This window comes from Pituophis catenifer, unplaced genomic scaffold, assembly GCF_029215685.1.
Source record: "Pituophis catenifer annectens isolate HBS135680 unplaced genomic scaffold, rPitCat1.0.hap2 SCAF_9, whole genome shotgun sequence".
Lineage (NCBI taxonomy): Eukaryota > Metazoa > Chordata > Lepidosauria > Squamata > Colubridae > Pituophis > Pituophis catenifer.
Window position 1 is genome coordinate 9,921,248 of NW_027256889.1, and position 144,179 is coordinate 10,065,426.

Sequence of the window (144,179 nt, forward strand, 5' to 3'; positions counted from 1 at the left end):
TGTCAGAAGCGCACATTGACTTAAGACGCCGTAGAGGAAGGTGGCGGAGAACAGCAACAACTCTAGTGCCCCACGAGGGCTAGAGATGGGAATGAGATTTCCGAAAGGTAGGCGAAAGATTTTGGTTTCCCCCAAAGTGCCTGGCTGGATTTGTATACCACGGTTTGGCTGTCCTAAGAGATGGAGATGTTTGGTTCTCCGTTAGAATGGAGCAGAGAAAGAATGCAGCCTCGCTCAGAGCTGCATCTGAAGTTCTCGCCGTAGTTATGTAGTAGTTGTTTGGTTTGATTTCCTGGTGGTGTTTCTGTCTCTGTGCAACTGCGATACAAACAAATTTCTCTAATTTCAGCCAAGAAGAGCCCTTTTAGCTGAACTTTGGACCTATTTAAAGAAGAAAAAGTCCTTACTGTCAGCATTTGAGGACCCAAATTGTTGGGGGGGGGGTGGAATACGCTGACTGTAAGCCGCTTAAGAGAGAGCTGTGAAGCACCGTGAAGTGGTATATAAGTCTAAATGCAATTGCCAATGCTATCTGGTTTGAATCACCAGTGCAGTGTTTCGTTTTGTGTTTTTCAAACCTGGCAACTTTTAAGACGTGCGGACTTCGACTCCCACAATTCCCCAGGCAAATATTGCTGGCTGGGGAATTCTGGGAGTTCGAAGTCCTCGCCTTTTTAAAAGTTGCCAAGTTTAAAAAACACAGCACTAGTGGATGTTGGCAAATTGCGAGAAGTCTCCCACGGAAGGCTTTCACAAAATTGTGATGGAAGAGCAGAAGAAGAGGGTTTGCTAAATATGCATCTTAGTCCAACGCCTTTGGGGGTTTTACGTGATAGTCCAATCTTATTTTTCCTAAAGCGACTCTTGGTCTCCCAAGACGGGGGCCTAAAGGAATTTCATCCAGGGCCGAAATATCTTTTTAATGGATTCAGTCCTCTGTTTTTTAATATCAGCCTATCAAATATTAATCATCTGGTGAAAAGATTTTTTTTTTCCCCTCTACTCTCTCTCTCTGACCTGGAGATAGTCAAACTCTACTGCACAATGTCAAACATATAAATATATATATATAAAACTGTGGAGCAAGGCCCATCCTGTTCCAGTTGGGTTTACTTATCCGTAAGCGCATTGAACGTTGCAGTTTGAATAGGCTTAACCTCCTGCGAATGAGAATATTGTTTAAGATCAAAACAGCGCCCCCCCCCCCAAAAAAAACCACGCTGGCAATAGAATTCTCCAATTTGCAGAGAGGTTCATTGATTTTTGCTTTGGGCAAAAGGAATGTCGAATATTTTTTTTTCCTCTCCACTGCCAGCTGTTGCTTAGCTTGGATTCTAGTCTTCTGCCTGCCTCCCAACATGCATTCATCCCAATGCCCATCATTAATCGCTGTGCCCACAACACTTGTCAGCCCCAAGGGAAGGAAAAAATAATTTGGGAACCACAGCCCACTGCTCTCCAGAAATCAGAAGCAGGAGAAAGTGTTATTTAGATCCAGTCTTTTTTTATTATTATTATTTTGGGTTGTTTTTTTTTTTTTTTTTAATGTCATGCTGCTACAGAATTTTTTTAAAATGCCAAGGAGAGAACACTTCTGTGCTTGAAAATTTGAATGCTCTCTCCTAAGTGCCCCATCTAAGTGATCGTTGCCTAAAATGATTAGTTGGTCATAGCTGCCCGGTTTTTGATTGGAACCTGAAGCAAAGCAATTGTCCTGCCAGGCTCAAATTATGATTAATCATATTTATACGCTTATTGTTGTGTCCATTCCATCTTAAAACAGAAGTTATTAATTTATCCCCTTCTTTTCCTAGGGCTTCTCTAAAGCTCATGTGGGGTGGGGTCACTTAATTCGTCTCGGTAGAAATAGAAGGAAATGGAGCAAATGGACTTTCTTTTCGGTAGTAATAATAACCCATCTGTATATCTCACTCACCCTTCGGTTCCTAATGCGAGAATTTAGCCATGTCCTGTTGGCAGGCTGGAAAATGCTGCCTACCCAGGAATCTATGCGTGAAGTGATGCCAGTAGCGTCAGAAAAGACCCTCACAGCACAGGAGCATTTCCCTCTTTTATTTCTTGATCAGTTGGCAACTTTTAGGACAGGACAAGATACAGAAAAAGAACCTGTGAAAGGAGGGGGAGGAAGAAGAGAAGGGGAGATGAAAACAGAGATTGTCCAGAGGTTCATTCAAAGATGCTTTTTTTCAAAAGCATTCCCTTTTTTCTTCCCTTGAAAGAAAAAAAAAAACCCTTTTGAAACCTTTTGGTGCCTTTTGAAAAAGCACCTTTGAGACGATTATGGATTGTCTGGATGACTGAGAATCTCCACAGGTTTTCGTCCCGAGGTTCGGTTGTTAGGGGAACCAAAGGTGCTTTTTCAAAAGGCAACTGGACTTTGTGCTTGGCTTGAAGACATTTCGCTTCTCCTCCAGGAAGCTTCTTCAGTTCTTACAGTCAAATAGTCAAATAGTCAAAATCGAAGAAGCTTCTTGGAGGAGAAGCAAAAGTCCTTCAAAGGAAAAACAAAGAAAGTCCAGTTGCACACATGATGTACAATGACAATAAAGGCTATTATTATTATTATTATTATTATTATTATTATTATTATTATTATTATTATTATTTAATCTTTAGTGAGATTCACAGCCTTTGAGGCTGGTTAATAGCTCAGCAGCTCGAGTCCTAACCAAGGACCTAGGAACTGTTGTTGTTGTTGTTGTTGTTGTTATTTACTTTATTCATTAAACATGAAACTCAGTCAACTGAACATTCAAAACTGCATCACAAATACCATTGACTGGTGCTAATGGTTGATACAGGTTGCTGCCAGCGTCCTAGGTATCAACCAAGTACCTTCTTAAGATGTACGATGTTCCAAGTAGCGCCATTTTTTGCAGTTCCGCTGGTGTTATTACAGGAAGCTGCAATGTGTTGATGTGTTTTGTAAAATTCTTTGACATGGTACCAAGTGCCCCGATGACAATGGGTATCACTGTTACATGTTACATCATCATCATCATCATCATTATTACTATTACTATTATTGTTATACACTTTATTCATTAAACATAGGGTTGCCAGGTGTCCACTATTTGAGCGGACAGTCCCGCTTTTTTCACATTACGTTCACTATTTTTTTTCACAAAATAGTGGACATTTTTTTTTATTATTCAAAAGCTTTATGATGAAATGGTACGTCATCTAAAGCTGTACAGTCTAAGAGAATAAGGATAGGAGAATCGCGTTTTGTCTTTTTTTTTCATAAGTTAGAATGAGACAAAGATCGAATATCCATTGAACTCGATTCTCCGAAAAAATTAATGATAAAATAAAAATATATTATCAAATTATGTACCGTTCACATTTTTAAAATGTATTGTAGCTTGGGTCGACTGACCTAAAATGGCGTGTTAAAATGTTTGTAAGAAAATATATAATTTAATTGTAAAAATTTTTTTTTATTTTTTTACTACTTATTTTTATTTATTTATTTTATTTATTGCGATTTATATGCCGCCTTTCTCCCTAGGGACTCAAGGCGGCTTACAAAATGACAACTTCAATACAAATCACAATACAATACCGAATTAAAATCAGTAACCCAATTAAAAAAAGATTTAAAATTATACCAGTGTACCCCCAAACGGATCAGTTAACCTTAACCCCCCCCGCCCCCCCGCCCCCGCTTGCCCGCTATTTTTTGGAAGGAGACCTGGCAACCCTAATACATGAAACGCAGTCAACTGATAATTATTATTAGTAGTAGTAGTATATACTTTAGTTTTACTATTATTATTACTATTAGTTGCCTTCTGCACACACACACACACAAAAAAGAGCCTTGGTACTACAGTGGTTTAAAGCACCCTGTTATTAACACAGCTGCCTGCAATTTACTGCTGGTTCGAATCTCGCCAAGGCTCAAGGTTGACTCAGCCTTCCATCCTTTCTAAGGTAGGTGAAATGAGGACCCAGTTTGTGGGGGCAATAAGCTGACTTTGTATAAATATACAAAAGAATGAAGGCTATTGCTTAACGCCTTGTAAGCCGCCCTGAGTCTCCGGAGAAGGGCGGCATATAAATCAAATTAAAAAAAAAAAAAAAAAAACAGATTTGGGACAACTGTGCCCTGGATGCCTGAGAACCTCTATAGACCTCTAGGGCAACCAGTGATGTTGAAGGGCTTGGGGGGGCAGAGGGAGAGGGGCTATCCTCACCCCACCCCACCCCACCCCAAGAGCCTAAATCTGGCCAAGTCCAAAGTTGAACAATCTCCCAGCTGCTTCTACCTTCAAAGAAGGAAGAACGCCCGAAGGGGGGTTTTCCCACTGACGCGTCGTCGTTGGGGATTCCATGCTACGCGCAGGGGGGGGAGAGCCGTGGGCGGCCACGCTTGGTCTGACTCGCGTCGGGGCCGATGTGTGCACCACCCGTGTCGAAAGGGAAGGGCCGATCGGCGTTTCCCTCGGCGGTCGCGCCCCGCTGGCTAACCGGAATCCCCACCGGCCCCACCCCGAACGGCTTGCCCAGGAATGCCCCGAGTTGCTCTGGAAGGGGGCATCCCTGACTCTCGAGGGACGCTTGTGGCGGCCCACGCAAGAGGGGCTTTGCAAGGGCGGCTCGCGGACAGGCGGTCGGTGGTTTCCGTGGGATTCCTAAAACAAGGGAGGGGGGCATCACCAGTCGCTCACAAGCAAATTACTGTTGGTTGGAGAAGCCTCAGCTCACTATTCCCCCCCCCCACACTCCGCCAGCTGGGAGGGGATTTTTATGTCCTGAGCTCAGCTTTTCTTATCCCTTCTTAAGTCACTGAATCCTCTTTTAGGAGATCTAATTTGATGTGCTGCGTTGCAGACTCTTGCCTCTCCCACCCCACATCTCCCCCCCCCACCACCCCAAGCAAGTAAGATTAATACTCTTGGGATGCTCTTTCATGAAATCTGCTCAAGGGCGGAGAGATGGTTCTCCACGCCTTCTTCCAGATTTTTAAAAAATTATTATTATTATTATTATTATTATTATTATTATTATTATTATTATTATTATTATTATTATTTTAAAGGTGTTCATAAAATATTGAATATTGAAAAGGAGAAGAAGATGTAGGATAGCCATTTGTCTGAAGTGGTGCCTAGGCAGGGAGTTGGGCTAGACTAGAGGATCTCCCAAGGTCCCTTCCAACTTAGAACTAAGGGGGAATTTCCTGACAGTGAGAACAATTAATCGGTGGAACAACTTGCCTCCAGAAGTTGTGAATGCTTCAACACTGGAGGTTTTTAAGAAGAGATTGAAATTTATCAATGTTTGTTAATGCTTGTAATATTGTTAAAGTTATTGGATTACATACCAAGAAAAAGGCTCTTATATTCAGGAAGAAAGAATTTAATCTAACTGATTTTGAGAATGTACAAAAGGGAGGTTGATGAATTTGCAAAAGAGGAGTTAAAAGAGTGTGAGGGAGTTTTAAACTTTGTAGTAGGTTAGTATATTTTAGCTTTTGCTTGTTAAATGTTATACCCTGTTTTTGCTCTGGGAAGTGGGGGTGGGGGGTGGGGAGGGGGGAGGGTTGGGTTGGGATAAAATTGTTGATAAATGTGGGGAAAATCAGGAAAAAAGATGTATTCAGATGATACACTGATTGATTGATTATATATTGTATGTATGCGTGTTTATAAAATAAAAACTTTTTAATATAAAAAAAAAGAAGAGATTGGACAACCATTTGTCTGAAGTGGGGTAGGGTTTCCTGCCTAAGCAGGGGGTTGGACTAGAAGACCTCCGAGGTCCCATCCAACTCTGTTATTCTAAAAACACAAAATTATCAGGCTGCCCTGAGAAAAGATTCTTGTTCTGCCTGGACAGGCAACCAACAGCTTATCCAGGACAACCAGAATGTGCTCTCTCTGGCACCAAGCTTTGGGCATGCAAGCCAGGCCCTCCTGCTCAACACTGGATGGATGCCACAACTTGCTTCCAGGAAGGCTAGAGAAGATGTGGTGGTGAGCAGTTTTGTCAGCTTGCTTTGTATAACTGGGCCTTGTCAATAGCCAGGCCTATCATGGCAAATATTTCCCATATGTAGCCATCAGGCCCCAAAGCTTGTGAAGTCCTAGATATGAGGCTTAGCCCACCATGCAAAATCATCCTGTTGCAATATTTTCAGGATCAGACTCAATAAAGATAATAAGAATTAGAGATTTAAATATATTTCTCTTTAATAATAATAGGCATTCTATATTCGCTGAATATTCAAGATAGAAGCAAGGAAAATGGTGAGGGTGGCTCCTTATATATACAAGGGGTGGAGCCAGGAATGGGAGTGGTAAATTATGAATACATTAAAATCCAAAGAATAAGTTAACCCCTGATGTCCCATATATACATTATTTACACAATAGAGAATAAGGCATTTACATCTGACAAATCCCCCTCTAAATGCCGGTTCGCTATACAACACCAATTACATTCAGATTCAGGACAATATAATACATACAATTTAGAAGTTAAATATTTGTGCTGTTTAGAAGGTAAGGGTTTTGTTAATATATCAGCTAATTGTTCAGAAGTATCACAATGTATTGCTTTGATGAATCCATCTTGAGATAATTGTCTCACGTGCTTAAATTTTATATCAATATGCCTGGACCTTTGTCCAATGGCATCGGATCTGGATATTTCAATGGCTGCTTTATTATCTTCATGCACAACAAAAGGTAATGCAGGTTTTTTCCAAACATCTGAGATCAAGTCATTGAACCATACAAGGTTATTTGCAGCTTTGGATAAACAAACATATTCCGCTTCTGTGGTTGAAGTGGCTACCAGTTCTTGTTTACCAGTGTACCAGTAAACTGGACAATCATTCAATAGAAAAATATAACCAGAAGTACTCTTTCTGCATGATGTATCACCAGCCCAATCTGCATCCGCATAACAGGTAATTTTTGGTTCTTTGTCATTATTAGGTTCTAATACTAAACAAAAATCTAATGTACTTTTCAAATATCTTAGAATTCTTTTGACAGCTTCCCAATGATACATGGTTGGTTTGCTAACATATCTTGACAATAAATTGAGAGGTAATGCAATATCTGGTCTGGTCCAATTAGATATATAAAGGAGTGAGCCTATAACTGATCTGTAAAATGTATTATCTTTAAATTCAGGGGAAGACTCATCAGTGTTTCTAAGGAAATCAGTTTGCATAGGAGTGTCACAGGTTTTGGCATTGTTTAAATTACATTTGTTTAGAAGTTCAATGATCTTATCTTTCTGAGTAAGTTTGAATCCCCTTCTAGTTTTGTTAATTTGTACACCAAGGTATTTATTCACTTTACCTAGAGATTTCAACGAGAAATGTTCGTTTAACTTATTTACAAAGATTTCTCTGCTCTCTTTGTGTTTTCCTATATATAAAATATCATCCACATAAATTAATACAAATTCAACGTGATCATCACTCTTTTTTACAAAGAAACAGTTATCAGCAGTGGTAGCGTTGAAATCCATGGTCTTTAGTACTTTTACCAAGCAATCGTACCATCTCTTGCCAGATTGCTTTAATCCGTATAGACTCTTGTTTAATAACCAAATTTCATTCTTATTAGTGTATTGACTATGTGGTGCTCTTACATATATTTCCTTATCTAGTTTTGCGTGTAAATACGCAGTCTGTATGTCATATTGAAATACGTCCAGATTGAGTGCAGATGCTACTACTAGAGCTGTTTTAACACTCTCTGTCCTCACCGTGGGGGAGTATGTGTCAGTATAATCTTCTGGATATTTTTGTGCATAACCTTGTGCAACTAGTCTAGCCTTGTATAAAGTATTGCCTCCTTCTAGGTTCTTAATTTTATAAATCCACCTGGTACCTATAATTGTTTTATCCTTAGGTGCGATCGTAGGAGTGAATACATTTAATCCTTGCAAACTTTCCATCTCTTTTTTCATAGCTAGTTCCCATTTTTCTCTTTCTTCACGAGGGAGTTTTAATACTTCCTCATATGTATTAGGTGTTATTTGTTCTCCATTCATATGCATTATGTAATCTTTGTATTTACTTGGTATTTGATTTCTATTGTTTCTAATAGCTCTTTCAGGTTTGCTATGGTTGTCGTGCAAATATCTAGCTTCCTTTTTTGTTAATGTGTCTGTCTTTATTTTATGCTGACTATTTGTCCAAGTTTTGGTTTTGTTCTTATTTTTGTTAATGTTTTGATTTTCTATTGTCCCTTCCTCGCAAGATATCGCATCTTTGCATTTATTTGGAAATATTTCATTAAGGTGCAGTTTAGACCAATTGGCCTGCTCATGAAACACAGCTGTTCTGGAGACTATAAATTTGTTATTATTATCAATGAATCTGTACCCTTTGGTTCCAGTTTCATATCCCATAAATCTTAATCTTCTGGATACGTTTTCTCCCTTTCTCCTCAACTGCTTAGGTATGTGCACATCTGCAGTGACTCCAAATATGTGCATGTGTGCTAATTTAGGTTTCCTATTGTACATCACCTCATACGGTGTCTTATTCACAATACTGGACCAGGTTCTATTTTGAGTGTAATTTGAATAATGTAGGGCTTCTGACCAGAATTGTTTGCCTAAACCAGCATCCTCTAATGTGCATCTAATCATGGTTTGTAGTGTGGAATTCTTTCTCTCTGCAATCCCGTTTTGAAACGCAGAAAATGGATTGGACGTGAAATGTAGCATTCCCCTATCCTTTAACCATTGGGAGAATTCTTTAGACATGAATTCACATCCCCTATCTGTCATAATTTGTTTTATTCTGATATTATGTTGTGTTTCTATGCGTTTGTAGAATTCCTTAAATTTCTGAAAGGTTTCATCCTTGTGCTTTAATGTGTAAACAAAACCATAGCGACTATAATCATCCACTATTGTTAGAAAGTAACGTTTTCTATAGGTAATTGATGGAGTTAATGGACCAACTAAATCCATATGTACTAAGTCAAAAATATTGTTAGTTGATCTGTTAGATTTTTTTGGTCTGGGACTGGTTTTTAGTTTGGTGGATTTACATACTGAGCATTCCAAATAATTTTCACAATTTTTTATTTTGACACCTTCTGCGTGTTCAGTCATTTTTTGAACTACAGGAAAGCTTGCATGTCCTAACTTCCTATGTAAGATGTGAGCACACTCATCATGAATTGGTTTACCTATTTTTGGTTTCTTCTCATTGTGTGTATTTTTGTGATCATGAGGTATTTTACATTCATCATTGTCACTGTTACTAACATTTTCATCATCTGCTTCAATACAATCTTCCATATTTGAATCAATGTTATGTAACCATCTTTCTTTCGTTATCAGATAGGGTAGACCTCCTTTTATCATCACAGTGCCTATATTTGTTTTGTCCTTCTCTAAAGTTGCTTTCCCCTTTGAGAAAACTATATTGATGTCAGAATCTCTGCTTAGTTTTATAGCACTTAGTATGTTATGAGGTATTTCTGGGATTAATAATACCCCCTCTATTTTACCTAAACCAGGCAAGGTCACATTTCCTCTGCCTAATACTTGAACCTTTTCTTGATTAGCTACCTTTATCACAAACTTATCTTCTGTAAATGAAGATAATATACTTTTGTTGTTAGTGGTGTGATTGGTTGCACCAGAATCAATAAGCCAATTATTGTTCTCATTTTGTTGTGTTTTGGTGTTTTCTTGTTTGTTTAGTCCATTTAGTGACCCAGATTTTCTCTCTTTTGAATTTTCTCTACCCCCTCTACTTTCTCTGTAATTTGGTGGGCTTCTATATTTGTGTCTATCTGTGGAAGACTGTCTATAATTGTATTTGCTCCTATATTCTGGCCTATGTCTCTCCCTTGAGACTTTGGGACAGTCTTTTCTACTGTGTTCCCTGGACCCACAATTGTGGCATCTAAAGGCTTCATTATATTTTTCTTGGAAAGCTACTTTCCTAAAAGATTTGTGTTCTGTTTGATTACTGGAACGATTTTTTCTTGAATTGTCTTCTGCTATCAATTTGTTAGATAGACTTTCTATGGTTAAATATCCTAAATTAATAGTATCTAAGTGTGACATAAAGCTATCCCATGATGGATCAAGTGAATTGATAATAACACTTTTCATTGTTTGATCTGAAATCACTTCCCCCCTCAATTGCAGCTCAGCTCTTATTTTGTTTAGAGATATCAAATGCTCACTTATAGAAACCCCTGGTTTCACTCTAGAAGAAAAGAAATCCTTAGACATTCTTGTAGTTGTAGCTACGCTATCGCTGTGAAATAGATTAAACATGCATTGAATTATTTCTGACACAGTTAGGTTTGATTTGATGCTATGATACATTGCAGGAGATACGCTAGATATTATTATGAAAAATGCTCTATGATGTAAACAATCTATTTTTAAAGTCCAAGGTCTTCTTGGAGGACTAGTTATAAAGAATAGTAAATTTTCTTTCATAAAGACAACCTGAAGCTGTTGATACCACTCTTGTAAATTAATGCCATCAATTCTAAGTTTTGGGAAGTCACTGGGTAAGTTCCCCACATTATTTTGTCCATTACTTACAACCTGAGGCAGTCCGTGGTCTCGCAAGTGCAGGAAATTACAGAACGGCATGGGGATGCTCGCAACGAGTCTGCGCGGTTCTCTGGCCAGTTCAAGTCTTTCGGGGCCGTCTACGTAGCTTTGCACATGCGCGTTGCTCATTTCTTCCTTGGCGTCGTCGTGGAAGGTTCTCTCCATTTCAGCTCTCTCGTTCCGCTCCTCTTCAGATGAGTCGGTCTCTGGTTCGGTTTTAGGGGTTCTGGTGGTGGCGACAGCTCTTCTCTTTCTTTCGTGTGCGTTGGCACTTGATCCGGTCTGCGGTGTAGGACGGAATCGGCATGGCTCTCTGGGCTCAGGTGTCGTCGCCTTCGAAGTCAGGATGGGAGCGTGCAGGTCTCGAGTTGTCGGTTTGATCTCTTGCTTCTTCGTTGGTGCCTTGGAAATTTTCAATCTTGGCCCAAAAGCAGCAAAAAGCGTTTTCATTGCTGACTTTACTTGAGACTTTGTTAAATCGTCTTCACTTTCTGATTCTGGTTCTTCTGAAGAGTTTGAGTCTTCTTTTTCACTTTCGTCGTCTGATAGCGTTTTTCGCGCCAGAAATTTTGAACTGAGCGTTTTGATTGGCTCTGCTCCATTCTCTTTTGAAGTTCGTTGAAACCAAGATGGCTGCCATTCAAAATTTCGCGCGGGATCACATCTTTTCTTTTTTACAACGACTTTCTCAGTATTCATTTCACTCACAGTTTTTTGATCTTTGGGTTTTTCTTTAACGACGTTTTTCTCTCTCGCTGCTCCGTTGTTCTTCAGCATTTCTTGGAGGTTCGCGATGAGGCTTTCATCGTTCTTCTGGCTTTTTAGTATCTTCAATATCTCTGACCTGAGTTCGTTATTTTCTATTTCGATTTCTTCCTGGTCATTATTTTCATTTATCAGTTCTTCTTCTTCAGTGGTGTATTCTTCGGATTCTCTCGAAATCGCGTTAGTGGATTCGTTGATCATCTCTTGTTCAGTTTCTATTTCCTTGCTGTAGGCCCTGGTGTTGGGCCTATCTTTCTTAGACATTTTTAATTATTTATTGAGTCAATTAACCATCCTCTGCTACCAGCTTGTTGCAATATTTTCAGGATCAGACTCAATAAAGATAATAAGAATTAGAGATTTAAATATATTTCTCTTTAATAATAATAGGCATTCTATATTCGCTGAATATTCAAGATAGAAGCAAAGAAAATGGTGAGGGTGGCTCCTTATATATACAAGGGGTGGAGCCAGGAATGGGAGTGGTAAATTATGAATACATTAAAATCCAAAGAATAAGTTAACCCCTGATGTCCCATATATACATTATTTACACAATAGAGAATAAGGCATTTACATCTGACACATCCAATTGAGGGATTTCTATTGGACCGAGCGCATCTCCCGATGTGATGGTCTCTGATAACAGGCTGTGATTTCTAGTGAGACAGTTGTCTTAAAAAAATATCTCTTCCGGCATGTATGACACTGGAGAAAGGTTTGCCTTGGCTGATAAAGCCAAGGGCCTTGTCAAGGTGAGCACAGGTGTGGTCTTCTTCAAGGGACCTTTGATTCCAGGAAGTCTCGCTTATTGTACAGGACAGGTAGTCCTCTGCTTACAGCCATAATTGGAACCAGAATGTCCCTTGCTAAGCCATGTCGTTGTTAACTGAGTCACACCTTTCTTGTCCTGGTTGTTAAGTGAATCATATGGTGGGTTAAGGGAAACCAGCTTTCCCCACCCCCCTTGACTTTGCTTGTGGGAAGCCAGCTGAGAATGTCACAAAGAGTGATCATCACATAACCCTGGGATACGACAACTATTGTAAGATATGTGCCTTTTTTGCCAAGTGCCTGAATTTTAATCGCATGATGGGGTGAATATAAAATGATAGAATTGGAAGGGACCTTGGAGGTCTTCTAGTCCAACCTCCTGCTTAGGCAGGAAACCCTATACCATTTCAGGGTGGATGCTGCAGAGGTCGTAAGTGCAAAGACCAGCCTTTAAAGCGCTCCATGGCTCAGGACCTGGGTACTTGCGGGACCGCCTACTACCACCAATAGCCTCCCACCGGCCGGTATGCTCCCACAGAGAGGGGCTCCTCCGGGTGCCGTCGGCCAAACAATGCCGACTGGCGGCCCCCAGGGGGAGAGCCTTCTCTGTGGGGGCACCTACTATCTGGAACGAGCTCCCTCCAGAGATACGGAGGATCCCGGATCTGCGCACCTTCTGCCGCGCCTTAAAGACCTTTCTATTTCACCAGGCGGGCCTGGCCTAATTTTCTCCCTCTTTTATAAAAGATTTTTAAATTTTTAATATCTTTTAGTATTCTATATATTCAAATTTTAAAATTGGTTTTAAATTGATTGGGGTTTTAATTTGTTTGGGCCAAAACTATTTAATTTGATTTTAATTCCACTTTTAAATTTTGTATGTTTGTATTTTATTGTTTGGCTGTGCACCGCCCTGAGTCCTTCGGGAGTAGGGCGGTATAGAAATCAAATCAAATCAAATCAAATCAAATAAATAAATAAATAAATAAATAAATAAATAAATAAATAAATAAATAAAATAAGTCACTTCTGTTGTCATTTCAAATGGCCACTAAACAAACGGTTGTAAGTCAAGAGCTACTTACAGCTCACAGCTACTCTGTCTCTGAACGAGAAGGGTCTCCCATTGAGCCATCCCTGTCGTTTAGGTAAAAACGTTTCTATCCTATTCTTTCCGTGGGCAACAAAGCACCCCCTGCAAAATTATAACTCTTTTTTAATAATATATATTTATTTATAATGGACTGATCTTTATAGTGCCTTAGAGGGTAGTGTGGAGACTTGCCTTAGGCTCTAACCATGGAAAGTGTGGTGGAGCGCTTGAAATGATCACAGAGTGGGCTGCTTTTCATCTCAGGCAGCAAAGCTCATCATTAAATGAGTGTCCCAAGAGTGATTTGTGATTTTGTAACCCTTTCTTTGTCCCTGGACTTTATTGAGCAAAAAAACCCAACAACAACAGGAAATTAAAGGAAATAAGCCTTAAGGCTATGTTCTCAACCTTCTCAACTCAAAAAAAGGTGTGGACTTCAACTCCCAGAATTCCCCAGCCAGCGTATACTGGCTGGGAAATTCTGGGAGTTGAAGTCCATACATCTTCGAGCTGCCATGGTTGAGAAACACCACTTTAAGGAGTTCTTAAAATGATCTGGTTTTTTAGGAGCCGCAGGACTGCTTTATTTTTACTTACCATCGTGACATTTAAAGTGCTAAAAAGTCCCTCTGGCTTCTGCAGCTGAGCTCTTTTCAGACAGAAATGTTTTAACCCCCTGCTGAAAACAGAACCAAACAAATGTCTTTCGGATGCAGCCGACTCCCTCCAGGTGTCTTCCTGGTAAAATCGGACTACCGTCCCCATCATTCTCCGCTAGCAGGGCCAGGGGTTCCCCCTCCCCACCCTGGCCCAATTTAGAATTCTGACAGACCAGGTTCCTAAAGTCCCTGAGGAACATATATTGCATCCAGTTTTGGTCACCACACTATTAAAAAAAAAATGTTTGAGACTCCTAGAGTGCAAAGAAGAGCAACCAGGATGATTAGGGGACTGAAGGCTAAAACATATGAAGAACGGTTGCAGGAACTGGGCATGGCTAGTCTTGTGAAGAGAAGGACCAGGGGAGACATGATAGCAGTGTTTCAATATTTGAGGGGCTGCCACAGAGAGGAGGGGGTCAAGCTATTTTTCCAAAGCACCTGAAGGCCAGACAAGGGATAATGGATGGACCTGAACAAGAAGAGATTCAATGGAAATAAGGAGAAATTTTCTGACAGTGAGAGCAATCAACCAATGGAACAGAAGTTGCCTTCAGAAGTTGTGGGAGCTTCATCCCTGAAAGCTTTCAAGAAGAGACTGGACTGCCATTTGTCAGAAATGGTGTAGGGTCTCCTGCTTGGGTGGGGGGTTGGACTAGATGACCTACAAGGTCCCTTCCAACTCTGTTAATCTGTAAAAACATTTAGTTTCTGAGCAAAGCCAGACCATCCACCCCACATTGGAACCTGGGTATGGGTGTGAAGGTTAGAACGAAAATTCTGTGGCTAAGCGAAACATTTGTTAAGTGAGTTTTGCCCCCATTTGACGGCCTGCCTTGCCCCGGTTGTTAAGTGAATCATGGCAGCTGTTAAGCTAGTAACCTGGTTGTTAAGTGAATCTGGTTTCCCTATTGACTTGGCTTGTCAGAAGCTCATAAAAAAGGGATCACATACCTCCCCCCCTGGACACTGCGACTGTCATAAATACAAGTCAATTGCCAAATGTTTGAATTTTGATCGCGTGACCCTGCAACGGTTGTGAGTGTGAAAAATGATCCTAAATCGCTTTTCCATTGTCGTTGTAACTTTGAATGGTCACTAAATGAACCGTTGTGATTCAAGGGCCACTTGTAAACCTACCTCTCCAAATGAGGCTTTCCTACAACCCTGAGCCCTAAGGCTGGGCCTGCAGAAGACTACCCTTTCCTTCCATGTGTTCATCCTCACCTGTATGAAATATTCCTGAGCATCTGTCCCCACCTTTCCAATCCATTTCCTTCATGACTCCAAATCCCAGTATCGCAGCGGAAGACATTAGCGGAAAAGAATGATGGCCCCTCCACATCCGGCGTGATTTACAGCGAGTTATTACCGGGAATGTAACTCTAACTCAGATGTCAGTTTGATTTCTTGCCATTTAGTTATTTATTTATCCCTCAACGGCTCCCGGCATGCCGCGATCTCCAGAAGGGATAAGATGCAGCCTAGGATGGAGGAAGGATGGGGGCCTTGCAAAAAAAAAAAAAAGTGGATTAAAGAAATGGGGAGGGGGGGATAAACGTGTTGATCTGCAGGTTGGAAGGCCCTAATGCTGAACTCTTAATCCTTCTTTCTGCAAGGATGATTTTCTGCTTGCAAGGAGACGAGGAGAAACGTTTTCTCCTGGCTCGACAGTTTGTTTTATGCAGGCATGGGAAAATCCAAAAGGGCAGCATTTCCCAACCTTGACAGCTTGAAGAGGCGTGGACTTCAACTCCCAGAAGCCAAGCTGGCTGGGGAATTCTGGGAGTTGAAGTCCACACCTCTTCAAATTACCAAGGTTGAAGAACCGCTGCAAAAGGGCGCTCCTTCGCCTTCAAGTAGTTTTAACATTTCTTTCTATATTATGCCTTTGTTTATGATTGCAAGTAATCCTCCACGTACAACCACAATTGAGCCCAAAATGTAATTTGCTTAGTGAGACAGTTAAATGAATTTGTCCCATTTTACGACCTTTCTTGCCACGGGTGTTAAGCGAATTGCTGCATTGTTCAGCTAGTAACACGGTCGTTAAATGAATCTGGCTTCCCCATTCACTTTGCTGAAGATGGCAAAAAGGGATGACGTGACCCTTGGGACGTTGCATCCGTCATAGATGTGAGTCAGTTGCCAAGCATCTGAATTTTGATCATGCTACCATGGGAAGGCTGCTATGGTTGTGAGTGTGACAAATGACCATATCGCTTTTTTCAGTGCTGTTGTAACTTGGTCACTAAAAAACTCTTGTAAATTGAGGATTAGTTGTACTGTTGTTTTCTAGGTATCTAGGTTTATAGGTTTCCAATATTTGAGGGGCTGCCACAGAGAGGAAGGGGTCAAGCTATTTTCCAAAGCACCTGAAGGCCAGAAAAGGAATAATGAATGGAAACTGATCAAGGAGAGATTCAACCTAGAAATAAGGAAAAGATTCCTGACAGTGAGAACAATCAACCGATGGAACAGAAGTTGCTTTCAGAAGTTGTGGGAGCTTCATCAATGAAAGCTTTCAAGAAGAGACTGAGCTGCCATCTGTCAGAAATGGTGTAGGGTCTCCTGCTTGGGTGGGGGGTTGGACTAGATGACCTACAAGGTCCCTTCCAACTCTAATAACTCTGTTAATCTGTTAGGTGATAATTCTGGGTTGTATGCCAGCTTCTTGGCTCTTTAAGGAAAGTAGGAGTTTAAAAAAGAAATGAAATGTCTAATGAAACCTGTTACATTCTTCCGTGTTGGTAAGTTAGGGGTGGGGTGGGATCTCTACTGTGTCTTCTCTATCTGTGTGAAATTAGCAGACAGGTTTAGTGGGAAAGGAGGCACTCTCAAGGATGTGAAAGTTACAGCTGTGTAGAGAGGCACATGTTTTAAGACGCTGATGTCTAAGTGATGATTACATGCCTGCTCATCGAGGCTTGCTTTCACGCTAATAATGATCAGGGGGGATTTTACCACAAGCTACCCAAAGTCATATATGGTGTATACCGTCCTACGAACAAACTTAATGATGATCAAGGGTAACTGGCTTGTATCCACCAGCAGTGGGTCTCCAAGATTTCAAGCAAACATTGCAGAAATGTTGCCTGAAAATTGTTGTCCATTCTGATGGGCAAAGTCTTGGTGCCCCAGGAAGGTGCCAAGCTGGGGGAATGTTATTCTATTTATTTATTTATTTTTGGTAGACCTGGTCAAAAAACAGACACCACAAGGATGCCAGAAACGTTACTGTATTGTTCTGGGAAATAAAATAGGAGAACCTTGAAAGCTGGCCAGCGTTTCTTTCACCTCTTCTTATACCAAAGAGAATCAAGACAAGGCTACTTTGAATGTCTTTCTCACATTTTCCACTTTCCCAGGACCAACTTCCCTTAGCAGCTCTTCTCTTCCCTTCTCCTCCTTCTCCTTCTCCTCCTGCTTCGGGCAAAGCAATGGGGAATATAGCAGCACTGCCTTTTTCTACTGCCACTTCATCCTTTTCTGCTTGCCTGTCTATCCACTGATAACATTTACAGCTGCGGCTTCCCTTGCTGCCCCTTCTCCTCTCTTTCTCTGCTATCCCACCCAGTTTCTACTTCCCTGCCTTCTGAGCAGTTAAGGATGGAAAGATCCCAACTGCCGTTGAGCCTGGCTTTGAATTTAAGCTAAAAGATGCAAGCACCGTTGAGGCCACAGGTTGTTATGGGACAGATGTAACTGTCAGGTGGATTAAACCTGGAAAGCAAAGACATGTAAGCTAATGCTTTTATTATAAGGTTATAATATTATAAGTCTGAGTATGTTTTCCCCTCTCTCCGTTTAGCTTCATGAGATCTAGGGACAGTCATATTTTCTTAACAGAGTAGCTGAGTTGCGAGACCTTAGGGGATCTTCTAGTAATCCAACCTCCTGCTCAAACAGGAAACCCTACACCACTTCAGACAAATGGTTCTCCAATCTCTTCTTAGAAACCTCCAGTGTTGGAGCATTTACAACTTCTGAAGTTGTTCCACTGGTTAATTGTTCTCACTGTCAGGAAATTCCTCCTTAGTTCTAGGTTGTTTCTCTTCTTGATTAGTTTCCACCCATTGCTTCTTGTCCTGCCCTCAGGTGCTTTGGAGAATAGCTTGGCTCCCTCTTCTTTGTGGCAGCCCCTGAGATATTGGACCACTGCTATCATGTCCACCTCTAGTCCTTCTTTTCATCAAAATATTTTGGAGTTCCCCACCATTTCTTTTCTGCTGCTGGAATTGTCATTAAAGCTCACAGTTTTAAACACACCATAAACTGCCATAAACTCTATGTCAATGTGAAGCCTTGGTGGCGCAGCAGACTAAAGTGCTGTTAAGTAACACCAGCTGCCTGCAATTACTGCGAGTTCAAATCTCACCAGGCTCAAGGTTGACTCAGCCTTCCATCCTTTCGAGGTAGGTAAAATGAGGACCCGGATTGTCGGGGCAATACGCTGACTTTGTATAAAAAAAAAAGAACACCGCTTGGGGGGGCCGAAAGCCCTACTAAGCAGGTATATACAAAAAGTATGAAGGCTTAACGCATTGTAAGCCGCCCTGAGTCTCCGGAGAAGGGCGGCATATAAATCGAACCAATAAATAAATAAATAAACCCCAAGACGTGTCAAACCCCAGTGAACTGAATGATGAAGTGAAGAAACTGGATGTAGAAGGATTTCCTCTTGAAATTGTAAAAGAAGCGTACAACTGCTATCAGCTCAAAGGCCAGGCTTTGCACATTGTCCCTGTCCTGCTTTCAGGTGCTCCATGGACCACTGGCGGACCGTGAGAAAACGTTGGTGGTCCGCAGAAAAAGTATTTGCATTTTTTATATTGCACTAAATACTATTTCTCTTCTTTTTAAAAAATCATATGAGTGGTCCGCGGGATTTAAAATTATGAATTTAGTGGTCCCTGAGGTCTGAAGGGTTGGTGACCCCTGCTTTGGAGAATAGTTTGACCCAGTGGTGGGTTGCTCCCAGTTCGCACCGGTTCTATAGAACCGGTAGTAAAACCGGCGGGAGGCCCCAAACAACGTCACCAAAACGCTTCTGCGCATGCGCAGGAGACCGCGCGAGTGAGCGAAGTGAGCACGCACGCGCAGCCCCGCTCCAAACCAGTAGTAAACATAAGTAGAACCCACCCCTGGTTTGACCCCCTCTTCTTTGTGGCAGCCCCTTAAACTACATTTCTGCTCTGGACTCCTATTTCTTCCATCTGATCCTTGTCTAGGTTGGGATACTTCTTCCCGTTCCTCAAGGTTATTCCTTCTGCCCATTACATCAATCCCCTTGCTAGCCCTGGGGACCTGGCTGAGTAGATGCTACTATTTCCTTCTGCTTCGCACTCGCTTAGTTCTTGAAATGACTTACATAACATACAGCAATCGGAAATAACCTGAACTTGTGGCTTCGGAAATGTTTGTTTTAGTGGAGAGATAAGCCTGACGACTGCTGAACGTCTCTTCCACCTCACTTCCTCCAGACGCTGTCATGTCTTCCATCACGGAAGCAATGCCCTGGGTTATTTAGCAAAGTCAGCTAGGCAACCGCACAGCACCGGCCTGTGAACCGTTTGCTATTCTTGATCTGCCCTCCTTTCCCTATTAACGCTTGCTGGTCTGCTTTTAGGAAAAATAAAGAGGGAGGGGAGGGGACTGTTATCACCTGCTTTGGAAAAGATCTTTTTTTTGTGCTGAGATGGAACATTACAGGGGATGAGACTAAAGGCCAGCGAGAGGGCAACTGTGATTCATGAGCAGAACGAAAAGCAAGGTGATTTTTCTTCTTCGCCAACTGAACTGAACTCTGACAAGGGCAGGGAAAAATGGGGACGGAGGTGGCTGGGGGGAAGGGGGGAAGGATAAATGCTGGTTCAGGACTTTCCATGGCTGTTAGGACTTGATCCAGGATGTCTTGTGAAAGAAAGGTGCTGCTGCTCTAATCCATTCTTTAGCCTGACCATTTGCACGGTGGGTGGATCCCTGGCTCTTCGGAGGGAGCTGATGAGACCACGTTGGGAGGAAACACCCAGGGGCTTTTGGGGAAGGTGAAGCCTCCAGCTGCAGAGTCAGATCCAGGTCTGAGAAACGGAAACCAGCTGTTTTTGTCTCTGTGTGTGTGTGTGTGTGTGTGTGTGTGTGTGCAAGGGCCTCAAAGAGGCATCAATCAAGAGTTTCAAGGTGGAACGGATTGCTTGGGGCTGAGATACCCAGCTTGTTCTTGCAGAAATACAATACAATACAATACAATACAATACAATACAATACAATACAATACAATACAATACAATACAATACAATACAATACAATACAATACAATACAATACAATACAATACAATACAATACAATACAATACAATAGAGTTGGAAGGGACCTTAGAGGTCTTCTAGTCCAACAATCTGCTTAGGCAGAAAACCCTATAGCATTTCAGACAAATGGTCATCTAATCTCTTCTTAAAAACTTCCAGTGTTGGAGCATTCACAACTTCTTGGAGGCAAGTTGTTCCACTGATTAATTGTTCTCACTGTCAGGAAATTCATCCTTAGTTCTAGGTTGCTTCTCTCCTTTATTAGTTTCCTTCTATTTCTTCTTGTCCTGCCTTCAGGTGCTTTGGAGAATAGGTTGGCCCCCTCTTCTTTGGGGCAGCCCCTGAGATATTCTCTTTACTGAACCGTGATCCTCTGCCTAAAAACCCTTTCCAGGTGGTGCCACATCACAAGCAATAAAAGATAGGGTTGAGATTTGAGCAAGTGGATTTTCCTACGCTTTTAGCTTCCTCACCATTGAGATCCCATCTAAACGTATTGATTAAGCAGCTTCTCACCAATATCCTAAATAGATGGGAAGCAGCCCTTCTCTCCACATCAGAGCTAATTCTTTTGCTGAATATTGACATCTTACATCGAATGCACAGGAATTGTTCCTGTTGTTCCACTGATTAATTGTTCTCACTGTCAGAAAATTTCTCCTTAGTTCTAAGTTGCTTCTCTCCTTGATTAGTTTCCACCCATTGCTTCTCGTCCTGCCTTCGGGTCCTTTGGAGAATATCTTGACTCCAGGGGTGGTATTCACTTACTTTTACTTTCAAATGTGAGCATCCGCGCACCTCCGCGCATGCACAGGGCCTTCCGCCCATGTGCAGAGCGTCAAAAACGGGATGCGATGACGTCCGGGCTGGTGGCCAGAGCATCCCACAGCCACTACCATTTCACCCAAACCAGATAGAACCGGCTGAATACCACCACTGCTTGACTCCCTCTTCTTTGTGGCAGCCCCTGGGATATTGGAACGTTGCTCTCATGTCACCCCTTGTCCTTCTGTTCATCAAAATATTTTGGAATTCCCCACCATTTCTTTTCTGCTGCTGGAATTGTCATTAAAGCTCACGTTTTAAAGACACCATAAACCATCATAAACTCTATGTCAATATGAACCCCCAAGATATGTCAAACCCCATTGAACTGAATGATGAAGTGAAGAAACTGGATGTAGAAGGATTTCCTCTTGAAATAGTAAAAGAAGCGTACAACTTCCTATCAGCTCAAAGGCCAGGCTTTGCACGTCACATAGTCACGGCACTCCCCAAAGTGGGTGGTGTCAGGGCCTCAGGGTTTATGAGAGGGAGGGCTGGAGCGGTTTCAAATTATGCTGTGAGCCATTGCAAGAAGGCAAGATCGAAAGCAACTGCTTGACCTTTTAAGAATCTGATCTCAAAACTCTAGAAATGCAAATGAAAGGACTGTAAGGTTTGTGCTTGTCTCCATTTTGGGAGGAGGCTTTGAAAGTTACGAGGGCCTACTGAGCTCATACTACCATATCTGGTGGACGTGTCCAAAGACCCAAAAAAAAAAATTGGATGAAAATTTTTTTCAGAGCCTGGATAGCTCAACAGACAGAAGCACTGTAATTTAACACCCGCTGTCTGCAATTAAAGTAAGATCGAATCTCGCCAGGCTCAAGGTTGATTCAGCCTTCCATCCTTTCTAAGGTAGGTAAATTGAGGACCCAGTTTGTGGGGGCAATAAGCTGAATTTGTATAAATATACAAAAGTATGAAGGCTATTGCTTAACGCACTGTAAGCCACCCTGAGTCTCCGGAGAAGGGCGGCATATAAATCAAATTTTAAAAAAAAAATACATACACGGTTAGAGAAAATGATAAAGCAACACATAGATTTAAAGCCAGAAATATTTTTGCTAAATATATTGCCAGAAAAATATGACAAAGGGAATGTATATCTAATACTACATGTTTTGACAGCAGCGAGAATTGTATTTGCTCAACACTGGAAAAATGAGGAAACTCCTACAGATGAAAATATAATTTTAAAAAAAATATTAGACGGTGCGGAAATGGATAAGTTACCATTAAAGATAAAGGACAAAGAAGACACAGAATGTTTTTTAACTTGGGATTTGTTTTATCAATGGTTAGATAATAAAGGCAGAAATTAGAGTTTGGAAGAATACTATTATACACAAGTAAAGAATATTATTATTATTACTACCCTGTTTCCCCCAAAATAAGACATCCCCTGATAATAAGCCCAATTGGGCTTTTGAGCGCATGGCAATAAGGCAAACAAGCGCTTATTTCAGGGTTCAAAAAAATATAAAACAGGGTCTTATTTTCAGGGAAACACAATATTATTATGTATATGTAAACTGACCCAGACAATACACTGTTTACTAAATACTTACCGTATTTTTCGGAGTATAAGATGCACCTTCCCCCCCCCCCAAAAGAGGCTGAAAATTTGGGTGCGTTTTATACTCCGAAGGTAGCTTTTTCGAAGCTTTTTTTCAGCCCTAACGAGGCGCTAACAAAGCACTAGAGGACACTCCGCTATACTTAACGAGTCGCTAGCGAGTAAAGCGATCTCCATGCTTTGTTCCGACTCTCAGATGTTCTCTAGAAGCTTTTTTTCAGCCCTAACTAGGCGCTAGCCAAGTGAAGCGATCTGCCTGCTTCTCTCATTGCTGCTTCCTCTCAGCTGTGCCTTAGAAGCTGTTTTTTATCCCCAAGCAGGGGATAAAAAAACAGCAAACTAATGTGCTGAAGCTGACCAGACTAAGAAGTTAGCCAGATAAATACCTGGAAGGCAGATTTCCCCCACCCCCCTATTTTTCTCCCCAAAAACTAAGCTGTGTCTTATACTCAGGTGCGTCTTATACTCTGAAAAATATGGTATATATGTTAAAGAAAAATGCATATACTTTTTTTTTTAAAGGGAATTGCTAGGACAGCGCACACGCATTTTTTTTTTTTTAATTTGATTTATATGCCGCCCTTCTCCGGAGACTCAGGGCGGCTTACAATGCGTTAAGCAATAGCCTTCATTCTTTTGTATATTTTATACAAAGTCAGCTTATTGCCCCCACAAACTGGGTCCTCATTTCACCTCATTATGGCCTCCTCATTATGGCCTCTAAACCATGGTTTTTGCACCCTACACTAAAACCTGTTATTCACTCCCTTCAAAATATGGCAAGTCAGTGTTGTTCAGTCAGAAGTCCTTCTTCTCCTCCTGTTATTCTAAATCGGTGTTTTTCAAACTTGGCAACTTTAAGATGTGAGGACTTCAACTCCCAGAATGCTCCCAGAACACTGCCCTAAAATCTTTTCTCTCAATCTGAAGCACCCCTTTTGAGGTCCTGCACCTCCTGAAAACCTGGGAGATGGCCCCAGCTGCCAAAATGCAATTTATCATGGGACACCAGAGGGCAATGATAAAATCATAAAGATGGAATTAATAATAATGGAGAAATTAGGATTTAATATGGAATGAACGGTTAAGTGCATAAAGATAAATTTAATATCATCATTACTAGATCTGATTAATTTAATATAATTTCAAATTAGTTGTGCATAAAATCCCGTTGTCTTTTCTTTTTTTCTTTGCCCTGGTCTTGTCCACTACTTTGGATGTAATTCCAAGGTTGGCATGCAAAGACCAAATACAGGTAGTCCTTGACTTGCAACCATTCATTTAGCGATCAAAATGACAACAGCACTGAAACAAGTGACTTATCACTATTTTTCACACCTACGAGACTTTTGCAGCATCCCCCCCAATCCTGTGATTGAAATTCAGGTGCTTGGCCACTGGTTCATATTTATGACTGTTGCAGCTTCCCGAAGTCATGTGATTGCCCTTTGCGACCTTCTGACAAGCAAAGTCCAGGGGGAAGCCAGATTCACTTAACAACCGTTTTACTAACTTCACGACTGCAATGATTCACTTAACAACCGTGGCAAGAAAGGTCGTAAAATGGGGCAAAACTCACTTAACAGCTGCCATGCTTAGCAATGGAAATTTTGTGGTCTCGATTGCAGTCCTAGGTCAAGGATCAATCTTTCATCCGACAAGAATAAAACAAACAATACATAAAAATAATAAATGCATGAATGAAAAAGAGAACTGGCAGCAGAAAAGAAACAAAAACTGAAAGGACAGATTTGATGGACCATTAAGTCTCTTTTCTGCTATCAATTTTCTCTGCTTCTATGACTACCTCAGTGGTGGGTTGCCCCCGGTTCACACCGGTTCTATAGAACCGGTAGTAAAACCGGCAGGAGACTCCGCCCACCGACCCTGACATCATCAAAACGCTTCTGCGCTACAAACCAGTAGTAAAGGTAAGTAGAACCCACCCCTGGACTCAATGTATAGCCCTCAACATAAAGAGAAAAAAAACATTGCTTAGCTTGACCACACTTGGTCATACTTAGAATATTGCATCCAGTTTTTTCACCACAATATAAAAAAGATGTGGAGACTCTAGAAAGAGTGCAGAGAAGAGCAACAAAGATGATTAGGGGACTGGAGGCTAAAACATGAAGAACAGCTGCAGGAACTGGGTGTGTCTAATCTTATGAAAAGAAGAACTAGGAGGTGACATGATAGCAGTCTTCCACTGTCTAAGGGGCTGCCACAAAGAAGAGCGTGTTGGGAGGGTCAACCTGTTTTCCAAAGTAACGGAAGGCAGGAGAAGAAGCAATGGGTGGAAACTAATCAAGGAGAGAATCCACCTAGAACTAAGGAGAAATTTCCTGATGGTCAGAACAATCAATCAGTGGAACGACTTGCCTCCAGAAGTTGTGGGTGCTCCAATACTGGAGGTTTTTAAGAAGAGATTGGACAACGATTTGTCTGAATTGGTATAGGGTTTCCTGCTTAACCACGGGGTTGGATTAGAAGACTTCCAAGATTCCTTCCAACTCTGTTATTCTGTTAGCGAAAGCCCATTCTGTTAGAGAAAACCCAGAGGTTACATCTTTTCTATCCTGCTCTACAGAGTGGAGAGTTGGTCTCTGACAGAAAGCCACTCTGACAGAAAGCCAAGAGACTAGAAGCATTTGAAATGTGGATTTACAGCGGCTGCAACATATAAATTGGGTTGACAAAATCAGAAATGAGGAGGTGATAAGCTGCCTGGGAAAGCCAAGGGAAATCATCAAAACCATAAAAAAGAGAATGTTAGAATATTTTGGATGTGTGATGTGACACCCAGAAAAATACAGCATCCTTCACTTATTCCTCCAGAGAAAGATTGAAGGCAAACGAAGTCCAGGCAGAGGAAGAACATCACGGCTTCAAAATTGAAGGGAGTGGTTTGGACAAAACTCAACAGCATTTTTTCATGCAGCTGCTGATCGCCAATATGATCACCAACCTCCGATGATGGATATGGCAGAAGAAGAAGAGGAAGAAGGAGAAAGAGGAGGAGGAGGAGGAGGAGGAGGAGGAGGAGGAGGAGGAGGAGGAGGAGGAGGAGAAGAAGAAGAAGAAGAAGAAGAAGAAGAAGAAGAAGAAGAAGAAGAAGAAGAAGAAGAAGAAGAAGAAGAAGAAGAAGAAGAAGAAGAAGAAGAAGAAGAAGAAGAAGAAGGCCCATCCTTGATGCTACCACTGAGGGAAGGGTGTGAAGAAACCAAGTCACCATTACTTCTTTTCTTGCTGTGTCTTCCCTCTACATAGATTCAAACAAGACTCCCTCTAGAAAGTGCTGTTTGCCAAGTAAGACATAGAAAAATGCTGTTTGCACAGCAAAGAAGCACCCAAGAGCACCAGAATCAACTTTCCCGAAATGCAATTAGCAGTTCAGACAAGCCAAGAAGGAATTAAACTTCTAATATCTCAGGTTCTGCCTGGGCAAACAAATGCATCCGTGTTAATTCCCTTAATGTCATTAACCTCAAATGGAGTTGAGTCCCAGATCCGGTAGCATTGCCCTATCGCGTTCCCTCTTTTTGGAGAAACATCGTGTGCGTGGCAATATTAAGTGGGGTGTAAGAAATGGGCAGCGTATGAAGCATTCAAATAATATTTCTAGCAGGACTGCCAGATTCTGGAACAGCTTTGTTCCCAATGCCATCCGTCTGGTAAACTCGCGAGATTCGTTTTTCTCACCATGTACATGTATACATCCGAACATAGACTGTGTTGCTTCTCTGTATCATACCATATATGTGGGTATATGCATAATTTTGTATTTATTTATTTGCTTGCTTGCTTGTTTCTTTATTTGTCATGTGTATGTACTGTATAGGGACGCGGTGGCTCAGTGGCTAAGACGCTGAGCTTGTCGATGGAATGGTCGGCAGTTCAGCGGTTTGAATCCCTAGTGCCGCGTAACGGGGTGAGCTCCCGTGACTTGTCCCAGCTTCTGCCAACCTAGCAGTTTGAAAGCACGTAAGAAATGCAAGAAAAATAGGGACCACCTTTGGTGGGAAGGTAACAGCGTTCCATGCGCTTTTGGTGTTTAGTCATGCTGGCCACATGACCACGGAGACATCTTCAGACAGCGCTGACTCTTCAGCTTAGGAACGACTAGCACATATGTGCGAGGGGAACCTTTACTTGTACCTTTATGTAGTGTATATTGAAGGGAGCAACCCTTTGAGAGCTGTATGCAGCAAAATTTCATTTTAATGTATGCCGATTAGTGTACGTTCAAAGTGACAATAAAGTTATTCAAAGTTCTAATATTTGGAAGGAGAATCACCAGCTATACATGTGGATCGCAAAGCGGTTGGGACCATTAAAATCATGTTGCTCTCATTTGATGGCTTCTAGAAAAGACACCAAAAAAAATATCAAAATTTCTTTTCATGCTCCATTGAATATATTAAGGCTTTTGATTGTGTACACCAGAATGAATGCTGAATAGCCCTCGAAAACATGGGAGGGCCAGTCTCTAATCTGTCTGTTGAAGAATTGGTATGATGAACCAGGAAGGAGCAGTTAGAACAGAATGTGGCACAATTAAATGGTTCTAAATTGGGAATGGAGCATTACCTAACATTGTACATGGTCACGCTGCTTGTTTTTACTAATCTGCAGAATATATCATGAGAAAGGGTTGGAATGGAAGCGATTGGAACGGAATTAAAATTGCCAGGAGCAACCCTCAGCAACCTCAAACATGCTGATGATACCACTTTTTCAAGGGCTGGAAGCACGGAAGTCTTAAAGCATCTTTTGCTGAAGGCTTAAACACATACAGTGATTCAGAGGATTTGAAAGCTTAACATTCAATTGAAACCATAACTTTTCCTCCTGGGATTGAAACAGCTAGAAAAGAGATGCAGAACGCTGTTTTTAGATACGAATAGAATAGAATAGAATGTTTTATTGGCCAAGTGTGATTGGACACACAAGAAATTTGTCTTTGGTCCATACGCTCTCAGTGTACATAAAAGAAAAGATACGTTCATCAAGAATCATAAGGTACAACACTTAATGATAGTCATAGGGTACAAATAAGCAATCAAATCATTGGCTTGGTGGGTGTGGCAGGGGAAGGATACTGCAAAATCCCCATTCCCTCCCCACTCCTGGGGGAAGGATATTGCAAAATCTCCATTCCCATCCCACTCTGGGGTCAATCAGAGGTGGTATTTGCTGGTTCTTCAGACTACTCAAAATTTCTGCTACCGGTTCTCCGGAACCTGTCAGAACCTGCTGGATTTCATCCCTGGTCTGAGCCCAATCTCATAGAAGAGATTGTGAGAAAGAGAAGGAGGTATTATGTATGTTTGCTGTCTTGAGTTACTTATAGGGTAATAAGCATAGGATAACAATCGAATAAAATTAAAATTACACATACCCAGACAGAGAGAGAGAGAGAGAGAATCTTGTTGAAGGTGAAAGGATTAACATTAAACTCCATATTAAAATAAAAAATAAAAATAAATCTAAGATTATGTCAACAGGCAATACCAACCCAATACCACCAAAATTGAACCAGCAGCAGACATTAAATTTCCAGGCTCAAGAATTCACGGTGATGGAGGTTGAAGCCATGAAATAAACAGATGTGAGTTACTGGGGAGAAAGATTAGGCAAAATAATTGTGCAAAGGCTTCAGCTCTCTTGCCGGTAAGACACCTATCATGCAAGGCATGGAACTGGTTGCCAATCAGTTTCTACCGAAACTATAAACTGCTGGTTTAGAAGACTTTTTATGGGGCAGGTGCTGGTTTTCTATATAACTATCCTTCTCTAAATGTCTATAGAGATTCTCAGTCATCCAGGTCATGACTGTCCCAAAGATGCTTTTTCAAGAGGCAACTGGACTTTTTTGTTTTTTCTTTGAAGACGTTTCACTTCTCAACCAAGAAGCTTCTTCAGCTCTGACAGGATAGCAGGGAATGAAAGGATTTACATTCCATGCAGACAGCTGGTTATTTGCATCCTTTTAGAGGGTCGTTGAAGCACTTGGAGGTTTATCTGTGTCCTCAGGGCCACCTGAGTAGTGCTCCTGGTTCCTGTAGTCAGCATTTTTTTTCCCTATGGAAATCCATTTCTACTCCCACACCATTCAAAGGATGTTCATCCCAAATTGTGTAGCTAAAAATCTGATATTGGGGCACTTGCCCGGAAGACGATATACCTCAAGGGAAAATTATGGATGATTCCCCACACGTACCCCAGTTCTAATACCCCAATTCTCTCTGTTTACTTAAAGGCTGCAAAGGGCCACCACCTCAGACTGTGCGGAAGTTACTGGAACAACGAAGACAACAACAAGCTGCTCTAAGCCACAGCACTGGACCCCTGGTGAGTCACCTGCTGAAAACACCTGTTCATCGGTATTACATGCAGATAGCCACACGCTTCTCTGAAGTACAACTCAGTTTGAAGGTTGAATCATGGCAACTGGACAGTTGCCATGATTCAACCTTCAGGCACCTTTGCCTGTCAATTCGCCATGGCCAACTCAACATGGCCAACTCTCCACTGCCAACTCACCCCGGGACAATTCGCCATGGCCAACTCACCACAGGACAAGAATTACACTAATATTGAAGAAATAGTGGAATAGAATCGTTAAAGAAAGGATGCCGAATTGAGGGACAAAATGAAATGCGAATGACGAAAATTAAAATATGTTTTAAACTATTTTAAATCATTAAATTGAATTGTTGAATGGTCCCGCAGTGAGTTGGCCTGTGGCGAGTTGGCCATGGCAAGTTGACCATGGCAAGTTGGCCATGGCATGTTGGTTGTAGTGAATTGGCCATGGCACGTTGGCCGTGGTGAGTTGGCTGCGGTGAGTTCAGTGGTGGGTTGCTACCGGTTCTCCCCGGTTCTTGCGAACTGGTAGTGAAAATTTTGAGTAGTTCAGAGAACCGGTAAATACCTCTGTCAGGTTTCGAGGTCGTCTCAAATAAATTGCATTTCAAACAAAGTCTTTGAAGGAAAACTCCCATTTATTAAGTACGACATTATAACTCCGACTCCATCGAAGCCAGCACTGACTTCCAGACCCAAAACCCTCCCTTTCCGTTCCCCACTCCCCTGTACTCATTGGCCATCTTCCAAGTCACTCTACCTCTAATCTACTGCTCCAGCTCAAAGGAATTTCCCCCCTCCCATCCCATCTCCTAGGGGATATTATCTCCAGGGAAAATAAGTAGATGAAAAGTCAAACGTCCCTTTCCAGATGCCTCCGCTTCTCCTTCTTATGTCAACACTAGAGTAAATGCAGCTTGAAGTGCTGACAACCACTTCTGCCTGGCCCCGCCCCCAATCTATTCGCTGCCTCCCGAGTCCCAGCTGATCGGCTAGAAGGAAAAAATCAGGGTTCACTTGACAAAGAAGAGAAAAAAAAAACAAGACACCTTAGCTTTAAATTGGGAAGCCAAGAAGCCTTCCAACTGATCGGCTAGAACCGATCCGCTCCTTGTAAACTGCTCGGTGGTGGTAAATTCGCAATTGAGGCCAAGCTGCCTGAAAGCGGTTTCCGATGCTCTCAGTGGTGGCAGAATGGCAAAAAACTGTTTAAACTCTTGCTGCGGCGCTTCAAAGGGCCGCCCTACAGTTGATGAGCGGTAAAAGGCAGTGCGGTGATAGACCAGTGCGCTCGAAAAACAAATGGGTAGACTGGTACGGCTTTGCAAGCAGTTAAAAGCCTGGTAGACCAGTATCTCTGCTAAATCCTAAAGAATTGTTTGTCACATGACCATCAAACCATGCCCACAAAATAAGCCACGCCCACAAAACCAGTAGTAAAAAAATTTAGAATCCACCCCTGGGTGAGTTGTCCCATTCCACCTTTAGAGACCTTTGCCTGGATGACAGATTCTTCACCGACACAACTCGGTTTCTTTCTAGGTTCTTTGTGGAATCACTGAACTATTTTGGGCCTTCATTCGTCTTGTTCCTCAAATGCATTTGAAGAGAGAGGGTTTATCCAACCTGTTCTTATTGCCGTTCTCAGATTCATTACTTTCTCTCTCTTTCTCTTCCCATTTCAGATCCCTCCAGGAGCTTTAGAAGCCAGCTGGACAGGTGAGTGGACTTAGGCATCTGGGAATGTAATTGCTTTATCTCTGTCACAAACGCTCTTGTGAATTTAGCTTTCCATCAGCTTCTCTAAACATGGTACCCTCCAGCTGGCATCTTAACAACTCCAGCAATTCTAACGGAGCAGAGATTTTCCAGTGCATCTGGAGGTTAACAGATTATGCTAAGCATTTGAGGTACTTAAGGTTTTCCACTTAAATTGTAGCAAGAATCATTTATTTTGGGCTTAGGTCACTTAATAAACTTCCAAGCAGTTTCAGATTTAACTCATTATCTATCTCTTTATCTCTCGATCTCGATCTATTTAATCTATCTAATCAATTTCCTTACTGTTGCAGAATCATTGCTCCATTCTCAAAATGGCACTGCCACTACAGGCGGTTCTCAATTTACAACCATTCACACTTATGACCATTGCCACATCCCCCTGCTCATGTGTTCAAAATATGGTCACTTGGCAACTGGCAAGTATTTTATGACAGTTGTGTTGTCCCAGGGTCATGTGATCACTTTTTGTGATGTTTCCCAGCCAGCTTTCCACAAGCAACGTCAATGAGGAAAGCCAGATTCGCATAATGACTGCATAATTCATTGTGATTTGCTTAACAATTGTGGCAAAAAGGCTATAAAATGGGGGGGACTCACTTAACAACAGCCTCACTTAGCAACAGAAATTTTGGGCTCCATTGTGGTTTGAGTCAAGGACTACCTGGATCTTCCGTTACTAAGGAAATACATTCTTGGAGAACTCCAAGTCAATCTTGATTTCTTCTCTGCTTTAGGAGAGTAAGGTTAGGACGTTGTTTCAGTGTGGCTTGCTGAATCTGGACGCTTTCCATCTTGGGTGACCTTCAACTATGAGAATTTTCAATAATCATCATGCTGACTGGGGAACTCAGATTGGTATAGTGGTTAAGGTCAGGGGTGGGCTTCAAAAATTTTATCAAGAGGTTCTCTGCCCAGTTGCTTGGTGGACGTGGCCATGGTGGGCGTGGCCTAGTCGGCCTCCTGCATCATGGGGGAGGAGGCGTTTTTGCCCTCCCCGGGCTCCAGAGGCTTTTCTCAAGCCTTCGGAGGGCGAAAACAGCCTCCCCAGGCTCCGGAGTCCCTCTGGAGGTCGGAAACGGACCTGTTTCTGGCCTTCCTGAACTTCCAGTAGGCCCGTTTTTCACCCTCCCTGAGCCTCCACGTGCGCCCTGCACTTACCTGTATCCAAAATGGGCCGTGTGGGACAGGGGTGGGTTCTACTTACCTTTACTACCGATTTGCAACGGGATCGCGCCTGCGCATGCGCAGATCACTTCTGATGAGGTCAGGGTCAGTGGGCGGAGCCTCCCGCCAGTTTTACTACTGGTTCTATAGACCCGGTCCAAACCAGGGGCAACCCACCACTGGTGTGGGGACTCCTGGGAGGGGAAAGGAGGAGTGGGTGGGGCCAGCCAGGAGTGAGATTTGGGGGTTCTCTGAACTGCACAGAATCTTAGCTAGAGGTTCTCCCGAACCCCCAGCAACTCACCCCTGGTTAAGGTGCTGGCCTATCAACCAAGGGAGTTCTAATCCTATCTCAGGCATAAAAGGTTAGCAGGGATCATGGTTAGAGGTAGAGAATGGAGGATAAAGGAGAATATTTGTAGCTCAGGGTTGAAACCAGTGGTGGGTTGCCCCCGGTTCACACCGGTTCTATAGAACCAGTAGTAAAACCGGCAAGAGGCTCCGCCCACCGACCCCAATGTCATCAAAATGCTTCTGCGCTTGCAGAAAAGCTTCTGTGTTTGCACAGAAGAGTGCGCACGCATGTGTCCGAAGCAAGCACGCACGCACGGCCCTGTTGTGAACCGGTAGTAAAGGTAAGTAGAACCCACCCCTGGGTCCTTTGCGCTCTCTGTGTCAACCCTGAAGCTGGCCTGACCGAAGCCATTTTGAAGCTTCAGTGTTGCCACACTGGAGCCGAGGGATAGGCAGGGGGGATTAGAGATAGCTGGGGTTTTGTATACTTTCTCCTGGGAACCAAGGACATTCCCTCAGGTGGCCAGAGAGAGGAGGAGTGAAGTTACGAGGCAACCGGACAGCCCCTTGATTGGACCATGTGACTGATTGTTTGGGAAAGGTGGAAAACTTTTACTTTTAATTAGGTGAAAACCGCGGAACTTTCAGAGTCGGTTTTCACTAGGCTGTGCCAGTATGATATATCCAATAAAACTATTCTTTGAGGAATCCATCTGCCTCAGAGTTTTGTTTGCTATGGACGTATTACTTGGAACCCTGACACTCTGAGCTTGGTTGTTTTTCATAATCTAACAAATCAACCGGGATCCCATATGGCTGTTTTTGAATTGTATCTCTGTAGGCATTCTCTTTATATCAGGGGTCCTTGGTGCTCTCTGAGCTTGCTTGTTTTCTTGCAGACATTTCAAACTAGGTAACACTAGGTAACCTCAACAGGACCAGCACTGATGATGTTACCTAGTTTGGGTAATGAGACCTTTGTTGTGGCCCACCAGCAACCAGCAGAGCTGGCAACAGATTCGGACAGTGAAGTGGTTGGGGAGGAAAATGGACCAGTCCTGGAGTCTGGGGAAGGCTCAGATGAGGACTCTGCGTTAGAGGCAGAGAGGGGGCCAAGGCCATCTGGTAGTTATCAGATGCCTCCGGAGTCAGACATCAGCAAGGCAGAGGAACAACTGGAGCCTGTTCCCAGTGTGCGCATGCGCAGAGCTGCCAGAAGACAAGAACAATTAAGAAAGCAGGGTCGATTTGGGAGTAAGGCCACACCTTGGAGGTGATTGGCTCCTCCCATAGGACATAAAAGAGTAGCGAACAGGACGTGGGCTTTTGCAGGCAGCAATTTGGCCGATTTAAGACTTGAAAGTTCTGTTTGTGACTCTGTGCCAAGTTTGGCCTTGCCCTGCATCTGGAAATGAGCTCTCTGGCAGCGTTCCAAGTGAGATAAAGGTGGGTGTTGATAACCTTCCTCTGAAAGACTGTCAAGCCTTGCGGACTGTACATGAAAGTAATTTACAGTCATATAAATAAAAGAGTTTTACGGGACTAAGACTTGGCTTCATGCTTTCTAAGGAAGCCTAGGTCAGAGCAACATCTCCAAGAAACAATCAAGCTCAGAGAGGACCAAGAACCTCTCAGAATGGAAGATGTTCAAATGAAGCACAAGTTCTGCCCTCTTAAGATCTGGTTAGAACGTTAAAGGCCCTAGGCAGTTGTTGCCATGTCTAACTTCAAGAGTGGAGATGGATGATTTGCCGAGAGGGATTTTTCAGTTGGAAGACAATAACAAGACTGTCTCTGGTGGTTGCCACAGTTTTGAATGTTAAACTAATTATCTTTTATTGGAGAAAGCTATCTCAGCCTCATGTTTGTGAATCCTGCTCTGTCTATCAAACACACTAAGGTCATCGGCCAAATTGACATCTTTGATCAGAGTAAAAACATTAAGTTTAACACTGACTGGAAAACCCTTATAGACCTTGTGTGCATGAAACAGGGGGGAGAAAAATGAATTTTTGATATATGGTTTTGATGATTAAAAAATAAGATTATAGAAAAAGTGAGAGCCGTGTGGTAACCATCAAGTAAGAAGTTAATTTCCATTTATAACTGCTACAAAAGAAAATCAGACTGTTTTTTTCCCCCTGCACTTCTGGCTTTGTTTTTCCTTCCTTCTTTCCTTCCTTCTAAATATTAGTTTCTATTAGTTTCTATATTTCTTGTTTAAAATCCCAATAAAACTATTTAAAATACAGGCGTCATCCTGTATTAACTCATTTACGGGGCAAGATTTATTACTCAGATAGTTTTATTGTAGATTTATTGCCCAACGTTCCATTAGGTCTTTACTTAGGATTATCGATTAACTGTTATGTACTTAATAACATTTCCTCCAAGGGTGCAAATTGACCCAGAGGTTTTCCTCTGCTGCATTTTTTACCTTGCAACAGCCCTGCAAGGGAGACTTCATTTAGGCATAGAGGTATGTATTCAAATTCTACAGCTGCCCATCTTAGTCAATGACTCTGAGCGGCTTACAATTCAAAAAAATATATATTACGATTAAAAATACCGAAAACAATAAAGACACTAAAAATGTCCAGATTAAATATATATATAGGAGCAAGATACTTATCCAGTTAGCCAAGTATGACCATTTTTCACCCTTAGACAGCTGCAGCAGATAATTAAGGTCATAAATGTAGGCTCGAGTACAGTGATCTGTGCACTTTCTGCTTCTCCAAAGAAATCAGCTTTATACTGTTGGAAGAAATATCCATCTGGGTTCAGTTCCAAGTGGGGAAAAAAGACACTGGATTCATGGAAGTTGCTTGGAAAGGATTATTGATGAACAGGGTCGCATGGCTTGAGATCCTGGGCAGAAAAAAGGGCAGAGATGCTGAGAGTGCCTGGGTATTATACCCTCTGAATTTGAGCTTGTGTTCTGATTGGTTGTCAGACTCCCATGGGGCCATGCAGGGATCACTTTGTAGGTTGTCCCAAGCTTGGTTGACTCTTGCTGGGTGATGATGTAATGAAAGGGCTTTGGGCAATTCCTACTATGGCTCTGCCTGAAGGAGGTAGATCTTTGTTATGTAGAATAGACTGGCCCAGGCCTTAATGGCCCATTGAGAAAGTGGGGGGGCTGAGTTTCTGCCTCCCTTTTAGGGGAAATATTCTGCCCTTTTTAATATTTCCTAAAATATCTCATTTTCCTAGGAGAAGGGTGGGTGCTAACTTCCTACAATACACTGACTGGAACTTCCCCAAATCTCTTTTCTTAGAGCCCCATGGAACAATAGAAAAAGGGGGTTCTGTTCTAGGACAGTCTACGGTTCCTCCGTATCCAGTTGCTGCCTTTCCTGCCTGGCAACCAGATGCCTCCAGCCAAGCAGCTTTCTCTCCAGATTTTCACTACCCGTGTGTGGACCCTGGCAACGATTTCCATCTCCAGCCTCAAGGGAGCCAGTATGATGTGATGAGCCCCTGCCCTCCTTTGGAAACCAATATTTATGGAGCAGCAGGTCCTGGAGGTCCCGAGGAAATGTATCCGTCCAAGATAACATCAGCGGTAAATTATGAGGTGAGATGAGGAGAGATGGACGTGGGATAGAATGAGCTCCCTGGCGTATGTAGCAGTGGATCCATATAAATGTCTCAAGCTGGCTGTAAAAAGCCACTTGCTTCTCAAAAGAGAATCCTGAGAATTGTGTGCAGATGTGATCTCTTCAACGCGTGCCAGGAGCCTTTCCAAAGTGGAATTCACATCTTTTCTTTGGAAAGGACAATGAGAAAGCAGTATGTTGTATATTTTTTTAAAAAAATGCCCAGATGTATTTGCAAAGTAGATAAGTCTGGGCTCACTTCCCCTATCCAGGTGCTATCCAGATGAGCTGAACTACTGTAGTATGTAGGAGAAAATATAGTGCCGGTTTGGAGACAAGTAAATCCGAGCCAAGCATCCATTCCCTTTCTTGAATACCCACCTGGGACCTTGAGAAAAAAAAATAAACCCAATGGAATCAGTCGTGAAATATTTAGAAGGCAAAGGGAGACTGATCAGACTAGAAGATACACTGGGAGAACAAAAAGGCATTCCATGAAGACAGCAGTTCCAGAAGATACTAGCAGCAGCATCTGGTACCTAAGGCCAGTTTAAGACAAGACCTATGACTATGGGTCTAGGACAGGGGCAGTGGTGGGTTTCAATAAATTTTATTACTGGTTTTGTAAGTGTGGCTTGGTGGGCGTGGCATGGCTTGGTGGGCATAGCTTGGTGGGCATGGCATGGGAAGTATACTGTAAAAGTGTAAAATATACACTTATATTCACCTTCATTCGTGAGTTCTAATCCTGCCTTAGCCATGAAAGATCAGCAAGGATCATGGGCAGAGGTAGAGAAGGGAGAACCACCAGTGGTGGGCTGCAACTGGTTTAATAACCGGTTCGGTGATTGCGCACCTAATGTGCTTGCGCGCAGTGTTCAAAATACAGCAATTTGAAGCTCAGCTGCTTACCTTCTAAGGCAGCCCCAGTAAGCAGAACAGCAGAGGCGCAGAAATCATCTGTGCTGCGTGAATCAGCTGAGCCAGAAAGAAGGAAATATAGGACAGGATAGGGCAGGGTCAGCTGATCGTCAAAACTATCAGTTCGCCCGAACCGGCAGCAGCCCACCACTGAGAACCACCCACCTTTAGATCAGCTTCACTCCATCACCTGTTTAACTTTTTTTTTTTTTTTTTTTTACATTTCCATCCAGAAGGTTGCCCCTGAAGCTGTCCATCTTTATCCAAGCTCGGAGACCTCCTGGCTGGGACAGGAACAAAACAGTGCTTGCCTCCTCCTTCCTGGGAGTTACGCAGACTTATCTGTGGATGTCGATCCAGGGGAACTGACTCAAGCTCGGGCACAGATCCAGAATATAGATCTATCTCACCTTTTGCAGCAGGATGAAGATGGCGACACGTAAGTGTACAACTGGGGCACCAACCCGCTGAGATTCCATGTTCCGTGTTTGTGTTTGGGACGACGGTGGGAAAAAAATGAAAGGTTTTGGAAAGCAGATAACAAGCAGGCTACATGGAGTGGTGCGGTGGCCTAGAGGTGGCGCTCTCGCCGCACAATCAGGAGGCTGTGAGTTCGATCCTAGGTAGAGGCAGATATTTCTCTCTCTGGGCACAATGAGAATATATCTGCTGAACAAAACTCCGCATTGGCGACAGGAAGGGCATCCGGCCAGTAAACACTCAGCTCCATTCAGCTGCCTAGACCCCTGCAAGGGGTCGTTAAAGGATGATGATAAGAAGCAGGCTACATAGGAACCAACTGGGAAAGGGACTGGAATCTGTTCCCAATCGGGTGCTTTTCAGATAGGTGAAGCCTGCAATTTCCAGCTTGGAAAGCCAAAGATCTTACTGGCTAGAAATGCCAAGTGTTATATAGTCGTATCACATCTGGAATGCATCACACTGGGAAAACATCCATGGTTGCAGTGTAAAACCAGGATTAAACGATGGCAGCCGTGTCATTTTCTTGTCACTTAGAGTGAATCAAACAGGAAAAAGCATGGCAATTGTGTGGCCTACAAAGTATTGCCACACAACAAAGGCAGCCAGTAGATTTACAGTTTGCATTTTTATATGTTAAATCTTTGTAGATGCCCTTGTGATAATTCCTTTGCATCTGTATGCATATCACTGTGCTAATCCCTAATAATATATCATCATATCCCACATGCGATTCCGTTTCAGGTAAGTTAATGTTATACCCACAGAGAAAAAGCAAAAGGCAGTATTTCTCAATCTTGACAACTTGAAGATGGGTGGACTTTATGTTGTGATGGGGGATTCTGGGAGTTGAAGGCCACTCATCTTCAAGTTGCCAAGGTTAAGAAACACATAAGGAGCAGCAAGCAAAATTCTATCAATTAATGACATGAGAGAAGAAAGTAAAAAGATACATGGCTAAATCTAATTTATGCTAATACTGTTCATTAGAATCTATAAGCTAAAGGTAAAGGTTTCCCTCGCACATATGTGCTAGTCGTTCCTGACTCTAGGGGGTGGTGCTCATCTCCGTTTCAAAGCCAAAGAGCCAGCACTGTCCAAAGACGTCTCCGTGGTCATGTGGCCGGCATGACTAAATGCCAAAGGCGCACAGAACGCTGTTCCCTTCCCACCAAAGGTGGTCCCTATTTTTCTACTTGCATTTTTTATGTGCTTTCGAACTGCTAGGTTGGCAGAAGCTGGGACAAGTAACGGGAGCTCACCCCATTACACGGCACTAGGGATTCGAACTGCTGAACTGCCGACTTTTCGATCGACAAGCTCAGCGCCTTAGCCACTGAGCCACCGCGTCCCTTCATTAGAATCTATAGCTTTCTATATTTGCAAGTCACACTTGCTTCCCTCACCTTTAAATACCCCTATATGTGTTGCACAAGGAACTGATTAGGATACTATAAATAAAAATGTAGTAGATACTTTACTGTTTCTGAGAAAGCTATGATCAGGTAAGCAATGTCCTCACCTGTACAGTTGGCTTTATGAATTCAAGAGCGACCTTGGTTTTCCTTCCTATGATCCTTTATCTGGAAATAGACTGAAACTTGGCAAAATTCAAAATTCAAATTATAAAATAAGACATGCAGCCAACGAGTTTGCAAACAAGAGAATGCAAGTTGCTTAAAATGCTGGGGGAGGGACTGAGAATTCTCAGTGCTAGTTGTAAACTCACAAAAGTTTCTGAAGTCAGAGTTATCTACTTAAAAAAAAAAACAAGGGTAAGGATGTTGACATGGGAAGTGGCTATCCAAACAGTATGGTGGACTTGGGATCATTCTGAGCTCTTCTTCTCCAGGTTGCTCCATCTCTTTGTGGCTCAAGGACTCCGTCCATTGTCGTATGCTGCAGCTGAAATGCTCCGAGATTGTGGACAGTTGGATGTCAAAGAACACAGGGGGAAGGTGAGTGTGTTCTGTGGCAGGGGTCTCCAAACGTGCCAACGTTGCTGGCTGGGGAATTCTGGGAGTTGAAGTCCACAAATCTTAAAGTTCCCATGCAGGCTGAGGAATTCTGGGAATTGAAGTCCACAAATCTTAAAGTTCCCATACTGGCTGGGGAATTCTGGGAGCTGAAGTCCACAAATCTTAAACTTCCCATGTCTGGGAGCTCAAGTCCACAAGTCTTAAAGTTCCCATGCTGGCTGGGGAATTCTGGGAGCTGAAGTCCACAAGTCTTAAAGTTGCCATGCTGGCTGGGGAATTCTGGGAGCTGAAGTCCACAAGTCTTAAAGTTGCCATGCTGGCTGGGGAATTCTGGGAGCTGAAGTCCACAAGTCTTAAAGTTGCCATGCTGGTCGAGGAATTCTGGGAGCTGAAGTCCACAAGTCTTAAAGTTCCCATACTGGCTGGGGAATTCTGGGAGCTGAAGTCCACAGATCTTAAACTTCCCATGCTGGCTGGGGAATTCTGGGAATTGAAGTCCACAAATCTTAAACTTCCCATGTCTGGGAGCTCAAGTCCACAAGTCTTAAAGTTCCCATGCTGGCTGGGGAATTCTGGGAGCTGAAGTCCACAAGTCTTAAAGTTGCCATGCTGGTCGAGGAATTCTGGGAGCTGAAGTCCACAAGTCTTAAAGTTCCCATACTGGCTGGGGAATTCTGGGAGCTGAAGTCCACAGATCTTAAACTTCCCATGCTGGCTGGGGAATTCTGGGAATTGAAGTCCACAAATCTTAAAGTTCCCATGTCTGGAAGCTGAAGTCCACAAGTCTTAAAGTTCCCATGCTGGCTGGGGAATTCTGGGAGCTGAAGTCCACAAGTCTTAAAGTTCCCATACTGGCTGGGGAATTCTGGGAGCTGAAGTCCACAAATCTTAAACTTCCCATACTGGCTGGGGAATTCTGGGAGCTGAAGTCCACAGATCTTAAACTTCCCATGCTGGCTGGGGAATTCTGGGAGCTGAAGTCCACAGATCTTAAACTTCCCATGCTGGCTGGGGAATTCTGGGAGCTGAAGTCCACAAGTCTTAAACTTCCCATGCTGGTTGAGGAATTCTGGGAGCTGAAGTCCACAGATCTTAAAGTTGCCAAGTTTGAAGATCCCTGGTCCATGTATTAGCTGGAGGTTCTCTGCCTCACAGATATTGCTAAAGGTATCTTGCCTGAAAGAATTATCTTCCCATCATCCTGTGGCTTGTCCTGCATCATCTGCTGCTCCATGTTATACTGGAATGGGAAAGCATCAGCATCTGTCCTTCAAGAATCTGAGATTACAATGTAAAAAAAAATGCCATTCGGAAGCAGATTTGGACACATGTTCCTGCTACATGCAAACATAAAATAGAGCCTATTTTTTTCCCCCTTACAACAGTCACAGTTTTGGATCTAGGATCGGCATATCAGCAGCCAGATGCAATGGTCACCCCTCCCAAATGACACTGTGCCTCAAGCTCCCTTCAAACTATCAGCTGTACAAGCTGGCAACCCATGTTTCCCTACTTTGGCAGCTCACACATCAGCAGACTTCAATTCTCAGAATTCTCCAGAATTGATTTGGGGGGGGGAGTTGATGGGATGGGGGGCTAGGAGGAGTTGAATTTGGGGAGCTGAAGTCCATACATCTTCAAGTTGAGAAACCCTGAGCTAGAATGATGCTGAGCTATGAAAGCTTATGGCACGTCATTCCTTCCATCCATTCCTGCCTCCATAATGAACTGCCATTTGGGTGGCTGCCTTATATGGACCACCTGTTAAGATTGTGCCCTCAATCAATTTTCTACAAAGCTTCTCAGCCATTCAGGTCATGATTGTCCCAAAGGCAACTGGATTTTCTTGCTTTTTTTTTCCCTTTGAAAACGTTTCGCTTCTCCTCCAAGAAGCTTCTTCAGTTCAATTTTTTTTTCTTTTCCTTTGGGACCAGACTCCATTATTAGTGGCGGCTGCAGCCAATCAACCTAAGATCGTGAAGGACCTGATTTTGCTGGGAGCAGACATCAATGCCATGGACCAAAAGGGGCAGACGGTGCTGCACCTTGGCGCCACCTACGGGCTGCCCAGTGTCATTGAGGTGAGACTGGCCTATTTCCCCCCACTAGAATAGCCTTGTGCAAAGTAGGCACAATACAGGTAGTCCTCGACTTACGACCGCAATGGAGCCCAACGTTTCTGTTGTTAAGAGAGACATTTGTTAAGTGAGAGTTGCCCCACTTTACAACCTCCCTTGCCTCGGTTGTTCAGTGAATCCCTGAAATTGGTAAGTTAGTAACCTGGTTGTTAAGTGAATCTGGCTTCCCCACGGACTTTTCTCGTCAGAAGGTCGCAAAAGGGTATCACATAATCTTGGGACACAACAACGGTCATAAATATGAACCAGCTGCCAAGCATCTGAATTTTGATCACATGAATTTTGCTGCCGGTTCGGACCGGTTCGGGCGAACCAGTAGTTGCGACCCACTGCCCACCCATCCCGGCGCTATCCAGTCTTATATCCAGGGGTGAAATCAAGCAGGTTCTAACAGGTTCTGGCGAACCGGTAGCGGAAATTTTGAGTAGTTCGGAGAACCAGCAATTACCACCTCTGGCTGGCCCCAGAGTAGGATGGGAATGGAGATTTTGCAGTATCCTTCCCCTGCCAGCCCACCAAGCCACGCCCACAGAACCGGTAGGGGAAAAAATTGGATTTCACCCCTGCTTATATCACCGTGATTTTGAAGCCAAGTGCGTGCACGGAAGGCGCACAAGCAAAACGAGTGTGTGCGCGCTCACGCTCACATTTTCGGTGCTGGGCGAACCAGTTGTTACAACCGGCAGCAGCCCACCACTGGTCCCAAGTCAATTTTGTTTCCAGTGCTATTGTAACTTCTGCTCGCTAAGCAAATGGTTACAAGTCAAGGACTATCTGTTAAACTGGCAGGGCAGTCCTACCCAGTGGTGAAATCTAAAATTTGTTACTACCGGTTCTGTGGATGTGGCTTGGTGGGGGGAGGGGTAATGTGACTGGGTGGGCGTGGCCAATGTTTTTTTGCTTTTTTTTTACTTTTAAAACCATTTTTTCTACAACCTCTTCGGCGAAGAGGTTGTAAAAAAAAATGCTTTCAAAAGGCTCTGACGATCCCAGCTGAGTTGCCTGATCGGCAGAGGCTTTTCATTTTTTTATTTATTTATTATATTTCTATACCGCCTTTCTCCCGTAGGACTCAAGGCGGTGTACAGTCAAGAAAAATATAGACACACAAACATCATAAAATTGCTAATTAAAATTGTTACTTAGTTTGGTCAATTAAATAAAACCCAAATTAGATAATATTTAAGGCAACTCAGCTTGGATCGCCAGAGGCATTTAAAAGAAAAAAAGCCTCTGATGATTGCGCGGCTCAGCTGGGCATGGGGGGGGGGAGGCAAGGATTTTTGCTATCGGTTCTCCGAACCACCCGCCTCCATCACTACCGGATCGGACGATCTGGTCCAAACCGGGAGCATTTCACCCCTGGTCCTAAGCTGACTAGTAAAAACGCCATCCTGCTTGACTTGGCATATCTGTTTTGACATGGTGATTGGGTTGAATCTCCTTCAAAGTGACCCCATTAAAGCTTTGCCTAGCACAACCTCCAGGAGCTCCTGATATACTGGAACTATGTTTCCTAGATATCCTGAGCCAGCATGGAAAATCTCATGACTCAAACAAATCTTTTCCAAAACACACATCGGCTTTATTATTTTCCCCACCCCTGGCTTCTTTTTCAGGCTGTCATGATGACTGGTGCTCCTGTCAACGTGGATGCCAGAAATTTTGAAGGTAAGTGTCAGGTTCTTTGGCAACTGTCTGAACCAAAAGTGATTTCCCCCCCCCCCAATCATTCACACTATTTTTTTTTTCCATTAGCAAGATTCATTGAGAAGAAGTCAGGGTGACAAAACTTCCAGCCACCGAACCATTTCACGTTTAAAGCAGGGATGAAATCTACTTACCTTCCCTGCCGGTTCGGAAGTGCGCGTGCTGCCATTGTCACATCTGATTTTTGACTCTCTGCGCATGCGCAAAGCCTTCTGTGCATGCGCAGAGGGTCAAAAACAGCTTACTTCCTGGTGAAAACCAGGACGTAACAACGTGCAGGAGAGTGGGCAGAGCCTCGCACTGCCGCCGCTACCAGTTTGCCGAATCAAGCACTGCCACTGCTACCAGCTCGCACGAACCGGATAGAACCGGCAGGATTTCACCACTAATTTAAAGCCATTTTTCCCCCCTTGGATGTTAGGGCAGAGAACTTTCTGATTTTCCTTCTAACAGTCTTCTTTTGATCCAGTGAGGGCACAAATCCCTTCACTGATAATACAGACGCTTGCCATGATTGGCTGTCTACATAATGGTTTTCTGAATCCGTAGCTTTCTGGGAACCAATCATTACATCAAGGCAATAAATGCTTTTGATTTTTCTCAAAACCATTTTCATCTGAAGTATATTTAAGAGCCATGTTGGTCAGAGGTGGTATTCAGCAGGTTCTGACCAGTTCTGGAGAACCGGTAGCGGAAATTTTGAGTAGTTCGGAGAACCAGTAGTAAAAATTCTGACTGGCCCCACCCCCATCTATTCTCTGCCTCTCCCAGCTGATCGGGAGGAAATGGGGATTTTGCAGTATCCTTTCCCTGGAGTGGGGAGGGAATGGACATTTTACAGTATCCTTCCCCTGGAGTGGGGTGGGAATGGAGATTTTACAGTATCCTTCTCCTGCCATGCCCACCAAGCCACGCCCACAGAACTGGTAGTAAAAAAATTTGAATCCCACCACTGATGTTGGTGTAGTGGTTAAGGTACCCAGTTTAGAAACCAGCAGAATGTGAGCTCTAGTTCTGCCTTAGGTATGAAAGCTGTCTAGGTAACTTTGGGCCAATCACCAGGAGACTGTGAGTTCTAGTCCTATCCTAGGCAATAGGCATGAACACCAGCTGAGCTGGGTGACTTTAGGCCAGTCACCAGGAGACTGTGAGTTCTAGTCCCGCCTTAGGCAATAGGCATGAACACCAGCTGGGTGACTTTAGGCCAATCACCAGGAAATTGTGAGTTCTAGTCCCACCTTAGGCAATAGGCATGAACACCAGCTGAGCTGGGTGACTTTAGGCCAGTCACCAGGAGACTGTGAGTTCTAGTCCCGCCTTAGGCAATAGGCATGAACACCAGCTGAGTGACTTTAGGCCAATCACCAGGAGACTGTGAGTTCTAGTCTCGCCTTATGCAATAGGCATGAACACCAGCTGGGTGACTTTAGGCCAATCACCAGGAGATTGTGAGTTCTAGTCCTGCCTTAGGCAATAGGCATGAACACCAGCCAGGTGACTTCAGGCCAGTCACCAGGAGACTGTGAGTTCTAGTCCCCACCTTAGCCAGTTACAGGACCTTGGGCCAGTCCCTCTCTCTCAGCTCTAGGAAGGAAGCAATGGCAAATCACTTCCAAAATCTTGCCAAGAAAACTGCAGGGACTAGTCACGAATCAAGATATCAAGAGTCAACGTACATACATACACAATGCAGGCATGCCGTCTGACTCCTTTTCTACGGTGTTTGTACAGGTCTCACTCCTTTGCACTGTGCCGTCATGGCTCACAATGCTGCCTTCCAGACACAAAGCATGGAGCCCTTGTCCCAACATCACCTGCAGAACTTACTGCTCTGTATTCAGCGGCTTTTGCAACTTGGTGCTGATTACAAGAGCCAGGTAAGCGGTCAAGCGTTCACAGCGCGGCAAGGAAGAAAGATTCCTGACGCTCCAGGAAGAGTGGTTACAATAGCACAGGGGTGTCAAACTCGATTTCATTGAGGGCCGCATCAGGGTTGTCCTTGAACTCGGAGGGCCGGAGAAGGCGTGAGCCGAGTGGCCACGGCCAGCTCAACGTCACTCGTGTCGGAGACGTGCAGCCCTCCCAAGCTCCGTTTTTGCTGACAAAGTCACCGCGGGCCAGTCCTTCGCTGTTTCCAGGGCAGCCCCATGGGCCAGATCTAAGCACCCCGTGGGACGGATGCAGCCCCCAGGCCTTGAGTTTGACACCCCTGCAATAGCACCACAAGGAAAGGTGGGAAGGCAAAAGAGCAGATCCCCTCCATCAGAAAGCATATCCCCATTTGGAAGTAATACATAGTTCCATCTAAAGAAGGGACCCCCTTAGACCAGGGGTCTCCAACCTTGGCAACTTGAAGCCCGGCGGACTTCAACCTTGGCAGACTTCAACTCCCAGAATTCCCCAGCCAGCAAAGCTGACTGGGTGACTTTAGGCCAATCACCAGGAGACTGTGAGCTCTAGTCCCGCCCTAGGCAATAGGCATGAACACCAGCTGGGTGACTTTAGGCCAATCACCAGGAGATTGTGAGTTCTAGTCCCGCCCTAGGCAATAGGCATGAACACCAGCTGGGTGACTTTAGGCCAATCACCAGGAGACTATGAGTTCTAGTCCCGCCCTAGGTAATAGGCATGAACACCAACTGAGTGACTTTAAGCCAATCACCAGGAGACTATGAGTTCTAGTCCCGCCCTAGGCAATAGGCATGAACACCAACTGGGTGACTTTAAGCCAATCACCAGGAGATTGGTGATTGATTTGCTGGCTGGGGAATTCTGGGAGTTGAAGTCCGCCAGGCTTAAAGTTGCCAAGGTTGGAGACCCCTTGCCTTAGACCAAATTGGAAAATTCCCTAGACCCACCACTGTCTGGGTATCTGACCTTTTTTTTTTGACTTTGGCTAGGACTTGAAGAGCAGTAAAACCATTTTGCATTTGGCTGTTCAAGCTGCAAACCTGCCTTTGGTCCAGTTCCTCCTCAAACTGCCTGGACAAGAACGTCAAAATTTTGTAAACATTAAGGTATGCATTAACTAGGCATTCACATCAAACCTCAACTTTTTACTTTGACATAATAGTTGTATGTAACGCCTTATTCTACTGCAGTCGGAAGTCGAAGCCTTCTCTTTCGCTTTCCCTCTTTTCTCCCCCCCCCCCCAGCTTTTTCTCTTCCCTTTTTCCTTCCCTATCTGTCCTGTTATTTACTTTTGTATCTTCTGTGTATGCTCCGTTATAAACTAATAAAATGGTTAATAGCAACTAGGATTCCCACCCCCCCACCTTTCACAAGCCTTTCTCCCAGGGCTGGGCACAGAGAAGGAGTGTGTATTTTCTTATAGCTTCCAGCCTGTGCCTTGGACTACAGGTAGTCCTCGATTTACGGCCACACAATCGGGACCAGACTTTCTGATACTGAGCAAGACAGTTGTTCAGTGAGTTGATCCCAATTTTATAACCTAAATCATGTAGTCGTTAAGCATAACTGGCTTCCCCCATTAACTTTGTGGGAAGCTGGCTGGGGAAGTCACAAATGGTGATCATATGACCCCAGGAGTATGTCAATGCTGCAGGTCTTGGAAGCAGCAGATAAAGAATATCTGGAAGCACTGGTGGGATTCAGCCAGTTCGCACCACTCCGGGAGAACCGGTTGTTAACTTTCTGAGCAGTTTGATGAACTGGTTGTTGGAAGAAATCATTAGGGCAGAGAACCGGTTGTTAAATTATTTGAATCCCATCACTGGCTGGAAGGCATTTGATTCGGGGAGGAGGGTAATGCATACAGAGAGAGGGAGGGAGGGAGGGAGAGAGGAGGAGGAGGAAGAAGTAGAAGAAGAAGAGGAGGAGGAGAGAGGGAGAGAGGGAGAGAGCGCGGGAGAGAGGAAAGGAGAAGGAGAAAGAAAGAGCGAGAGTGAGAAGGAGGGAGGAGAGAGAGGGAGAGAAGAAGAAGAGGAGGAGGAGGAGGAGAGAGGAAGGGAGGGAGGGGGAGAGAGGAAAGAAGAAAGAGAAAGAGAGAGGGTGGGAGGGAGAGAGGAGGAGGAGGAAGAAGTAGAAGAAGAGGAGGACGAGGAGAGAGGGAGAGAGGGAGAGAGCGCGGGAGAGAGGAAAGGAGAAGGAGAAAGAAAGGAGAGCGAGAGTGAGGAGGGAGGAGAGAGAGGGAGAGAAGAAGAAGAGGAGGAGGAGGAGGAGGAGGAGGAAGAGGAGGAGAGAGGGAGGGGGAGAGAGGAAAGAAGAAGGAGAAAGAGGAGAGGAAGAGAGAGAAAAAGGGAGGAGAGAGAGGGAGAGAAGAAGAAGAGGAAGAGGAAGAGGAGGAGGAGGAGGAGGAGGAGGAGAGAGAGAAGGAGGGAGGGGGAGAGAGGAAAGAAGAAGGAGAAAGAGGAGAGGAAGAGAGAGAGAAAGGGAGGAGAGAGAGGGAGAGAAGAAGAAGAAGAAGAGGAGGAAGAGGAGGAGGAGGAGAGAGAGAAGGAGGGAGGGGGAGAGAGGAAAGAAGAAGGAGAAAGAGAGAGGAGAGGGAGAGAGGGAGAGGAGAAGAGGAAGAAGAGGAGGAGGGGGAGGGGGAGGGAGAGAGGAAAGAAGGAGAAGGAGAAAGAGGAGAAGGAGAGAGAGAGGGAGGGAGGGAGGGGGAAGGAGAGGGAGGGAGAAAGAGAAAGAGCATGACTGCTGAGGCATGGTGTCTTAGACAAGATACTTCTCCTTTTAAAAACCATTTGCCTGCTCAGCTGCAAGGGGGGGGGAAAGCCTATCTCAACAACATGTGGTGCAGAAGTCAAACAGATGAGAACTGCGTGGGTGGCTTGGCAGTCGTATTGGAGATGCATGAATGAATTTCTCATCTTGCTGTACCTTAAGAGCCGTAACATTAATTTTGTATATGGAATTGAGACGGGGATGGGAGCCTTTCTACCTTAAAGAAGGTGCGGTATGCAGATTCAGGTTCATCATCACCCAAGCCTCAGTGCCTACGTAGGCCGTTCCAGTGAATGCCTCTCTTGATAAGAAGACAATAAGCTGAGCATCGCCTTACGATCGAGGTCCTTTCTCTATCCTCAGGCCCATGGCAACACAGCTCTGCACATGGCAGCTGGCCTACATGGCCATCCTTATCAAGAACAGATTGTCCGCCTCTTGCTAGACCACTGGGCCGATCCCACTGCCCGGAACCCAGAGAACGAGCAGCCAGTTCACCTGTTGACTTCAGGACCAGCAGCCGAGCAGGTGAGTTAGGCTTTTGAATGATCCAGGTAGAAGCTGGGAACAGGCAAAAGGTCGAAGGGCAACGTTGCAGCTTTGACAAACTCTTCTCGCCTCTTCTCTCTAGCTGCGTCTTTTGCTACGAAGCCGTCGCTCGGGCCCTGGGTTGGTATATCCCCCATCCTTCACCTGACACAGCCATCTTGGATAGAGGGAGACTGACCTGCCTCTTTCTCTACTCTCGAAGAATGAGGAAGCCTGAATGTCTTTGTTTCTTTCTTCTCCTTTCTGTTCTCCCCACTCCCCGATGGAATGTGTTGTCTTCTATATTTGCTATATTTAATTAAGTTATTGGATAAGGATTGGGACACCAAGTTGAACCTCAGAGCTTTACACAAAAAAAGCATTTTCTCCTAGTAGAAGCTGGTGCCGTGGGTCAGTGGCAGAGGACTCACTGTAACCAGGGGTGGGCTTCAGATCCTTTAGCAATGGGCATGGCCATGGTGGGCGTGGCCTAGTCGGCCACCTGCACCACAGCGACAGGCCCATTTTTCACCCTCCCCAGACTCCGGAGGCTTTCCTCGAGCCTCCAGGAGGGCGAAAACAGCTTCCCCCGGTGTCCGGAGGCTCTCCAGAGGCCAGAAACAGGCCCATTTCTGGACTTTCAGAAATTCCGGGAGGCCCGTTTTTCACCCTCCCCAGGCTCCAGAGGCTTTCCTCAAGCCTCCAGGTGGGCGAAAACAGTTTCCCCTGGGGTCCGGAGGCCCTCCAGAGGCCGGAAACAGGCCCATTTCCAGACTCCGGTAGGCCCGTTTTTTGCCCTTCCAGACCCTTCACGCAGCCCCCGCACTTATCTGGAATGATGAACAGGCTGCGTGGAGACTCCTGGGAGGGGAGGGGTGGGTGTGGCCATCCAGGGGCAGCATTTGGGGGGTTGCTGAACCCCGGCGATCCTTGGCTAGAGGATCGGCCGAACCCTGCCAAATCCCCCAGGACCGCACCCCTGACTGTAATCATAAACCGTTGGTGGAGAGGCTGGGTTTATCTCCTCCATCACCACAGCTTCCACCACAGGCCGATGGCATCCCAGATGCAAAGCCACACCACACAATCCCACGAGGTTCCATGTCACCAGCAAGAATGGTGATCTGAGCACCTGGGTCAATCTTCTTCCCACCTGGCAGCCTCTGGTTCGTTCCAGGTCGGAATCCATCCTTCCGCCTATTTGAAGGAAAGTTGATCCGAATTCTGCATCCAGCTACCTCTCTCATTTGGTCCTCTTGACATTCTGTACAATTAGGAGCCCTCCATCTTCCTTATCTACTACGCTTCAATCGTTTCCATGAAATGGGATTTTAACTCGAACCATATTGGTTCGTGTATTGTCGTCGTTATTCTTGAATCATATTGGTTTGTTGAACCTCTGAACTTTTTTTTTTTTTGCTTGAACCACATTGGTTCGTCGATTGCTTGGATCGTATCAGAGGGGCTCCATCTTGAGTGATTACTTAAGGCAAAACTGACAATGCAAGTCTACATGGGAGTATTCGAATGGGGAGGGAAAGGCCCGTTGTATTCAATCGGGCTTGCTCCTCAGAAGTAGATCTAAGACGGAACCCATTTTAGACGAACCCTCCCATTGAATCCAGTCAACAATGGATCCCTAAGAGCGGGATTGTGGGGTTTCTTAAGAATTACTCAGGTATGTCACTGTCTAAACTGGGAAAAGTTTCTTTTCACTGCATAGACATTTGTAGAATGCATTGTAGATATATTTCATTCAAAATGAAATTGGATTGAGTCCAGATTCATGTAACCTGGAGAATCCAAGGAAGCATTATTTTGTGAGCAGGTTTGGGGCTTCTAATAGAAGTCTTGGCATGCCCAGCAAATTGAAATTCCCAGGATTTCTCCCAGGGATGGGGATATCATCGTTATTAAGTTAGAGTTAATGACAAGTTAGCCTTTTCAGGCAGAAGGACTCCTCTTACAGAGGAAACATTGCTATTCATTATGCCTCAGATTAGCCAGAGGCGAGCAAACAAAGGCAGTTGCACTATGCATCCTGGGTAGTTCAGAAGCATCCTTAAGACTCCTCAAGGAAAGCGGGTGTGTTCAGAACTGCCAGGGTATCTTTGGATATTACTTTTTATTGTGATTGTTATTTAGGCTTTGGCCTGCATTGAACCCTGTCACAGCATCTGTGTCCAGACAGCTGTAGCCAGATCTCTGGCTTGCTTTAAAAAAATAAACACCCTACATGGGCCAAAGAAGCAGTCTTGAGCTCTTCTCCGAGACTGCATTATCTTCCTTCCATTTCGGAAAGCTGTAATCTCCACAAAGTGGGAAAAACCGTTCCCCTTTTTCCTTTGCGCTTTTCTCCAATCCCCAACTCACTTCCTGTTCTCCAAGTATCTGGTAGGAATTATGGTTAGTCCTCGACCTTCCTTTAGCAACCATTTAAAGCTACAACAGCACTGGAAAAAAGTGACTTACAACCACTCCTCACACTTATGGCCGTCGCAGCATTCCCCACAGTCCCGTCATCAAAATTTGGATGCTTGGCGACCAATGTGCACTTAGAACAATTGCAATTGCAAGCATCCTGGGATCAGGTGACTGCCAATTGGTGACCTTCCCATCTGGCTCTGTTTAGTGAGTTTTGCCCCCATTTTATGACTTTTCTTGCCATGGCTGTTCAGTGAAGCACTTGATAAGCTAGTCACTGGGTTGTTAAGTGAATCTGGCTTTCCCAGGGACTTTGCTTGTTGGAAAGTTGCAAAAGGGCAACCTGAGCTCTGGACACTGCAACTGTCATAAATAGGAACCAGTGGCCAAGCGTCTGAATTTTGATCACATGATTATGGGGCTGCTGCAAAGGTTGTATCAGTCAGGATTCCAAGTAATAGATCCATAGCAAGCAAAACTCCAAGGCAGGTAGATTCCTCAAAGAATTGCTTTATTGGAAATATCATATTGGCACATATCTAGTGAAAACCGACTCTGAAGTCTCTCACGGTTTTCACCTAATTAAAAATAAAAGTTTTTCTACTTTCTCCAAACAATCAGTCACATGGTCCAATCACGGTGCGGGCTGGCAGCCGGGTAGCATCGCTCCGCCTTCCTCCAACCAGGTGTGAGAATGTCCTTGGTTCCAAAGAGAAAATACTTTGTTTTGGCTACAGAATCCCCTTTATCTCAAATCCCCCCTCCCTATCCCTCAGCTCCAAAGTGGCTTCAATCAGGTCAGCTTCAGGGTTGACAGGAACTGTGAAAAATGGTCGTAAGTCACATTTTTCAGTGCCATTGTAACTTTGAATAGTCACTAAACGAACTGTTGTCCGTTGAGGACTACCTGTCTTTGTAGACCTTAACAATGCTTGGTTAGTTTTACCTGGGGTTCGTTCTTTACATCTAAAGCGTACCGTAGGAACCCCCAGCTCAAAAATGCCAAACCCACCATGTGGGTTCATTTAGTACCCACCTTAATTAAGCCTTACTGACTGTGTGACCATCGCCCACCAATGTAAAACAGACAAGGTATTTCCGCCCATTGGCATCTGACGGGGGTGGGGGGTGAGGGTGGCAAGGGATGAAATCATGTTGCGTTGCAAACTCTGCCCTCAGTGTTGTGATCCCACAATGCAGGTTTTCAAGAGGGCAGGGCTCTTGCACCGAGATGTTTGCTTCATCATTTTAACCTTGTCATGATTGGGAATAGATGTCTTGTGCTTTCACCCCGTCTGTTCGGGGGTCTGTTATGCTCCTATGCATCCCTCGGTGTACAGATATGATGAAAGCTTGCAAGGGTAGATAACTTGACCAGAGGAAAGATCAAGCAGGCTTTACAATGGAACATATGCTATTGGAGCAGAAGTGTAACAAACCTCCTTTAAAAAAAAAAAAAACCTCTTCACTTGTCTCTGGTTTATGGTATCCTTTCCATCCTCAGCGAGCCATGTGTGGTCTCCCTTCGGCTTATTTATATTTTATGGATTTCTTGTATTTTGAACCTGGGTTTTTTAAAGCCAAAAGAAAACTCGGAGCAGCTGAGTGGTGGAAAAGTCCTTGCCCTGAGGTTTAGCTACAAAAGACAACACACACACACACACACACAAGCGAAGCGAGAGAAAGGTTGGGGAAGGAAGGGGAAAAAAACCACCTCAAGCCTAGGTAGCGATTCTTAAAGTTGCAGTTTTTATTAAACCCAGCTGAGATTAAAACAGTTGAATTAACCATGCAAACTAACAGATGGGGAGGACTCAAGGCATTGGATTCCAGTAGGGAAAAAGGAGAATGCTAGCTCTCGGCTGTTTTGACAAACATTTTACACTCGATTTGTAAGAATCCGACCAGCAGTCAAAACAAAGGTGTCACGTCATCCTTTATGTATGTTGAGCACAGCATTTTTTTGCAACCTCAGCAATTGTGTCTCGCTAATCCAGGCTTAGTTATATTGTGTGAACCCATCCAAAGACTGCACCACTGGTTTTTAGTGTCTCTACGTGGATAAGGAATGTAGCATCAAAAGAAGGAACTAAGAGTTACCAGGAGACAACGCTATCTTGGACGGTGGGTCAGAGAAAGTAACCAAGCAGGTTACTTAGACGAGTTCCCCTTGTTGTTCAAAAGGCAGCTCTGTATCCAGGGGCAGATAATAGTTTGCTACCGAGTCATAGATCGGTGCTGTCTTTGTGGAGGCAGCTGGCCATCGTCCAAATCCTTGGTAAACATGCTAAACACAAGAAACAAGATGTGATAAGATTCCATATTATTTTTAAAGTATGGTATTAAGGTAGAGGGAACAGAACAGAATGTGGAATATGGAATGGAATGGAATGGAATGGAATGGAATAGAATAGAATAGAATAGAATAGAATAGAATAGAATAGAATAGAATAGAATAGAATAGAATAGAATAGAATAGAATAGAATAGAATAGAATAGAATAGAATAGGAGTAACAGAGTTGGAAGGGATCTTGGAAACCCTATATATCCTTTCAGATAAATGGTTGTCCAATCTCTTCCAGTGTTGGAGCATTCACAAGTTCTGGAGGCAAGTTGTTCCACTGATTAAATACTTCCACTGAAGTATCTATCCACAAAACTCCATTGATAAAGCATCCGTACCCTTGATCAGAAACCACAGAGTACAACACAACAGGACTATCTCAGAATTCCCCTTCCTCTCAAGGTACTCACTGCATATTCATTGATCCATGGTTCATCGTTGGTGTTCCATTCACCATAGAGGGGACCCATGTCCTCCAATCTCTTAGGACCTCCTACTTCCTCGTATTCATGATGCTCTTGAGAGCCGATCCAAGGGAGCGAGATGTTGGGATCTGCAAAGAAAGCAGAAGTTCTCCTTCGGCAACAGGCTTGCCCTCAAAGCATTCAAAGGATGGGCCTGAATTAGGAATTAGGACTGGAATGAAGAGGAGGAGGGAAATGTTATCAGCTCTTACCTACCTGTAACACTAGTATCGTTGGTGGCTGTAGAGACAGCGGCTGATGTCTTAGTAGAACTGCCCTGGAAGGAGAGCCAACCAACAATGTCAGGAACACAGCGGGGGGGATCTGGCCTTGAAAAACATTCAGAAACTACCTCTAGTCCAGAACAGGGCAATATGAGCAGTAATGGAGAAGTGTCCCTAAACCTATGTAACATCGTATATGACCTGCACTGATTACCAATCAGCTTCTGGATGCAATTCAATACACTATTATTTATAAAGACTTATACAGCATTGGGATTAGCTTTTGGGGGATCTATCCATCTTCCTTAGTACCAGCACATCCCATGCATTCTGATAGTTTTTTCTTGGTCCTGTTGATTAAGCAGTACTACTAGCAGGATCCAGGAGGTGATCCTACTCTTTGGAACAGCATCAACCCTCCCCTCTTGACTTTTACAACCCCTATCCTTAAATAATCTTTTTAAAATACTTTCCCCCAGGCCTTGGATGGGCCTCCTATCCATCCACCCACCCACCCATCAGGGGTGGTTTCTATTTACCTTTACTACCAGTTCGCAATGGGCTCACAACATGCTTTGCTTCTGCACATGCGCAGAAGCTTCTGAGCATGCGCAGATCGCCGATGATGACATCCAGGGTGGTGGGCAGAGCCTCCCGCCGGTTTTACTACCAGTTCTTGCAAACTGGTCCAAACTGGAGGCAACCCACCACTGCCACCCATCCATCCATCCACTGGTGGGATTCAAATAATTTGACAACTGGTTCTCTGCCCTAATGACCAGCTGGGTGGGTGTGGCCATGGTGGGCATAGCCAGGGTGTGTGACAAGCAGCACTCGGCCTCCTGTATCCCCCTGGGAGCAAAAACGGGCCATGGGGGGGGGCGCCACAACCCCCTGCACCCTGTTTTGGGCCTAGTAGGCCTCCCTGCAGCCTCCTGGGAGCAAAAACGGGGCATGAGGGGACTCCGGGAAGGGGCGGAGCAGGGTGGGGCGAGGCTAGCCAGCAATTTAACAACCGGTTCACCGGAACTGGCCCAAACCAGCTGAATCCCACCATTGCATCCATCCATCCATCCACCCAATCAATTAACCAATTAACCAACCAACCAATCAACCAATCTGTATATATCTAAGTCTGCCCCCCATCTCTTCCAGGAGAGCTTAACTATAATTTCCAGCCCTTCACCTTCTGCTAGAGAAAGTCTCATTTTTTTCCCCCTAACAAGGATTGGTAAATGAGATGCTTTCAAATAGGCTGATTCTCTCAAAATATCAGGATTCTTATGCCCTCTATTTTTGAAAAAAAAGGATCAGATGTCTAGGACTTCTCATTAGGGCCAACCCTTTTCGGCTAATAAGAAACAGAAGCAGAGCTGCATAAAGTTTTTCAGACAGAGGCAGAAAGACTCTCTTAAGTGCTCCTGGGGACTTCCCTATAGTTTCCCCAAGTTTCTTTGCTCCATAGCAACCCTCAATCCCACCCACTCTCCAAAACTGTAACAATACACTCTTAAGTTGCATTATGATGGAGGCTAAGTGAATCAGTTCGACTAATCTTCTCCAGCTGACATAATTTCTCTCCATTGCTGAAATTGGATTCACTGATACTGGTAGAGAACGCTGGGATTCTGTGAGATGGACTGAGCCCAAAGGCCCTGCAAAATGTACCCTTATTTCCAAAGGATGCAATCTTGACATTGAGTGGAGGAAGCAACTGAGTGAAACCAGCTGCTTTGACTTAAGTTTCCTTGGGAGGAAAAAGCAAGTTTCAAAAAGCTTTGGGGAATAAAAAAGAGAGAGGGATTTTTTTTCCCCCTCTACTAAATAAGTTTTATGCTTCCACCATAACCATCCCACACACTTACAGGTCATCCTCGATTTATGACTACAGTTGGGACCAACACAGGGGTGAAATGCAGCAGGTAGCGGAAATTTTGAGCAGTTCAGAGAACCGGTAACGGAAATTTTGAGTCGTTCGGAGAACTGGCAAATACCACCTCTGGCTGGCCCCAGAGTGGGGTGGGAATGGAGATTTTGCAGTATCCTTCCCCTGCCACGCCCACCAAGCCACGCTCACAGAACCAGTAGTTCTGTGCGTTCTGAAAATAGTATTACACACTCTGCTGCTTAACAGACAAACCAGTTGTTGTTCTTGGCAACCATTGTGGTCACTCTAGGTATTGCACCCACAGTCCCCTTGATAGATGCACACTTACCTCTGAACTGTACCCCTCCAGCTGTGCTGGTTGTCCACCAACCTTCAGCCATTTGCTTACCGCGTAGCTGTTCCCAAACCTCACTTTCCCCCTGCAATGAATCACCACGCTGGGTTATAGCATAGTTGATGAATTTATGAAGCGTTTCTCAGTTACCAAGGAAATTGCCCCCGTCTCTGTGTGACTGACAACGTCAGCTTTTCAAATTATTCAACATTAGATGCACCAGTACGAAAAAGAAAGAGAAAAGACAGCATCCCCAAGTTATACACTTAATCCCATGTGCCTTGCCCTCTCGTCCAGTTAGGCTCACCTGGTTGATCTTTCAATCCCATCTCCTGTTAGGAGGGAAAAAAACAAGCAAAAGAAATTATACCTAAACAGAAGAGATGGAAGGATTTCTTTATCTGCATAGAATGATCTTTTAATTTTTCTTTTTTTTTTTTTTTTCTGGTGAGTGAGAAAAAGCAGAGCAGATTATTGGAATTTCCCCTGACCGGTGACCTATTTATAAGTGATGATCTATGCTTACCTTTGGGAATCTGAGTTCTCTTTCTGAACACGAGGCAGCCAAGCAAAAACAAGTTGGAAACGAGCAGAAACCCTCCTAGACCACCGAGGAGCACAACAATGGGAAGTGGCAAGATGGAACCTTCTAGGGAAAGAAAGATTTTAAAAAGTGAAAGTCGATAAAATGAGCTTTCTTCCCTCTTATCATTTTGGCCACAAATAAGAAAAGAACCCAGTATCAACTCCTTATTGTCACAGAATTGCAATGTGTCAGCATGGGAAGAGACTTTGGAGATTACCTAGTCCAGTGTTGGTGAACCTTTTCGGCCGAAAAGGCCGAAACGGGAGCACACGCGGGGCGGGGGGTGCACCGGAAACTGGAAGAGCAGCTCCCCAGTGTGCATGCACACCAGTGGTGGGTTTCCCCCCAGTTTGGACCAGTTCACAAGAACCGGTAGTAAAATCGGCGGGAGGCTCCGCCTACTGACCTGGACATCATCATAGGTGATCTGATTGGGCGCGATGTGAACCGGTAGTAAAGGTAAGTAGAACCCACCCCTGATGCACGCGCCGGGAAGCCCAGCTTCCGGTGTACATACGAGTTGGTCACCTGGTCTTCCGGTTTCTGGCACGCATGCGCACACAAACACCAGCTGGCCAGCATACATGTGTGCACCAGAAACCCGAAGCTCAGCTTCCCATCGCATGTATGCGCACCAGGGAGCTGCTCTTCCAGTTTCCAGTGCTCCCGTGTGCGTGAAGATACATGCCGGAACCTGAAAGAGCAACAGGCGATGGCTGGTGTGCCCGGAGAGATGGCTCTGCGTGCCACTTCTGGCACGCGTGCCATAGGTTTGCCATCACGGACCTAGTCCAGCTTTCTGTCCAGGACAGGATTCCATTAGTGTTAGAGCCCAACACACAAATTTAACTTAAATTTAAACTTTAATGTCAACCCTGAAGCTGACCTGACCGAGGCCATTTTTGAGGCTTCAGTGTTGCCACACTGGAGCTGAGGGATAGGGAGGAGGGAAATGAGATAGCTGGGGTTTTGTAGCCAAAACAAAATACTTTCTCCTGGGAACCAAGGACATTCCCACAGGTGGTCGGAGAGAAGAGGAGTGAAGTTACCAGGCACTAGACAACACCTTGATTGGACCATGTGACTGTTTGGGAAACATTTTTACTTTTAATTAGGTGAAAACCGCGGGAATATTCAGAGTCGGTTTTCACCAGTCTGTGCTAATATGATATCTCCAATAAAATTGTTCTTTGAGGAATTTACCTGCCTCGGGGTTCTGTTTGCTATGGGGGTATTACTTGGAACCCTGACATTTCAATTCCTTATTACATCACTCACAAATATTGTGGGCATCCCTAAGTAATGTCCCCAGCTGATCAGATGGAGTAGCATGGACAGCTTTGGTACTTTTTGATAATACCAAATCAACAAGTATTCACAGCTTAGAAAGAAGCATCCTAAATCTCCCTTCTAATCTAATAGCAGGGACTAATAAAAAATAGTGGCTATCTTAACCAAGATACCATGGCCATATTTATCATAAAAAAGCAGGATTTAAATAGAATAGATCACCTGATTCAGATGAGAAGGGAATCTCCGGCTCCTTGTCAACTGGTATTTCTATTCTCTCTGGAAAGAAATATGGAAAATTATAACAGCGTATTATTCAAATTCTAACAGCATCAGATAGCTGACAAGTTGCCTGATAAAGAGATTGGGCCCAACGTGCCATGTTTCTTGGTATACTTTTTTTTTTAGTTTTACTTCCCTTTTTTTACTTCCTTATAGGAAGGCTCAGAAAGCATAAACAGAATCTTGTGCCTTTAGGGGAAATGAACAGCAAGTACAAGGAACATTCACCAATTACTTGAACAATGTGGATTTTTTTTTCACCCATGAACTTTTCAGTATTGTGAAAACATGTTTATATAACCACCTCCTCAGTGTGACTATGTAGTCCTCCCTCCTGCGTTTCCCTACAAGAATAACTCTGTGAAGTAAGTAGAGCTGAGAAGAGTGATTCTGGCCCATGGACCAAGTTACTCAGTGAGTTTCCATGACTAAGTGTAAAACTAGAGCTATGTTTCCCCACTCCTGGTCCAGGATTTCACCTTTACACCACATGGGCTCTTGGTTTTTTAATTAATTTATTTATATCCTGCCTTTATTTTATTTTTATAAACAACTCAAGGCAGAGAACATATCTAATTTGTTTTTTGTTTGTTTGTTTGTTTGTTTGTTTGTTTGTATCCCACAAAGACACAATCGTCATCCTATTTTCCCCACAACAACAATCCTATGAGGAGAAATACACGGAGACTGAGGGAGAGCAACTTGCCCACCTGGCTTTCATGGCTAAGGTGGGACTAGAATCACTGTCTGCTCCTTTCTAACCTGGAACCTTAACCACTAGACCAGGGGTGTCAAATTCAAGGCCCGGGGGCTGAAGATCTAGCCTGTGGGGACATCCAGGAAACAGCGAAGGACTGGACCAAGGGCAGTCAGAGGGGCTGCCCTTCCAAGCCCCATTTTCACTGGCAGAGGGTTGCAGGAGGCCATTGAAGCTGAAAACGGGACTCGCAAGGGCTGCATGCGGCTCTCCTGAGCTCCGTTTTCACTGGCAGAGGGTTGTAGGAGGCCCTCGCAGCTGAAAATGGAGCTCGCAAGGGCTGCATGCAGCTCTCCTGAGCTCTGTTTTCACTGGCAGAGGGTTGCAGGAGGCCATCGTAGCTGAAAACGGAGCTCGCAAGGGCTGCATGTGGCTCTCCTGAGCTCTGTTTTCGCTGGCAGAGGGTTGCAGGAGGCCATCGTAGCTGAAAACGGAGCTCACAAGGGCTGCATGCGGCTCTCCTGAGCTCCATTTTCACTGGCAGAGGGTTACAGGAGGCCATCATAGTTGAAAACAGAGCTCAGGAACCTGTTTTCTGCTGGCAGGACATGAGTGATATCAAGCTGGCCACCCCCACCCCCACCCCCCGAGTCCAAACACAACCCGGATATGGCCCTCAATGAAATCAAGTTTGACACCCCTGCACTAGACTACACTGGTTCTTTCTTTCTTTCTTTCTCCTACTTTCCCCACAACAACAACTCTGTGAGTTGAGTTGGGCTGAGAGGGACAGACTGGTTCCAAATCGCCCAGGGAGCTTATGTCGATGAGAACAGACTAGAAACTGGGCCTCTCTATTGCCAGTTCAACAACACTTTTCCATCACTCCACCTCACTGATTGTCTTATCGTAATTTAATCCAGATATGATTCCAAAGATGTTTTTTCTACCTTATTTATTCTACCCTTCAAGTATTCCTTCCTTCTTCTAAAAATATGAGTAGTATATTTACCTGCCTCCATCTTTATTATCTTTATAACCAGGTATGCTAAGCTGACGAGACTAGCTGGCTCAAACTCGCTTTTGGAATTTAGGCATTGTGGTGGCGCAGTGGTTAGACTGCAGCATTGCAAGCAAACTCTGCCCCACAGCCAGGAGTTCAATCCTCACCAGCTCAAAGTCGAGTCAGCCTTCCATCCTTCCAAGGTTGGTACAATAAGGACTCAGATTGCTGGGGGCAATATGCTGATGTTTGTAAACCTCTCAGAGAGTGCTGTAAAGCACTATGGAGCGGTATATAAGTCTAAATGCTAATGCTATTGCTATTTTGTGAAATTCAGGGCTGACAGAACTTGCGTTCCCAGACAACTAGAGAGAGGCACAAGTTTTTCCCTCCTGCCATCATTCTGCTAAACATCTAATTCTCACAGGTTCTGTCTAATGTGTATGTATATCAACCCATAGAGCGTGGCTGTAGTCTTATTATTTATTCTTTTTATTATTTTCTTTATGTCCCCTTTTTATTGGTGTTATTATTTTCTTTGTTGCATTGCTAGTACACCAAGTGCTTCTGTACCGGAGACAAATTCCATGTGTGTCTAATCACACTCAGCCGAATAAAACATTCAACCCAATTCAGCTTCAGAGCTGGATCTCTTTGGTCCTTGTCCAGCACTACGCCTACTACACAATTGCTGCCTTTTTGCTCCTTAAAATATAAGTATGCCCCACATGCTCCTTTGCGGGGGCTCTGCTCTTGTTCTGTAATGGGATGTGTGGATGACCTTGGAAGACGGGAAGGAGAGCTGCAGACTAGACAACTGTCATGCAAAAGATGTCTAAGCCCACAGGAGGGAGGGAGGGGGTGGAAAGTGTTTCAAAAGAGACCCTCCCTCATTTTTCAGATTTGCAAGATGCTCTCATTGTAAGCTTGCAGTAAACATAGAGCTAGTATTCATTGTTGTGCTTCTGGTCTGGACTACCTTGAAGCCAGGGGTGGGCTTCAAAAATTTTAACAACGGGTTCTCTGTCCAGTTGCTGGGTGGGTGGGACCATGGTGGGCGTGGCCTAGTCAGCCTCCTGCACCACACGGGGGGAGGGGCGTTTTTGCCCTCTTCGGGCTTCTAATGTTTTTCTTGAGCCTCCGGGAGGGCAAAAATGGCCTCCCCAGGCTCCAAAGGCCCTCTGGAGGCCAGAAACAGGTCCATTTCTGGCCTTCCCGAACTTCCAATAGGCCCGTTTTTCACCCTCCCCGAGCCTCCGCATGTGCCCTGAGCTTACCTGCATCCAAAATGGGCCACATGGGGACTCCTGGGAGGGGAGGGGAGGGGTGGTCAAGGCCAGCCAAGAGTGGGATTTGGGATTCTCCGAACCGCACAGAATCTTAGCTACAGGTTCTCCCGAACCCCTGCGAACCCCCAGCAGCCCACTCCTGCTTGAAGCCCCTTACCTTCTGTGGTGATGCTCAGCCCTACACCCCCATCTGCAAAATCACTCTCTCCAAGAGCATTGCGTGCATTGACAGAGACATTATAGAGGGTGCTCGGCTGCAGGCCAGTCAGCGTAAAAGTTGGAGACTGTGGTGGAAAGACGTCCACGTACAGAAAGCTGGGAGCTCCAGGCCAATGATATCTGAGTGAAAGGAAGTGGAGATAAAAGCTGCTGAGAAGAACAAATTCATTAAATATGTAATGTGTGACATGAAGGGGCATCAGGCCCACACTGCCTAATCCGTGTACATCTTGGAAGCGTGGATAATTTCTGAATGTGGATTATTCAAATTAATAAATTCCATCTGTTTCTGCGCTGACATTGTCTCTTTTTCTAACTGCTTTTCCCTAATGGTTTCGCTTAAATGTCTAGTCTACGTGTGTCACTTGATGGCAAGGACATTTCAGTACGTCTTTATATATTTCACATGTAGGCAGGGGTGAGATCCAGCAGGTTCTGACCGGTTCTGGAGAACCGATAGCGGAAATTTTGAGTAGTTCGGAGAACTGGCAAATGCCACCTCTGGCTGGCCCCAGAATGGGGTGGGAATGTTTTTGCAATATCCTTCCCCTGGAGTGGGGTGGGAACGGGGATTCTGCAGTACCCTGCCATGCCCACCGAGCCACACCCACCAAGCCATGCCACGCCCATCGAGCCACACCCACAGAACCGGTAGTAAAAAAAATTAGATTTCACCACTGCATGTAGGCCATCCAGCTCCGAAGCAACTCTGGGTAGCATTACAGCTAAAAAGACAAGCATATGATGGACAAGAAGACCAAGATACCAAAGCTAAACCAAACGGATCAAAACAAAATAGAACAAAACAGAAAAGGGTTCCATGATCCTCGTGACCCTAAGGCCCGGGAGAACAACCAGACCGTCAAATGACTTCTAGAACGGTACAAGAATGGGATGAGCCACAGTGCCGCAGTGGTTAAAGTGCAGTACTGCAGGCTACTTCTGCTGCCTGCAATTTGGCAGTTCAAATCTCATCAGGCTCAAGGTTGACTCAGATTTAAGATTCCTTCCAAAGTCGGTAAAATGAGGACCCAGATTGTTGGGGGTAATATGCTGACTCTGTAAACTGCTTAGAGAGGGCTGTAAAACTCTGTAAAGTGGTATATAAGCCTAAGTGCTGTTGCTATCGCTATCACACAACTCTCGGGGGGGGGATCATTCCAGAGTTATTATATGAATATACTTATTTCATGCACAATGCATAGCATAGCTTGTTCACTAGGACAGTGTTTCTCAACCTCGGTATCTGTGTGGACTTCAAGTCCCAGAATTCTGAAAATTCAAGTCCACACTTCTTAAAGTTGCCGAGTGTGACGGAATGTAGTAGGCTGGATACCCAAGAGGGAAGGAGTGTGTTGTAGAGGAATAAGAGAAAACTCAGTCTGATATTTTGATATGTGCAAAAAAGAGGGTGAAGACAGACCCTCCCTAACAGTTCGCAGAGTATATGGTAGATGCAGATAGCAGAGTGCTTAGTCTGGCAAGATTCTGTCTACCGGTGTGGAAACAATAAAGAATTCAGCTTGGAAGAATCACCACATGTCATTCTTGGTTTTGGACCTGGCACATCTCAAAGTTCCTAAGAACAACAACTTAACCAAGTGATAGCAGTTCTCAAGAATTCCTATATGGAATTCATGAGAGTTACATTGATTTAAAGCATCTTTCCCTGTGTTGACAGATGGGACTTTTCTCTCCATGAGCCCTACCTGACACGAAAGCTTTGCTGCAGGCCTCCATCAAAACCTGGGATCCACTCCAAAGCCAACCAATTATGAGCTACACTGACAACTTTGAACTCTGTTGGTGGGTCAGGACGACCTGGCAAGAAATTATCAAAATAGTTCAAGTTAATTCAAATGGTACAAGGATTTGTTTTGATCTTCAAACTTCACCAGATGGACATCCAGGTTTCCAGCTGTTCCTTACTTGTGCTAAGTAGCTGGATGTCAAAGACATCTGTGCCCAGATCATTGTTGGCTGTACAGGTGAAGATGGCATAGTCAAGCATTGCGCTCACATTGGCAATGGTTAAGGTGCTGGTGTGTAAAGAATCCTCGTAGCTTGTGACCACACTATACCTGGGAAAAAAGATAATATCATGAATTATATCATAAAAGTGGTGCGGCTCAGTCATCAGTAAATATTTGACAAATGAAAATGCAGTGACAAATTGAGAAACAAAAGAAATCCAGGGGGGGGGCAGAGAGGGGAAGGGAAGGGAGGAGAAGAGAGTTGAGGGAGAGGGACAGGAGAGGGGGATGGGGACAGGGAGAGGAGAGGAGAGGAGAGGAGAGGAGAGGAGAGGAGAGGAGAGGAGAGGAGAGGAGAGGAGAGGAGAGGGGGATGGGGACAGGGAGAGGGAGAGGGAAAGGGAAAGGGGAGGAGGAGAGCAAGAGGGGAGGAGAGGGAGAGGGAGGGGAAGAGGAGAGGAGAAGGAGAGGAGAGGGGGATGGGGACAGGGAGAGGAGAGGAGGAGAGGGAGAGGAGAGGGAGGGGAGTGGGAGAGGAGAAGGAGAGGAGAGGGAGGGAGAGGAGAAGGAAATAGGGATAGGGAGAGGAGAGGAGGAGAGGAGAGGAGAGGGAAGGAGAGGAGGGAGAGGGAGAGGAGTGGGGAATGGGGACAGGGAGAAGAGAGGAGAGGAGGAGAGCGAGAGGGGTGGAGTGGGAGAGGGAGAGGAGAAGGAGAGGAGAGGGAGAGGTGAGAGGGATGGGGATGGGACAGGGAGAGAAGAGGAGGAGAGGAAGAGGGGAGGGAGAGGAGGAGGGGGGAGGGGAGGGAGAGGGAAACAGAGATTGGGAGAAAGTAAACGAATCTTTTCAGTACCATATCTATTCTTATGTGTGATTTCTGACATTTGAATATAGCAAATTCACCCTATTGATTCGTTCCCTTCCCCATTCTTCTCTTGCAGATGAAAATGCATTTGTAACATTTCCCCAATTCAACTGGAACCAAACTGAATCCAAATGAGTGCCAAACTGATTATCAAACTTCGGCTGGCTTAGGTTGGACCCCAGCCACGTTGGAACAACTTTTAAGTTACAAATTTAATTCCAAATAGAACTGAACAGAATATTGTAAGCATTCAACTCCTGGGAGATGCTTAATCCCTATCCCCACTCCCCACCCCCCGTTTGCCCAAAAAGGAGTTAAGCCTTTGCAAGCTGAATGTAAATGTTTGGGAATATCTGTAAGCAATGGCGAACTTCCACTGCCCTTTTTCGAAGGCAGGGAAACTTAATTTGATGGAGAGAGACAGGAGGAGACGTAGCAAAGATTTACAGGGCCGTTTACTTATGTATAAATTCCTGCCCTTACAGCCTAACTGAAATCAAACTATATTTGACTTGCGGAAACATAATAAAAAATGAATTGGACAATAACACAGATATCTGATATAAACCATCACGACCCCAAAAAATGATAAAATATGGATCACAATAGACTTTCATAGTTGTGTCCCAATGTCGGATGCAAGTACATAAGTTATGTGGTTTGCATTGTGACACGGCAATATATTTGATCTTCCTTGTTCTGTCCCCTGCAGAGCCTTATGGGCAGTAACTAAAATGAAGCTGATAAGGGACCAGGAGATATGACTTCAAGTGATGCAGATTGACCTCAATAAAATTCACTGCTTAGAAGATGCTAATAGCAATAGCAATAGCACTTAGAATTACATACCACTTCACAGTGCTTTACAGCCCTCTCTAAAAGGTTTACAGAGTCAGCCTCTTGCCCCCAACAATCTGGGTCCTCATTTTACCCATCTCGGAAGGATGGAAGGCTGAGTCAACCTTGAGCCTGGTGGTGAGATTCGAGCTGCCAAATTGCAGGCAGCCGGCAGTCAGCAGAAGTAGCCTGCAGTACTGCACTCTAACCACTGCGCCACCGCAGCTCTTATGATGCTCAACAGGTATGTAGCACTTGGGCAATGTTGTTTGGGCTCAGAAGCTAAGCAGGGTCACGCTTGATTAGGACATGGTGGGAAAACAGAGCACCATGCCTGAACTGGAAGAACCATTTACATAGAGCTAATTCTTGATTTACAATCATTCACTTAGCAACCGTTCAAAGCTATCATGCAACTGAAAAACAATGGCTTACAACCGGTCCTCATACTTACAACCAGTGGTGGGATTCAGCTGGTTCGGGCCGGTTCGGGCGAACCGGTAGTTAAATTGCTGGCTGGCCCCGCCCCTTCCAAGAGTCCCCACGAACCCTATTTTGGCTCCCAGGTAAGTGCAGGGAGGCCTCCTAGGCCCAAAACAGGGCGTGAGGGGCAGCACGTCCCCCCCCCGCGGCCCATTTTTGCTCCCAGGGGGGTGCAGGAGGCCGAGTGCTGCCTGACACACCCCTGGCCACGCCCACCAACCCACACCCACAGAACCGGTAGTAAAAAATTTTGAATCCCACCACTGCTTACAATCAACGCCGTATCCCCATGGTCACATGATTAAAATTCAGATGCTTGGCAACCAGATGTATTTGCAATGGTTGCACTGTTCTGGGGTCATGTGATTGCCATTTGAGACCTACCCAGCCAACTTCCAACAAGGAAAGCATCGGGGGATGCCCAATTCATTAATTGTATGATTCACTGCAGTGATTCGCTTAACAACCATGGCAAAAAAAAGATCGTAAAATTGGGCGTGTCTCACTTAACAATGCCCTTTGCTTAGCAGTGGAAATTCCAGTCCCCATTGTGTTTGTGAGCAACCTGTATGTTCTGACCTAGGCTTCGCAAGAGCAGGAAGCAGACTCCTTTTCCCGACAAAAAACCCTTTTTATTAAGTTAAGAATTTTTATTAAGTTAAGAGTTTTATTTATTAAGAATTCCAGCAAAGTCTTTCAAGGGAGAATTTACAGTCACAGACCTTATCTGGCTTGGAGAGCTGCCAGGCCGATAGCTTCAAAACTTGGCAAGAAATCTCTGAGAGTCACGAACCAATTAAGCGAACTAATTGTCTCCTGCAAACTCCCCTCCCCTTTCGCTCCTCTTTTATTCCCTCTGGGAGGGGCCATTCATCGTCCACCTGTGGCCTTACTCCCAAGTCGACCCTTGTTCTTTAGCTGTTCCCTTCGTCTAGCCACTCTGTGCATGCGCACCCTGGGAACAGGCTCCAGCTGTTCGTCTGCCTCCCTGATGTCTGACTCCGAAGGCAGATGATAGCTGGTATACAGCCCTGTCCCCCTCTCTGCCTCCGATGCAGAGTCCTCATCAGAGCCTTCCCCAGACTCCAGGACTGGCCCATGTTCCTCCCCAACCTCCTCACTGTCCAAATCTGCTGCCAGCTCTGCTGGCCACTGGCGGGCCACAACACTGTGTGGTTGTGTCCGTCCAGTCATCCAAAGTCAACCTCAACTCTTCATTATTTTACTACTTCACCTCCTGATGGGAAATCTTACCTGGGACTTTGGAGATCGAGGGAGACCCCATTCTTGGCCCAGCTGAAGAGCACACTGGGCACACCCTGAGCACTGCACTGAAGCACAGCTTGGCTTCTTCCATCACCTGAAGCTGCCACTTTGTTCTGCCCAGGGCCCTTGATGATTTCTGGTGGGTCTAGAAGAGAAGAGAGATGTGTAGTTAAAATTGTAAGCTGCTGGCTGAAAAGAAAAACAAAGAAAAGGATGACATCAAGGGGCTCAGAAAAACACTCCAGGGGTGGGTAACAACAATTATGACAAGTAAAACCTTGGATTTTATAGGAGTCTTTAAGTCTAGGTCATATTAAAGGTTGACTAGTGTTAATACTTACATCGCACAATCAAACGAGCACTGCTTTTGGCTGCTGGGGAGATGCCATTATCTACTTGACACTCATAAAGTCCAGCATGTGTTCGTTGGGCTCCCTCGACCCGCAGGGTGCCCACTAATCCTTCAGACAATACTTTAAAACCCAAATCTTCCAGGCTGCGCTCCAAATCGCCCTGCATAAGATGCCAGAATAACAGGAAGATTGTATTAAGCCATACAAGGGCACTTAGACTTATATACCGCTTCACAGTGCTTTTATAGCCCTCTCTAAGCAGTTTACAGAGTCAGCCTATTGCCCCCAACAATCTGGGTCCTTATTTTACCCACCTCGGAAGGATGGAAGGCTGAGTCAACCTTTAGCCTGGTGAGATTCGAACTGCCAAATTGCAGGCAGCCGGCAGGCAGCAGAAGGAGCCTGCAGTACTGTATTCTAACCACTGCACCACCTCAGCTTTTAACCTTTAGCTTAACTTCCTGGTGTCTGCACCAACAATTCCTTGCATATATAAGGATGGAAGGCTGAGTCAACCTTGAGCCGGTGACGATCAAACTGCAGGCAGTCAGCAGAATTAGCCTGCAGTACTGCATTCTAACCACTGTGCCACCAGGGTTCTTATTGTATGTAAATGATTATAAATCGAAGATTACCTGTAATTAAGAACTCTCTTTCTCACTGATTCCCCACCCCATCCTTCAGTCCTCTGCACAGAGCACATCTCACATCTGCCAGTATATGTGTGGCTTTCCTTTTCTTTTCCTACGCTTGTCTTTGGCACCACTTATCATTGGCACATAGCCCCTGGAAGATTATCCAAGAACTTCTTGGGCTTAAAAAAAAAAAATCCCCAGCTCTTATTTACCTTTATGTATTGAGTAAAGTGGAGCAAACCACCAACCACATAATGTCAGTCTCTAAAGAAGCATTAGCTCCTGCAAAACAGCCTCATAATCTTGGAGTAATGCAAGGTTCCTGCCAGACAGTTAAACGCAAAGCTGATTCTTATGTCTTTTTTTTTTTTTAATGTCCGGCTCACCGCAGTCCATGCAATATGTCTGATTGTTAGGAGCTACATTACCAAAGCCTTTAAAGGAAGTATTCTTTAGTTGTCAGCGGCCATTAAAGAACCATTATTAGCCATCAAGTTGTAAAAGGAGGTTGGGAAAAAAGGTCATCTCGCTTGGCATGGCCGCATCAAATCCCTTTTAATTGGAGTAAGAAACATTCTCCTGCTGGCACCACTATAGGGTTAGCATACAGAATCAATGCCAATCCTTCCCCTGCTTTCTCCTGGCTGAGCCCTATAACTTTACCAGCCACCTCCACTGGAAATTTGGTATGGGGTTGGCATCAGCCTGGCACACGATTTCGGCGGTGTCCCCCAGGTCCACGTAAGTTGGATCTGCAATGCTGCGGATAGAGGGCGAATCTGTTTGTAAGGAGAGGGGATGAAAAAAAAAGCATAACTCGGTTCACACAGTTGTCTGTCCAAGCTGCGTTAATGATTTGACGGCTGCATTTCTACAACATGCTAAGCTCTCCATTAATTTTAGCTTTGGCTGGAGGTGTCTGTGTGAGTATAATGCCTAATGTATTATGCAGATTAAATAAACACATTCGGTTCTGTTAACTTAGCAAAGTCGCGCAGATCAGACCTGCACCTGAGAAATCTGAAGGGAGAAAGATGGTGACCTAGCAGTGGCCACAAAATGTGATATTGCTAAATCATAGCATCCTAGGGTTGGAAGGAACTTGGAGAACTTCTAGTCCAACTCTTGCCCAATGTAAGAATCCTCATAATACAAGCTACTTAATTAAATAGACCAGGGTGTCAAACTCAAGGTCGCGTGCCGGATCCGGCCCACAGGGTGCTTAGACCTGGCCCGTGGGGCCAGCCTGGAAACAGCAAAGGACCGGTCGACTGCCAGCGAAAATGGAGCGTGTCCCCCCCCCCCAGCTCTGTTTTCACTGACAGAAGGCTATCAAAACAAACTAAAAGCAAAACAAAAGGAGAAATGTTTCCCCTTTTGCATTTGAGTATGCAAGAAGGGACAGGAAAGGAGAAAGGGAAAGAGGAAAGACAAATAAGGGAAGAGGGGAAGAGAGCAAGGAAGGAAAAATAAGGAAAGAGGGGAAGGAAGAAGAAAGAAGAAAGGAGAAGGAAGAAGGAAGGAAAAAGGAAGGAAGGAAGGAGGGAGGGAGGGAGGGAGGGAGGGAGGGAGGAAGGAAGGAAGGAAGGAAGGAAGGAAGGAAGGAAGGAAGGAAGGAAGGAAGGAAGATTATAATGAGAGGGAGGGTCTCAGGGAAGTCCTGCCTTAGCACTTGGCCATCACAGGTGCCTCCGACACAAGTCCCATGTCACGCCCACCATGGCCACACCCAGACCCAGCCACGCCCCTGGCCCTCCGAGGTCAAACACAGCCCTGATGCAGCCCTCAGTGAAATTGAGTTTGACACCCTGAAAATAGACCATCTTAAAAGAAACTGTAAAAAATAAAATTGAGTAGGACATGGAAAAAGAACTCCATCCTTCTTCAATCGGAGTCCTTCAAGAAATGTTGAGGTAAAATTCCCATAATCCCTGGCCACTATCCATTATGGCTGGGCCTGATGTAAATTAGCCGGACACATCTGGATGGAGCCAGCTTGGGAAATGATGGGTTAAACCAAACCTTTCTTTCTTGAGTCTATATAGATGTGTGAAGACAGGGAATATATTCCTCCGAATCTGTTAACTTACAGTGCACGTTTAGAGTGATGGTGGTTTCATTTTGTCCTTCTGCATTCTCACAGTGGATCCTGTATTTGCCGGCATCAGCTCGAGTCACATTCCAGATCTCCAGAGATCCACCATCCCGCAAGTGGTACCGTGGGGAACCCTCTGCGACAGAGACAATCCATCACAAGTCAAGCTCCACAAAGAAACAAGCACTTGGAGCACCAAGGCGAGGAGTGGGGAGGGATTTCATGAGTCAAGCCAACTGTGATCAATGATTCAAATGTTCAAATGTTCTTCTGCATCAGGTTTGCTCCCATCCTAATTCTTAATTCCATCCCGCAATTAAGGAGAAACTTCTTAACAGTGAGAACAAATAACCAGTGGAACAGCTTGCCTTCAGAAATTGTAGGTGCTTCATTATTGGAGGTTTTTAACCTCCAATTCAGACCTGTCTGAAATGGTATAGGGCCATGATGGCGAACCTATGACACGCGTGCCACAGGTGGCACATGGAGCCATAGGGGTGGGCACACGAGCTCAGCTCTGGCGCGCATGTGTGCACCGGCCATCTGATTTTCGGGCCTTCTGGGCCCACCAGGAGTTTGGAAACGGGCGGTTTCTGGCCTCCGGAGGGCCTCCAAGGGAGTGGGGAAGACCATTTTTGCTCTCCCCAGGCTCCTAGAAAGGCTCTGGTGCCTGAGGAGAGTGAAAAACAGGCCTTCCTGTCTCACCAGAAGTCAGCAAATGGGCCATTTCTGGCCTCCGGGGGGTGGGGAGGGCTCCTAGAAAGGCTCTGGAGCTTGCAGAGGGCAAAAAACAGGCCTAATGGGGCCATTTTTTTGGCCCCATTCTCCATTGGGGCCATTCTCCATTTTTTTGTTTCACTAAATATGAAGACCTTTGACACAGGAAGGCACAAGAGAAAGAAAATCCAAGAGTAAGAAACCTGCCATTTAATAAGTGTTTTTTTCCGGTGAGAACGATCTATCAGGGCAACCTGGTCTACCCATATATGGGACAGAACACACTGCTTCTGCGACAAAAATAGTTTGTTGCAGAAGCAACTGCCTGCGAAGGCTCCTGGATTGGGGCTGAAAGGCGAAAGCGGAAGTGGTATGCTCCGTCCCATATTTGGGTAGACTAGGTTGCCCTGATAGACAGGTCTCACCGGAAAAAAACTCTCCCCTGGTATAGCCGACAAAGCGAAGAGAGCCCGTAGCTTAGAGGTTAATACATCTACCTAATATGCAAGTAGCCCCGGTTCGAATCCCAGAAGGGTATGGCTAGCTGATGAGAGCTAAATAGCTTGAAACAGATCTATACTAATCTCCCTTTCTTTGTCGGTAAATATAAATTCAACACTGCCATTTAATGCATTAACAATGCTTTATGGAAAAGATGCACTAAATTGACACATCGGGACGCCATCAGGTCTCCAAATGTTGGCCGCCAGAAAGAGCAAATATTAAATACACTTGCATCAAATTAATGTAATAGAATCGTGCTAACAAATTATATTAAATCAAATTTGGATTTTTCTATCTGGCTGTTTACTCCCAGCCCAGCCTGGTTTTTTTGAGTTGTAGCCCCCAAAGGCTCCTATCAATCCTATTCTATTATCTTGGCTCTTCCTGGATATTCTACCTTCATATCTTGATTTATCTCTGCGGACCCCTTTCCTTCTTCTTGTCCACTTATCTTGACTGTCTCAAGGCCCACTGGCTCTTTTTTAATGGCTCCACCCTTACACCCGATTCTTTTTCTTTTCCTTCCCATCCTTTCAAAATGCTCGACACAAACCTTTCATCTTCTCTCCCTGCTGGAACTAAATCAAGACTGACATAAACAGAACTAAAAGCTCATTCTCCTCATTTGTCCCTGTTCCCATTGTCTCCTTCTCCCTCCGTGGTCTCCCAGTAAGTCACAGTAGACAGGACCACGGGTGGGCTTCAAAAAATTTTGCAAGGGATTCTTTGCCTGGTTGCTGAGTAGGCATGGCCATGGTGGATCATGCACCAGAGCAGGTGTGGTGGTTTGCCCTTCCTGGACTCTGGAGGCTTTCCTCGAGCCTCTGGGTGGGCAAAAAACGACCTCCAGAGCCTGGGGAGGCCACTCCGGAGGCCCTCTGGCAGAAATGGGCCTGTTTCCGGTCTTCCCAAATGTCCGGTAGACCCATTTTTCGCCCTCCCTGAGCCTCCTTGTGCGCCCTGCACTTGCCTGCATCCAAAATGGGCCGTGTGGGGACTCCTGGAGGGGCAGGGTGGGCGGGGCCAGCCAGGAGTGGGATTTGGGGTTTCTCTGAACTGCACAGAATCTTAGCTAGAGGTTCTCCCAAACCCCTGAGAACCCCCGGCAGCCCACCCCTGGACACAACGTTAAACACAGTTTGGCCATTAGCATGCACATTTTTAAAAAGCAAAGAGCAGGCATATAGGAAATGGGAGAAATGGGGAATTTTATAGAATGCAGCAGGTAGAGGATATCCAGCTATTCTTACCTTACCCAAGTTCCAGGTTCTTTAGATCAGGGGTCTCCAACCTTGGCAACTTTAAGACTTGTGGACTTCAACTCCCAAGGTTGAAGTCCACAAGTCTTAAAGTTGCCAAGGTTGGAGACCCCTGCTTTAGATTTCATCCTAAGGTGTGAGACCCACCTGTTAAGATCACCTCTCCAAGGAAACTCCAGCGATAGGTAATCTCAGGAGGGCTGGCAGAAACCAAAAGGGGCAACCGGGCAGACTCATGCTCCACAGCTTGCACAAGGTGCGTCTGCTCAGGGGAGAACTCTGGAGAAACTGTGTTGAAAGAAATGAAGGCGCGCATTTTTGGAGGCCAGGCCCATGAAGGCTTAAAGAGCCAGGATTGCTAACTGAGACATTCCCCTTTCTGGCTCATTGGTCTACGGTGGTCCTCGACTTATGACCAATAAAGATCCGAAAATTTGTTGTTAGGTAGTGTGGTTATTAAGCGAGACATCATATGACTGCAACTTGTGACCTCCTGCCAGCTTCTCCCTTGACTTCCTTGTCAGAAGCTGGCAGGGAAGGTCACAAGTGGCAACCACAAGACTGCAGGATGCTGCAACTGGTCATAATTGCAAGCTGGTTGCCAAGGATGTGGATCACGGCCATATGACTACAGGAATGCAGCAGCAGTCATAAGTGCAAGGACCAGGCATAAGTCACTTTATTTCAGTGCTGTCGTCACTTCAAATTGTTGCTTAATGAATGGTCATAAATTGAGTGTCAATCCTGAAGCTGACCTGACCAAAGCCATTTTTGACCGCTTCAGTGTTGCCACATTGGAGCTGAGGGGGAGTGGGGATTTGAGATAGTTGGGATTCTGTAGCCAAAACAAGATATTTTCTCTTGGGAACCAAGGACATTCTTGAGAGGAAGGAGGAGTGATGTCACCAGGCAACCAGACAGAGCTGTGATTGGATCATGTGACTGATTGTTTTGAGAAAGTGGGAAAACGTTTACGTTTAATTAGGTGAAAACCGCGGAAGTCTTCAGGGTCGGTTTTCACCAGATCTGTGCCAATATGATATTTCCAATAAAGCTATTCTTTGAGGAAACTACCGGTACCTGGCTCGGAGTTTTGCTTGATATGAAATTATTATTTGGAACCCTGACATTGAGGACTTCCTGTATGTATAGATCTGTCAAAGCATAGAAAATACCATTCCTGCCCACCAAAGTCAAGCTCAAGTCATCTTCGCAAGAAAAGATGATCTTCCATTGCTTTCCTCCAAGATGTTAACTACGCCGCCTTCAGTATGACCTAAGCATAGCTCATAAAATCATCTGCTACTATGTCCTACCTGTCAATGACTACTTCAGCTTCAACCACAACAATACATGAGCACACAATAGACACAAACTTAAAGTGAACCGCTCCAAACTCGATTGCAGAAGATACAACTTCAGCAACAGAGTGGTCAATGCCTGGAATGCACTACCTGACTCTGTGGTTTCATCCCAAAACCCCCAAATTTTAACCTTAGACTGGCTACTGTTGACCTCACCCCATTCCTAAGAGGTCTGCAAGGGGCATGCATAAGAGCCCCAGCGTGCCTACCATCCCTGTCCTAATGTTCCCTTTAATTGTATTTATTTTATGTATTCAGTTCATGCTTATACTTCTATATATTATCTAATATGTACTCGACAAAATAAATAAATAAATAAAAATAGTCTTCACAGCCTATAACTCTGGGATTTCCTGGAGATTTCCATCCATGTATTATCCTAGTAATCAAGCATCATTTTTAGCCAGCAGAATGTCAGTGTCCACAGCAGGGGTGCGTTCTAAATTTTTTTCCTACCGGTTCTGTGGGCGTGGCTTATTTTGTGGGCATGGCTTGGAGGTCATGTGACTAGGTGGGCGTGGCTAGCTGGTCAGAGTCATTTCTGGAAGGTCCTCGCACTTACGACCCGACTCATTTGTTTGCTTTTAACACTGATCAGCTGTAGGACGGCCCTTTGAAGCCCCGCAGCAAGAGTTTAAACAGTTTTTTCCCCTCTAGTCATCAGTTGGGACTCAGGAGGCAGCAATAGATTGGGGGTGGAACCAAATAAAAGGTAAGAATAACGTGGGGGGAGTGGGGGGGAGAACCGGTTCGGTGACGTCAAATCATCACAGCTACCGGCTCGGCCGAACCGGACCGGACCGGGAGGAACCCACCACTGGTCCACAGCAAAGCCTGCAGGTCTATTCAGGGATTGGTTTTGTAGAATCTCAGATATACATAACAAAAAGCTACTCTAAGGCAGCATACAACAATTGAATAAAACAACTATAAAACATGTACAAAAATATATATATAAAAGAGAATGTTTATAAAAATGAAAATGTAAACCCAAGGCAAAGAGAGGATAAAAATGGTTATCACAGCAATACATCTAAGCTTGTCTCCGGTTCTTTTTATCAGTCAACTTTGTTTATTGAATTATAAAGTATTATAAAATATGAAATGCAAAGTAAATAGAAAAGCAGTGGGGGGGGGAGGAAAGGGGAGGAAAGGAGGAAAGATAAGAAAAAAGAAAGAAAAAGAAGCATTGACTTCCAGCTGTCTCTGGTATGGTAAAATAAGGCATTAACATCAAATCACAACTTTTTGCTTTTCCATAATAGTATGAACAAGCCATTTCTATAAAGCTCTATCAGTCTAATCGGTAAAACCAGTCAAATTTTCATTCTTTTCCACATCAAGCACGAAGTTCAGAAGCGGTCTCCATGTGGAAACAAAAGTACTGTATGTTTCTTTTCTTTAATCAAAGCAGTCAATTTTGCCATTTCAGCCAACTCCATCAACTTCTACAATAAGCATGTCTCCAGTTCCTTGGGACCCTCAGGCCCACTAGCCTAACCAGGTCTGGAGGAATTTCGAAAGGTCAGAAGAGATGGAGCTAACCTAACCTTGGAGGGGAAGAATATTGCATAAGACAATATTGGGCCTGGTGGCTCAGCAGACTGATAGCATTGTGATTAACACCAGCTGTCTGCAATTACTGTAAGTTCGAATCTCACCAGGCTCAAGGTTGACTCAGCCTTCCATCCTTTCTAAGGTAGGTGAAATGAGGACCCAGATTGTGGGGGCAATAAGATGACTTTGTATAAATATACAAAAGTATGAAGGCAATTGCTTAATGCATTGTAAGCCGCCCTGAGTCTCCGGAGAAGGGTGGCATATAAATCAAATTAAAAAAAAAAAAAAAAGACAGGCACTATGGCAGAGAAGACACATCTTCTGGGACACATCTTCTGAAGACACATCCTCTTCCCTATGTTGTGGCCTGGCCTGCCAACCCTCCAGCAGCCGAATCAGAGGAGGAGGAGGAGGTGTGGGAGTCAGGGCCAGCATCAGGGCAACCTCAGAGCTCCAAGGGGGAATTGAGCTGGCAGAAAGAGGGAGAGGGAGAGGGAGAGGGAGAGGGAGAGGGAGGGAGCCTGGGCCATCCGTCAGCCCTCAGATGGAAAGTCAACAGCCCCCAGATCTGGAGGTGGCTGATGAGAAAGAGGAGGAACAGCTGGGTCCAACGTCTGATGCGCGGATGTGCAGAAGGCAGAGGAGAGGAGAGCAGTGGAAATCTATGGGCCGATCCTGGGAAAGGAAGAGCCACCGCTGCTAGCGAGACCCCACCCTAGCTCTGGGGATAAAAGGCAGGGGGTGGAGATGAATAGGTGTGGCAGACAACTATTCATCTTCCGGCCGGATGGACTTGTTAGCCTGCGAGAGAAACTTTTTGCCGGGACTGCCGGCATTCCTAATGAAGGAATCTTTTGAGTTCACGTCAGAAGGTTTGTCATGTTTGGGGAGCTGGCTCAGAACACCCTAGGTGATGGTACACGCAGCATGCTTCCTCTCCCTGATCTAATGGGATGGGTAACTAGGGAGAGGTGCCCTCAGATAGCCCGCTCCCGTGCCACAAAGGGCTTTAAAGATTTAAACTAACAGTTTGGATTGTACCCAGAAGCAAACTGGCAACAGATGCAGCGGAGCAGAGGTGTAACATGTGCTGTTCTGGGAGCACACATAACTGCCTTCACCGCTGCATTCTGTGCCAGCTGAACAAACCCATTGAACGAAAAGCTTCATTTTCGGAGCTGAACTTCCAGCAACAAATAAACAGTAGTTAAGGGACATTTCCATACTTACATAGGACCGTAAGCTGGTAGAAGGTGTTCACACCTTCGGAGAGAACAGAGCTGTAGGCATAGCATTCCACCCTCTTCCCATGATCTGCAGATGACACCACCAGAGTCACCCTTTCCGAAGCGGAGAAACCTCCATATTCTGCTTTCCTTTGCCCTAAATTGATGCCGTCCAGCCTGAAGGCGAGAACGCATGGAGATTATCACAGCCGAACTTAATGTTTCTGACAAGAGTCCAAAGATGAACCTCTATATTCAGAGACAATCTACTGACATAGCTCAGCTGCCGGGGATGAACAAGAGACAAGACCTGATGCCTTCATAGCCTCACTTGCACGTTTTCTGACAGGCCTGTATCATGCTGCTGTCAGAAACAGAAAGTGGGACTGAGTGAAGTTTGGGACTGATTCAGCTTTCCAGTTCTTCTGTTGACGTTTCAGCCTAAGCCTGGGGAAGTCGGAAGCCTGATGGGTCAGGACTGAGGAACAACGGTGGAAATACAAAGTGACAGCTGAAGAACGTTTCCGTACAGCAAAGATGATCTTCTTCTGCTCCTTCTCCTATGTGGATTGGTTGTTCTGATGACATTGTGGGAAGACACATGACTCAAATGGGTCCACAGTACGTAGCCAGTAGGATGCACGCTAAAGCAGCATCTGGCATATCTAAGGGGTCCTCAAAACTTAATCTGGAGGGGAATGTAAAAAGCTTTCCCTCTAAAACCAACCTTCCTCTTAATACGAGAGGACAGATTCTTGATTTGATGCAACCAAGGGTGTCCACAGGATATGGTCAAGAAAGTCAAGAGGCAATTGTGATGGTGAAATTGAAGCTCCATCTACAACACGCATAAAAAACAGGCACAGCATCCATCACACCAATACATCTGCCCTCCTGGCCTTTCTTTTTACTATACCCTGCAAACAACCCCGGATGCAAAATTAATCCTGGAACTCCACAGGCTATCCAATAATTATATTGGTTCAGAAAAGAGCCCCAAACCCAGTGACTTGATGCTACTGGAAGAACCCAAAAGGAATGACCTTCATCTGCTATGCTTGAGTGATTTAAGAGCCATGGTGGAACAGTAGTTAGAATGCAATATTGCAGGCTAACTCTGCCGACCGCCAGGAGTTCGATCCTGACCAGCCCAAGGTTGACTCAGCCTTCCATCCTTCCGTGGTCGCTAAAGTGAGGAACCAGATTGTTGGGGGCCATATGTAGACTCTATAAACCACTTAGGAGAGGGCTGTAAAGCACTGTGAAGCAGTATATATGTCTAAGTGCTATTGCTATTGAAGCCGGTCTTGGCAGAAAGAGGCAAAACCTACAAAGACAATCAGAGAAGCTTGAAGAAGGTGGTCTTCAGAAGAATTACTCACCTTTTTCCATCTTTGAGCCAAGTGAGATGAGCAGGAGGGTTGCTGCTGCCCGATTTGCAGGTCAGTGTCACCGATTGGCCACGTCTCACCTTTTGGTCTGTCGCTGTAATGGTGGCATGTAGAGGTGGAACTAGGGAAATAAAGAGTATGCATTGTCACTCCCTACCAGGGGTGAGCTGCTGGGGATTCGCAGGGGTTCGGGAGAACCTCTAGCTAAGATTTTGTGCAGTTCAGAGAACCCCCAAATCCCACTCCTGGCTGGCCCCACCCACCCTGCCCTGCCCATCCGAGAAGTCCCCATGCAGCCTGTTTTGGATGCAGGTAAGTGCAGGGCAAGCGCAGAGGCTCAGGGAGGGTGAAAAATGGGCCTACCAAGTTCGGGAAGGCCAAAAACAGCCCTGTTTCCAGCCTCCAGAGGGCCTCCGGAGCCTGGGGAGGCTGTTTTTGCTCTTCCAGAGGCTCGAGGAAAGCTTCTGGAGCCCGGGGAGGGCAAAAACACACACACAGCTCACCGTGGTGCAGGAGGCCAACTAGGCTACGTCCACCATGGCCATGCCCACCCAGCAACCGGGCAGAGAACCCCTTGCTAAAATTTTTGAAGCACACCCCTGCTCCCTACCCATCATGTTTCACATTCAGCTCCTATTTTTCCATTTACAGTGCACTTCACAACTCTTGGGGACAAAACATTCAGGGGAAAAGAAAATGCAGTACAGCTTGTTTCAATCGATTGATATTATGTATGTGAAAAGACTGCATGGAGGAGTCCTGGGTGCTCTCTGAACGTAGTCGTTTTCTTGCAGACACTTCATTACCCAAATTAGGTAACATCATCAGTGCTAGTGTAGCTCATTCCAACCCAGAACAACAAATATTCTCCTTTATTAGCTAGTATGGAAGAAGAAAGATTCCCTCGTGTAGTTTTCTCCATAACATGCTAGTTTTCAATGCACAACAGCCTGCTTCTTCTGGACTCACTATGGATCTGCATCCCCTGATGTGTTTTCTTGAAACATTGTACTACAAGTTAAAAAGGTAAAGGTAAAGATTCCCCTCGCATATATGTGATAGTCGTTCCTGACTCTAGGGGGCAGTGCTCATCTCCGTTTCAAAGCCGAAGAGCCAGCGCTGTCCAAAGACGTCTCCATAGTCACGTGGCCAACATGACTAAACGCTAAAGGCGCACAGAACACTGTTACCTTCCCACCAAAGGTGGTCCCTATTTTTCTACTTGCATTTTTTATGTGATTTCAAACTGCTAGGTTGGCAGAAGCTGGGAGTAAGTAACGGGAGCTCACCCCATTACGCGGCACCAGGGATTCGAACCGCTGAACTGCCAACCTTTCAATCAACAAGCTCAGCGTCTTAGCCACTGAGCCACTATACCCCTTCAAGTTACTACAACCCTGTTTTCTCCAAAATAAGACATCCCCTCATAATAAGCCCAATCAGGCTTTTGAGCGCATGCTAATAAGGCCAAGTGCTTATTTCAGGGTTCAAAAAAATATAAGACAGGGTCTTATTTTCGGGAAAACATGGAAGTTACCCAACCCCAATTTTGTCTAGTACAGGGTAGTTCAATTTTGGCAACTTTAAAAGATGTGTGGACTTCAACTCCCAGAATTCGCCAGCCAGCAAGTCCCACATACGTTCATACTGATGATGTTACCTCATTGGGTAATGTCTGCAGGCAAACAGCCAATCTCGGAGAGCCCCAAGAATTCCATACCAATCTGTCCATCTTTTTCTTTCTCTGTCTCTCTCGTAAAATAAATTTTATTTATGGTTTCTCCTTTAACATACATGATTACTTAGTGAACAGTATATTGTCTGGGTTAATGTACTTTATACACAATACTTATAACAATAATACTATTTAAGTATACATAGTAGTACTCTTCCAACTTCTAACAATTACGTATACTTAGTAATTGTAGTACTTTATATTTATGTAACAATATGCATATTTTCCCAATTTCTAATTTCTACCTCTCTTTTCTAATTTTTAATGAAATAAATCCCATATTAAAAGGTATTCTATATCTATCCATCATCTCTTGCCCTTTTCAATATTTCAACTTTTAATGACTTTCTGAGTAATCTTCCAACTTCTAACATTTACGTATACATACTAATTATAGTAAATTATATTGTGTGACAGTATGCATAATAATATTTTCCCAATTTCTAATTTCTACCTCTCGTTTCTAATCTTTAATAAGACAATTCCCATATTAAAAGATATTCTATATCTATCCATCTTTCTCTGCCTCTCCATCCCTCCACTCACCCGCTTAGAACTTCCCATTCTGTGTGTGTGTTTGTGTATTTGTGTGAGTGCACACTCTGTACTGAGTTTTAACTTACATTGAACCAGCAAACTAGTATATGCAGTGAGTGCGAGGGTACTGGGAGAACCAGTGGCATTGCAACGGTAGTTTGCCATGTTGTCACTGGGAGTCGTAGTCAAGACCAACTCCTTGGAAATAATATTCCCAGATGAGGCTGAAGATGTTCCTTCCCTTACTAACTTGATATCCTGTGGAAGCAATGCATATTATAGTAAGCATAGTGGAACAGTTAAGACACTGTTAATCTGACTCTCAGCGGGTTCAGATCGAACAAATCAACTCTGACAAAGAGAAGAAAAAAAATCTACTGCCTCCTTGGAAAAGGATGAGAGGGATATTCCTTGATATAGAATATCAGAGTTGGAAAGGACCTTGGAGGTCTTCTAGTCCAACCCCCTGCTTAGGCAGGAAACCCTACACCACTTCAGACAAATGGTTATCCAACATCTTCTTAAAAACTTCCAGTGTTGGAGCATTCAGAACTTCTGGAGGCAAGTTGTTCCACTGATTAATTGTTTTAACTGTCAAGAAATTTCTCCTTAGTTCTAAGTTGCTTCTCTCCTTGGTTAGTTTCCACCCATTGCTTCTTGTTCTATCCTCAGGTGCTTTGGAGAATAGCTTGACTCCCGCTTCTTTGTGGCAGCCCCTGAGATATTGGAAGACTGCTATCATGTCTCCCCTAGTCCTTCTTTTCATCAGACTAGACATACCCAGTTCCTGCAACTGTTCTTCGTATGTTTTAGCCTCCAGTCCCCAAATCATCTTTGTTGCTCTTCTCTGCACTACTGGGCATATCCAGTATTTCCAGGAGCTGACCGTTTAAGAGCTCTGGTTCAGAACAGGCTTCTCATTGAAGTCCCTGTGCATAACCAAACTTATTTTGGAGAGTGGAGATATGAGAATAGATCTGGAAGGCCATCAATAGTTTGAGAATGCTGTACTCAGATTCCAATTTTGCATGATTGAAGGCGACAAAGGGGTCAAAACAAATGTATGGAGGGTCATGGGAAACCATCAAAGGAGGTTTCATTACAAGGAGGGGCATTGATTTCCCCCACCCACCCACCAGACAACCAACCAGAACATGAGGGGGCCTTCAAAGCCACATTTGGTTTCCAGCCCTGGATTTTTCACTCACTTGTTTGCCCTGACAAGGCTTCGAATGTCCACTTTGCTGAGATTGCTGCAGCAGTACTCGAACTCCTCCAGCAAGCGTGCATGTCACCTACAAATGATAAAAATAAAGCTTGTTTTAGGAAAACTAAGTTTGTTTTGCCTATACTAATGCGAACAATATCTTCAGATAAAGTAGATTAATGGGCCCTACCTTTAACCCCGATCCTAAATTTTAATGTAAATTTTAATTTGTTCTTAACCTGGGGTTTTAAATTTGTCTTGGGCTAAATTGATTTAATTCGATTTTACTTCTGTTCTTAATTTTTGTATTTTACATGTTTTATTCTGTGCCTGTTCACCGCCCTGAGTCCTTCAGGAGTAGGGTGGTATACAAATTAAATAAAATGAAAAATGAAATAAATGAGCCACAGTGGCGCAGTGGTTAGAGTGCAGTACTGCAGGCTAATTCTGCTGACTGCCGGCTGCCTGTAATTTGGCAGTTCAAATCTCACCAAGCTCAAGGTTGACTCAGCCTTCCATCCTTCCGAGGTGGGTAAAATGAGGAACCAAATTGTTGGGGGCAAGAGGCTGACTCTGTAAACTGCTTAGAGAGCACTCGTATATAAGTGCAATCGCTATTGCTAAATCAAGTCATGCTTAAATCATGGATAAAGCTTAGATGGTGGGAGATGGAAAGGACTGACCAAATAGTTACAGAACCCTTTCTCTGCAGGTAGTTTAGAGGTAGTCCTCAAGTTATGACCCTTTAACAACTGTTCAAAGTTACAATGAAGCTGAAAAAGGTGATTGATGACTGCACCTGGGACTTATGACCGTCACCATGGTCACATGATCAAAATTTAGGTGCTTGGCAACTGGTATGTGTTTACAACAGTTGCAGCACTCCAGGATCATGTGATCAACATGTATGACCTTCCCAGGGGGCTTATGGCAAGCCAGGTCAATGGAGGAAGCTGAATTTGCTTAATGACCACGTGTAAAAAAGTTCATAAAATCAGATATGAGCCACTGAACGAAGTTCCAATTCCAATTTTAGTTGTAAGTGGAGGACTCTACCTGTATTTTCTTCTGCTAGAATTTTTTTTTTTAAATCTAAGTCTAGCTCAAAGAGAAATGCCTGCAGGAGGAGCTGATAATAGGAAATAAGCTCCAGGCAAAGGGAAGTTTCATTCGTGTCTTTTTTTTCCCCCAAATCGGGCACACAGCTTTGCCTAAGACTGATTAGAGCTGACCTAAAATGTAAAAAGTGGGTCAATGATTGTCATTCTAGGTCTGATCTGGAGTACTTTACAGGAGATGGATTACCCAATCAACTCTGGAATGGAAACAGCACACAAACATCACTTTAAGCCTCGGTTTGCTTCAAGCATGACTTGTTAAATGAGCCAGAGAAACTCATTGCTCATTGGTCTAAACCAGTGTTTTTCAAACTTGGCAACTTCTAAGATGTGTGGACTTCCAACTCTGGAATGCTGGCTGGGGAATTCTGGGGGTTAAAACCCACATATCTTAAAGCTGCCAAGGCTGAAAAAACTATGGTATAACCCAGAGATCTCCAAACTTGGAATCTTTAAGACTTATGGACTTCAACTCCCAGAATTCCCCAGCCAGACATTCTGGCTGGGGAATTCTGGGAGTTGAAGTTCACAAGTCTTAAAAGTTTTCAAGTTTGGAGACCTCTGGTATAACCAGTGGTGGGATTCAACCAGTTCACACCACTTCGGCTGAACCGGTTAAATTGCTGGCTGGTCCCACCCTGTCCCGCCCCTTCCAGAAGTCCCCATGCACCCCATTTTGGCTCCCAGGTAAGTGCTGCATGGGCTGTGGTGTGCCCCCCTCCCCGCCCCCCCCCCCGTGGCCCATTTTTGCTCCCAGGAGGCCGCAGGCTGCAGGGAGGCCTACTAGGCTCAAAACGGGGCACCCTGCAGCCAATCTTTGCTTCCAGGGGGGTGCAGGAGGCCGAGTACTGCCTGTCACACAACCCTGGCCACACCCACCATGGCCACACCCACCCATCCAGTCATTAGGGCAGAGAACCAGTTGTTAAATTATTTGAATCCCACCACTGGGTATATGGTATATAAACTATAAACCAAGGCTTAAAAAAAGCAGTAGCTTCATATTATGCAGTCCGAAAACCCATTAGGCAAAGGTAGTTTCTCCAGGAAAAAGAAGTAAATTGGATATGGATGGATTTTGGCGACAGAGCATGACTCAGAGTAGCCTTTTTTTGTTTTTGTTTTTTGTTTTTTGTTATGTGAATTGTCATCAAAAGTTTTTGCACTCAGGGATGTAAACTGAAGATTAGCTGTGGGGATCATCCTGCTATCCTGAGTTGAAATCTTGGTAGATTTTAAGTAAGGATGCCCAAATCTTGCAAGATTTGGCAGCTTCTATCTGAAATTTAGAGAGGGGAATGCAAGGAATTGTTGGTGCAGACACCAAGAGGTTAAGCCAGAGGTTGAGAGCCGAGATGGCGCAGTGGTTAGAGTGCAGTACTGCAGGCTACTTCTGCTGATTGCTGGCTGCCTGCAATTTGGCAGTTCAAATCTCACCAGGCTCAAGGTTGACTCAGCCTTCCATCCTTCCGAGGTGGGTAAAATGAGGACCCAGATTGTTGAGGGCAAGAGACTGACTCTGTAAACCGCTTAGATAGGGCTGTAAAAGCAGTGTGAAGTGGTATATAAGTCTAAGTGCTATTGCTAGACGCAGGGGTCTCCAACCTTGGCAACTTTACGACTTGTGGATTTCAACTTCCAGAATTCTTCAGCCAGCGCATGCATGGCTGAGGAATTCTGGGAGTTGAAGTCCACAAGTCGTAAAGTTGCCAAGGTTGGAGACCCCTGTGCTAGAGGAAAGGGGATCTTGGTATCTTCACTAAAAACCCTTGCGGTGGTCTCAAGGACCATAATGAAGGAGAAGAGGACATTAAAGTGCTTTGGTACCTTGTACCAATCGAGACGAGGCAAAGGGTTCCCACCACTGGCAAAACAAACGAGTTTGATTTCAACGCCGGCTCGAAAATATGTCTCTGGTGGCGGCACGTTAAGCCAGATTTTCTGAGGCGGATCTGAGGTTAAAAAAGAAAAAATAGGAAGGGGGAAAAAAAAAACCAATTAGCAGGAAGAAGAGAGGCTTAAAACGCAACATAACCCTGCTGGTTCCCATCCTCATCCTCACATGTTACTCTGAGAGTAACCGAAGCACTCTTGGTGTACATGATGGCTTCATTGAAGGCCTCACAGATCAGGGGAAGACCATTGTCCTCTCGATATGCTATATATGTCAGATTGGATACAGTGACCATTCCTCCATATTCTGCCTGCAAGAGGAAAGCAAACTTTACTCAGTGACTACTTTAATTGGCCAAGAAGGGAAAAAAAGATATCTGTGTACCAAATCTGCTGTTTGAGGACCTTATTTTGTCACAGACCAAGCCTACACTGTCCTTAAACAACCCCAGTGTCCAGGAAAAAAAATGGTCTCCAGGTGAGTCAGATCTATCAAGGGAATCATTCTGTTCTGGCCTAGGCTTCCCCAGCAGCACGAAGCCGAGTCCTTGTCCCGATAAACCTCTTTTATTTAATTTACAATGAATTCCTCTCCAGCAAAGTCTTTCCACTCCCAGTCTTTCAAGATAGTTCACAATTACTGACCTGGAGAGTGGCCAGGCCAATATCTTTCAAACTCCACACTGTAACCAGTGGTGGGTTCCTCCCGGTTCGGTCCGGTTCGGCCAAGCCGGTAGCTGTGATGATATGACATCACCGAACCGGTTCTCCGCCCCTCGCTCTCCCACCCCCCCACCCCCCCACGTTATTCTTACCTTTTATTTGGTCCCACCCCCAATCTATTGCTGCCTCCTGAGTCCCAGCTGATGACTAGAGGGAAAAAAACTGTTTAAACTCTTGCCGCGGGGCTTCAAAGGGCCGTCCTACAGCTGATCAGTGTTAAAAGCAAACAAATGAATCAGGTCGTAAGTGCCAGGACTGGTTGTAAGTGCGAGGACCTTCCAGAAATGACTCTGACCAGCTAGCCACGCCCACCTAGTCACATTACCTCCAAGCCACACCCACAAAATAAGCCACGCCCACAGAACCGGTAGTAAAAAAATTTAGAACCCACCCCTGACTGTAATCGACAATACTTGACAAGAATGCAGGAACAGATCTTCACCCAAATGAACTAATCGTCTCCTGCAAACTCCCCTCCCCTTCGCTCCTCTTTATTCCCTATGGGAGGCACCATTCACCGTCCATCTGTGGCTTTACTCCTGAGTCGACCCTTGTTCCTTAGCTGTTCCCTTCTCCTGGCAGCTCTGAGCAAGTGCACACTGGGAACAGGATCCAGCTATTCTTCTGCCTTACGGATGTCCGACTCCAAAGGCATCTGACAACTGTCAGATGGCCCTTGCCCCATCTCTGCCTCTGACGCAGAGCCCTTGTCAGAGCCTTCCCCAGACTCCAGGACTGGCCCATGTTCCTCCCCAACCTCCTCACTGTCCGAATCTGCTGCCAGATCCGCTGGCCGCTAGCGGGCCACAACACATTCCAGTTGACTCATGGTCCTCTGGTCTTTTGGTCTTGTCTACCTCTGAAATGGCAGTTTCGGTAGCATTGAGTTCTCTCCATCCCAGCAACCAGCGTAGCATCACCGGTGGGTTGCTTGTAGAAGTGGAGCAGGTCAGGAAGATCTCCTGGTTTTCTTCAGTGCTGCTGGAGCCTGTAATTTTCACCTGCTCAGGAGGAACTGCCGTTCAGAAATATGGGAGGGAAAGGAAGAAAGTGATCCGTTGTTATGGGAGAGACAACCTAACTCTCCCGCACATCACAGGGTGGACATTTTCACAATGCCCAGTATAATTTTCTCTCCTACAAAAAGAACAAAGCCACTGCTTTTAACACCACTGCTGAGGCACATCGTTAGAGCGTATCTATCTCCTTGTTTGGAAAAAAAAAATCACGGTTATAGGATTGCATAATGCATCTAGAAACCACCATTTCTACATAGCAGGGGTCCTCAAACTTTTTAAACAGGGGGCCAATTCACGGTCCCTCCAACTGCTGGGGGGGGCAGACCGGCTGGGCGGGCATGGCTAGGTGGTCATGTGACTGGGTGGGCATGGCCAATTTAACAGTCCAAACAATACACACAAATTAAACTTTAATTTGTTATGCTCCTGGGGGTGAAAAGCAGGTTAGTGAAGGGATGTGGCTGCCTTGGGGTGTGTGAGAGACTTCTGTTTGTATGTGTGTGTCGCCCTCCCTCCCTCTCTCTCTCCCTCTCTCTCTCTCTCCCTCTCTTTCTTTCTCTGCCATCCTCGCATCCTGTCTTTGGTCTCCCTGTCCTCCAGAAGGTGGGTGGGGGCCAGTAGGTAGGCAGGGTGATGTGGGCAGGGCAGCCTGGTGGTCCCGTGTGGGCTGGATTAATGGTTTTGGTGAGCTCTATCTGGCCGGCAGGCCATAGTTTCAGGACCCCTGCTATACAGAAACAGAAGGAGAAATGGAGACAGCAGCTGTAGAAATTAACTGGGGAAGAAGCTGTAAGGTCCCAAAATATACTTGAGTCACCAGAAGGCCAAAGAGAGAGAGACTCAAGACTAGGCTTGCAAAAAAGCAGATTTTATTTATGGCCAAAAACAAAATACTGGGTGGAACTATATCCAGAACATACAGATACAATGCATGCAAGGAGATAGCCACACCTTGGGGAAGGTATGGCGTCCTTTTATACCCTCAGAGACGTCAGCTTAGTACCCAATTCTGGCCTCCTAATTTAGGTTTGTGTATTCCTCGTTGCCCTGCAAAGGGGAATAGAAACTTCCCAATTAGTCATCTTGAGCATTTCTTTGTTTACTCAATTGGCCACTTTGGCCCCCTGGCTCTGGAAGACCCAGGAGTTTATCCAGATCAAACATAAATTAGGACTGAGGTGTAAATTATCCCTTGGAGATACGTACCATGCTCTTAGATGGCACAAGAAAAAACAGGGAGAAGATTGATATGGGTTCAGGTCAAATGGCAGGGTCATATGTTTGACAAATACCAGATACATTACAGAAGCCTAATAACAAAATATGTTTGTTACAGGCATAATATATGTGATACAAATACAAAGGCATATGTGTATTACAGGAACCTAATGGTTACAGAACCAGTATATCATATTCTAGTATTATTTATTATATCCTTATTATTGTTTCCCTTCAAAGCTTTAGAGATACAGGCATAGGGAGAAAAGGACAGCATTGCAAAAGAAGCTGGTTGGCACTCACAGGTTACTTTCAGAACAATGCTGGATTGCAAAGGCAGAGATAAAACTTGGTTCAGGGCCTGACAGCTCACTACAGCCATGTTGTCTTCTGGGGTGATTTTCAGGTTCAAGGAACTTCGGGACAATTGATTGGTGTCATCTGTCTCCCAATTCCTGGAGATGACTTCATTGTTCTGAAAGGCAAAAAACCATCACCTGAGATGCCCAACAATGAGTCTGAAACCTCAAGGATGGAGGCAGGCCCAAACCATATCCCGTGTTAGGATATGGTTTGAGTCTAACAAGTTGTCCAGGCAATATATGTGTTCTGTAACTTTAATATGAATATGTATTGTGTGACTTTAAAGTTTTCCTGCTGATTCATTGTAATGCTGAGTCATGCTGTAATTAGTTGTGAACGTATTTAAGAAAGGTACTGTAACGTATTCAGTTGATGATATGCTACCATAGTGTGTGGAGTTGCTATCATCGTGCTATCATCGTTGGATGGATCTGCTACCATCGTGGTTTGTTACCAGAGTGAGTTTGTTATTCTAACCAACTACTGTTTGTGTGGTAAGAAGAGTTTCTGTATTACTGGAATGATTTAACTGGCAAAGACTTGGATTGATTTAAAGACTATGAGATTGTTTTTTCACTATAAAGTAAACTTTTGATAAACCAGTTGCACATCTCTTATTCATTGCTCTCAGCAATGTTTCTCTGTGCTCTACACTCTGCTGGTTGGTAACACAACAACAATATCCTTAACAGAGCCTAGAAGTAACATGTTAGGGGTTTGTGGATCTGACCTATTCAGCAGGTTCTGACAGGTTCTGGAGAACCGGTAGCGGAAATTTTGAGTAGTTTGGAGAACCGGCAAATACCACCTCTGGTTAGCCCCAGAGTGGGGTGGGAATGGAGATTTTACAATATCCATCCCCCAGGAATGGGGAGGGAATGGGGATTTTGCAATATCCTTCCCCTGCCACGCCCACCAAGCCACACCCACAGAACCAGTAGTAAAAAAAATTGAATTCCACCATTGGTCTGACTTTACAAGGGACCATTAATAGTCCAGTCCAATCTCACCAAATGTAGCTTATACATGGTCAGCAAACTGAGACAGTGGGTTTCGCCCCCACCCCGCATGACTAGGAGCTAAGTTGACTTCTATTTACATTCATTTATCTCTGTACATTTGCACATGTAAATGTTATGCAAAGTAGCATTCTTTCCTTCTTTAATGATATGTAAATGCAACACTCTACAGAAGGAGAAGACAAGGAAAGTGAAAGCTATTATTCCTTCCCCCTCCCTTGTATCTCTGTTTACGTGCAGAGAGAAGGCAGATGAAGTAGCTGTAGAGCAAGACAGATGATGAAGCAAAGGAGGGATCAGCAGCCGATGGAAGCAATGGTAGCCTGGCAGAGGGTGGATCTTAGCTGCTGGTCCACCATACACCATCCACAATGTCCCTTCAAAGCCATCAGTCTCTTGCCTTCTGTGCTTGTCCTTCCTCTATAACAGAGGTATCAAAATTGAGGACCCAGTTTCAAGAAAGATATATGTTGGACTGGAGAAGATGGATTGATTATATTCAAAATAAATATCAGACTAGAAAATATCAAATAGCTTATGAGTGAATGTTAAATCTTAAAGTTTATGTTACCTATGGTGGAGTTAAGGGTAAAGGGGGGGTTTGTTAATTTAACTGTTATTTGAAATACCTTGTATTTTGCTCTGGGAAGTCGGGGGGAGGGGGGGTTGGTTGGGGGGGAAGGAGGGGGGATGGGGGGGAAAGTTTTTGTAATTCTCTTTTTGTAAAACTTTTCATTAAAAAAAAAAATTGAGGACCCAGTTTGTGGGGGCAATAAGATGACTTTGTATAAATATACAAAAGAATGAAGGCTATTGCTTAATGCATTGTAAGCTGCCCTGAGTCTCCGGAGAAGGGCGGCATATAAATCAAATTTTTTTAAAAAAGGCCCGGGGGCCAGATTCGGCCCATGGGGTGCTTAGATTTGGCCTGCGGGGTCATCCTGGAAACAGTGAAGGACTGGCCCACGGTGCCTCTACCAGTGAAAATGGAGTTTGAGAGGGTCGTGTGCAGCCCTCCCAAGCTCCGTTTTCACTGGCAGAGGGTGGCAGGAGGCCGTCACAGCTGAAAATGGAGCTCAAGAGCCCATTTTTCCTGGCAGAACACTCGGGCCACCATCTGCGCCCCCGACATGAGTGATGTCAAGCTGGCCACGCCCACCCTGGCCATGCCTGCCCATCCCCCCCCCAGGTCAAACACAACCTTGATGTGGCCTTTAATGAAATGGAGTTTGACACCCCTGCTCTATAATGATGTTTTCTCTCTATTAAAAGATGCTCGTCTTTTTCTCTCTTGGTATTAAAGATCGTCCTGGATTTACTATTGTGATTGAGCCGGCAATTTCAGCCATAAGTCATGACAGATGTAAAACAGGTCATCCCGTGACTGTACTGATTTTACAGCCTTTTTATGCAGCGGTCTTTAAGTGAATGCCGTAACCATTAAGCAAACATCATGGTCATTCATTTGAACCAGTGGTGAAATCCAATATTTTTTACTACCGGTTCTGTGGGCGTGGCTTGGTGGGCGTGGTGTGGTGTGGTGTGGCTTGGTGGGCGTGGCAGGGGAAGGATACTGCAAAATCTCCATTCCCACCCCACTCCAGGGGAAGGATACTGCAAAATCCCCATTCCCTCCCCACTCCTGGGGGAAGGATGTTGCAAAATCTCCATTCCCACCCCCACTGGGGCCAGCCAGAGGTGGTATTTGCTGGTTCTCCAAACTACTCAAAATTTCCACTACCGGTTCTCCAGAACCTGTCAGAACCTGCTGGATTTCACCCCTGATTTGAACCATTTTTCCATTTTTTTTTCCAGAAAAATGTCAGTTTCCAGAAGAAACATCAGCAGTCACGTGGTCCCAGGATGCTGCAAACAGTCAGGTTGGCTGTTGATGGCCCAAAATGAGGTCACATGACTGCAAGGGTGGGGATGGGCCAGATGTCAAAAACTTCAAATCTGGATCGTAGATCCCTTTTTGTGGGGTCGGGCAGAAATGAACATTCACTAAGCAACCAGTCAGAAATCAAGGACTTCCCATCCTCCATGCTGGCATTCAGCAGCTTAAGCAAGCTGCATACGCCCCTCCCCATGAATTATTCCTCCTTGGGTGAATTTCCCCACAGATGAAATGTGCCCCAAATAACTAGGTTTGTAAGACATATTTAAGTGAATCAATTAAAGACTTAGCTGCAGCTGCATTCTCACAATAGGCTAAGATTAGTTTTATTATTGGATAGTGTTTGGCACAATGGGAGAAATGTACTGTATGAACTTAGTAGGATTCAACATGCAAATACACAAAATGGACTAAGGCAATGAAACAAGTTAAACACATTTTATGCACTCAGTCATTGAGTCAAAAAACAGTAAATTGGAGGCATTACAAAGGAAGCCTTATTAAAACAACGAACAACAATTTAAACCATTTGTAGACTAGTTATAGGTAGGTGATTAATTCTAGCTTTGATTGCCATTGCTGCAAGACAATAACCATATTGGTTAACTCAGCAACCAAGTTAAGTATTTTGTGCAAATCTAGCCATGTACTAAGGAAATGCAATTACTGATAAGTTGAATTGCATCTATTAAATAAAAAATAGTCTAATTTAAGCATGTCTCTGATGTGAACACAATAAAGCAAAATGCTTGCAACAAGGGAAAAAAATGCATATCTGTCATAATCATTCCCTCCCTTACTGGGTTCCAATCCAGAAATTCCAAGCTGAGGATTTTATTCACATAGCACCTCGTAAACCCCAAAACTTAAATACTTTATTAAACAACTTCTGCTCACCTTCAGCCACTGCAGTGTAGCAAGAGGATTTCCACTTGGAGAAATGCAGGTCAGTTTCAGTTCCTTGTTTTTTACAACTGCTCCTGTGTAGCCCTTGATGACAGGCAGCTGAGGTGGGACTGTCAAAAAAAAAAATAAGAACCACTATCAAAAACATTTTAGACTCGACTAAACTTTTGGAAGTTCTTAGCATCTTGCCTGGTGTGTGATGTTACCTTGTAATTTCCTCCCAAAGCTTCATCTGTATTGCAAGGATGAGGAACCTTTCATCCATTAGGACAGTATTTCTCAGCCTTCAACTCCCAGAATTCCCCAGACAGCTTGTTTTAAGAACGGTCTCCAAAAATACCATTCATGATTCCCTTGGTTGATCTTATCCATTTACTTTCCTTAGATGGCGTTCCTGGTTCCCGTCCCCTTCTTCATTACATTTACTCAGAGTGATTTCTCTCCTGTCCTGTCTCCTCCTTCCATCCTCCTCTCCCCAGCCCACTTCCTCTTCTGTTTGTTTTTTATTAACACGGTAATAAGAGTTGCCTTGAGCACTTGTGCAGTTATTTTGATGACACTTCCTTAATCCTGGGTAGAATGCCTGACAAAGCATTCCAAACAACTTACACAGGATGTTCATGCTGAAGCTAACAACAACTGGTATTAAAGTCACTGTGTTTGCAGCCTTGCAGGTCAGCAGTTCCTTGTTGTCTGAACTCTCAGGGGTGAACCTGGAAGAAAACATGAAAGAGAGAGAGGGGGGAGGGAGGGAGAGAGAGAGAGAGAGAGAGAGAGAGAGAGAGAGAGAGAGAGAGTGAGTGAGTTGTGGAGTGTTAAGCAGGGGTGAAATCCAGCGGGTTCTGACAGGTTCTGGAGAACCAGTAGCGGAAATTTTGAGCAGTTCGGAGAACCCGCAAATACCACCTCTGGCTGGCCCCAAAGTGGGGTGGGAATGGAAATTTTGCAGTATCCTTCTCCTGCCACACCCACCAAACCATGCCCACCAAGCCACACCACTCCCACCAAGCCACGCCTACAGAACCGGTAGCAAAAATATTTGGATTTCACCACTGGTGCTAAGCCCTTGAAGCTGGGAAAAATCAAGGACCTACACAGATTTCAGTAAAGGATCTTTGGTGCTAGATCAGAGGTAAATACAGAATCTTGGAAACTGGTGAGGGAAGCCCCGCCCCCTCCTAGAAGAATGAAATATTTTGGGAAAAAAGGAAGAATATTATGTTACCCTAACAGAGAAATGGAGAAACGTGCTCTTAAAGACAGAAAGCAGCCCCCAAGTGTTTACAATCCTGTCCCAGCATCACCTACAATTTCTCACAGGGGAGGCTTTCAACATTAGTATTGCAAGAGTAGGTTCTTCTGACTAGGACTTTTTGGACAGCCCTTTTCTTTGAAACATCTTATTTCCATTTTGCAAAAGAATAGAATAGAATAGAATAGAATAGAATAGAATAGAATAGAATAGAATAGAATAGAATAGAATAGAATAGAATAGAATAGAATAGAATAGAATAGAATAGAATTCTTTATTGGCCAAGTGTGATCGGACACACAAGGAATTTGTCTTGGTGCATACGCTCTCAGAGTACATAAAAGAAAAGATACATTGGTCAAGAATAATAAGGTACAAAACTTAATGATAGTCATAGGGAAACAGTCAATATAAGTCTTAAGGATACCAGCAACAAGGTTACAGTCATACAGTCATAAGTGGGAGGAGATGAGTGATAGGAACGACGAGAAGATTAACAGTAATGCAGACTTAGTAATTTTGCAAAAGAATAGTGAGCTTCAGCTGCCGACTGTTTTCATGAAGACCTGTCGTGGACTTCATGGCAAACATGAGATACGAATTTATGTCTTCCGGTTCTTAAAAATATCACCAACCAGGTAAGAAAAACTAACAGCTGTCAATCTCCTTGGGACCCTTGTTCAGATCTTTATTACCTCAGCAAGGCCTCAGTGCTGAATAGTTTGGCTTCAGAACCAGGTTGGATAGTAGATGTCACATCTGCCAGTTCTTTGTCAGCTGGATTTAAAAAAAAAATAGGTAATAAAACTCCAGATTACACACATTAATGGCTACAGATTTGTAACTACAGCTTCTATTAGCCCGGTGCCCTTCAAATGTACTGGATTACTGTAATTCCTATAATTCTTAGGAAGTTGATATGAAGGTCATTCAGGCCATTTCCTGAATAGTCATTTCATCTGCAAAGAAAGAGTTCGGAAAAGCTTTGAAAATTCTACATAGGAACATCTATTGACAGTTTTAAATAAGGATAGAGAAACCAGGTAACATATTAAGTATCAAACTTGGACTATGAAAACAGAATTGTTACATTCGTGTAACATGCAATGTCCAGTTGAATGTTTTGGCTTCACATGATGTCCAATGTCACTGTAACATATTAAGACAATGACTGAGTTCCCACAACTTGTTGTATAATCACTCAGTCACTTCCAACTTTTTGTGACCTGATGGACATTATTTCTCCAGAATTGACTATTGTTTCTTTGAGTCCCCTTAAACACCTGCTTACATCATCAGAAATAGTCACCTTGTTTTCTGTTGGCTTCTTTTATCAATTGCCTTTGATTTTTTCCAAGCTTTAGAGTCTTCCCCAATGACTCATTTAATGTCCAACATATCTAAACTGTAGCTTCATTATTAACACATCCAGTGATGCACTGGGCTTTACTTCATCTAGTATTCAATTATTTCACTGAAGACGTTGAACCACAAGTAATCCAACCTCATTTTAACCTAATCCACATATTATGTGAACTGAGCCATAGAATGTGAGCCAAAGAGAAGGCCTTGGAAATATTTGTAGATGGAGTTAGCTAAAATTGGAAAGACAGCCATGGGTAAATTGCCGGCATTGCTTTGTGAGATATCTTCTGCCTCGCAATCCTTCTTTCGCCTCTGTTTATTTGGCCTGCGCAAGACAGCTCTGATTCCTCTCAGTGCGGCGTTTTCCACACAAGTCTCTTCATAGGGGCACAAGGGCAGTGCATTTGCCTCAACGAGATCGTTTATGTTGTCTCAGAGCCTCCAACAGGCAGTTCCAAATTGTTGGAAGAATCAGAACTTTCTTTCACTGCTTCCAGTAGCTGACTGCCTCTAGCATCTGGAACTGATGAAAGGGGAAGTCAGAGAAGCAACCCAAGTGCTGTTACCGGTAGAAGCAAGGGGTTGCATTGTTTTGCAAAGTCATTTCCAGGAGCTGTTTTGCTCATGCCTTTTTTCAGAATAAAGCATCTTCTGCTTGTGCAGTGCAGTGGTGAAATCCAAATTTCTTACTACTGGTTCTGTGGGCGTGGCTTAGTGGGCTTGGTATGGCTTGGTGGACGTAGCTTAGTGGGCGTGGCAAGGGAAGGATACTGCCAAATCTCTATTCCCTCCCCACTCCTAGGGGAAGGATTCTGCAAAATTTTCATTCCCTCCCCACTCCTGGGGGAAGGATATTGCAAAATCACCATTCCCACGCCACTCCAGGGGAAGAATTCTGCAAAATTTTCATTCTCTCCTCACTTCTGGGGGAAGGATATTGTAAACTCTCCATTCCCACCCCACTCTGGGGCCAGCCAGAGATGATATTTGCCAGTTCTCCGAATTACTCAAAATTTCCACTACCGGTTCTCCAGAACCGGTCAGAACCTGCTGGATTTCACCCCTGGTACAGTGATGTCTAAGGAGAATGTTAAGGGGATCCCATGTCAACACTCAGTGGAATTAGATCTCTGGTTTGTTCATTGGTGGCCTTTTCCATGGTATAAATCAGGGATGTCAAACTCGATTTCATTGACGGCTGCATCAGGGTTGTATTTGACATCAGGGGGGTGGGGGGGCATGGCCAGGGTGGCCGTGGCCAGCTTGATGTCACTTGTTTCAGGGGCACCTGTGGTGGCCCGAGAGCTCTGCCAGCAAAAACGGGCTCCCGAACTCCATTTTCAGCTGTGACGGCCTCCTGCAACCCTCTGCCAGTGAAAACGGTGCTTGGGAGGGCCTCACAACGGTGCTTGGGTGGCCCTCACAAGCTCCATTTTTGGCTCTGGTGGCCTCCTGCAACCATCTGCCAGTAAAAAAAAGGAGCTTGGGAGGGCCGTGAGCCGGTCCTTCACTGTTTCCAGGGCAGCCCTGCAGGCCAGAACTAAGCATCCCACAGGCCGAATGCGGCCCACGGGTCTTGAGCTTGACACCTCTGGGGTAAATTGTTACCTCAGGCTTTGAGTCCACAAATGATGGCTTGCAGCGTGACTTTCCCCAGTAACAGTTTCCGCAAAGTAACGGTGAGTTGCTGTATCTGTCTTGAACTTCTCACCCCACGCAGACACAGCAGGTTCCCTTGTGTTTTGCACAAAAAGCCCATGAAAAATTTACTGATGCTTGGTAACTTCTGCAAGATCTGCAATTCCTACTGGCTATGAAAGAATTTATGTAGCCGCTGACATGAATTCAAAAAAGCAAGGTGAGGGAAGGAAACGGTTGCTGGGATGCTCAAGCTATGGGCTCACCTTTGCAGAAGGTAATCTCAGCGGGTGGCCGGGCATCCTTCACTTGGCAGTGCAAGGTGTATTCAGTGCCAGCAATCCAAGTCACCACGCTGTTAGCCTCGTACTCTACAAAAAGTGGCTGTTTGGGGGGAACTGTGAGGAAAAGAAGCAAAGTGAAGGATTGGTATATGATTGTTTTAAAATGTTGTTTTTAATTTTCTTTTTTTTTTTTTATAGTACAGGTAGTCCTTGACTTATGACCATAATTGAGAGGGGAAATTCCATTACTAAGTAATAGCAATTAGACTTATATATTGCTTCATAGTGCTTTTACAGCCTTCTCTAAGCAGTTTACAGAGTCAAGCCTATTGCCCCCAACAATCTGGGCCCTCATTTTACCCACCTCGGAAGGATGGAAGGCTGAGTCAACCTTGACCCTGGTGAGATTTGAACTGCCAAATTGCAGGCAGCCGGCAATCAGCAGAAGTAGCCTGCAATACTGTCTTCTAACCACTGCGCAACCATAGCTCTTAGTAAGGTGGTTGTTAAGTAAGTCATACCCAATTATACTACCTTTTTGCCACAGTTGTTAAGTGAATTGTGCAGTCACTAAGCAAATCTGGCTTCCTCCAATCGACTTTGCTTGTCGTAAGCTGCCCAGCAAGGTTAGAAATGGTGATTGTATGATGGTAAGATGCTAGATCTGTCATAAATACATGCACTTAAAATTTGATCACATGACCATGGGGATGCTACGACTGTTATAAGTGCAAAGACAGCTCATAAGTCTTTTTTTTTCCCAGTGGCATTGTAACTTTGAACAGTTGTTAAATTTTGGAGTAAGATTCATATTCTAATACAGAAAACTCACAAAACTAGAGTTTTGTGAGTTTCTAGCTGGATTAGATTGAAGGAGAAAAGGGTTTTTCTGCCCCAATTTCTGTGAGCATTCCTACAAATCACATTCCTGGAGAAACACAGAAGAGTTAATAAAGGTTAAATTAGGTTAGGTTAGATTATATTAAAGCCGAGACACGCAACCTTTTGGCAATGGCGGTTGCACATTTTAAATCACTTCTTTTGACAGTGAAGGCCCAACGGTGAGGTAATGTTTGGATTTCTTCCACCTAAAAGGGTAGGTGAGCGTAATGAGAATAAGCCCATCAGAAATTTCACATGTCTACTTTATTTGTCTCCTACCCAAAAGGGGTGTGTGATGTCATCCTAAGTAGAGTTCCAGGCAATTTTTTTTTTAAAAAAAGTTTGCCTGCAGACTATTGACTGCTCATTCTGAGTGAGGCTTTTCAGCTCCACGTCCTTTGCTCATCTAAAAATATCCCTCCAATTAATGATGCAGAAGATTTGAATATTTTCTGGAGGAGATTGAGAAGGTGATATATTGAACTGTCCGTTGTGCTGAAGTGGTTTCTGCTGAATCCTGGAAGAGGACACTGTCATACTAATTTAAATAGGACAGCAAAGATACCAAAGTTCCTTTAGATGCCCTCTGAAGGTTGTGCTTGCTCCACAAACGTATCCACTCATTGAATTAACCAATCTTCTCATGACATTGAATGATCCATAAATTGGACAAATGTCCTGCCCAACACACCAAGTGGCAAAAACTAACCTATGTAAATTAGAACAAACCAAAGCATAGCATGTGATGCAACGCAGTCCATTAGATTTGTCACTGATCTGGTTAAACCCGATGTTCTGAGTAGAAGTTATAGTGGTTTTCTCTTTATCTCGCATATTAACAATGATTCCTATAATCAAGGGGTGTCAAACTCAAGGCCTGTGGGCCGGATCCAGCCTGCAGGGGGCTTAAATCTGGCCTGCACGGACGGTCTGGAAATATCAAAGGACCAGCCTGCGGTGCCTCTGCTAGCCAAAATGGGCTGTGCAGAAGCCTCACGAGGTCCCCGCATGGCCCATTTTCGGCCTCCCCAGCCTTCAGCAGCACTCTGCTGGCCAAAAATGGGCCGCACAGAGGCCTTTGCTGCAGGAGGCCATCCAGGCCAAAAACGGGGTGGGGTGGGCCTCCTATGGTGGCCCCATGCTCCATTTTGGCCAGAAGAGTGCTGCAGGAGGTATCCATCCCATCTCCCTCACTCCCCACCTCCCCACCCCTGCCGGCCTGCAGAGGAGAACTACAATGTTGATCCGGCCATCAAAGAAATCCAGTTTGACACCCCTGCTATAATCAAAGTAGAGTTCTAGAGATCTTCCTAAGGCAGTGTAACTCCAGCTATACTTACCAAGCACTGTCAGTTGCACTCTATGGGAAATTATGCCAGTGCTTTTTTCTGTGGGTCCAACCTGACATTCATAGAAGGCATCGTCTTCCAATTGGCTCTTTATTACTTGCAGGTTATATATCCCTAAAGCAACAAGATCCAAGCAAAAAAAGATAGGTGGGTTTGGTTCATATTAACTCTACTCATGAGTTACACCATAGCATAATTCTGCCCACACAACCTTGGGGCAGATTCCTCTCCAATCGCAACAGGGCGTCATACGTCGAACTCATCCTCCTGTGAAGTAAGTGAGGTGAAACGTATCTAAAATGGGAGGTACAGGGCCTAAGAACATTAGTTGTGTCTCTGAAATAATGGATTGCATTACTGGGACTCATTTGCTCAGTTCAAAAGCAAATCGACCAATTATTTTCCCGTCTTCATAACTTCTGAGTAAAGCTCAGGGAAGTCTTCCCAACCTTTTCTCACTCTCCCATCTGTCTTCTTTGAAATTCTTTTTCACCAGAGTAATGGGGAAACTGGGCAAAGATCGCTTTACAAGAGCTTTCGAGTCAAGGCTATCTGCAGGGAAAGTCAAGAGAATGGCTACGAGCCTGTGACTACTCGATCAAAGCCAGAATAGTAAGACTTGAGAGCAGCACTTCTGAATGGAATATAATCTGAGGATTCCCCAAATGGTTTTGCACGTTGCTTAGAGGGAGAAGAGATTTTGGGTTGGTTGTAAGCTCAAAGTCAGAATGGCTTTCTTTTTTAAGTGGCTTTGATTAATGGCATTGGGGTGTTCCCCAGAACTTAGTTACTCATGACTGCTGCCACGGTTGGTGGCCCAATTAAGCAATGATTAAGAGGACTCAGAGGGTTGCAGCAAAGCTTTGGATAGGTCACAAATAGCCTCCAGGGTTAAGGTTGTGCACACTTGTCAAGTTAAAAAAATCTCTCAAGTGTATCCCATATGACCCATGCTCAAAGGTTCACAAGTTTAAAAGAAATAAAGAATGTACACTAAAGTGAACGTTAAAAAAAAACAAACCACAAAATATAAAAGGATAAAAAGGGAAAGGTTCCCCTGGCACATATGTGCTAGTCGTTCCCGACTCTAGTGGGCGGTGCTCATCTCCGTTTCAAAGCCAAAGAGCCAGCGCTGTCCGAAGATGTCTCTTGTGGTCATGTGGCCGGCATGACTAAACTCCAAAGGCGCATGGAACGCTGTTACCTTCCCACCAAAGGTGGTCCCTATTTTTCTACTTGCATTTTTTTTTACGTGCTTTTGAACTGCTAAGTTGGCAGAAGCTGGGACAAGTAACGGGAGCTCATGCCGTTATGCGGCACTAGGGATTCGAACTGCTGAACTGCTGACCTTTCGATCGACAAGCTCAGTGTCTTAGCCTCTGAGCCACCACGTCCCTTATAAAAGGATACAGCAGCCAAAAATAATAATAAATGGTCATTGGAACCGGAATGACATACCATCACTGACATAGCCGGAAACAGGCTATGTCAGTGATGGTATGTAGGAAAGATATTGGGAGACTGACTGCTGAGAAAATGGTCAGATAAGAGACAGCACAGCCCACAGCTGGGTAGTGGGTGGAGCAAGAATAGTATCGTACATAATAATGCTTTACCTGTAAATGACTTTTTAAGCTTTAATCAATGTAACACATGCGAACAATCGCTTTAAGCTTAACGTAAACTGCTCTAAACTCGATTGTAAAAAATTCAATATTTGTAACAGAGTTGTCAAAGTCTGGAATACCTGATTCACTTATCTCAGCCATTAAATTTGTTTTTATTTAAGAAGTCCCTAAGGGAGCGTGCGTAGGTGCACTGACAGGCATATCATCCCCATGACATGTTAATTTTCTTATTTTGCTTGTTTGAATTTTTAAGTTTTGTTTGAGGTGTTCAAAAAATTTTAAAAAATAAAAAAGGCTCAGAAAGAACTTTCCCTAGTGGGGATTATTTTATGCCCAAAAGTGGAAGGACACTTTGATTCGCATAATGGACGAATGGCTACAAAAGTTGGTGGAGTTAGCAGAGATGGCCAAATTGACTGCTCTGATTAAATTAAAAAAGAACTAATTTTGTCTCTACTTGCTTTTGGATTTTGTGCTTGAGGTGGGGGAAAAAAACAAAACTTTAATTTTTTGTTTTGCCGATTAGATAGGTTTGTTATTATAGAAATGACTGATATACATTATTATGTAAAAGTAAAAAGTTGAGATTTGATATCTTATCCAACTGCACCAAAAGGAGTCAGAAGTCAATGTCTTTTCTTTCTTTTTTTCCCATTTGCCTTATACTTTTCCACTATTTTCTTCCATATTTTGGTATTTTGTAATAACTAATAAAAAAATTTGAAACACAAAAAAAAACAATAAAAAAGGAACTCTTCCTAGTGGTAAAGGAGATTGGGGGGTGAGGAGATTTGTACTTTCAGACTTTCAAGATAATAGAATAGAAGAATAGAAGAATAGAAGAACAGAACAGAGCAGAACAGAGCAGAACAGAACAGAATAAACAGAGTTGGAAGGGACTTTGGAGATCTTCTAGTCCAACCCCCTGCTTAGGCAGGAAACCCTACATCACTTCAGACAAATGGTTATCCAACATCTTCTTAAAAACTTCCAGTGTTGGAGCATTCACACAATTTCTGGAGGCAAGTTGTTCCAGTGATTAATTGTTTTAACTGTCAGGAAATTTCTCCTTAGTTCTAGGTTGCTTCTCTCCTTGATTAGTTTCCACCCATTGCTTCTTGTCCTGCCTTCAGGTGCTTTGGAGAATAGCTTGACTCCCTCTTCTTTGTGGCAGCCCCTGAGATATTGGAACACTGCTATCATGTCTCCCCTAGTCCTTCTTTTCATCAGACTAGACATACCCAATTCCTTCAACCGTTCTTCATATGTTTTAGCCTCCAGTCCCCTAATCATTTTCTCTCCATGTAGGTTTACAATAAAGTACAAGTAGCGCATCTAATTGTGATTCCAATCTGGTTTACTCTGTAAAGTCAACACTGTCCCACTTTGGGGGCCCAGGCTCCAGCACACTACAGGAACTTTCCAGCCTAGTTGGAACTTCTGTTTGAAGCCATTTTTGTATTTCTCCAAAGATCTCACCTTTGCTAGTCTCACCCATCATACTGTAACGGGGAAACCGAGGGATGCTCCAGTTGGGGCCCAGTAAAAGTCCATCCTTCACCCATTGCACGGTGCCAGAGGCGTTCTCCACCTCACACTTCAGCAGAGCTGTCTCCCCTTCGAGAATGGTGATGTTCTCTGGCTCTACACGGAAAACCTGTTGAAGCATCTCTGCTTGGCAACCTACCAGGCCCAAAACACGGAGGAATCTCAGCAATTGAAGATGATAGGGAAACATATAGATTTTAAACCTGAACTGTTTTTATTAGGCATAACACCAGAAAAATGTGATAAGCAAAGTATGTACTTAATATTACAGCAAGGATTTTATATTCACACAATATTGGAGAAAATGACAAAACACCCCGAGATGAAGAGATAATTAGGAAGATACTAGATTGTGCAGAAATGGATAAACTTACATTGAAAATTAAACAGAAAGAAGACACAGAATATTATCAAACGTGGAACTTATTTTACCAATGGTTGGAAAAAAAGGGGTGGAAATTAAGAATGTACTCTATATTGTTAAGTAAATAAACTATCCAGACAACATGATGTTTATTAAGCATTAACAAATGTAAACAATAGAAAATTAATAAAATTTATATTTTAAAAAAAATCCCAGCAGTCGAGTTGCTCATTCAAAGTCAGCCGATTCTGTTCCAAGCTCAACACAAACTGTGTAAGAATGCTTAATCTGGAAAAGCTGAGAAAGTCTGCTTAGAGAGAAAGAAGGAGAAAATTGGAAGAGAGGGCAAAAAGCCTACATTCAAACATTATTCCTTTGGTCTGTCAGCTGTGTCACGCTTCTACCTGCTACTATCTGATCTGCTGGAGAAAGATCAAAAAATTGGAGACAGGCAAGTCATGCCTGCACGATGCAGATTTACATTTTGCTCTTTCGCTTATTATTTTAAGTCATAGACACACTCACACTGGTAGCCAGTTTGATGTAGTGATTAAAGGAAATGGGCTAGATTAAGTGGGAGATGGTGAATTCTAGTTCCACGTTAGGCACAAAACCAGCTGGGTGACCTTGGGCCAGTCCCTCTCTCTCAACCCTAGGAAGAAGGCAAAGCAAACCACCTGAAAATATCACAGAATAAACTGCATGGATTTACCACGTCTGTATCTTTATATATAACCAGGTATAAATGATTCCTCTACACCTCTTGGGACTGAAACTAGAGGTAGTATTCAGCCGGTTCGTACCAGTTCGGGCAAACTGGTAGCGAAGATTGTGGGTGAGCCCACCCGCCTGTCCACCCGCCCCAGCTCTATGGCGTCCTATTTAGGCATGTTTTTGAGGCGGGGTGCATGCACGGAAGGCACGTGAGTGAGCAAAGCACATGCGCAGAGGGCTGGGTGCATGCACGGAAGGCGCATGTGTGAAGCGAGCGTGCACGCGCAGGGTGAACCGGTGGTAAGAATATTGGAAACCCACCGCTGACCGAAACATAGAATAGTGTCCCATCCTTTTGCTGAATGTTCTCACCTTTGTTCACATCCAGGATGAAGTAGAAGATCAGGGGAACAAACAAGCCACAATATGCCATTCCTACTTGCTGATGCTCTGGAGGTTAAAAAAACCCAGAGGTTACAATGCTGCAAACAGTTGTCGGGCACAAATTGACTGAGCAAATGGTGGACATGAAAGCAGTTGGCACATTCTGTGTTCACCGAAAATACTTTTCAAGATCCTTGCAATATATTGAAAAACCAATTAGCTGGAGTTCACATAACATGATGCGTGAGATACAGAGACACAGGGAGATCCTCAAAGTTAACCCTAAGGTCAGCCTTTTCTGGGAATGAAGCTGCTAAATCAGGGTATCAAACTCGATTTCATTGAGGGCCGCATCAGGGTAGTGTTTGACCTCAGGGGAGGTGGGGGGGGTGGCCAGGGGGCGTGGCCAGCTCAACATCCATTTTCAATGGCCTCCTGCAGCCCTCTGCCAGCGAAGGACTGCAGGAGGCCGTCACAGCCAAAAATGGGCCCTGTGCAGCCATCTTGACCTCCATTTTCCTGGCAGAGGCACTGTGGGCCAGTCCTTCACTGTTTCCAGGGCGGCCCTACAGGCCAGATCTAAGCACACGGTGAGCCGGATGTGGCCCACGGGCCTTACGTTTGAAACCCCTGAGTCTTTAACTCAGTGACCCTCAACCTTTTGGGTACCAGGGACCAGTTCTGTGGAGTGAGGTTTTTCCGCGCTCCAGAAGGGGCGTGGTTTTGTGTGCTGCCTGCATCCCGCGGATGGGACTTCATTTCTTTCCGCGGACCAGTATCTGGTATGCTGCGTCCCAGTGTCGGTCCACGGCCTGGGGGCTGGGGACCCCTGCTTTAACTAACCCAGCTGAGTTTGTTGTATAAAAACACCTTGTAATTATCCCACAGAAATCATTCAGAGCAATAGCGTTCTGCACCACTTATTTCTGATGTAACTGTTATTAATAATAAGATCAGGTATGTCTGAGATTGCAAGCAAATAGGCTTCCCGGAGTGAGTCTGTCTGTCTGTCTTTCTTTCTCGTGAAAAGCACCTGATTAGATCTGAATAAATTGACAGGCCCTTCCACTGCAGGTTTCCGGAGAGCTGCGATTCTCAAATTATTCCTTTGTTTCTTTCAGAAACGGCAAGTGCACCGAGTAGTGGGAAGGAGGGTAAACCAGAAGGAATGCAGAAGGTTAGAATCTATTATAAGTTCCCGTTGTCCAGAGTGGAGAGAGCAAATGAATCTCTACACTGTTTTAAGAACTGTATTGTCAGCTTTTTTTTTCCCCTCACTCTGCTCTTGAGTCTTAAACAGCCATCTCATCCACAGAGACTTGGTTAGTCAAGCTGCAATGTCAAAGGCATTTAAAAAAAAAAAAAAAAGCTACCGTAATAATGGAGCTAACTTCAGGTTATTACATCTATTTAAAACACTGCAGTAGGTTGTTACTTATTTTTATTCTGGGAGGAGGGGTAAACACTTCACCTGCTAATTTCCTCTTTGGATAATTCTTTATTGGAAACAGAAGACGAGCTGGCGAGAAAGAGAAAGTCAGCTCTGTCTACTATTGCCCTTGAACTCCCCATATTTAAAACTGTGCAGTAGGCTTTCGTTTAGCCCCAAGCTAGGGAGGAAAAGAATGCCTCTGCAAGGTTTGTAGCTGACCCGGTTAAGTGTGTTGCATTACAACACAGCCTCTGATTCAGCGGATAAAACTAGAGAGTTACAGCTCAGAGGAGAAGACTACACACAATTGAAAAGTGTGTACCTTGGTAGTACAGTGGTCTAAAGCACCCTGTTATTAAGACCAGCTGCCTGCAATTACTGCAGGTTCGAATCTCGCCAGGCTCAAGGTTGACTCAACCTTCCATCCTTTCTAAGGTAGGTAAATTGAGGACCCAGACTGTGGGGGCAATAAGCTGACTTTGTATAAATATACAAAAGGATGAAGGCTATTGCTTAGTGCATTGTAAGCCGCCCTGAGTCTCCGGAGAAGGGCGGCATATAAATCAAATTAAAAAAAAAAAAACAGGAAAATATCAGCTGAAAAGAACAATATAGAATATAGAATAGAATAACAGACAACTTTAAGACTTGTGGACTTCAACTCCCAGAATTCCTCAGCCAGCTTTGCTTAAAGTTGTCTTAAAGTTGCCAAGGTTGGAGACCCCTGTTCTAGTCCAACCCCCTGCTTAGGCAGGAAACCCTACACCACTTCAGACAAATGGTTATCCAACTTCTTCTGAAAAACTTCCAGTGTTGGAGCATTCACAACTTCTGGAGGCAAGTTGCTCCACTCATTAATTGTTCTAACTGTCAGGAAATTTCTCCTTAGTCCTAAAGTGCTTCTCCCCTTGATAGGTTTCCACCCTTCTTGTCCTACCCTCAGGTGCATTGGAGAATAGCTTGACCCGCTCTTCTTTGTGGCAGCCCTGGGGATATGGGAATACTGCTACAGAGATGGGTTTCAGCAGGTTCTGACCAGTTCTGGAGAACTGGTAGCGGAAATTTTGAGTAGTTCGGAGAACCGGTAGTAAAAATTCTGACTGGCCCCAGCCCCATCTATTCTCTGCCTCCCAAATCCCAGCTGATTGGGAGGAAATGGGGAGTTGTCCCAGCTTCTGCCAACCTAGCAGTTTGAAAGCACATTAAAAAAATGCAAGTAGAAAAATAGGGACCACCTATTTTTTCATGCACCTTTGGCGTTTAATAATGCCAGCCACATGACCACGGAGACATCTTCGGACAGCACTGGCTCTTTGGCTTTGAAATGGAGATGAGCACCGCCCCCTAGAGTCGGGAATGAGTAGCACATATGTGCGAGGAGAACCTTTACCTTTATCTATCCTCCCATAATGGGTATTAAAGGAGAAATCTTTTTTTTGAGCATGGAACTCTCATGGTCCAACCTTTCTGGTCCATCTTAGACCTCAACTTTGTTTCTTCATAGTCTTTCCAGTTGAGGAAGAATCCATAGAAAGCATTGAAGAATGAAGCTACTGCAAAGGTAGGGAGCCTAAATTTGTACATCAAGGGGAGAACAGGAGAGAGACAGTCTTCTTGCTGCAAGAAATGCAGAGGTAGAACATCCCCTTCCTGGCTTCTGTTTCTCCTTAAAGATCCCAGCAAGGGAGAGGTTGGTATCTCCTGAAAATCCCTTGACATTACAGTCATTTCCAAATTTCCCACAAAACGACGCTATAGAGCACTGCACACCAGAACTAGACACAAGAACATTTTTTTCCCGAACACCATCACTCTGCTAAAAAAATCATTCCCACAACACTGTCAAACTATTCACTAAGTCTGCATTACTATTACTATTAATCTTCTCATTGTTCCTATCACCCATCTCCTCCCACTTATGACTGAATGACTGTAACTTCGTTGCTGTATCCTTATGATTTATATTGTTTCCTAATATGATTTGATTGCTTATTTGTACCCTATGACTATCATTAAGTGTTGTACCTTATGATTCTTGACGAATGTATCTTTTCTTTTTATGTACACTGAGAGCATATGGACCAAAGACAAATTCTTTGTGTGTCCAATCACACTTGGCCAATAAAGAATTCTATCTATCTATCTATCTATCTATCTATCTATCTATCCATCCATCCATCCATCCATCCATCTATCTAATCTAATCTAATCTAATCTAATCTAATCTAATCTCCTCCGCCATTAAGAAGTTTCTCCAGCTTAAATCAACTCCCGTTGACTTAAAAGCCCAATAAAACTCGTGCTGGCTTTTCATGTAACTCTCTTCACAGATTGAAGAGAGTTCTCTTGACTTTTTTTGATGTTCTTTGGAAGCACCAGCCCGTCCTTCCCTCATTCTTACCTTCTTCAGTGTGTTAGATGCCGCAAGTGACTGTTCCCAGCCTCTCCAGAAGTGGGACTGCCAAGTCAGTGAGATGGCTAGCATTCCAGTTCTGTACTATATGATCTGCCCACTTCTAGGCCTTCCAAGAATGTAAGGAAGTTTTTAAAAAAATAAATAAATAAGAGATCCACCTACACCTTGACAGAAAATTTATCTTGGCTGGATATGTTGAATTGATCATAGCAACTCTTCAGTATAGAACAACTGTCAACCGATTCTTTTTACCTACACTTCCTCAACCTCCTCATCATCATTGTCATCATCGTCAACATTATTTTTATTTTGTTTTCTTTTGAGTGTCCTTGGGGGCATCCTTCAATCGGAACGATCGGTTCTGCAAAAAGTCCTTCTCCATTTGCTTTGCATTCAGAATTAAATCATCAAAACCTGAAGACACCATTTCCCAGTTTTTCCATGCAGAAGAAAAAAAATATATGATAAAAGGGATATAAACAAACGAAAATCTCAGTCAATGATAAGATGCTCTATCTGGGTTTGGCCAAAGCCCAGTGCTAAGCCCAGCGTGATGCATAATACTAGATAATTGTGAAGTAATTAGGAAGCCAAGGTCTAACAGATCATGACTAAGCATGATGTATACACCTAATCACACTGTTACTTTCCCACTAAGCAGTTGCTAGTTTTCTTTGGTGAACCTTTAATAGAAATTCCTGGTCATGCAGCTGTTATACCACCCAAAGCTCTTATCTTTTTTCTTCTTTTTTAATCAACAAAGTGTTGATGCATTGTTTGGGACAGAAACTGAGTGACTGGCTTGTCACCCCAGCCTAAACTGGCTCTTCTTGTTGAAAGAAAGAGAGATAGGTTTTGTGTCTCTGTGTTTGTATATGTGTGTGCAACTATCTTCTATCTTTTTATATAATACAAATTAAAGCTGTTTTTAAAAGGGAGATCAAAACTAATACCAACCAATATAAAGTAAGAAAATGAAATAATAATAACTTTATTGTCATTGTACGTGTATACACACTATACCCATACAATGAAATTCACTTAATGCCCAAAGATCAGGTCCAACACACATAACGATCCACAAACACACTCCCACCCACCACAATTCCCCACCCCTAAACCACCCAAACATCCACACAACAGACCAAGTAATGCTGTCCAAGAGCTCACTGATGGTGGCCCTTTAGTTCATTGTTGAGTGCAATTATACCTCTGGGATAAAAACTATTCAGAAGGCAACAGTCCAAAAAGATTGTAAGCAGGATGGGAAGAGTCTCTGAGAATGTTATGCAACTTCCTCAAACTGCGAGATTCAAAGATGTCGTCCAGGGCTGGTAGCTGGAGCCCGATGATATTCTGGGCAATTTTAATGATTCTCTGTAGAGTTTTTTTGTCTGCTACAGAGCTACTCCATACCATACAAGAATGACATATGTCAGGACACTCTCAATGGTGCTGCGATAGTAGGACAGAAGTAGATGCTGTGATAGATTTACCTTCCTGAGCATTCTCAGGAAGTACAGCCTCTTCTGTGCCTTCTTCGCAAGCATCTTAACATTCATAGTCCATGAGAGGTCCTTCGAGATACAAATGCCCAGAAATTTAAAACTACCAACCCTCTCCACCTCCCCACCATTTATGTTCAATGGTAAATGTACATCTCTCTTCCTCCTGAAGTCAATTATAAGTTCTTTAGGTTTTTTTGGTGTTAAGTGTAAAGTTATTTTCTTTACACCACAATGTCAGCCCTTGTACTTCCTTTCTGTAAGCAGACTCATTGTTCATATTAATGAGCCCCACCACTGTTGTGTCATCCACAAATTTAGTAATTGCGTTGGTGTTATACAATGGGGTGCAGTCATGTGTGTACAAGGAATAAAGGAAAGGGCTTAGCACACAACCCTGGGGGGCTCCTGTGCTTAGTATCAGAGTAGAGGAATAGTGAGATCCCATCCTTACTGACTGTGGCCTATCTGTCAGAAAATCCTTTATCCACAAACAAATCCTCTGATTTATACCCAAATTGGACATATTAAGAAACAACCTGTTGGGTAAAATGGTGTTAAAGGCAGAGCTATAATCCACAAATAACAGCCTCGCATATGTCCCCTGTTGTTCCAAATGATTCAGTACAGCATGGACAACAATAGACATAGCATCGTCAGTTGATCTATTACTCCTATATGCAAATTGGTATGGGTCCAAAGTAGATGGAAGACTAGACTTAATATAGTTCAACACCAGCCTCTCAAAACATTTCATGACGACAGATGTTAAAGTTACTGGTCTATAATCATTAAAGGATACCACTACTGTCTGCTTAGGGACTGGCACTATAATGGATATCTTCAGGCAGGTAGGGATAGAGCACTGCAACAGGGATAGACTGAAAATATCTATATTTTCATACAATCTTCCTCTTGTATCTGAAATACAAGAGAAAGCTAAAGTTCAAGAAAATGGGGGGAAAGACGGAAAAATAAGAAAGAAACAAGATAGAAAGTAGCTTCCCCTCTTGTATATAGTAGTTATAAGTACAATTATAAATTTACCCTTTACTTTATGGTTACAACTCTCTTCTTTCTATAATCTACCCGATCTAATCCTCAAAGCCATAAATCATATTCATTTTTTCTGTTTCACACCCAAAAAAAAAATCCAGAAGGGATTTCCAGTCAGCAATAACCATAGAAAGCGTCTCTTTGCTAACCAAACAAGTCAATTTAGCTACCTCAGCAAATTCCATCGCCTTCCCCAACCCTTCCTCCATTGTGGGTAATGCACAAATATTTCCATCCTTATGCATGCAATAACTTCACTGCAGGTACCATGTACAAAAACAAAGATCTATGTGGGTTTTTTTTCCCCCAGCTGTTTGCTCCCAGGAACTTTTAAAAAAAAAGGTCGGGTTTCAATTGTATATTAATCTTTAAAACCTTCTGAATCACCCAAAGCTCTTTTGTGGCTGTTTTTCAGCCTGATTGTTATCTCCGATAAGTAAGACGGAAAGGAATGTCCTCAGATTTGCAAAATGGGAGGTGATAGCAGAACTTGGAGAGAGAGAGAGAGAGAGAGAGAGAGAGAGAGAGAGAGAGAGAGAGAGACCTTGTTGCGTTAATTAATACCTAGTGAAGCTCTCAGGAAACACACCCACACGCACACAGACCCCGCAAGGCAAGCGGGTTGTAGACAGCAGAGGGCAGCAGCATCACACACACACTAAGCACCCAGAAGGGGACTCTAGAAAAGTCTCTCTGGCTAGGGGCAAAGTGAAAAGTGTGATCGCTTAGGGGCAAGGCCGGCTCTGCAAATGTTGTCAGCAGCACCGAAACGACAAAGGCAGCTATGAATCTCTTTCCAAGGTCTCGTCACCACTGACCTCAACGCAAAGGGAAAACAAGACGCATCGATCTAGAATTCGCACAATCACAAGCCAGGGGCTGAGAACAAACCCTCCTCGTTTCCTTGGCGGAACCTGCGGCAACTTTAAACAGCCGCTTCCACCCATGTCCAGGGCCCGTCGTCTGATGCCACGCTGATGCGCTCTGCCTGCACAATCAGTTTCCGTGCTACAAGATGTGGGCCTGCTGCTTTCCACCACCAATGTAAGTGATCTGCATTGCAGCACAGACATAATCACACGCATAATCGCGATCTGGATGGATTGCAGGAAACAGCCGGAGCGCCAGGTCATTCTGCAGTGTGCATCTCATTAATATGTGGGGCCATCCTCCCACTCTTCCTACCTTTCATTTCAGACCTGCAGGACACGAGTAACAGCATGGCCTTTGGCTTGTCATCTTGGAATACTCAGCCAAGTATCTCCCGATACAACAGATTTAGCACCCTGCTGAAGGTACATTAATCTTGGCGGGTGGCCTCCAAGCAGTGGATTCAACCCCAGGACATGTTCTCAGCCAAACAAATAGCGGTTCCTGAGCTACTTATAAGATAGTACAAATGACGCATGTCTGAAGCACATCAAAATACCTCTGGACTGCAGCTTCTCTTTCTGTGTCTGAATATAGCTAGCATGTCTCCCTAAAGTTGTCTTCCTTCCAAACTGAACATCTCAAATTCTTTCCCCCTGTTCTCAGAGGACATATCCTTAAGTCCCTGTACCCCAGTCTCTTTAAGTAGACCAAGACAAGGAAATCAATTCCACAGGATGGTTAAAACTACTTTTATTGAGATTGACTAAACTGTATAATAGCAGAATCTTGCAAATCTGATTATGCTATAACTCCTCCCCTTTCTTTATAACTTTAACGAGTTCGGGAAGTGTCCATCTGTGATATTTCCAAACATTATCTCACTGCTCTGAAATTCAGAAATGTTTAGTCCCCTTTTGACTAGGAAAGAGATCCTGCCGATCTTCATCGTTGTCATCAACGAAATTCATTCAGTGGGGCAGTCATTAAGTGAGGCATCACGTTGTAGGAAGTTAGCACCCATCCCTCTCCTAAGAAAATGAGATATTTTAGGAAATATTAAAAGGGCAGAATATTTCCCCTAAAAGGGAGGCAGAAACTCACCCGCCCCCACCCCACCCCCATTTTGTCAATGGGCCGTTAAGGCCTGGGCCAGTCTATTCTACATAACACAGATAGGATTAGCCCTCTACCCATCTAGCAAAAGAACTCACCACATGGTACCTGGGGAGATTACAACACCCAGCAAGGCTCAACCAAGCCTGGGAGACAGACAGCCTACAAAGTTAGCTAAGACCCCCGCCCCCTAGGAGTCTGACCACCAATCAGAATACATTTCTTACACAGGAACAGGAAGCTCTAATGTGAGGCCCAGAGAGGGCATAAAACCAGGGCACTCCCAGCATCTCTGCCCTTTTTCTTCTTCACCCAACATCATCAACCTTTAGACCACCTTTAGAGCACTCCAGAGGCTGAATAGTCCACGCCCACTCAGCAACCGGGCAGAAAACCGGTTGCTAAAATTTTTGAATCCCATCCCCTGCTTCAGCCAATGTTCTCTTCCTGTTGAAAGGCCTTCGCAGCCTATCCAAGGTGCTCCAGGTCACACGAGACCTTCGTTCTCGAAGTAACGTTCAGGGAATGCTCTTCTGCAGCCTCCCAAAACCAGCAAAAGCATCCCCTTATGCGATTTTCAGAGTCTCCAAAGGCCATGTTAGAGCACACCCCATTCTCGCAGAGCTTCCTAAAATTACATGAGAACAGAGAGTGCTTGTGAGAATAGTTGGGTGTTGGTGAATACTGGAGTGTCACCCAAAATGTGACTCGTCCTATTTGACATGTGTCTCATAGGTTCGTCATCCCTTGTACAGAATAAGGTGTAAACTCAGCCTCTCTTTTTATGTAGGGGTGATTTGTGTGTCTGAGTGTGTATATATATACATATGCACACGCCTTCCATCCATGCTGTGAAAATAGAATTGGGATGCCCATTTTTCACCCAGGCTGGCTGCTTGCCTGCTTGCTATTTATTGGTTTGTTATTTAACCATATTTATAAGCCGCCCCTATTCATTTGGACCGTGGGTGGCATTCAATCGTTCAAAATACAATCATGGAGAAAAGAATTAAAATAATCACAACACTCAAGGCTATCGTTCCAGAATGGCTCCCACTGGTCCGAGACTTTATTTCAAGCCAAACCAGAGCATGGTTGCTGGGCAGCCACCAGAGGCTCGTGGGCTGCTACTTCCCAACCCAAGCCTGCACTAAAAGACGATCTGGGGTAGCACATGTGAATCTTACACAGGAGAAGAGCTGGCTAGATGTCCTGTTTTGACACTCCTTAGCAGAGTGTGCCAGTCATTCCACTCCGTTCAAATAACTTGCTGGCTTGCAAACTGGATCTGTATTCAGCTCTGGCAAATTGTCTGTCATTGTGACGCGAAAGGACGCTAGGAGAGCACCAATCTATTATTGCAAGAACCCAGAGGCTCTCTCAGTGTCAAGCAAAGGGGAAAGTTTTATTCCCACTCCAGTCTCTCAAGCAAAGGGCCGTGATTTACTCCACCTTCCAATATGTGCCACGAAACAACAGCTCTTCACAGATCATGTGGGAGAAATTCAAGCGGTGTACCCAGGGATATTTAGCAAATAGGAGTTAAACCATTTTCCTGCTACTGATGTTTATCGTTTCAGAGAAAGAAGACATTAAAAAAAAAAAAAACAACCCAAACCCAGAACCCCATCCCGTCCAGAAATCCAGGGAGAAACAATGTCAGAAAGTACATAATCCAGGGGTGGGCTGCTGGGGGTTTGCAGGGGTTTGGGAGAACCTCTAGCTAAGATTCTGTACTATTCGGAGAATCCCCAAATCCCACTCCTGGCTCACCCCGCCCATCCCACCCCTCCCCTCCCAGGAGTCCCCACACGACCCATCTTGGATGCAGGTAAGTGCAGGACATGCGCAGAGGCTCGAAGAGGGCGAAAAACAGGCCTCTCAGAAGTTCCGGAAGTCTGGAAACGGGCCCGTTTTCAGCCTCCGGAGGGCCTCCAAAGCTTAGGGAGGCCGTTTTCGTCCTCCTGGAGGCTCGAGGAAAGCCTCCGGAACCCCCCCTCCGTGGTGCAGGAGGTTGACTAGGCCATGCCCACCATAGCTATGCTCACCCAGCAACCAGACAGAGAACCCCTTGCTAAAATTTTTGAAGCCTACCCTTGACATAATCTAATCTTACTCAATGGTTTTCCCCAAAATGTGTGAGGTCCGTGTGACCTCCCACTACCAGCTACCCAAATGTGACCCGCCTCTGCTTTACACCAAGGTTGCACTTGCAATCAACGCACCGGTGGCAAACCTGGCAGCTACATTCACCCCATGGTAAGCTCAATTTGTTTTTCACCTTGATTGTTTACGGAGTGTGTTCTATGAACCCAATCCTTTGGCTAGTTTATGTTTCAGGGTATCATGCAAATCCAGACAATGGATTAAATCCAGAAGCTAGGTTAAAAATGCTTTTAAAACTAAGGCAAAAAAGCCTCTGATGATCGCGCGGCTCAGCTGGGATTGTCAGAGCCTTTTAAAAGCATTTTTTCTACAACCTCTTCGGCCGAAGAGGAAAAAATGCTTTTAAAAGTTAAAAAAAAATAAAGTTGGCCACGCCCATCCAGTCACATTACCCCCCCACCCAGCCACGCCCACAGAACCGGTAATAACGTATTTTACATTTCACCCCTGGGGTTAGGATTAGTGTTAAGTTAGGGTTAGTGTTAAGTTAGGGTTAGTGTTAAGTTAGGGTTAGGAGTTAGGGTTAGGGTTAGGGTTAGAAAAGCAACTAGGATGATTAGGGGACTGGAGGCTAAAATATATGAAGAACTTTTACAGAAACTGGGCCTTGCTAGTTTAGTGAAGAGAAGGACTAGGGGAGACTTGATAGCTGTCTTCCAATATTTGAGCCACAGAAAGGAGAGGGTCAAGCTATTTTCCAAAGCACCCAAAGGCCAGACAAGGAATAATGGATGGAAATTGAGTAAAAGTTGGAAGACAGATTGGTCAATCCACATACAGGACAGTGGGAATGGCCTTGAAGGACAGGAAAAGAGCCACAAGATTATCTGCAAGCAGCTGATAAGAGGGGTCTGAGCCCAGACCAAGAATGTAATGTGAGTAAACATCTCAGACAAGCCTCCCCTTAGTCCTCCCAAAGATGAAAGAAGGGAGTGGGAAACATATCCTGTCTTGCAAGATTCTGTTACTATAGTTTTATATTAAAAGTAGTCTTGACCTACATGGCATTGGTTTCCTAATCTGGTCTGTCCTGAAGGGCTGACACACTATGGCTCTCTAACCATATTTGGATTCCTGAGTGTGTGTTGTGGACAAATCAAAAGGCTTGTGATGGATGTGACCAGATCCAGAAGACTGCCGTTTTTAAAGGTAAAGGTCAAGGTTCCCCTTGCACATATGTGCTAATCGTTCCCGACTCTAAGGGATGGTGCTCATCTCAGTTTCAAAGCCGAAGAGCCAGCACTGTCCCAAGATGTCTCCGTGGTCATGTGGCCGGCATGACTAAACGCCAAAGGCGCACGGATCGCTGTGACCTTCCCACCAAAGGTGGTCCCTATTTTTCTACTTGCATTTTTTACATGCTTTCAAACTGCTAGGTTGGCAGAAGCTGAGGCAAGTCATGGAAGCTCACCCCGTTACACAGCACTAGGGATTCAAACCACTGAACTGCCGACCTTTCGATCGACAAGCTCACCGTTTTAGCCACTGAGCCACCGCATCCCTTAAAAAAGGCACCCTGTTTTTGGAGGCTGGAAAAAAATTGGCTCAACAGAGCAACTGAAGCAATATTCCCATTCTAAGAGAAGTATGAGTGTTGCTAGATTTATTTTTTTTAATTAAATCAATGATGGTAAATAAGGTCCATGAATGGACCCGTGAACATCGCCTTGGCGATCCCAACATTCCACAATGTTGGCTTGGTTTCTTGGTCAGAGTGGAAGAGACCTGAAGGATTTCTGACCCAGCAGGCACACCCAAGCTTCTAATTGTGTTTTGTGGTCTGCCAGATGCTTGACAATTACTCCCCGTCCCCTGCTGCAGTTTCTGCAGTCCCACCAAGCACCAAAACTCAGCAGTTTATTAACCTCAAGTGAGCCATTGTCATGGTTGGTAAGCTGCGTTCTGCTTAAAACAAAGCACGCGCTCACACACAGAGAGATTTACAGAGATGTGATTGTAGAGTAGAAACGGCCCCTTCCTGTCATTCAAGAAGAAAACTTTTGATGGAAAAATCCAGATCATTTTCTTGAGTGGATGCAATGAAAGGAAACTTATACCACAGCAGGTGTTTCTTCACAGAATTAATGGGTGATTATTAATTTCGGCACTCCTATATGTCTTCTATTTCTATTTCTAAACAGTTTGCCTCTCATCTTTGTTCTGAGAACTGCCCAGGGAGCCTGGGAGAGACAAAAAAAAAGAGAAGTTGTGTTTATACAACACATTTAATTGAGTCTGTTAGGCTTACCAACGTTGGCTAAACCTAACCTTGCTTGCGGTGTTGTTTGTGTGTGTGTGTGTGTGTGTGTGTGTGTGTGTGTGGCTTACTATGTCTTGCAAATCAAACCCAGTCAGGGGTGGGCTACTCTGGGTTCGCAGAGGTTCGGGAGAACCTCTAGCTAAGATTCTGTGCAGTTCGGAGAACCCCCAAATCCCACTCCTGGCTGGCCCTGGCCCTGGCCCTGGCCCTCCTACCCCGCCCCTCCCACCCCGCCTCCCAGGAGTCCCCACACGCCCCGTTTTGGATGCAGGTAAGTGCAGGGTACACGCGGAGGCTCGGAGAGGGTGAAAAACAGGCCTACCAGAAGTTTGGGAAGCAGGAAACAGGCCTGTTTCCAGCCTCCCGACGGCCTCCGGAGCCTGGGGAGGTCATTTGCAAGAACATGTATGCTATTGGCTGTTGTAAGGGTCATAGCTGGCTCTATAGGTTGTCTGAGCTAAGTTTGGTTGAAGCCTGGAGGGTGACGCAATGTCCTCAGGAGATTATGCAATGTGGTGAGCTCTGCTGCTAGATGGTAGAGGGTTAATCCTATTATGTCCTGAGGGGTCATGTCTTAATCCCATCATCCTGGAGCTGGAGGTCTTTTGTTTTGTAGACAGGCTGGCCCAGTCTTTCTCAATGGGCACAAAATATCTGCTGGGGCTATTAAGAAAGGTGGGGGCTGCTTTCCAAGAGCATGTTTCTCCATTTCTCATCCAGGGAAATATAATATTCTGCCTTTTTAATATTTCTCAAAATATTTCATTTTCCTAGGAGAGGGGTAGGTGCTAACTTTCTACAATAGGTAACACTCTGTGGCTTCTCAGCACCAGCCTTGCTAAGACCAACACATAAAGAAGCTTCCCTTTATCCAATCATTGCCAAAAAACATGTTGCAACACCCTATTGTAAATTTGGGTAACTGCAGGCCACATTCACCCTCCGATTTCAAATGCATCAACTGAAATTTGGCAGGATATTTTTGACAGATTTTTTTTCCCCCCTTGTGACAGCAATAAGAAGTATCACGGGGCTGGTCTGAGTGACAGGCTTACTTTGAATTAGGCTACTTTCTGGGTTCAAAAGATACTGAATTATAAAGGAAGTAAACAAGCCGATTGTGCATTATATTCTAGGCTGCAAAAAGCCTCAACGAAGTTTTACAATATTAGCAAGTTGGGTGAAATGCATCTGCTGTAGCATCTTAACTGACCTCATTAAGAACGTTGAATGAAAACACGCATTGAATGATAAACTAACCAAACAGTTTGCAAATCATACTAAACCTTACTAACCATATTAAACTGGTCAGTTCAGTTAAGACTTTTATTTGTGGTCTCAAACCAGTAGAGTAACCAAGATTAAAATAACAGAATAACAGAGTTGGAGGAGACCTTGGAAATCTTCTAATCCAGGGGTTTAAACACTCAAAGAGCCATTTGGACTTGTTTCCCACAGAAAAGAAAACACCAGGAGCCACAAAACCCTTCCCATGCCTGACTATTTCATGAGCGACCACAAAACTAGCATATGTAGTTGAATTAAACATTCTGTTTTCTTCTGAAACTTTTCTTTTCTTGGATTTATCCATGGTTGGCCTACTGGAGGTTGAAAAGCTCAATAAATCGCGTGCTGGCAGGTGTCGCACATTGGCGGTTGTGACGCATATTTTGAGTGACAGGGAGCCACAGCAGAGGGGTGAAAGAGCCGCATGCAGCTCCAGAGCCGCAGGTTGCTGACCCCTGTTCTAGTCCAACCCCCCTACTCAAGCAGGAGACCCTATACCAGTGATGGCGAACCTTTTCGGCACTGAATGCCCAAACTGGAACGTGTGTACATGTGTGTGCACCGGAGCACTGGAAACCCGAAGACCAGCTGGCCAGCACACGGATGCCTGTTTTTGGCCATTTTTCAGGGTGTTTTCAGGCTTTTTTTCTGGCTGTTTTTCAGGCCATTTTTCCATTCCCTCCCCAATCCAGGGAAAGGTTACTGCAAAATCCCCATTTCCTCTCGATCAGCTGGGACTTGGGAGGTAGAGAATAGATGGGGGGGCGGGGCCAGTCAGAATTTTTACTACCGGTTCTCTGAACTATTCAAAATTTCCGCTACCGGTTCTCCAGAACTGGTCAGAACCTGCTGAAACCCAGCTCCGGTTTGCTGACATTCTGCCTTAGTGATATCCTTTCCAATTCTGTTTGTTCTATGTTCTGGATTGGGGTGTAGGTAGGGACACTCCTTGAAGGCTCCTCTCTCTTTTTTAGTCAGCTTCTTCCTCACTTGGAAAGTCTAAACATCCAGTCAATTCTGTCCTTTGGTTCATTCTTTGGTCCCATAGAGAGGGGCTCCTCAGGGTGCCGTCGGCCAAACAATGTCGACTGGCGGCCCCCAGGGGGAGAGCCTTCTCTGTGGGGGCACCTGCCATCTGGAACGAGCTCCCCCCGGAGATACGGAGGATCCAAGATTTACGCACTTTCCGCCGCACCCTAAAAACGTTTTTATTCCAACAAGCTGGTCTGGCCTAACTCTCCCTTTTAAATTGGGTTTTAAATGTTTTACATAAATTGGATGTTTTTAAATTTGTTTTTTGAGCCCAAATTATTTAATCTATTTTTAATAGCTTTTAACTTTTGTATGTTATTTGTATTTTTATCTTGGCTGTTCACCGCCCTGAGTCCCCTGGGAGTAGGGCGGTATATAAATATGATAAAATAAAATAAAATACATAATAAATTGGGGGGGAGGGGGGAGGGGTGGTATGTGGTTTTGAACAGGACCAGAACTTCAAGATTGACTCAGCCTTCCATCCTTTCAAGGTAGGTAAAATGAGGACCCAGATTGTGGGGGCAATAAACTGACTTTGTATAAAAAAGAACACCGCTTAGGGGGGCCCGAAAGCCCTACTAAGCAGGTATATACAAAAGTATGAAGGCTATTGCTTAACGCATTGTAAACTGTCCTGAGTCTCTGGAGAAGGGAGGCATATAAATCGAACTAATAAATAAATAATAAATAAATGGAGTGGAGATACACATCACTCCAGAACCCACCGTCCTCCTGGTCTCAGCCTGAGAAAAGCAACCCTGCCTTTTGCCTGCACAGCAAATGTTGCGCTGTGCCAGGCACCACCCGGCAGAGGGTAGCAACAATCAACAGGTTGCCCAACCTGCTGGCAGCTGTGTGCGCGTGCCCCGCTGAGCATAATGGAGTGGCATATGCCCTCGCAAGCCGTTGACGGTCTAATCCGCAAAGAGAGAAAGGTTTAAGGCCTTGCCAGTTTAAACCTTCTGACTGTGTGAAAATCCCACTCAGTCACAGATGGGCATCACGGTGCAGGCAGCCAGCGCATCCGTGTCGTTGCATCAGGAGATCACATTCCATTAAGGTTGCGACCAGACGACTCCAGGTCCATCTCTTTCTCTCCCTTCGATAGTCAAAGCCACATCTATGAAAGCAGCAATAAAACATCTGTTTTGCCTTAAAGGGAAACCGGATCAATAGCTGAACTGTAGTCACATAGCCATAAATCCTTCTCTCAGGAACAGGGTGCTAATTGTTTAGGGATGTTTCAAACACACACAAAAACAGATGCGATTTTTTTTCTCCCCAAATGCTTAAAAGTTCAGCTGCTTGGTTTTGCCCTGTATTTGTTTCTGCTGATCCTTTCCACCGTCACCAACACCCGTTTCTCCCTCCCTCACTGACAGGCCCTTCAAACAATGCTTCCGTCTCTGTTGATTTAACATTGTCCTTTCTTCTTTTGCACACGCTGCTCCTGTTTCTTCTTCTTCTCCTTTTCGAATTAACGGAAGGGGAGTTTGTCCATTAAAGGGCTCTTAATGAGATAACAGGATTAACCGGGGAAGAACATACCCTCTACTCAGCCACCCTTGGCAAAAACCGGGCCAACCGTTTGCCTCTGCCAAGATCAGGGCAAAAAACAAACCAGCAAAAGGGTTCCAGCTTCAAATTTGCTGGGATCTTGGCCAAGATGAGGCTACAGGAGCAAATGATCGGCCTTCCCACGCACACATGATCCCCATTGTGCTCTTCCTGCTGGACTGAGAACAAGTATTTTTTTCCCCCCTACATTGGAGAATTAGTAAGCGTAAAGCTGACGAGAAATCTTGCAGTGACAATATGAGCAGTGCGGTTTGTGCTAAACAGCAACCCAGCAACCATCACCCCAAAAAAAGTGAGCAGCAAGTTAGGAGATGCTCTGGGGACCAAACAAAAGCTCTAAGGGGGCTTCATAAGACCCTCAGTTTTCCCATCCCTGAGTTAATTAAGACCAGAACTCCTGAAGATTTCAACCTCACATTCCTGGACCTGCTTTTAATAAGGACCCTTCAAGGTTTCATCCAGAGTATCATTTCAGTGATAATACAGGCACATGCCTTTGAAGATGAGGTCTTTCCATTGAGGGTCCCCTTCAACCGAGGCAAAGCAGATAAGCTTTTAGGAAGGGTGGAATTCTAAAGCACAGGACGTTGCCAAAGAAAAGGTTTCACACTACAGGCAGTCCTCGATTTATGCGGTGGTGGCACAGTGGTTAGAATGCAGCCTGCAGGCTATTTCTGCTGACTGCCGGCTGCCAGCAGTTCAGCAGTTCGATTCTCACTAGCTCAAGGTTGACTCAGCCTTCCATCCTTCCGTGGTGGGTAAAATGAGTATTTAAATTGTTGGGGGCCATAGGCTGACTCTGTAAACCTCTTAGAGAGAGCTGTAAAAGCACTGTAAAGCGGTATATAAGTCTAAGTGCTATTGCTATAATGGAGCCTGCTCATTACGACTCTAAGTCATGATGATCATAAAGTTACCCTGTGCCCAGATCCAGTTTTATAACCTTTTTCAGTAGTCGTAAAAAGAATTTATGGTTCACAAAGCAAACCTATTATTCGCTATGGGTTGTTTTTGCCCCAGACCAGAAGTAAATGTTGGGTTTGGGCGAAAACGTCATAAAATGCCGTTATGTGACCACCCGAAGCTGCAAATGGCCGTAAGTGCAGGCTGGTTGCTGAGCGCCTGACATGCAATTGCATGACCGCAGGAAGTAGGGGATGGGCGGCTGTTTGGAACAGGTTCTAAATAACTTTGGGTGCGATCAGTCTTAACTTCCAATAGTCACTAAGCAACCAGCCGTAAGTCAAGGACAACCTGTATGGTATCCCAAATGGTGACCTGAATCAACCGGTTTCTGTCCTCCATGAGTACTGAGTCTCAGAATGGCTTGCACAGTTCTCAGGTTCCAAAAAGCAGGTTCTGCTACCTACCTGTATATTAAGGTAAAGGTAAAGGTTCCCCTCACACATATGTGCTAGTCATTCCCGACTCTAGGGGGCGGTGCTCATCTCCGTTTCAAAGCTGAAGAGCCAGCGCTGTCTGATGACAATTCCGTGGTCATGTGGCCAGCATCACTAAACACCAAAGGCGCACGGAACACTGTTACCTTCCCACCAAAGGTGGTCCTTCTTTTTCTACTTGCATTTTTTATGTGCTTTCGAATGCTAGGTTGGCAGAAACTGGGACAAGTAACAGGAGCTCACTCCATTATCCAGTGCTAGGGATTCGAACCGCCGAACTGCCGATCTTTCTGATCGACAATCTCAGCTTCTTAGCCACTGAGCCACCGTGTCCAATCTTTGGACTTGCCTGGGCTGCATTGAGTGAAGAGGAATTGTTTTGGGCAGCATATAAATATATATATATAATATACTGTAGTTTGTGTTTGTGTATATGCATATGCATATGTATATAGCAATAGCGCTTGGACTTATATACCACTTCACCGTGCTTTCTAGCCCACTCTAAGCGGTTTACAGAGTCAGCATATTCTTCTTCTTCTTCCTAGCATATTCCCTCAAGTGCAGGGTCCGCTTTTCGGATCATTGAACACCACTTTGCACGATCAGCTGCGTCTCTGGGGTGCAGCCCTTCTGCTTGCATGTCTTTGTCGATGGTATCTTGGCATCTCTGTTTTGGATGCCCGCAAGGTCGCCGGCCATTGACTTCTAGTTGGTAGCCAGTCTTGGTAATGGTGGAAAATGCTGCTCTCAGGACATGTCCATACCAGCAGAGCTGACAGAGTCATCTTATTGCCCCCAACAATCTGGCTCCTCATTTTACCGACTTCGGAAGGATGGAAGGCTGAGTCAACCTTGACCTGGTAAGATTCGAACTGCCAAACTGCTGACAGCCGGCGGTCAGCAGAATTAACTGCAGGACTGCATTCTAACCACTGCGCTACAGGGACTCTTATGAATAAATAATGTTAAAAGTATACGATTTTGTGGGGCTGCATTACTAGATGTCCTGGGCTGCATGTGGCCTGCGGACTGCAGGTTGGACACGTCTGACCTACATGGAGATTCCTTTTAAATTGCCCGCTTCCCCAGCCTTACCTGCAATAGAAGAAACTTGAGTCTCACTGCCCTCTTAATTTCCCACAATACTCCTGAGATTAATCCAGAGTGTTGTGGAAAGTTGTTAATTGTACATTCTCAAAGCAGCAGGATTATTCCCAGTGGTATGTAGGCTTGCTAACAAGCAGTGAACCTACAAGATTCTGAGCCGGCTAAGAATTGTGGGAATTGAAGTCAATTGAAATAACTGCACTAAGTACTTGAAAAACATTAAAGCGGGTAGAAGTTTCTGCCCTCCTGTTTAATTAAGAAAAGCTTTAGGGAGAAGTTATTAAGTACTTCCACGGCTGTCTACAATTGCACGTCATGAAAACATCCAGGGTGAATGAGAAGCATAGATGAACCAGTCCATTGTGATTTGCTCAATGAACCATGGTTAAAACAAAATGAGATCTGTGAACCAAACCTGCCCAAGTATATCTCCAATATAGAAACCTTCCACCATTTTCAGATATGTTGGTCTACCACTCTCACTCCCTGCACTGGCTAGGGGTGATGGGATCCATAATCTAGAACGTGTGTCAGCAACCTACGGCTCCGGAGCCGCATGCGGCTCTTTGGGCCCTTTGCTGTGGTAGGTGTGGCTGGGGGGATCATGTGACTGGTGGAAGTGAGTGACATTGAGTTGGCCACGCCCACCCAGGGCATTGGCCACGCCCAACACTGTGGCTCCCAGTGTTTTCTTTTCTGTGGGAACTAGGTCCAGATGGCTCTTGGAGTGTTTAAGGTTGCAGATCCCTGGTCTAGAACATCTGGTGGGCATACCTAATCTAAAACACCAAAGAAAACGGGATTTCTTCTGAATTAATTTAGTTTTTTTGTTGGTGATACTGTTCTTGTATCTGTCTTTTCAACTGCATTCTTTATGTTTAGATTTTTGGCCTCGATGCAAAGACTGGACTTGTTTTCATGTATAAAAGGACTAATCTGTTTTGAGCTATAAAATGGGTCACATGTTTCTTTTGAAAGCAATAACCAACTTCAATTACTGTTTTGAAACCACTGGTGGAAAACTAGAAATTCTCAGTCATCCAGATCATGGTTGTCCCAAAGGTGCCTTTTCAGGAGGCAACTGGACTTTTCTTTGAAGACATTTTTCTTCTCATCCAAGAAGCTTCTTCAGCTTTGACAGGATAGTGGGGAATGGAAGGATTTATACAGTATTCCTTGCAGACAGCTGTTCATTTGCATCCTTTTAGAAGATCATTGAAGCACTTAGAAATTTATCTGTGTCCTCAGGGTGCCCTATCCTGCCAGATCTGAAGAAGCTTCTTGGATGAGAAGCGAAACGTATTCAATAGAAAAAAACAAGAAAGTCCAATTGCTTCTTGAAAAAACACCTTTGGTATACTGGTAGACATGTGGGAGCTGGGAGAAACAAACTCCATACAATTTGTCCTGAGCACTTTAGGCCAAAAATTGGAGCAACAGTAGCAAAGGAGGAAGAGGAATAATGCAGAGATTTGAATCTGAGGTATAGCCAGATTTTATTCATTACTTTTTTTTTCCAGATGTCTACTTTTTAATGGATGGAAAGCTGCTGTGCTTTTGAACTCATTACCTGTCTCATCAAAGCTTGCATTACAATTTCTGACATTGAGTGATCAGCTGCACTGTGCTTGATTTCCCTATTTAAGAATAGACAAATGCTCTGACTTATTTCCTATTTCAGAATATTTTTTTCCCTTACTCTACAACTAATGAGCGAATATAGATAACAATGTTTTCATCTGGTCCAGCATTTCTTAATCTTGGCAAGTTTAAGATTTGTGGACGCCAACTGCCACAATTTCCTTCCCCAGCATGCTGGCTGGGGAATTCTGGGAGTTGAAGTCTATACATCTTAAAATTGCCAAGGTTGAGAAAAACTCTGACAGCCAACATTATATGAATCAACAGTGCCCTGAAGCTCTAGATTAGAGTTGCTCAAGCTCTGCGATTTTAAGATGGGTAGACTCCAACTCCCAGAAGGGAGTTCCACATGGGTGGAATCCAGCAGGTTCTGACAAGTTCTGGAGAACCGGTAGCGGAAATCTTGAGTAGTTCGGAGAATCAGCAAATCCCAACTCTGGCTGGCCCCAGAGTGGGGTGAGAATGGAGATTTTGCAATATTCTTCCCATGGAGTGGGGTGGGAATGGGATTTTGCAGTATCCTTCCCTTGCCACGCCCACCCAGCCACACCATGCCCACCAAGCCATGCCCACAGAACCGGTAGTAAAAAAATTTGGATTTCACCACTGAGTCCACTCGTCTTAAAGTTGCTGACTTTGAGAAACACTGCCCTAGATAATCCCTAGATGATTCTATTCGGGGGAGTCCCACAATTCAAGGCTGTTTCCCCCCCCCACCCCAATTCTCTCCTGAGGAGAAATGGTGGTGTTATTTGAGCCAGAAAAATCTCTCCAAAGAGCAGGCTTATGTAACAAGCAATAAAATGTGTTGTCTTTTACTTTCAGTCAATTCTAGGAGATTAGCTATTCCCTAAGATCAGCATTAAAGACTTCCTGGATTCAGGACACAGTCAATGAATGGCTGAAGGAGCCCTGGAGCGTTTTCCTGCTGTCTGAATTCAAGAAGCTGGCCCCATCTAGGTGAGAGAGACGGTGCCAGAAATGTTGGCTCTGCAAAAGGACTCATAGCTCAGGAAAGCCACTGATCACGTTTTGCAATTCCTACCTCAGGGCCATGGGACAAGGAGGAAATCACAGGCCACACAGTGTTCGTTAAGATTCCCCATGCCATTTTATACGGTTCTAAATTTGGCAAAATTAGCCAAGTGGAGAGCTGCATAAGGAATGTTTTTTCTCTTTCTGCAGATATTCCTCAACTTAACAACAGTTCATTTCAGGGCTGGGCTTCAAAAATTTTAGCAAGGGGTTGTCTGCCCGGTTGCTGGGTGGGTGTGGCCATGGTGGGCGTGGCTTAGTCGGCCTCCTGCACCACGGCGGAGGGGGCGGTTTTGCCCTCCCCGGGCTCTAGAGGCTTTCCTTGAGTCTCCGGGAGGGCAAAAACAGCCTCCCCAGGCTCCAGAGTCCCTCTGGAGGCCGGAAAGGGGCCCGTTTCCAGCCTTCCTGAACTTCTGGTAGGTCCGTTTTTCGCCCTCCCCAAGTCTCCGTGCACTTACCTGCATCCAAAATGGGCCGCGTGAGGACTCCTGGGAGGGGAGCAGCGGGGTGGGTGGGGCCAGCCAGGAGTGAGATTTGGGGGTTCTCCAAACTGCACAGAATCTTAGCTAGAGGTTCTCCCAAATCCCTGCAAACCTCCAGCAACCTCCTCATTTAGTGACAGTTTTCAAGTTACAACGGCACTGAAAAAAGTGACTTATGACCGTTTTTCAAGTTACGACATTGCAGCATCCCCATGGTCACATAATCCTAATTCAGAGGCTTGGCAACTGACTCACATTTATGATGATTGCAGTGTCCCAGGGTTCACGCAATCCCCTTTTGCGACCTTCTGACAAGCAAAGTCAACGCGGAAGCCAGATTCACTTAATAACCGAGTTACTAACTTAACAGCTGTAGTGATTCACTTAACAAATGTGGCAAGAAAGTTCATAAAATGGGGCAAAACTCAGTTAACAAATGTCTCGCTTAGTAAAAGAAGCAATTGGATTCAATTGTAGTCATAAGTCGAGGACTACCTGCCCATGGAGGCATAGCCAACCTGTTTGCATGAAGTAAGGCACATTATGGATTTAAAAAAAAAAACCCGAACTGCTACCATAAAACAGGCTGAAATGAATATTAGAATGGGAAAATAAGGAATGGGACAAAGTCAGTTTTTTTACATTGAGATGAAACAAGCAAGGATGCCAGGCTCAAGATTACCGTTGGATTCCCACAACATGTTAAATCACGGTTTGTTGAAGAAGCCACCCCCTGCTGGGTGTGCAAATTATGCTAAGCCCCTAAGCTATGGTTTGAAAGCACAACAGCTGAGTTTGCACAATTTGCTGCGTATGGCTTAGTGCAAAGACCCACTTTCGACTAGAGCTGAAGGGCCTGGGTAAGGATCTAATTTGATTTCTTTTCATTTAAATTTAATTAGAATTAAATTAATTGCATATGGATATATTTAATCGTTTCTCCTTCTGTCACATTAAAACTGCAACCATTTCAGGAAGGGGTTTTTGCATCTCTCCTAAAGCTTTTGGGTGAAGTGGGGAGAGAAATAGAGGAGCTCTGAAAGACTCTAAGGGGTATCCCGCTGTTTTGAAGGGGAGACAGCAGGGAGCAAAACTGGTATTTTGGTCCAGAAAACGAATGTTCTGCTAGCAAACGATAGCTTCCTTCACAAATCATTCATGGCAGGCCTGCTCATGTTGATTCTGTTCAGTTTTTATATACAAATAGTCCTCGACTTACAACGTTACAACGGCACTGAAAATAATGACTTATGACCAGGGGTGAGCTGCTGGTTTGCAGGGGTTCGGAAGAACCTCTAGCTAGGATTCTGTGCATGAAGAGAATTTTCACCCATGTTCGTTGCCCATTTTTCAGACCCCGCGTAATTTAAGTGCTTTTCCACTTGCCCAAATAGTCTCTCTCTTATTTTTATGTATATCCTGAGGAAACTAATCCCACCATCTAGTCAATGCCGACTAGAAATGATGCAATCGAAACAAGCCAGAACTGGGAGAAAGAGAATCTACCGTAATAATGATACTAATACAAATTGAATTCTTGCTTTTATTTACTTCGAGTCAGGTCCAAACTATGCCAGCTGAACTAAGATCTCGCTGAAACTGAGGCAATCATGACTTAATTTAAGCCTCATTGATTTCAGTGGGAAGTAATTTACTGGAATAGAATCAAAGCAATATTTATATAGCTGTGATTTCTTGACGGCATGTATAAAAACAGAAGCCAGTTTTAAATCACCAATATTGTAACAAAATGGCGACGCTTAATGCTTTTTCTAGGCAGAATAAAAGAACAAAAAGAAACAAATTTTAAAAAGCTAGCTTCACAAACAACAGTTAGAAAAAGCACCAAAAAAAAAAGGAAAAGAAAAGAAAGAAAATAGGGCAATAAATGAAATATTTTCTATAGATGACCTAAAAAAATGTTTTTGTCAGGCTATTGAGACCACCGTGCCATGACAGAGATCACTTATACCACTGAACACGACAACACAATACACATATCCAAGTTATCCAATTCATTGATTTTTCTCATTTTGCATAGCCCATTAAACTGTGATCATTTTGGTATAGTGGTGAAATAGCTGGCTAGAAACCAGGAGGCAATGAGTTCTGGGCTTTCCTTCGGCATAAAATCTGGCTGGGGACTTGGTGGCCTTTATTTTTTCCAGGAAATTTTGGTCACTGTTGCTATGACCCTGTTGGAAGAAATATCCATCTGGTTCAGTTCTAAGCCAGGAGAAAGATGCTAGAAACATGGAAGCTGATTGGAAAGATGGTTTATTGATTTAATTTAATTTAATTTAATTTCCAATTTATATATGAACAGGACCACGTGGGTTTGAGGTCCTGGGCAGCTGACCACATGGAGTTGAGAGTGAGAGTTATTTATACCCTCTCTTGGGCCTTGCCCTTGAGCTTCCTGTTCCTGTGCAAGGGCATGTATTCTATGGGCTGTTGTAGGAGTCATAGCTAACTTTGTAGGTGCTGCTGATGCAATGAAGCGGCTTGTTGGGCAATTCCTATTGTGGCTGAGGGTTAATCCTACCTCTGCCTTGAATGGATTACCAAATCTGCATTTCTAAAGGTTGGCCCCTTAGTTTCTACTTGGGGCAGAAAGCTGAGATTCTGAGTTTCTGTCTTTAGAAACATGTTTCTCCTTTAGGGAAAATATCAGAGGTGGGCTGCTGGGGGTTCACAGGGGTTCGGAAGAACCTCTAACTAAGATTCTGTGCAGTTCAGAGAATCCCCAAATCCCACTCCTAGCTGGCCCCGCCCACACTGCCCCTCCGCTCCCAGGAATCCCCACGCGACCTTTTTTGGATGCAGGCAAGTGCAGGGCGCACACGGGGGCTCGGCAAGGGTGAAAAACGGGCCTACTGGAAGTTCGGGAAAGCCAGAAACGGGCCTGTTTCGGCCCTCCAGAGCCTGGGAAGGCTGTTTTCGCCCTCCCGGAGGCTCAACAAAAGCCTCTGGAGCCTGGGGAGGGCAAAAATGTCCTCCTGCTGTGGTGCAGGAGGCCGACTAGGCCACGCCCACCATTGCCACACCTACCCAACAACCGGGCGGAGAACCCCTTGCTAAAAAATTTGAAGCCGATCCCTGGGAAATATAATATTCTGCCTTTTTAAAAAATATTTCTCAAAATACTTCATTCTTCTAGGAAGGGTGGATGCCAAATTTCTACAATCCTAAACTTCTGACCGGATGGAGAAACAAGGAGCTGAAACTGAAGAAGCAAAAATGGAAAGGCCAAGCAGGTGGGCACATTCCTGCATACTGTTTTTTTCATTTTTTTCCATGAGGGGATGTTTCCAGTGAATGAAAGCCAAAGAGGTAAAAGCCTGATGGAGACCGAGGGGGTAGGAAGGGGGGGTGGGCTGCCATCGCTTCCCACTGCCCTGCCAGCATGTCAGGAGGGAATGAACACGGCAGAAACAGATGGTTCTTTTGTGCCCATGGTGGGGGCCACTGGGAGAGCGGGGGAAGGGAAGAGCGTCAGGCAGGATTAATAGACTATGCAGGAATGTCCAAACCACACTTTTAATGAACTCCGATAAAGATTTAATGAAGCAAAACACAGAGCGACAATATGGGTCCCTGACCTCAAGGGGGGCTGGGGAACTGGGTCTCCATGGAGAAAGGCGCACCCTCCCGCCTCAGTAGAGATACACAAAGCCTGTAGGGAAGGCCCCATACTTGGTTATAGATTAAACCAACTGCCAGAGATTTGGAGAGGAAAACGGAGGAGGGGTTGCGTGCGGAAGAAAATGGAAGAGAGATAGAAATAGTTAAAAATCGCCCTTAGTTGTTGTCCTTTTTGGTCATTTATGAAAGGAGGGAGGGAGAGAGAGGAGGAGGAGGAGGAGGAGGAGGAGGAGGAGGAGGTGGAAGAAGAAGAAGAAGAAGAAGAAGAAGAAGAAGAAGAAGAAGAAGAAGAAGAAGAAGAAGAAGAAGAAGAAGAAGAAGAAGAATGGGAGGAGGAGGGGGAGGAAGGGGGAGGAGGAGGAGGAGAAGAAGAGGAGGAGGAGGAGAGAAGAAGGAGGAGGAGGAGAGGAGGAGGAGGAGGAGGAGGAGGAGGAGGAGGAGGAGAAGAAGAGGAGGAGGAGGAGGAGGGGGAGGAGAAGAAGAAGAGGAGGAGGAGGAGAGAAGAAGGAGGAGGAGGAGAGGAGGAGGAGGAGGAGGAGGAGGAGGAGAGGAGGAGAAGGAGGAGGAGGAGAAGAAGAAGAAGAGGAGGAGGAGGAAGAGGAGGAGGAGGAGGAGAGAAGAAGAAGGAGGAGGAGGAGAAGGAAGAGGAGGAGGAGGAGGAGGAGGAGGAGGAGAAGAAGAAGAAGAAGAAGAAGAAGAAGAAGAAGAAGAAGAAGAAGAAGAAGAAGAAGAAGAAGAAGAAGAAGAAGAAGAAGAAGAAGAAGAAGAAATCCACACTATAATGGAATAGTTAAATTGGTGCATAATCCAAACTGATTTCAGAATTATCTGTTGGACCAGGATGAATCCCTGCAGAGTCCCATCAGATAGCAGGAATGATCCATATTCAATTTTTAAAGCTATCAAAACTATGTCTTGATTTTTTTTTTTTTTTCCTTATGACCGGACCCAAAAGTGCTGCATAACTCACCAGCTGGCATATTCTGTCCTCGGTTAGTGAAAGCTGGGTTTCGAGAGGAAACTACTGAAGGTCATGGATTTAAACCTACCTGCTGTGAATTCACCTCTTTATCCTTAGGATTTGGAAAGAGGATCTGGCTGAACCAACCAGTGATATTTCTGTCCTGCCCAGTGAAGGCAAATGTAGGAGGGGGGAAAAAAATCACTTGGGACGCTCATTTGCATCAGGAGCTGCACATGTGGAATTAGCAGATAGTGTCAGTTATTCTGCATTGATTAACTCATTCTGCAGTCACGGATACCTGGGAATAAGCCTCTTTGAGCATACTCAAATTTACATGTGAGAAAATATGCATCTGCTCACATATGTGTGATGGGAACTTTACTTCCCTAGAGATGTCAAGATGCAGCCAGGCCTAGTGTTTGTATTTTAAAAACATCCACTCGTTTTGTAGAAAACGATGGCTCCCATTCCACTTTGAGCTTGCCATAGTTTGCATCTTCTATGAATAGAATAGAATAGAATAGAATAGAATAGAATAGAATAGAATAGAATAGAATAGAATAGAATAGAATAGAATAGAATTTTTTATTGACCAAGCGTGATTGGACACACAAGGAATTTGTCTTAGTGCATATGCTCTCAGTGTACATAAAATAAAAGATACGTTCGTCAAGAATCATAAGGTACAACACTTAATGATAGTCATAGGGTACAAATAATCAGGAAACAATATCAATATAAATCATAAGGAGACAACCAACAAAATTACAGTCATACAGTCATAAGTGGAAGGAGATGGGTGGTGGGAACGATGAGAAGATTAATAGATCCCTCTGCCTCAAACAGTGAGGTAGGATCCACTGTGGCAGAGCTGTAAGCAAGGCTGGGAACTCAAAACCACATTCGGTGACAAGGCAGTGATAAATCATCATACCACACAGAAAACTACATGGAAGGCCGAGTCAACTTTGAGCCGGTGAGAATCAAACTGCTGGCAGTCAGCAGACTTATCCTGCAATACTGCATTCTAACCATTGTGCCACCACATAACTCCAGGACACTGCCACCATCGTAAATCCATGCCTATATACATGCCCAAGTTTTGATCATGCGACTGTGGAGATGCTGCAATAATCTTACGTGCAAGGACTGGTCGTAAGTCACTTTTTTCAGCCCCATTGCAACTTCAAACGGTCACCGAATTGAATGGTTGTAAATTGAGGATTATCTGTATGGGCAACACAGCAGTATGATGGGGCTGTGAAGTCACCAGAGGCCAGCTTGATTTTTATATTTGCATTTTACTCCTCCCTTCCTCCTGCTCCTTTCTGATCTCAAATTCAGGTATGCCAGTCAATGGAACCTTGAACCACCCTTCAGGCAATTTACAGCTTCTCCCAGTCAGCATTAGAGGTTCCCAGGCTAGCAACACCCAAAGCTATATTTTACCAGACCATTTTACCATTAGTAAGCTGCTATTCAGCATTCAGAGCCAGTGGTTTCCTTCTCCACCCTTGGCCAAGTTAGCAGGTTTGCCTAGCGCACACTAAGCATAGTTGACTTGTTTGTTTTTTGTTTTTTTTTTAATTTGATTTATATGCCGCCCTTCTCCGGAGACTCAGGGCGGCTTACAATGCATTACTACCTACTTGGGCCTGGGTCAGAACACAACTAAAGTTTCATGTGAATAATGCCAACAATGTGCATATCTGTAGAAAGCAAAGGGTTTTGGGTTTTTTTGAACAGATGCATTGTAAAGCAGGCTGTGGGGGGGGGAAACCCCTCTGAAAACACAAATATTCTCCCTATGGAATCCCCGTTTTCTCTTGCTTCACAGTCTCCTGAGCAAGGGGGGGAACAAAACATCTCTAAGGTATAGACTATTCTGAGCAAGTAGAGCATAAGCACCTGAAAAAAACAAAGATATAGTTAGGTCAAGGTCATGTGCAGATGTAAAGAATGAGAAACAATGCGAGGGTAGGCCTCGTTCTTCAATTGGTGTTAAAAAGGATGAAATTTCAGTGGCAGTCTTATCACAAGGCACAAAGGAAAACCTCCACTGGCTTACAACCCCTCCTTCTGCACAATTCTTTAAAAAGTAGATGTTGGATATTACTTTATAAACCATGCTAAACCAGGGGAAATGTTCTGGTGACAACATGTCAACAATGGCTGTGACCTTAATCCCTGGACTGAGTCCTTTAGGGGGGAGGGGGGGAGTGCCTTGGTCTTGTTTTTCATGGAAGAGGTAAAAAGGAGGAACTTGAGGACACGGTCTTGAATCCTGGAGGAAATATGGACTAGAGCAGGTGTGAAATCCAGCAGGTTCTGCAGAACCGGTAGCAGAAATTTTGAGCAGTTCGGACAACTGGCAAATGCCACCTCTGGCTGGCCCCAGATTGGGTGGGAATGGGGATTTTGCACTATCCTTCCCCTGCCACGCCCACCAAGCTACACCCACCAAGCCACGCCACACCCACAGAACCAGTAGTAAAAAAAATTGGATTTCACCACCGGACTAGAGGTCTAATGTTTAAAATATATTACAAAAGTGGAGGGGAGAGTCATCTGAATCGTGAAGGATGTAATGGAGGGGAAAGTAAACAAATGTTTTGCCTTCCATCACTATATATTATTCCTTGTTTGAATTTCCATAACCTCCCTTTGCTCATTAGCTATTAAACGTTATTAAATATGCATGCCTCCTTATGGTGGCAGGAGATTCTTACAATCCATTTTATCTTCACAACAATCCTGTGGATGACAATGAAAGAGAAAGATAAATTAGAGTCAATAATACAAACTCTGTGTTTCCCTTCTTTCTTTTCTTCTTTCTTTTTCTTTTTCTTTCTTTCTATCTTTCTTTCTTCCTTTCCTTCCTTCCTTTCCTAAAATTTATTCTATCCATAATCAATACACCCTATAATGCATATATCTTCAATTATTCTCTATTTAAGACTCCGATTGATTTTTTTTTCTTCCTTCCCTTACAAGCATCAAGAATTTTCATAACGTATTTGGCACAAATATTTCATAGTAGTAAGTAAAATTTCTCTCTTGAGTCTCCGCAACCTAGTTTACAATCCTAGTCCCTTCTACTCTTCCATCACCCTTGGGCCCTCTGCATCTTCCCCTAATGTAAATTTCAGTTCTCTGAATCCTCAGCAGTTGCCAACTAGGGAATTTTGTCTGTGGGATTCCACATCTGGAAAGCACCCGTGCTGGAAATGTCTGTCCCTCAGGATAACTCCCTGGTCCCAGAAATGATCATTCTTAGAATACATAGATAGAATTCTTTATTGGCCAAGTGTGATTGGACACACAAGGAATTTGTCTTTGGTGCATATGCTGTCAGTGTACATAAAAAGACAAGATACATTCATCAAGAATCATAAGGTACAACACTTAATGATAGTCATAGGGTAGAAATAAGCAATCAAATCCTACTAGGAAGCAATCAATATAAATCGTAAGGATACAAGCAACAAAGTTACAGTCATGCAGTCATAAGTGAGAGGAGATGGGTGATAGGAACGATGAGAAGATTAATAGTAATAGTAATGCAACCTTAGTGAATAATTTGACAGTGTTGAATTATTTGTTTAGCAGAGTGATGGCATTTGGGAAAAACTGTTCTTGTGTCTAGTTGTCTTGGTGTGCAGTGCTCTACAGTGTCGTTTTGAGGGTAGAAGTTGAAACAATTTATTTTCGGGATGTGAGAGGTCTGTAAATATTTTCACAGCCTTTTTTTTTTTTGACTCGTGCAGTATACAGGTCCTCAATGGAAGGCAGGTTGGTAGCCATTGTTTTTTCTGCAGTTCTAATTATCCTCTGAAGTCTGTGTCTGTCTTGTTGGGTTGCAGACTTTTTTTTTCATTTTTCATTCAGTCAGTCAGTCATTAGTAAAACTGCAAGTTTCATAAGGTTGGTTATTTGGTTACGTAACATCAAGCCAGGCTCAACAACTCATCTCAAGATTCATCTCAAGCTATCTCTGCTAATAACTTGGAAGATTTCCAAGGACATTCCAGTAATCTCCACTGCAACTCCAAAATGCATCCCTTGTTGACTTCCTCCTCCTCCCCCGCTCCTCTCAATCTTGCAAAGAGTTCTGATGCAAAAGGACATATGATTAGAGAATTCTGATGTCACATGTTTAGTATATATATATATATATATATATATATATATATATATATATATATATATATATATATATATATATATACCAGAAGCTCATCCTGATCATAGGAACTAAAATGTCATTACTGATGATCACGAGTTTCTCTTGTTTCAGTAAAGTGTGGGGGGGGCTCACTCATGGTTCTGTTGCTGTTGCTATGTACTTGTGAATTAGATATCCTTGACTATCTGTTGGAAAGCCACCAAAGATCAACCATGGGTTGTCTCCATATCCTTGACTAAAGCTGACATCAATCAAAAACAAAGCAGATCCATACTTCTGATTTCTAAACCTTTCTGTAGTTTCCATCAGGCTTTCACAATCTGAGACCACCAAAGCTTTCTATGACACTCAAAATTTACCATCGAATTGCAGTTGTTGTTGTTTTTTTAAAAAAAAAGGAGGAGTGGAGATTAAATATGTGAGGGCTCGTCGTGTTCTCTTTCTTCATCCATATGGTTGAATTTAATTAAAATTCAACTAAAACCCAGATCTGCTTTCGCCCTGACCCTGCCAACTTCTTCATCCAGCACCTGCCCATTTTCGTGAGCGCATCCCCACCCCCAGCCACCACTCAAAAACGCTGTACGTGCTTAGTTCTGTACATCCCTAGCCATAAATGGTGAACTGTCCTAAATAAAAGTAGCTATTTCTCTCCTTTCTTTCAGACATTCCTTTAAAATATTGCAAAACTGCCAGCCAACCTTCCTCCTCCCTTTCGTTTGCCTTTCTAAATTGAATCTGCCCATTCTCCTCTGCTTCCCTTTTCCAGCTGTGCAGGGTGTAAAGCATCTTCAAAGCTCACCTCCTCTCAAAGCTGTCCCAGTTACATGCAGCACCCTATAAGGCTGATGTAGGGCTGCAGTCCAAAACTGGAAGGAGGGAGGAAGGAGGGAAGAGAAAGAGAGAGAAGGCGAGAGAGAGAAAGCGAGGGAGGGAGGGAGGATGGATGGATGGATAGATAGATAGACAGACAGACAGACAGACAGACAGACAGACAGACAGACAGATAGATGGACAGATGGGAGGAAGGGAGGGAGGGACGGAGGGAGGGAGGGAGGGAGGATAGATAGATAGATAGATAGATAGATAGATAGATAGATAGATAATGATGGGAGGATGGATGGATGGATGGATGGATGGGAGGAAGGAAGGAAGGAAGGAAAGATAGATAGATAGATAGATAGATAGATAGATAGATAGATAGATAGATAGATAGATAGACGGACGGACGGAAGGGAGGGAGGGAGGAAGAAAGGAAGGAAGGAAGGAAGGAAGGAAGGAAGGAAGGAAGGAAGGAAGGAAGGAAGGATGGGAGGGAGGGACGGAGGAAGAGAAAGAGAAAGAAAGTAAGAAAGAAATGAAAAGAAAAGAAAGAAAAGAAAAGAAAAAAGAAAGAAAAGAAAAGAAAAGGAAAAGAAAAGAAAAGAAAAAAGGAAAGGAAAAGAAAAGAAAAAAGAAAAGAAAAGAAAAGAAAAGAAAAGAAAAGAAAAGAAAAGAAAAGAAAAGAAAGATTTCACTAAACAGAAGTGAATTGGACCTTGCTTCTCCTGTACTAATCCTATGAAGCCCGGCTGCCTTCCTCTTTGGATTAACACTGCTCAGCATCAGGACTAGTAGTCAATTTATACAAAAGCCAGAGGAGTTTGCATTTGACTGCAAAGTTAACTTCTCTTTTTTAAAAAACAAATACATGAATCAAAACTTGGCTACCCTTTGAAATTCATACTTTTCCAAATGTTGCAATGCAGTTCACCAAGAATTATTTGAAAATTTTAACAGGAAAAGATCTGTACAGAAATGCATATATTCATGAAAATAATGTAATGTTTGGTATATTAGGAAGAACTGTTTGCAAAAAATGAATGTTCCGCAAAGCTGCAAGTAAATTTTGCAACAGGCAGCAAAATACATGCACATTTTAATATAAACCTTAAAAAAAATACTCAGGTTTGGCAAACTGGATTTGGCATATTCTTAAAAATGAAAAACATGGTGAAATTGTCAAGTTACCACATCAAAATGAAGGCAAGGTATTACATGGTTAACTTTTGTCCTCAAATTCTAAGTGTATTTCAAAAAAAAAAAAAAAATCCCAGCCAGTTTCCATACCTAAGGAAGGATTGGAGCTAGCAGTTTCCTGGTTTCTAGTCCAGTTCTTTCATCATTAAACCAGTGTTTCTCAACTATGGCCATTTGAGGGCCAGGGGGTTGAATCCACACATCTTAAAGTTACCAGGGAGAAGAGAAGAGAAGAGAAGAGAAGCATTAGAATAGAATACCAGAGTTGGAAGGGACCTTGGAGGTCTTCCAGTCCAACCCCCTGCTTAGGCAGAAAACCCTAAACCACTTCAGACAAATGGTTATCCAACATCTTCTTAAAAACTTCTAGTGTTGGAGCATTCACAGCTTCTGGAGGCAATTCATTCCACTGATTAATTGTTCTCACTGTCAGGAAATTTCTCCTTAGTTCTAAGTTGCTTCTCTCCTTGATTAGTTTCCACCCACTCCTCCTTGTCCTACCCTCTGGTCCTCAGATGGAGAAACATCATGCTAGAACAAACTGGCTCATTTCTGCTGAGAATGATCAGAATCAATTCTAGATCTAGATGAGATCTAGATATGCTCTTAATAGATCCCATTCTTCTCCGCGTGATCACTTTCCTCCACCCCACCTCCAACCCCTGCCTTAATCCACGTTGGCCAGAGAATCTATCAAGTGACCAGGATAGCATGCAAGCAAGCTGTGAATCCCTGGAAACACCAGTAAAAACAAGGGATGATGAAGTTCCTTGCACAGAAAAGGCCTGCTAGGTGGGGCACAGCCAAAGTGTCACGAGGACTAGAATCCTGCCAGGACACCTTCCACCCGATTCTTGCCCGCTCTCTCTAGATGCAATATCTATTTTTCTCCTAACCCTCCTCGTTTTAACACCTGGCAATATATTACCATCATTTTTACATCGTTTTACGATAGACAGTCCGGTCTTGATTGGGTGTGAGTGTCTGGGGGGAAGTGGTGGGGGGGGCAGGTCTTGCCTTTTCTCCGGATGGTAAACTATAAGCAAGCGCCTGTCACTCTTGTATCCCACAGCAGTCCTGCACCGCATTATGTGCAGCTATAACAATAACCGTAAAGATGATTGCAAAGCTGCCCTCGGGGCCCACTTGAACCAAAAGGTTGGGTTGTAAATTGAAAAGAAAAGGAAAGTTGGGGGAAGAGAATTTAAAAAAAAAAAAAAACCCATCCCGGCTCACTCTCTTACTCACCCAGAGCAGGGCTGATTCAGCAGGAGAGCCATCCATCCCTGGGGCGGAGTGGCCTTTTGCAGGCATGTCAGAAACTTTTCCCTAGTTTTTTCTCTTCTGTCCTTCCACGACGGAAAGAGAATCAACCTGAAAGTTCTTGCCTCACCAACACCAACCTGCACCCTCTTTGGTTTCAGCCCTCTAATACAGGTAGCCAGTGGTGAAATCCAAATTTTTTTACTACCAGTTCTGTGGGTGTGGCTTGGTGGGCATGGCAGGGGAAGGATACTGCAAAAACTCCATTCCCACCCCACTGCAGGAGAAGGATACTGCAAAATCCCCATTCTCTCCCCACTCCTGGGGGAAGGATATTGCAAAATCTCCATTCCCACCCCACTCTGGGGCCATACAGAGGTGATATTTGCCTGTTCTCTGAATTACTCAAAATTTCTGCTACCGATATAAGTATGAACATGATTCTGAATATAGGAAATGGATACCAATAAATGGGGACATTAAGACAGGGACGGTAGGCACGCTGGTGCACTTATGCACGCCCCTTACAGACCTCTTAGGAATGGGGTGAGGTCAACAGTAGACAGTCTAAGGTTAAAATTTTGGGGGTTTTGGGAAGAAACCACAGAGTCAGGTAGTGCATTCCAGGCATTGACCACTCTGTTGCTGAAGTCGTATTTTCTGCAATCGAGTTTGGAGCGGTTTACTTTACATTTGTATCTATTGTGTGCTCATGTATTGTTGCGGTTGAAGCTGAAGTAGTCATTGACAGGTAGGACGTTGTAGCAGATAATTTTGTGTACTACGTTTAGGTCAGACCGAAGGCAGCATAGTTGTAAGTTGTCTAAGCTTCTAAGTTGTTCTAAGTTGTTCTAAGTTGTCTAATTCTATTCTATTCTATTCTATTCTATTCTATTCTATTCTATTCTATTCTATTCTATTCTATTCTATTCTATTCTATCCTATCCTATCCTATCCTATCCTATCCTATCCTATCCTATTCTAAATCAGGATTCCCTCTTTTTCTTTTTAATTTTCCCTGTTTCTCCTCTCCCTCCTCCCCACCCCTTGTATCGCCAGCCGCGATGGCTGCGAGGCCCATGGAGGAGACACCCCATCTGGAGCAGTCCTGTTCCCTGTCTTCCCCACAGCGAGGACAGTTCTCGGCCATGCTGTTCCAGCATGGAAAGCAGATGGGGGACCAGGCGGGCACACCGTCCATCACGCTGGCTGTCATCCGTCTATGGAGGCATTCGACAGGGAGCAGGCCACCAGCAAAGCGGACGAGGATGGAATAAGCCACCTGAATGCCGGAGCAGAGCGAAGGAGGGAAGACAAGGGGAGCCTGGTGTGCATGCCTACGGTTTCTCAAAGGGTTTTCTCTCTCTCTCTCTCTCTCTTCGGGAAAAACATTCCTTTGTCTATTCTTCTCAGGAAGGATTGAGAATTTCTTTCCTCTTTCTCTGAGCGGTGTTTTGGATCCTACTTTATCTGAAAGCGAGCAGATTCCGGTTTTTTCCCCCATGTAATCTTGTTTAATTGAATTATCTAAGAACCTGGAACTGGTTGGGAGACAGTAATTATGCCTTGGTTGTACATAATTAATAAGTTTAAAGCAAGTGAGGTAAAATTCATATTTGGCGTTATCGTCACATTTATGTCTCTTTCTCCTTCTCCCCCTCCTCCTTCTCCTCTTCCTTCTTCTCCTTCTGCTTCTGCTTCTTATTCTCCTTCTACGGTACTCCTTTTTTCTCCTTCTTTTTTTCCTCCTTCTTCTTTTTGTAGGACTCCTCCTTTTTTTTCTTAAGTCAATTGAAACTTGGAATGAAGTATATTGAAGGATCAAGGCATTATCATCACATTTATGTCTCTTTCTCCTCCCTCTCCTCCTTTCATTTTTTCATTTTCATTTTATTAAATTTGTATATCGCCCTACTCCCGAAGGACTCAGGGCGGTGAACAGGCACAAAATAAAACACATGAATACAAAAGTTAAAAAACATAATTAAAACCAAATTAAATAATTTTTGCCTGAGACAATTAAAATTCCCAATAATTTAAAACGAATTAAAATTTCAATTTAAAAATTTAAAAGAAGGGGAGAAAATTAGGCCAGGCCGGCCTGCTGGAATAGGAGTGTCTTCAAAGCACGGCGGAAAGTGCGTAGATCCGGGATCCTCCGTATCTCCGGGGGGAGCTCGTTCCAGATAGTAGGTGCCCCCACAGAGAAGGCCCTCCCCCTAGGGGCCGCCAGTCGACATCCTTCTGGTCCTTCTTCTCCTTCTCCTTCTTATTCTCCTTTTACAGTACTCTTACTTCTCCTTTTTTCCTCCTTCTTCTCTTTCTATCACTCCTTCTCCTTTTTTTCTTAGGTCAATTGAAACTTGGAATGAAGTGATATTGAAAGATCAAGGCATTATCGCCACATTTATATCTCTTTCTCCTCCCCTCCTCCTTCTCCTCTTCCTTCTTCTCCTTCTGCTTCTCTTTCTTCTTCTCCTTCTACAGTGCTCCTTTCTTTTCCTCCTTTTTCCCTCCTCTTTCTATGACTCCTGCTCCTTTTTTTTTCTTAAGTCAATTGAAACTTGGAACGAAGTGATATTGAAGGACCGAGGCCTGTCCATTTCCCTGTTGGCCCACCTATTCATCAGGCTACTATTCTTCAGACTGAGCAGAAAATGATCCAATGAGGTGTGCAGGGAGAAGCTAGCAAAAGAACCACAGACATTGGAAAATGGCCCGGAATTCTCACAGCCCAAATCCTCCCAGTGCATCCCTACAGCAGACAACCATCTAGAAGGATGCTCACAACTCCATCCCACCTATCCTTTCCATGTTCTGGTTATATGACCCCGAGCAAAGTTATTACTAAGTCATTATCCTCCACAACTTTCCCTGTCTTCCACAATCTAGAACAAGTGTTTCTCAACTTTAGCAACTTTAAGAGGTATGGACTCAGGGGTGAAATGTAAAATGTGTTACTACTGGTTCTGTGGGCGTGGCTTGGTGGGGGGGGGTAATGTGACTGGGTGGGCATGGCCAACTTTTTTTAAAAAAAACTTCAAAGCATTTTTTCTAATGCTTTGAAAAGCCTCTGGCGATCAGGCAACTCAGCTAGGATCGTCAGAGAGGCATTTTAAAAAATGCCTCTCTGGCGATCAGGCAACTCAGCTGGGATCATCAGAGACTTTTCAACGCATTTTTTTTACCACCTCTTCGGCCAAGAGGTTGCAGAAAAAAATGCTTTGAAAAGCCTCTGAGGATCCCAGCTGAGCCACGCGATCATCAGAGGCTTTTTTTTTACTTTTAAAAGCATTTTTTCGGCAAAAGAGGTTGTAGAAAAATGCTTTTAAAAGTTTTTTTTAAAAAAGCCTCTGATGATCGTGCGACTCAGCTGAGCATGATGGAAGGGCGCAGGGATTTTTGCTATCAGTTCTCCAAACCACCCGCTGCCATCGCTACCGGATCAGGCGATCCGGTCCAAACTGGGAGCATTTTACCCCTGTATGGACTTCAACTCCCAGAATTCCCCAGCCAGTACAGGTGACTGAAGAATTCTGGGAGTTGAAAGCCGTACCTCTTGAAAGTTGCCAAAGTTGAGAAACGCTGCTCTGAACCTCCTGAGTTGCTCACGATTCGTGATCAGAAAAAGCCTCCAAAGAAAAGATCCCTCGGGATGTCTTCTTCTGTGATCTAACAGAAGCGTAGGAAGAAAATAAGGGCGCTGTGAAAAAGCAGGCCATTCCCACACATTCTTGAACCACCTGCTTAGTATGTAAGCACCGCACTCCAGCCCCCTTCTTCCAAAGAAATTTTGGAAAGTAATTTGTTTTCTTCACATGAGAACATTCAGGGGGGGTAAAAAATGCAAGAGAATGATTCCACCTGGCATGAACGGAAAGCATGCTGAGACATATAAAATAAGTGGCCTTGTCCAAATCAGTGTCACACACCGTTTTTCTGCCCCTGAACAATCTTTTCAGGAACGGGTCTGGCAACAGAGCAGCCTGCAGTGAATTAAACTCATCCATCTGAGCCCTTTCCCCCACTTTTAAAAATGTCCTCTGGTGTGTGAGCAGGAACAGTCCCTATCAGTAAGCCAGCTGTGTTGATTATCTGCACGGGTGGGGCTGCTGGGGGTTCGCAGGGGTTCGGGAGAACCCCTAGCTAAGATTCTGTGCAGTTCAGAGAACTCCCAAATCCCACTCCTGGCTGGCCCCGCCCCACCCACCCCACCCCGACCCTCCCAGGAGTCCCCATGCAGCCCCTTTTGGATGCAGGTAAGTGCAGGTCGTGCGCGGAGGCTCAGGGAGGGTGAAAAACAGGCCTACTGGAAGTTTCGGAAAGCGGGAAACAGGCCCGATTCCAGCCTCCAGAGGGCCTCCAGAGCCTGGGGAGGCCATTTTCGCTCTCTGGAGGCTCGTGGAAAGCCTCCGGAGCGCAGGGAGAGCAAAAAAGCCCCCACCCCACCCCCTGTGGTGCAGGAGCCAATTAGGCAACACCCACCATGGCTACGCCCACCCAGCAACCGGGCAAAGAACCCCTTGCTAAAATTTTTGAAGCCCACTCCTGGTTATCTGTGGTTCTTATTGCAGGTCAGGAAGCATTAGAAAAATCCTCTGTGTGTGTGTGTGTGTGTGTGTGTGTGTGTGTGTTGTGTGATATTCCACAATATCTTGCCCAATTTGGGATTTGTTGCATCTTGGATGAGATATTGTAATTAGCAAGCAACTTGGGTCACCCAAAAGAGATAGCTACCCAACCGTTGGAGCAGCCGTTGCTACCCAACTCCTATTTTAAATTGTGGTGCCACTTTGCTCACAATGTCTTGTTCTGAGGACCTTTCATAGACTTCAAAGTCAAATCTTCAAGCAAGGGCCAGGTTGAGGGAGATGACAAGAGCCCTGGCCCTGCCCTATCGATCTTCTCAGTTGGTCATTTGAGGAACACACAAGATTGGATCACACAACCAAATGTCTTGTGCTGCATTATAGGTAATCCTCGACTGACGACCATAACTGAGCCCAAAATTTCTGTTGCTAAGGGAGACATTGGTTAAGTGAGCTTTGCCCCATTTTACCAACTTTCCTGATACTTTTGTTAAGTGGATCGCTGCACTTGTGAAGTTAGTAACCCAGTTGTTAAATGAATCTGGCTTCCCCAAAGACTTTGCTTCTCAGAAGGTCGCAAAAGGGGATCCCACAATCCTGGGATACCGCAACCGTCATAAATATGAGTCAGTTGCCAAGCATATGAATTTTGATCAGCTGACCATGGGAATGCTGCAACGGTTGTAAGTGTGAAAAACGGTCATAAGTCACTTTTCTCAGTGCCGTTATAACTTGGACCGGTCACCAGGGGTGAAGTGCTCCCGGTTCAGACCGGATCGCCCGATCCAGTAGCGATGGTGGCGGGTGGTTCAGAGAACCGGTAGCAAAAATCCCTGCACCCCACCCCTCCACCATGCCCAGCTGAGCCACACGATCATCAGAGGCTTTTTTTTTTTTTTACTTTTAAAAGCATTTTTTCTACAAACTCTTCTGACGAAAAAATGCTTTTAAAAGTAAAAAAAAAAAAAAAGCCTCTGATGATCCCACGTTTCAGCTGGGATCGTCAGAGGCTTTTCAAAGCATTTTTTTCTGCAACCTCTTGGCCGAAGAAGTGGTAAAAAAAAAAATGCTTTGAAAAGTCTCTGACGATCCCAGCTGAGTTGCCTGATCGGCAGAGAGGTTTTTCAAAGCATTAGAAAAAATGCTTTGAAAAGTTTAAAAAAAAAAAAAAGTTGGCCACGCCCACCCAGTCACATTACCCCCGCAAGCCACGCCCACAGAACCGGTAGTAACACATTTTACATTTCACCCCTGAGTCCATACCTCTTAAAGTTGCTAAAGTTGAGAAACACTTGTTCTAGATTAAACAAACTGTTGTAAATCGAGGGCTACTTGTACAAGTTGAGCGCCAGATCATTTTTAGACCTTTTGTGTGTGGTGTAATTTTATTCAAATCTATAAATATGGTTTCTTTTTTTTTTTTTAGACTGGGAATGGACGTAGGAAGATTTTTCACCAATGCCCAGATGGTTAAAATCACACCCCACCATAATCCAGAAACGAAGTGGGCACATTCCATCCACGGATGTGATTTCATCACCCTTTTGTCAAATTTGAGGGTTGACAACCATTTGTCTCTCATTTCCATTCCAAACTTATTTTGGCAAAACTAACCCAAAATCATGCTGCTGGAAATAAAAAAAAAAACCTGTCATGTTGCCGCAAAACTTTACCGTTGCCGTTGCCATTGCCGCAGATTTGCTCGCTGTCGTTTTTATTTCCTCAATGCACGCAGAATGATCTTTACCCATGCCAGAAACTATGGGAGATGTCAAGCATTTGACAACATAAATCATTTATGATCATTCAATCACAGGAGCGCCTTTGATGAATGTTCCTTACCCCCTTTTTTTTTTTAGCCGTTTAACACGCGTGCATCTGTCACTGAAACAGCTTATCGTTGGTATGTTCTTGATCCTTGTTTAATTAGACTCACTTCCCCTTTCTCTTCGCTGATATCTTTTCAAATCCTCAATCAACATTCCTCCTAATTAAAAAATTAAAAGAAATGGATGAACAAATGATACCGGAAGATTTGACATGTCTAGCGGGCTCGGCTACTTAGAACGTATCGACGACCAAACTAGAGGTAGTCCTCAACTTACAACAGTTTGTTTTAGTGACCATTTGAAGTGATAAAAGTGACTCAATCGTTTTTCACACTTATGACTGTTGCAGCCTCCTCGTGGTCACCTGATCAAAATTCAGACGCTTGGCCACTGCCTCATAGATATGATGGTTGTAGTGTCCCGGGGTCATGTCATCAACTTTTGC

The 144,179-nt window shown here is 44.3% G+C and overlaps 2 protein-coding genes across 2 annotated transcripts; one reads left to right on the top strand and one right to left on the bottom strand.

The window, feature by feature from the left end:
• Positions 1-12,047: 12,047 nt before the first annotated feature.
• On the top strand, positions 12,048-48,402 carry NFKBID (NFKB inhibitor delta). Its single transcript, XM_070950033.1, has 13 exons — positions 12,048-12,104; positions 18,635-18,689; positions 28,849-28,940; positions 30,641-30,674; positions 35,477-35,775; positions 36,952-37,157; positions 39,051-39,156; positions 41,112-41,258; positions 42,935-42,986; positions 44,757-44,902; positions 45,926-46,042; positions 48,069-48,233; positions 48,337-48,402. The coding sequence occupies exons 1-13, from the start codon at positions 12,048-12,050 to the stop codon at positions 48,400-48,402; spliced, it is 1,542 nt and encodes a 513-aa protein (XP_070806134.1).
• Positions 48,403-52,385: 3,983 nt separating this feature from the next.
• On the bottom strand, positions 52,386-110,481 carry NPHS1 (NPHS1 adhesion molecule, nephrin). Its single transcript, XM_070949709.1, has 31 exons — positions 110,445-110,481; positions 102,839-102,916; positions 101,320-101,523; positions 98,204-98,326; positions 95,964-96,095; positions 93,390-93,471; positions 92,052-92,155; positions 91,434-91,552; positions 87,561-87,732; positions 85,878-86,035; positions 84,467-84,608; positions 84,232-84,356; positions 81,288-81,374; positions 80,166-80,337; positions 77,799-77,928; positions 76,421-76,593; positions 72,414-72,554; positions 69,782-69,922; positions 68,355-68,470; positions 67,045-67,216; positions 66,692-66,848; positions 63,208-63,359; positions 62,988-63,099; positions 61,217-61,398; positions 58,011-58,067; positions 56,439-56,561; positions 56,220-56,244; positions 55,907-55,997; positions 53,683-53,743; positions 53,413-53,555; positions 52,386-52,944 (listed from the first exon to the last, which is right to left on the bottom strand). Exons 1-31 carry the CDS (start codon positions 110,479-110,481, stop codon positions 52,813-52,815), a joined length of 3,843 nt encoding a protein of 1,280 aa, XP_070805810.1. The 3' UTR covers positions 52,386-52,812.
• Positions 110,482-144,179: the final 33,698 nt, after the last annotated feature.

Bases quoted from the DNA above. Each gene is read 5' to 3' on its own strand.
- NFKBID (XM_070950033.1), top strand. From the start codon at position 12,048: ATGTATGACACTGGAGAAAGGTTTGCCTTGGCTGATAAAGCCAAGGGC. The intron at 18,690-28,848 runs GTATTTGCATTT...GTTTACTTAAAG, and splicing joins GTTGGTGGTCCGCAGAAAAA to GCTGCAAAGGGCCACCACCT. The intron at 30,675-35,476 runs GTGAGTGGACTT...CTCTTTTCTTAG, and splicing joins TTTAGAAGCCAGCTGGACAG to AGCCCCATGGAACAATAGAA.
- NPHS1 (XM_070949709.1), bottom strand. From the start codon at position 110,481: ATGCTGTTACTCGTGTCCTGCAGGTCTGAAATGAAAG. The intron at 84,609-85,877 runs GTAGACAAGACC...TTCCTCTTGCAG, and splicing joins CCGAAACTGCCATTTCAGAG to GCAGAATATGGAGGAATGGT. The intron at 56,245-56,438 runs GTAAGCATAGAT...CCCTCCTAACAG, and splicing joins GAGAACTCAGATTCCCAAAG to GAGATGGGATTGAAAGATCA.